Consider the following 144,179-nt stretch of genomic DNA (forward strand, 5'->3'; position numbering starts at 1 on the left):
CTGGACAAGGAACGGCTTTTCTCAAAAACCCAGGACTTGGGTAAGAAAAGCTGCCCCTTGTCTAGGTATGAGAAAAGAGTTTATTTCCCGGGATAGTGGAGGATTGAGGAGCCTGGCTTGATGCAGTCTATGGGGTCGCAAAGGGTTGGACGCAACTGAGCAACTGAACAACCACCACCACAAGCTACTACTTACATTTAAGTTAATTTAAATTAATAAAATAAAAAATTCAGTTCCTCAGTCAGAGATCAGATCAGATCAGATCAGTTGCTCAGCTGTGTCCGACTCTTTGCGACTCCATGAATCACAGCACGCCAGGCCTCCCTGTCCATCACCAACTCCCGGAGTTCACTCAGATTCATGTCCATCAAGTCGGTGATGCCATCCAGCCATCTCATCCTCTGATGTCCCCTTCTCCTCCTGCCCCCAATCCCTCCCAGCATCAGAGTCTTTTCCAATGAGTCAGCTCTTCGCATGAGGTGGCCAAAGTACTGGAGTTTCAGCTTTAGCATCAGTCCTTCCAAAGAAATCCCAGGGCTGATCTCTTTCAGAATGGACTGGTAGGATCTCCTTGCAGTCCAAAGGACTCTCAAGAGTCTTCTCCAACACCACAGTTCAAAAGCATCAATTCTTCAGCGCTCAGCCTTCTTCACAGTCCAACTCTCACATCCATACATGACCACAGGAAAAACCATAGCCTTGACTAGATGGACCTTTGTTGGCAAAGTAATGTCTCTGCTTTTGAATATGCTATCTAGGTTGGTCATAACTTTCCTTCCAAGGAGTAAGCATCTTTTAATATCATGGCTGCAATCACCATCTGTAGTGATTTTGGAGCCCCCAAAAATAAAGTCTGACACTGTTTCCACTGTTTCCCCATCTATTTGCCATGAAGTGATGGGACGGGATGCCATGATCTTCGTTTTCTGAATGTTGAGCTTTAAGCCAACTTTTTCACTCTCTACTTTCACTTTCATCAAGAGGCTTTTTAGTTCCTCTTCACTTTCTGCCATAAGGCTGGTGTCATCTGCATATCTGAGGTTATTGATATTTCTCCCGGCAATCTTGATTCCAGCTTGTGTTTCTTCCAGTCCAGCGTTTCTCATGATGTACTCTGCATATTAGTTAAATAAGCAGGGTGACAATATACAGCCTTGACGTACTCCTTTTCCTATTTGGAATGAGTCTGTTGTTCCATGTCCAGTTCTAACTGTTGCTTCCTGACCTGCATACAAATTTCTCAAGAGGCAGGTCAGGTGGTCTGGTATTCCCATCCCTTGAAGAATTTTCCACAGTTTATTGTGATCCACACAGTCAAAGGCTTTGGCATAGTCAATAAAGCAGAAATAGATGTTTGTCTGGAACTTTCTTGCTTTTTCCATGATCCAGTGGCTGTTGGCAATTTGATCTCTGGTTCCTCTGCCTTTTCTAAAACCAGCTTGAACATCAGGAAGTTCATGGTTCACATATTGCTGAAGCCTGGCTTGGAGAATTTTGAGCATTACTTTACTAGCGTGTGAGATGAGTGCAATTGTGTGGTAGTTTGAGCATTCTTTGGCATTGCCTTTCTTTGGGATTGGAATGAAAACTGACCTTTTCCAGTCCTGTGGCCACTGCTGAGTTTTCCAAATTTGCTGGCATATTGAGTGCAGCACTTTCACAGCATCATCTTTCAGGATTTGGAATAGCTCAACTGGAATTCTATCACCTCCACTAGCTTTGTTCGTACTGATGCTTTCTAAGGCCCACTTGACTTCACATTCCAGGATGTCCACACCATTGTGATTATCTGGGTCGTGAAGATCATTTTTGTACAGTTCTTCTGTGTATTCTTGCTATCTCTTCTTAATATCTTTGCTTCTGTTAGGTCCATACCATTTCTGTCCTTTATCGAGGCCACCTTTGCATGAAATGTTCCCTTGGTATCTCTAATTTTCTTGAAGAGATCTCTAGTCTTTCCCATTCTGTTGTTTTCCTCTATTTCTTTGCATTGATCACTGAGGAAGGCTTTCCTATCTCTTCCTGCTATTCTTTGGAACTCTGCATTCAGATGCTTATATCTTTCCTTTTCTCCTTTGCTTTTCGCTTCTCTTCTTTTCACAGCTATTTGTAAGGCCTCCCCAGACAGCCATTTTGCTTTTTTTGCATTTCTTTTCCATGGGGATGGTCTTGATCCCTGTCTCCTGTACAATGTCATGAACCTCATTCCATAGTTCATCAGGCACTCTATCAGATCTAGTTCCTCAGTCACACTAGCTATATGTCAGGTGCCTGATAGCCACATACAGCTAGTGGCAGCCATATTTTAGTGCAGATATAAAATGACTCCATTATCACAGATTGTTCTGTTGGACAGTGCAGTGAAGCATTTCTTTTAAACTAATTTCATTGCAATAAAACAATTTGTGATTATTGTTCAGGGAATTCTGCCTGTAATTACAGAGCAGGGAAAGCAATCTGGTGAGAGTGTCTATTGGTGAGAAAGACAGAAAAGCACAGATTCCAGAAGGTTGCATGCCTCTGGCTGCAGGTCCCAGGCAAGATGTTTCCAAACACCATAAAATATGTAACCTCTGCCTTTGGATCTAACCAGGGGCCTGCAAATCTTGATCCAAAATAACAGGAGTGAGGGACTTCCCTGGCGGTCCAGTGGTTAAGAATCCACCTTGCAATGCAGGGGACATGGGTTCAATCCCTAGTCAGTAATTAATATCACACATGCCTCAGGACAGCTAAGCCCTCTCTTCCCAACTAGAGAGCTGGCACTCTGCAACAAAAATCCCTTATGACACAATGAAGACCTGACATAGCCAAACTAATTAATTAAATGCTTTCTTAAAAGTGAGAGGGCATGTGTGATTACTTTTGTCAAAGCAGAAACTGAGACGCATGACAAGACAATATTGTCTATCTACTTAAAACCATAAAAACAACGACTGCAGCAATGAGTAACCCTGTTCGGGAAACACTGACTGATACCGCCCACCCTGGGGCCAGGCATGATAGTAACCACTTGCATGAGTTATCGTCACAACAGAGGGTCCTGATAAGGAACAAGGAACTAACAACCTACCACTAACCAGAAGAATTTGAGGAAAACTCCAAAGGAGAGAGAAGACGCCAGCCCATAAGTCCTGCCACCTCCCAGAATCCTCCCTGCTGGTGTCCATCTTTGCTGAACAATGCATGCATGTGCACCAGGAAGGACCCTGCATCAGACTGATTGGCCAGAGACAACCCAGAAGCTAATCCCATTACCATAAAACCTGAGACTTTGAGTCAGGTGGCAGAAGCAGTTCTCCTGGGTTCCCTTACCCTGTTGTTCTCTGCCCGGGCACCCCTTCCCAATAAAGTCTCTTGCTCTGTCAGCAGGTGTGTTTCCTCAGACAATTTATTTCTCTGTGTTAGACAAAGCCCATTCAACATCCTGGCACCAAGAAACCAAGTCTCCTTGGAGAAATGACTGTGTCTAGGTCAGAAACGTCTAGTCACGCAGGGTGGTGTTACCAAAACCAAATGGTCTGCTTGCTCATTGCAAAGCAAAGCAAATCTACTGCTACCGGGTTGCAGTGAAGGAAAGCACAGCATTTACTGTAAGGCCAAATAAGAATGGGCAGCTCAGCTCAAAAGACCCAAACTCCCCAATAGCTTTCAGGAAAGGATTTTTAAAGACGGTGTGAGGGAGAGGGTGGCAGGGTGTGTAATCAGCTCATGCACAATTCTCTGATTGGTTGATGGTGAGCTAACAGGGTGATGTTTCAGTAATCTCAACCACCAACCTTCTGGTTCCAACCCATCTGGAGTCTACATACATGCTGGTGATCAGCATGCAGTTAACTCCTTCGACCTCACGTCTGCCCAACAACTGAAGGATATGGCCCACGGTATTATGTATAGCCCTTGAGGAGGAACCAAAGACTCCTGGCTTTGTTTTATGGTTAAACTATTACTAACGTTGCTTGAATATTTTCTTTTGTTCCTGTATTTTTTTCTTATTAAATTTTTCTTTTTGGAACTCAGGGAAGGTCTAGGATGCTAATGCTTTTCTACAAACGAGGTGGGTAGAAGACATGGGGCCTGGGCAGTGTCTGTCCCTGAGAAGGCTTTGAAGGGTCCTGCTCCATTTCAGTAACAATGAAGCCATCTCAGACTCCTGGGGACATATAAAAAGGACCCAGGAGTCAACCAATAGAGGCTACCCCAGCCACAGAGGGGAGAATTTGAGCATCAGTAAGGATAACAACTCCAGTGGATTAAAGCATATCAAACATGTTTAAATTTATGTGTTAGTAATAATTATTATTAATAATATCCAGGAGATAGTGAAGGACAGGGAAGCCTGGCGTGCTGCAGTCCATGGGGTCACAAAGTCAGACACAACTGAGCAACTGAACAACAACAAAAATCATACTAAAAAAAATTCCAAAAACCAAAAAAAAAAAATTGGTCACCACTGTAACAGTGCTGGGAATCATTTTTAAAACTGGTCAATAAAGAAAAACATCAAGCACTTATCTTGCTTTTTCCAGACTGTACCACAGAATAACCAAATAGGTAAATTTCTCTTTATAAAAGTTGTGGTGGTGGTTTAGTCGGCAAGTCGTGTCCAACTCTTGTGACCCCATGGACTGTAGCCTAAGTATTTCAAAGTAAATAATAATGTCTTAAAAATTGAGAGAATATCATCATTTTGCAAACTTTAGTGAATTAATGGATCTAGCTATTGACTTCCTTGGGCTACAAGGAGATCCAACCAGTCCATCCTAAAGAAAATCAGTCCGGAATATTCATTGGAAGGACTGATGTTGAAGCTAAAACTCCAATACTTTGGCTATCTGATGTGAAGAGCTGACTCATTTGAAAAGACCCTGATGCTGGGAAAGATTGAGGGCAGGGGGAGAAGAGGACGACAGAAGATGAGATGGGTAGAAGATGGGTCTGGGTCTCATCACCCAGAAGATGAGATGGTTGGATGGCATCACCAACTCAATGGATATGAGTTTGAGTAAACTCCGGGAGTTGGTGATGAACAGGGAGGCCTGGTGTGCTGCAGTCCATGGGGTCGCAAAGAGTCGGACACAACTGAGTGACTGCATTGAACTGAACAGAGGTATGGATTGTCAATAGTTGCAAACCCTATAAAAAGAAAAATTATAATTCACTTGGTAGATGAAGGTATGTCTTGCCCCCCATCCCAGCCCCCCAAAAAGAAAGGGAAAAAAAAGAAACTGGACTCTGATCAAGCTTTTAGATTCAACAATATCTCTTCTCTGCATTTAATTTTAGGAAATAAAATTCAGAAGAACATGTTTAACCTATACCTACAATGAGATACAATGAGCCAAGTCCAGACTGTGGGAGATTAGAGAACACAAAACTTTGTTTCTTCAACAAATAACAAAGGTGTGTGTGTGTGGGGGGGGGGCATAGGTTCTGTGAATTAAAAACAGACACAGCTCCAGTGAGATATCACTGTACACCTATTAAGATGGCTAGGAGAAAAATGACAAGTGTTGGCCAGAAAGTGGAGAAATTGAAGCCCTTATATATTCCTATCCCTGGTAGGGAATATAAAATGGGCAGCTGCTTTGGAAAAGTTTGGCAGTTCTTCAAATGATAAACAAAGAGTTATCGTACCATCTAGCTATTCCACTTTTAGGTATAGACCCAAGAGAAATAAAGGCCTATGTGCACACAAAAAATCGTAACATGGGGTGGGAAGTGGGAAGGAGGTTCAGGAGGGAGGGCAAACGTTATGCCTGTGGCTGATTCATGTTGATGTATGGCAGAAACTAACACAATATTGTAAAGCAATTATCCTCCAATTAAAAATAAATTAAAAAAAACACTTGTACACAAACGTTCATAACAGCATTATCCCCTGCTGAACAGATAAACACAATGTGGTCTATCTACACAAAGGAATACTACTCAGCAATAAAAAGGAGTGAAGTCCTGACACAGGCTACAGTGTAGATGAGTCAGGAAAACATGATGCTGAGAGAACAAAACCAACACAAAGGCCACATACCAAGCGATTCCATTACTAGGAAACACCCAAAATAGGCAAATCCACGGAGATCAGTGGTTGTCAGGGGGCGGGGGAGGGGAAACAGGGGTGACAGTCAATGGGCACAAGGCTTCTTTCTACAGCGAGGAAAAAGTTCTACAATTGATTGTAGCATTTGTGCTATGAATAAACTTAATATACTAAAAACTGATGAGTTACGTATTACATGCTTTAAACAGGTGAACTGTATGGCATATGAATTCTATCTAAAGAAAGTCCACCCCACTACACACACCAAAAAAAGCACATGGGCTTTTTAAAAAAAATCCCCCAAACAGATATTTGGATTCTGCTCAATTAAAAAAATGAATGACCTTGAGACAAGTGAAAAGGTGAGCCACAGATGATGAATGCCATTGAGGAGTGAAATTAAAGAAAGTAGGGAAAACCACTAGACCATTCAGGTATGACCTAAATCAAATCCCTTATGATTATACAGTGGAAGTGAGAAATAGATTTAAGGGACTAGATCTGATAGCTAGAGTGCCTGATGAACTACGGACTGAGGTTCATGACATTGTACCGGAGACAGGGATCAAGACCATCCCCATGGAAAAGAAATGCAAAAAAAAGCAAAATGGCTATCTGGGGAGGCCTTACAAATAGCTGTGAAAAGAAGAGAAGTGAAAAGCAAGGAGAAAAGGAAAGATATAAGCATCTGAATGCAGAGTTCCAAAGAACAGCAAGAAGAGATAAGAAAGCCTTCCTCAGTGATCAATGCAAAGAAATAGAGGAAAACAACAGAATGGGAAAGACTAGAGATCTCTTCAAGAAAATTAGAGATACCAAGGGAACATTTCATGCAAAGATGGCCTCGATAAAGGACAGAAATGGTATGGACCTAACAGAAGCAGAAGATATTAAGAAGAGGTGGCAAGAATACACAGAAGAACTGTACAAAAAAGATCTTCATGACCCAGATAATCACGATGGTGTGGTCACTCACCTAGAGCCAGATATCCTGGAATGTGAAGTCAAGTGGGCCCTAGAAAGCATCACTACAAACAAAGCTAGTGGAGGTGATGGAATTCCAGTTGAGCTATTTCAAATCCTGAAAGATGATGCTGTGAAAGTGCTGCACTCAATATGTCAGCAAATTTGGAAAACTCAGCAGTGGCCACAGGACTGGAAAAGGTCAGTTTTCTTTCCAATCCCAAAGGCAATGCCAAAGAATGCTCAAACTACCGCACAATTGCACTCATCTCACACGCTAGTAAAGTAATGCTCAAAATTTTCCAAGCCAGGCTTCAGCAATACGTGAACCATGAACGTCCAGATGTTCAAGCTGGTTTTAGAAAAGGCAGAGGAACCAGAGACCAAATTTCCAGCATCTGCTGGATCATCGAAAAAGCAAGAGAGTTCCAGACAAACATCTATTTCTGCTTTATTGACTATGCCAAAGCCTTTGTGTGGATCACAATAAACTGTGGAAAATTCTGAAAGAGATGGGAATACCAGACCACCTGACCTGCCTCTTGAGAAATATGTATGCAGGTAAGGAAGCAACAGTTAGAACTGGACATGGAACAACAGACTGGTTCCAAATAGGAAAAGGAGTATGTCAAGGCTGTATATTGTCACCCTGCTTATTTAACTTATATGCCAAGTACATCATGAGAAATGCTGGGCTGGAAGAAACACAAGCTGGAATCAAGACTGGTGGGAGAAATATCAATAACCTCAGATATGCAGATGACACCAGCCTTATGGCAGAAAGTGAAGAGGAACTAAAAAGCCTCTTGATGAAAGTGAAAGTGGAGAGTGAAAAAGTTGGCTTAAAGCTCAACATTCAGAAAACGAAGATCATGGCATCCCGTCCCATCACTTCATGGCAAATAGATGGGGAAACAGTGGAAACAGTGTCAGACTTTATTTTGGGGGGCTCCAAAATCACTGCAGATGGTGATTGCAGCCATGATATTAAAAGACGCTTACTGTTTGGAAGGAAAGTTATGACCGACCTAGATAGCATATTCAAAAGCAGAGACATTACTTTGCCAACAAAGGTCCGTCTAGTCAAGGCTATGGTTTTTCCTGTGGTCATGTATGGATGTGAGAGTTGGACTGTGAAGAAGGCTGAGCGCTGAAGAATTGATGCTTTTGAACTGTGGTGTTGGAGAAGACTCTTGAGAGTCCCTTGGACTGCAAGGAGATCCTACCAGTCCATTCTGAAAGAGATCAGCCCTGGGATTTCTTTGGAAGGAATGATGCTAAAGCTGAAACTCTAGTACTTTGGCCACCTCATGCGAAGAGTTGACTCATTGGAAAAGACTCTGATGCTGGGAGGGATTGGGGGCAGGAGGAGAAGGGGACGACAGAGTATGAGACGGCTGGATGGCATCACTGACTCGATGGACTTAAGTCTGAGTGAACTCCCGGAGTTGGTGATGGACAGGGAGGCCTGGAGTGCTGCGATTCATGGGGTTGCAAAGAGTCGGACACGACTGAGTGACTGAACTGAACTGAACTGAAACATTATGATGTGATAAGGCTACTGTGCATGTCTTTCTCTCTTAGCCATACATACTGAAATGTTTCCAGCTGAACCAAGGTGGATGGGATTTGCTTCAGAAGATGGAACCAAGGACAGGAGAAAGTTTGGTGTAGACCAAACAAGATGGGCCAAGAATGATTCAATTTGAAGGGGTGAGGGAGAGGGCTTTATGTGTGTTCATTGTATTATTCTATTTTCACACCTCTATTTTTATGTTGAAAAAGCGGTTTTCAGTCACAAAGTCACGTCTGACTCTGCAACCCCATGGACTGCAGCACACCAGGCCTCCCTGTCCATCACCATCTTCCGGAGTTCGCCTAAGTTCATGTTCATTGAATCAGTGATGCCATCCAACCATCTCATCTCTTATATACATTTTTATATATTTAAGTCTATAATTATATTTTTTAAAAATCACACCATTTCCATTCTGTTTTTAAGGCAGGTTAGTTTAATTTTATAGAAGAAATACTTTCAAAAGATACAAATGACACAATTAGAACAGAGACAAAAATAGAGATGAATACTGATTATAACTTATTCCCACAACAGAAGGTTACATATTTCGGTGGTGACAGTTAAGTTACCAGATGAATGGAAGACCAAATTCCCTTTTATTTGCTGTAGTGTTCCTAAAGGACCCTGGTGGCAGACTTTGGATTGTTTCTGGACTAAACTGCTGATAAAACAAGGCAGAGGTTTCTTACCACAAGGCACAGTTATGGACAAACTTAAACATAAGAAAATACCCCTTAAGACGATAGGACTTCACTTTTTAGACATGTGGGATATTTTCCAGGGGGTGGCAGTTTTAACCAGTCAGAAGCTGCAAAATCAAGTCACGAAAGAGAAGCCAATGAGGGGACACTGCGTCCTCCTGCCTCCTCAGCTGGCCTCTATCGCTGTCCACCTGCCCCTTCTGGCCACAGACTGCCAAGCAGCAGGAAACCCATCACCTCCCCTCCTTCATCTGCCTGGCTTTTCTTTGCTTTCTTAGGATGGTCCCATTCAGGTGCAAAAGCAGACAGACTCAGGAGGGAGGGAGGGACACACAGAAAGGTGCAAGCAGCGCTCCTGGAAGTGATGTCAAAGCACAGACTGGATCTGTTTCTAGTGAGGCAAAGCAGGGATTTCTTTTTGTTTTCATTAAACTCTGGGGTGGAGAAGCACGCCAAACAAAAATCATCAGTCTCGACTGGGCAGTGACATTTATCTGCAAATCCTTGCAGGCTTTCTATACAGGCACAGTGGGTTTCCCTACGTTGCCACTTTGTAGGGCTTGAAAGTAAAAGCTGCTTCAACCCTTCAACCCAGTTAGCACTTCAAGTGGCAATGTGGCTACAGAGCGCCTAGGCAAGGTGGCTGGGACTGCCCCACTTCCGGGGAGCCATGCACCTGAAATGTACATGATTTGCTTTCCACACACCCCAGAGCCTAGCGCCAGCCAATTCGTTAGTCTCAACAGCTGGGAACAGGGAGGGCCTGCCACCATCCTGACCAATTCACTAACGCTGTCTCCTGGCATTTTTGGCAGGCACTGATGTTTTATGTGTCTCTACCTCTGTTGTGGGTATGTATATAGGGAAATAAGCAAAGGAAAAAAAGAAAAAAAAATCAAGACTAGAGGCAGAGATTCATAGCAATAAGTGGCAAGTGTGAAAAAGCATAAAGTTTTCAGCTTTACCACCACTGACAACTTTACTGTCCGTGATAGGTCAATGAAATGCTTTTACAAAATTCATTTTTAATAAATGTGAAAATGAAGGCAGATTATACAAGGGAGTGGTTACAGACTAATGGGAAAAAAGATGCTGCTGATTAAGGGGGGAGGGGAGACATTTTCAAGGGAAGGGCAGAAAGACGGTGTGGGGACGAGGGCGTTTTCTCTTACATTTTGTGTGATTCACCTCGTTTACTTCTCTGAGGCCTCATGAAGGAGAGTGCATTCCATAGATAATAAATACGTAGTAGACAAACTATACCATTTGGCATTTTATGAGGATGGTATAGTTGTATTACGTAAAGAATTTTTTTCCTCATGAGCTAGTTCTAAGATTCCTTAAGAAATATCAGGACAACTCCAGTATGGGGCGGGGGCCATCTGATTGAAAGCAAATGCTCTCCTGTGAGCCACTTGCTGGCTAGATATGGCTCCCACAGAAGTCTGCTTCCTCAAAAAAGCGCCTTGGAAGGTTCTCATGTCCGTGCTGTGACGGCTCCATCCATCAGCGGATCCACTGACTCGCTGAAAATGCACCTTCCTTCTCTTTTCATTTTCCTGCAAGCAGAGCAGAAGCTCCACCACTGCCCTCTTTGTTGGGTCTCAGTCTCAACTGGATAGGGCGGACTAGAAAGGCAGAGGCCGGGGGAGGGCGGGCTGTGTGGCTGCCGCCAGGGGCTCTAGGACCGCCTTCAGACCTGGGGCCACAGGGACACTAGGTGCCCGCAGGGCACCAGGCACTGACTTACGATTGAGCCCCTGCGTTGGCACCTGACTGAGCCCCTGCGGTGGCATCTTAAGGGAACACAAAGGGTGCCAAAGTGTACGATGTACGTGATAAATGCATGGAGGAAGAGGATTCAGCACAGTGTTTGCATTTCGGGTGTCAGACACAAAACCGGCCCCAAGTTCCATTCTACCGCGTGACAAATACTGAAGAACAAAATTCAGTCTTAAAATACATCTTAAAGTCAGTATTTTCCTTCAAGGAAAAAAAAGTACTATAAATAAATTACAATACAGTGAATTTGCCTGAACTCACTTCGTTTCTGTCTTCCAGCCTTTAAGTCAAATAAAACAGCGTTAAAAACTGTACACTCTTAACATGATAATTGTCTCTTATAAAATAACCTGTCTTCAGAGATGTCAATTTCACAACAAGGAAAAACCAAGCCCTGTTGCCGTCACTATTACAAAATATATATGTATAGATATATGTGTTTTGTTTTTTTTACAAAATGTGTATATTAATAGCTTTGCACAAATATTTTAAAGACAAATTTAGCTAGCCTAAGAACTTCATTAAAATATAACAGGCAGATAAATACTTCATGTGTACAAAGCACTACATCAAACATCATCGGCAGGCAGAGGAGGTACGTTAATCCTTGGTCTTGTAAAAAATGCTATCTTCTCCCTGGGATTGGAAAGAATAACAGGTTAGGGGTTGACGGAAATCCAACAAAATCTGGCAAGAGCATCTGCTATCAATGAGAGCTTTTCTTACTGAGAGAATGCACTGAATTTCAATTCCCAAGAGCACATCTGTTTGTATATAGATTCTCTAAATCTTTTTGCGCCGCCCTCCCAATTTTAATAGAGGTTACAAAGCCCCAAGGGTTTTTCTTCAGTAACTAGAATGGTGCCTGGTATATGGAGATGCTCAGTAAATTTTTTCTGTATGAATAAATGAAAAACTATACAAGTTCTAAATCCTAATTGACTACTCTTACATGAAAGGTCCAGAACAGGCAAACCCACAGAGGCAGAAAGGAGAATGGTGGTGGCCAGGAGCTGATGGGACGCTGGGATGGGGAATGACTGCTTAATGGGTCAGGGTTTTCCTTCTAGGGTGATGGAAATGCTTTCAAACTGGACACATTGTGACTGTACTAAATGGCATGGAACTGTTCACTTTAAAGCGGTTAATTTTATGTTATGTGAATTTCACCTCGGCTTTGTAAAAAGCCAAACACAAAAGAAAATGGATATAACTAGGTAATTTTCCTCACATAAAAAAATAAAAACAGGGAAAGCTAGTCTATGCTATTCAAATCCAAGACAGTGGTTATTCTGGCATGGAAAATCTGGAAATGCTAATAACATTTGATTATTGCTGTGTAGTGTTTATGACAATTCACTGATACATTTCACATGTAGGATATGCAGGCTTCCCTAAATGTCTATTATGATTCAATCAAAAACTAAAAAGGCAAAGGTGATATGCGTATGTATCTAAATGTGAATCACTGTGTAGTTTACAACAGCAAACATCTGGAAAGAAGCAGGGGATAAACTGTTTAGAAGTAAATTATATCTATTAGATGAGAGATTACTACCAAAAAAGGTAACAGATGATGCAGCAATAGGGGATATTTTACTTTAAAAAAGAGCTAAATGCAAACTCCAATGCACAGTATGATTACAAGTAGCTGAAAAAAAACAGTGCTTGGGGTAAAAAAGAAGATCAAAAGAGAACTGCACAATGCTAACAGCAGTGAAGATTTCTGCTTTGTTCTCGACCTCCTGCGGGTCTTTTTCAATACTTAACTTGACTTTTTAAAACGACAAAGGGCTGACAGTAAAAAAAAGCCTGCGGGAAAGTGAGGCCCGGGCTTCTCCTCACCTGAACGTCTGCACTTGGATGGGCTCTTTGAGGTTCTGCCCACGCAGCTGGCACACCCCCTTAGAAGCCTTCTTCAGCATCTTCTCGGCTGCCTGTTCTTGATGGAAGTCAAGTTTGGTTTGTCTCGTCTGGAACAGCAACCAGCAACGCGGAGTCAACGAGAAGAACGCCGGAAGCCCACACTAGCTCCGGTGCGGGAGGGGCACCGGGAGGGGGAGAAAGTCCCGCCCGCCGGCCCGCCCCCCTCGCCCCGCCCAGGGCGCCCGCTCACCTGCCGCTCGGCCTCCCGCAGCAGGCTCCGGAAGCGCTCGTCTCGCAGCAGCCAGGCTGGCAGGTCGGTGTGGCCGCGGAGCTGGGCATCCTCCAGGCGCTGGCGCAGCTCGCGCAGGGCGCACAGCTCCTCGTTCAGCTGCCGCTGCCGCGTCCGCGACGCCTGGAGGTCCAGCTCCAGGTCTAGGGATGTGCGTGCTGCCAGTGCCGCCAGGGAGGACCTGCAGGGCTGCAGTCCAGGGAAGTTGAGCACCCCACCTCACCCCCACTCCCCACCCCCCGCGCCCTGCCAGCAGCTTCTTACCCTGGCCTGTCCCCATCTCCCGTCCCCTACTCCAGGGAAGGGGTCGCTGGAGGGGTATTTCTCAACACAACATCCATGTGGGCGACTGGGGTTCAAACCCATGTCCAAGAGCAAGCCAGTGACAGCCAACTGTCCGGTGGAAGGACCACCTTAGGTTTTGGCCCAAGTGCACAGAAATATACCCTCTCACATGGGGCAGGCAGGAGTCATCTTTCTCAAGTGATATTTGACAATATAAGTGAAAGTTAACGTGACATGAGCTTTCTTTGTTCTGACATTTGATTTTGACTTGCATTTGAAAGGCACAGGCAATGTTGTGTAGAAAGGTTTATGAGAGGAAAAAATTCTAAATAGCTAACAAGAGAAAGGGCTTTCCTGGTGGCTCAGACGGTAAAGAATCTGCCTGTAAAAGGGGAGACTCTGATTTGATCCCTTGGTCGGGAATATCCCCTGGAGAAGGGAATGGCTACCCACTCCAGTATTCTTGCCTGGGAAATTCCATGGAGAAGAGCCTGGTGGGCTACAGTCCATGAGGTTGCAAAGAGGTGACGACCACTAAGCAACTAACACTTTCACTTAACAAGAGAAAAGTGATCAAATACATTATGAGGCCAGCAGAGAACACAACCATTGAAAAAGATGAAACCTATACCAACATGGCAAAATCTTAATGATCTACTGTGTAAGGGAGAAAAAAAGCATGAAATAAACCATGTGAGGGCTTTCTGTTTAAACACACACACAATGTCAGAAAAAGTTCCTTCCCAGGGAATTCCCAGATGGTCCAGTGGTTAGGGCACCCCCCTCTCCCTCAGGTTCAATTCCTGCTGGAGAACCTAAGACTGCAAGCCACATGATGTGGCCAAACAACAAAAAACGTTCTTCCCTGTATAAGCCTGAAGTAATAAGCAAGTCTGCTGTTTTTAAGTTCTGAGAAAAGAATTTTGTACATGGAGTTGAGAGCAGTACTTCCCACTGCATGGCAAACAACCCTGGGGAAGGCAGTTAGTGCAACAAAATCACAAATCCATGAGCCTATCTACGTTCTTCAGAGGACTGAACCACTGTATGTGTTTTACATACTCATAACACTATTTTGCACATATGCAGAAGTTAAACGCAAATATAAGTGACTTGATAAATACAAATTCATGTAAAAGCACTGCTGAATTCATAACAGAGTTCTTAACCAGGAGTGACTTAGCCACTCAGGGGACACTTGGCAACATCTGGGGATATTCTTGTTTGTCACAACTGGCAGTGGGGGGAGGCGCATGCTACTGCCAACGAGTGGGTTCAAGGCCAGAGATGGAGCTCAGCTTCCCACAGTGCACAGGACGCCCCCACGACAAAGAATGATCTAGGCCAAAATGCCAACAGCGTTGCTGTTGACAAATATGTTTGTAGCTGAATTATGTATTTTCTTATCATTCTCAGCCAACAGCTACTCTAAACGAAACCACCACAAGGAGATCTGGGAATTTATTTTTCTTTAAAAGAATCCTTCCCCAGGAAAGTAAGGGAACCACTAACTTACAAACTAAAAGTAGCAAAACTTTGTACACTGGTGTGATGTAGGGAAAAAAACTTGGTTATATAAGGATATGAAAGAAACAGTCTTATGTAGAAGAATGCTCCACATTGAAAGCCTCAAATTTTCTAAACTGTATATACTTGCTTTTCAAAAAAGAAAAAAAAATCTGATATAGGATGGCTGATTGTTTACACTATATTTTAAAATGTAAAGATCATGTATTATCTTTGATTATGACATTATCTTGGGAAACATAAATATTGGTAACATGTTAGCTTTATATACAGTTTTAAGAAATTACATCTAAGTAAAGAAGGAAATAAATATATTGCCTTTCAAATAATATAGCTAAAATATTACCTTGTCAGGCTTGTAGAAATAGCTCCCAGGGTACATATAGACTACACATTAGTCTGCGTGGGCACATACCTGCTTATAGCGAAGGGTCCGTCTTTCCAGAGTGTTTCGCACAAAGGGGGACTTCCGAGGCAGTGTGGAACTGTCACTGTCACTACGATAAAGCTGCATCAAAAAGACGAAGGTTCAGAAACACTTCCTTAAGAATTCACATGCATCATCTGTGTACTCTGAATTGGATTACTCTGTTTCTCCTGCAGGTACTCACACACCCTTAAGGCTTTTAGAGTTTTTACCAGGACTCTGGGTATCACTTAAAAGAAAACCTACACAAGAGTTTCAAGCAAAACAAAGGCAGAGCGAATAAGCGGACCAACCCTCATCCCCATTCCTCCCTTGCGTCCATCAGCCAAACCAGGTGAGGTTTCCAGGCTGATCCAGCAACACAATTTCCATCTTATCAGTGCCAGCTGCCACTTGATATGGTGGGACGCTCATGAAAGCCTGCGCTGTCCTCAGTGTTTTTCACTTTTTTATCAATCATTCTTGTCTGCTGTGTTTCTAGCTTTGGCAAGAGCTGGAAAGAACGGCGTTCCAGGAAAGAGCCCTGTTCCTGGCAGGAGGACAAGTGCACAAGACTAACACCCACTCTGCTCACCAAGGGAAAAGGCCCACTTTTAAAAAGAAAAATAAATAATGCCAGCTTCATGGGAGCCAAGACAGCCTGTATTTTATTTGGCTGTGGGTTCTTGTTTTGGGATCAGTGTATATCTGCGTGAAAGCAAAGTCCTTGCCTTCATGGCCTTATTTTCCACAGAGTTAGATTTGCTTGGGGCAAAGTGGGGAGATGAGACCAACATCGATTTCCTACTCACCCATGCATGGTGTTCCTTTAGTGGTATCATTTGTGATAAGAGATATGTCTTTTAGTATAAATAAAAAAACAAATAAAGGGGACATAAAGAAAACTTGTAGACAGGTGGCAAGGAATCCCAACTTACTCTGCAAACATACTGGCTTCGTGCTCCAGGAGAGAAAGTCTGAGAACGGACAATGGTGCTGCTCCGAACAAAGGGTGAGCCGCGGGCCCTGCGGCTGGGCCTCTCCTTCCGAAGACTCGCTACCTCTTCGGGGAAGAGATCTTCTGTGTTGGTCTCCTTGTCAACCTAGATACAATTTATTACCATGACTTTTGCTAGGACATAAGCAATCAACTCCATGTGACCCACTCTTCTGTCCTCCACATGGACTTCTACGTGGCATTTCACACTTAACACGTCCAGAATTTCTGATATTCCCTCGGCCAAGCATCTCAACCTAACTAGTTTGTTCAAGCAAAAAAAGTTTTCGTGTCATTCTGGACTCAGCTCTCTTTTATACACCCTGTATCTGGTCCAAGATCAAGTCCTGTTGGCTCTGTGTTCAAGATTAAGCATGTTGTGACCTCTTGTCATTGACTCTCCATCTGGGTCACCATCATGTTCTGCCTGCTTAGTGCAGGCTTCTCACCTGGCTCCCTGATTCCACACCTCGCTCTTCTCTTCAAATGCTTCTCAACACAGTGCCAGAGACATTCTGATAAAATTGAAGTAGGACCCTGTGATTCCACTCCTAGGTGTATACCCTAAAGACCTGAAAACAGGTGTTCAAATATTTGCACACAGATGGGTTCACAGCAGCCTTATTCAAACAGGTGAAAGGTGGAAGGAGTCCAAACCTCCATGGACGGATGAGTAGATAAAAAAAATGCCCTGTACTCATACAAGGGATGAGAAGGAGGGAAGTGCTGACAGACAACGACAGTGTGCTGGGCCTTGAAAACATCAGGCTGAGTGAAAGAAGCCAGTCACAAGACGCCGTGTACTGTACGATGACATTCATTCATTCATTCATTCATTTTTACTGAAGTATAACTGGCTTACATTGTTATATTAGCTTCAGGTGTTCAAGATAGTGATTCTGTATTTTTATACATTACAAAATGATCACCATAATAAGTCTAGTTACCATCTGCCATGTTACAGTTGATACAATATTACTGACCATATGATTTCCTTATTTTATAATCTCCCTTATTTCCCTCATCCTTGCACCTCCCCCCATCCTCCACCCTGGCAACCACCAGTTTATTCTCCGTATCTATGAATCTGTTGTTGTTTTGTTATGGTTGTTCATTTGTTCAGCTTTTTTAGATGCCACATATAAGTGGCCCATAGAAGGGGAAGAAGTAGAAGCAGTGACAGATTTTATATTCTTGGGCTCCAAAATCACTGCAGATGGTGACTGCAGACATGAAATTAAAAGACACTTGCTCCTTGGAAGAAAAGCTACAACAAACCTAGACAATGTATTGAAAAGCAGAGACATCACTTTGCTGACAAAGGTCTATATAGTCAAAGCTACGGTTTTTCCAGTAGTCATGTACACATGTGAGAGCTGGACCATAAAGAAGGCTGAGTGCTGAAGAACTGATGCTTTCAAACTGTGGTGCTGGAGAAGACTCTTGAGAGTCCCTTGGACTGCAAGGAGATCAAACCAGTCAGTTTTAAAGAAAATCAACCCTGAATATTCATTGGAAGGACTGATGCTGAACCTGAAGCTTCAATACTTTGGCCACCTGATGAGAAGAACTGACTCATTGGAAAAAACGCTGATGCTGGGACAGATTGAAAGCAAAAAGAGAAAAGGATGGTAAAGGATGAGATGGTTGGATGTCTCACTGACTCAATGGACATGTATTTGAGCAAATTCCAGGAGATAGTGAAGGAAAGGAGAGCCTGGTGTGCTGTAGTCCATGGGGTTGCAAAAAGTTGGACACGACTTAGTGACTGAACAAGTGAAATCATGCAGTATATGTCTTTCTCTGTCTGATTGCTCCATTTAGCATGATAATCTCTAGGTCCATCTATGCTGTTGCAAATGACAAGATTCCCTTCTTCTTTACAGCTAATATTTAATTTCACACACACACACCACATTTTCTTTACCCATTTATTGATGGGCATTTAGGTTGTTTCTGTATCTTGGTTATTATAAATCATCCTGCAATAAACATATGAGTGCATGTATCTTTTCTATTAGCATTTTTGTTTTCTTCAGAAAAATATCCAGAAATGGAATGGCTAGGTGTATGGTAGTTCTATTTTTAATTTTTTGAAGAATCTCCATACTATTTTCCACAGTGTTCACACCAACTTACATTCCCACCAACAATGCACAAGGGTTCCCTTTTTTCTACATCCTCTCCAACGTTTATCTGTTGTCTTTGATGACAGTCCTTCTTACAGGTACATGGTGATATCTCATTGTGGTTCTGATTTACATTTCCCTAATGAAAAGCAGAGACATTACTTTGCCAACAAAGGTCCGTCTAGTCAAGGCTATGGTTTTTCCTATGGTCATGTATGGATGTGAGAGTTGGACTGTGAAGAAGGCTGAGCGCTGAAGAATTGATGCTTTTGAACTGTGGTGTTGGAGAAGACTCTTGAGAGTCCCTTGGACTGCAAGGAGATCCAACCAGTCCATTCTGAAGGAGATAAGCCCTGGGATTTCTTTGGAAGGAATGATGCTAAAGCTGAAACTCCAGTACTTTGGCCACCTCATGTGAAGAGTTGACTCATTGGAAAAGACTCTGATGCTGGGAGGGATTGGGGGCAGGAGGAGAAGGGGACATCAGAGGATGAGATGGCTGGATGGCATCACTGACTCGATGGATGTGAGTCTGAGTGAACTCCGGGAGTTGGTGATGGACAGGGAGGCCTGGCGTGCTGCAATTCATGGGGTCGCAAAGAGTCGGACACTACTGAGCGACTGAACTGAACTGAACGATTAGTGATGTTGAGCATCTTTTCATATGTCTGTTGGCCATCTGAACGTCTTCTCTGGAAAAATGTCAATTCAAGTCTTCTGCCCAGTTTTTAATCAGGTTGGTTGTTTTATTGATGTTGAGTTGTCATGAGTTCTTTGTGTATTTTGGATATTAACCCCTTGTCAGCTATAATGTTTGCAACTATCTTCTCCCATTCAGTAGGCTGTCTGTTTTCCTTATAGGCTTCTTCACTTGGCAAAAATTTTTAGTTTGATAAAGTCTCATTTGTTTATTGTTTTTATTTATCTTGCCTGAGGAGAGAAATCCTAAACTATAATGCATTGCTAAGATTAAAGTCCAAGAGCATACTACCTATGCTTTCCTCTAGGAATTTTATAGTTTCAGACCTTACATATAAGTCTTTAATCCATTTAAAAATGGAATGAGAAAGTAATCCATTTTCCCCAACACCACTTACTGAAGAGGCTGTCTTTTCTCCAGTGTATTTCCTTGCTTCCTTCCTCACAGATTAGTTAACCATATAAGTGTGGGTTTATTTCTGGGCTTTATAATCTGTTCCATTCATCTATGTGTATTTTTTTGTGCCAGTACCATACTGTTTTGCTTTCTATAGCTTTGTAGTATAGTTTGAAATCAGAGACCATGGTACCTCCAGCTCTATTCTTCTTTCTCATGGTTTGTAAAAAAACATAAAATTTACATTTTTTAGTGCACAGTTCAGTAGTATTAAATGTATTTATATTATTGTGAAAGAGACCTCCAGAACTTTTTCATCTTCCCAAACTGAACTCTGCCACCATTAAACAACAATTTCCCCATCTCTAGCCCATGGTAACCACCATTCTACTTCCTGTCTCTATAAATTTAATTACTAAATTTAGGAATCTCATATAAGTATAATCATATAGTACTCATTCTTTTGTGACTGGCTCATTTCACTCAGCACAGTGTCTTCGAGTTTCATTCATGTGGTAGCATGTGACATGACTACCTTCCTTTTTAAAGGTAACATTCCATTGTACATATATGTCACATTTTCCTTATCCATTCATCTGTGGATGGACGTGTAGGTTGCTTCCACCTCCTGGCTACTGTGAATAATACTGCTATGAACATGGATATACATGTATCTCTTGGAGACTTTCTTTCAATTCTTTAGGATGTACATCCAGAAGTGGAATTGCTGGATCAGATGATAATTCTATCTTTAATTTCCTGAGGAACCTCTACACTGTTTTCTATAGTGGCTGCACCATTTTACAGTCCTGATCTTTGAAGATACCAATTTACATTTCTAAATGTACCCCTTTCTAAAATGAGAAATCTTTCTAAAAATGCAAGCCCTGCTTCCCTATCATTTCATCCTTCAGTAGCCCTTTTGACTACCTCCATTGCTGCTGAGTTGTACTGATTTACCCTGTCTGTTGCCCACAGGGCAGGACTTGCCATCTGTTTCTTTGCTGCTGCATCTGCAATGCCTAGCAGCTACCACGAGCACAGGCTGAGAGAGAATGCAAATGTGGTTGAAGAACTAGCGACTGAGGAATCCAGGTGAAGGAGTTAAAAGTATCTACTGTACTATTCTAGCAGCTTCTCTATAGATTCAAAGTGCTTCAAACTGAAAAGTTGCGGGAGGAAGAGACATTAAGCAAGCCACTCCCCTGACTTGGACCAATGCTTGTAAAGGTCTGAGAAAGCTGGATGCTGGCAATGACTGGTAGCTATGCCCAGAGCATCTCCTCCTGAGGCACTGTTCTTAATGTCACAAATGGAAAATAACTACAAGTGTCCAAAACCATAGGGACCCATGAAATATCCCAAGCCACACATGACCCTGAAGATGGGAATGGGTCATCATCAGATGGCTCATGAATGAGTAAAAATCCAACCTTTTTAGTTTAAAGAAGACAAATGTTTCCATAGGACTTGCTGTTTACAGATGCAAGGGCATTTGCTTGGCTTCCCTCATGTGGGATACACACTCCCCCATCCAGGGCAGTGCCCGGTACTGTCACGCAAAACATTAAGGGATCCATCATATCCCTTGACCTTTTCTACTTACCTTAAGAGCTGGAGGCTGAAGTTTCTCGGGGCTGTAAGGATCTGCCTGGCCAGCAAACGTGTGTCCATGGATGGAGTCAACACCAACGCAGCAGGGCTCTGGGTGCGGGGGGCTGGTCTGGGCACAGCTGCTACAGCCACTGTCTACCGAGTCTGCCTGCCAACTCCTGCAGGTGGACATGGCAAAAGCCCTCAAAATGTTCATCAAGGACTGAGTTCACTGCTGCACTTAGAGCACTGTAGCAGAGATGCTCAATATTTGCTTCTGATGACTGAAGATGGGTACTTTTCTCATAAAGTGAAAGGCATTTAGGTTCTCTAGGGAAGACAGAGTGCTATGAGGCCTTTCATCTAGAGGGTCTGTCTGTCTGTCTCGCCCAGTTGCAGTCATTGAAGATGCCAGGACCCTGGGACCACCTCTCTGAGTCCTCTCAGCTTCCTGCCCATCCCTGAGCCCACCTCTCTGCCGTGCGCTTTCCCTCCCGAAAATAAACTCCTTTTGAAAATAAACCCTGAGAAAGCTATTAGGAAGAAGTAGCAAGCTTTGGAAACATGCTCTTTATGGAAAAACGTGGAAGTAAAGCAATAAGAAAGTGCCTCCGGAAAGGATCTGCCAGAAAGCGATATACTCATGGTGCCGCTCCTCTGAGTGATTCCTCTACTAAAGACACATCTGCCCTAGTCAAGCATTTGCCCACAGGCAGCTCTGGGTAAGATGTAAAGGGGCATCACATGATTCTATTTAAATGAAATGCCCAGAACAAGCAAATCCTTGGAGATGGCATGGAGATGGGCAGTGGCCAGGGGCTGAGAGGACTGCTAATGGGGATGGGGTTTCCTTTTGGCAGGATGAAAATGCTCTAAAGTTGCCTGTGGCTTTGGGGGCATAATTGTGTGCCTGTATTAAAATCCACCGAACTGTGTACACTTAAAGGGGTGACTGTATGGTAGGGAGATTGAAATGTGAAAGTCAAAGTCACTTAGTCATGTCTGACTCTTTGAGATCCTATGGACTGTAGCCCACCAGGCTCCTCTGTCCATGAGGATTCTTCAAGCAAGAATGCTGGAGTGGGCAGCCATTCTCTTCTCCAGGCAATCTTCCTGACCTAGGGAATGAACCTGGGTCCCTTGCATTGCTGGCAGATTCTTTACTGTCTGAGCCACCAGGGAAGCCCTGGTAGGGAGACTGTGTCCCAGTAAAGCAGTTAATAAAGAGAAAAAACAGAATTTTAAAGATCTATCATATCCAATCTTGGCAGAGGGAGCCCTCAACAGTTCCCTCACTTTAAGAAAATTCAGGAATAGGAAGAAAGGTGAAAAGCCTGTGCCTACAGCTAGAGTCAAAATATGGCCAAACAAACAAACAAACAAAAATATGGCCTTCATGAAAACAACCACACGACCCCCTCATGAGAATCCCAACTTCTGCGCAAAGGTATCCAAGAGTCGCCCAGCACATTCTATAGAAACTAACCTGTAGCTGCTTCACTCCAGGAAGATGAGCTGCGTCTTTCTCAGGGGCTGCCGGCCACACTCACCTCTCAGACACGGCCTCAGCCTGCTCCTCCTTGCGTTCCATCTCCAGGATCTCCTCCTCTGTGTACTCCAGCTTCACGCGCTCCTCGGCCAGCTCTCTCTCTACTGCCTGCAGCTGCGCTGTGGTTCTCGCCAGCAGCACCGTCACTGCGTCCTGCAGGACGAAAGGGATGACGCTGAGAAGCAACTGAGGCCAGTGGTGTGTGGTGGCAAAACGGAAAGCCTGTGGGAGCACCCTACTACCCTGCCCAGCTGGCAGCCATCCAGTGGCCATCCCCAGCTGCCCTCCAGTGAGAAGCACCTCAGCCCTGGTTGACAGAAAGTCAGTAACTTGGCCTTTTTAGGGAGCTCTGAAAATTCAAATTTTAAAGCTACTAACGCATCACTTATGATCAAGAACACGCTGCATTAAAAAAACATTATCCTGAACAGCCACATGCATCACTATGTGCTCAGCTGCTCAGTGGGTGAGTCAGCAGGGTCTTCTCTGAAACAAACGTGTGTGTGCTAAGTCACTTCAGTTGTGTTCGACTCTTTGCAACCCCATGGACTATAGCCTGCCAGGCTCCTCTGTCCATGGGATTCTCCAGGCAAGCGTACTGGAGTGGGTTGGCATGCTCTCCTCTAGGGGAGCTTCTTGACCCAGGGATTGAACTCAGGTCTCCTGCATTGCTGGCAGATTCTTTACTGTCTGAGCCACCAGGGAAGTCCATGTTTACATAGCTGTTTCTTAGAAACAATGTCCCCAGGAAGAGCCTGTCTCAAAGCTGGGCCACCTACTGTCTTCCTGCAAGCAGCCAGTGTCAGGTCCTGGGCGGCACAGTCTCCTGGCCGCTCCTCCTCCCGCCGCGGTGGCTCGGGGCCAGTGAACACCTGGACTGAGTACCATCGCAGCTGCATCTCGCTCGAATCATAATCGGTCAGGTTAATCTGAGCAATGCCCTGCAAGGTGTTTAAAGGAAAAAAAAGCACAACAGGTCTTGAATGACTGCATCTTAACAACCGACAAGCATCAAATAAAGTCACCCTTTAATGTTAACCACAAAGGCCACACAATTTTCCACTGCTATTCAAAGACTGCATGCATGCATGCTACGTCACTTCAGTTGTGTCCGACCCTTTGTGACCCCATAGACTGTAGCCCCCCAGGCTCCTCTGTCCATGGGAGTTTTCAGGCAAGAATACTGGAGTGGGTTGTCATTTCCTTCTCCAGGGGATCTTTCTGACCCAGGTATAGAACCCATGTTTTTTTAAGTCTCCTGCATTAAGCAGGCAGATTCTTTACCACTAGCGCCACCAGGGAAGCCTAAAAAGGCTGCAGTGAAATGAAAGTCTTCACAAAGGATCTAATGGGGGCAGCTCCTTGCTTGCAGGTTCAGCTCAATCAGAACGTGCTAGGAGGGGAAGTAGGGCAGAGAACAGACAAGATGAAGTGGTGGGTCAGGCTCAGGGTATGCCACTTAGAAGAGCCAGTGATTCTCACAGGGATTTTTAAAAAAAGGTTGGTGGAACTCTTCTCTAATTCTGACACTGATGGAGTGGGACTAAGGGGGAAAATTCCAACATTGGGAAGAAAGCAGCCTGGTTTCCAAGCCCCGCCCTATCTGCCTAGGTAAAGATGGATAGTTGATTCACCTGGTTCCAAGGTTGCTAGATAAAATACTGCGCATCTGGGTGAACTGTCATTTCAAATAAACAGCATATTTAAAAAAATATATATCAATTCTGTCCCAAATATTACATGGGACATACTTATACTAAAAGGGATCCATAGTTTATTTGAAATTCAAATGTAACCGACCATCCTATAGTTCTATCTGCCGAGTTTATCAGACCTATTTATTAGTTCCTGTGACTGAAGATGGGGATACTGCAGAAGTGGTTACGCAGACGTTTTACAAGTATTCATTGAGATAATACACAAGTACAAAACACTTGACAAGATAAGGGGTTTTATCACCCCTTTTTCTCCTCCCTGCGACAGAGATCCTTTGACAGCGGCACAATTCATCAGTGTCCCACCCTGGGACTCAGGCAGGTGGGGAGGGAGGGGGCAGGGGCAGGGAGGGGCCGTACCAGCAGTTCCTCCTGCAGTTGCGGGTTCACGGAGCACACGTATAACTGAAGAGACTTCAACGTCACCATGCTTGAATGCACAGGGATTCTGAACACTTCATTAAATACCAGGGGGGCTTGCAATTCCAGAGCCTTCGAGCAGTAAGTGTTTGGCGTGCTGGAGTCAAGCGGGGGCAGATAGACACGGATGTGTCTGCAACCGAGAGAGGGAGGAAAAAAGCGGATGGAGGCAGCATTTACTGAAACAGCTGCATGGGACACACGTGGATCACAGAAGCGTGCAGATACGCCACCTAGTTTCACTGCCCATACGCAGAGTTTTACTGTCTTTTGGAGGAGATTCTTTTTGTCAACTAAGAATAAGGCCAAAGAACTTACAAGCCCCTAGAGATCAGGGGGAGAAAACCCACTCACAAAGGAAAGACTTCCAGGTCAGTGGTTAGGACTTGAGAGGGACTCAAGTGGACATTCTGCTTTCACCATCTTTGTGGGAAAAAATCTGGCCGGATCTCTCCACGGCCCCTTGGCTCCCTCTCCAAGCTCTGCCTGCCGCACCAGGCTGTGCTCCCTGCCCTGTTCACCCCCGGCGTGGAAGCTGGCACCCAGGAGACGCTCAAGCATCAGTGGATGCTGCAAACCGTCAGCCACCCAAAACCAGGCTGCTTCCAAGGGCTTTGCAAGGCCAGTCTGCGAAGATGACTCATGGAAGGGGAGGGCGCCATCTGGCCTGAACGCCCATCACAGGGGGGCTCACCCACCTGGCTAAGTGGGACTCCCCCTCCCAGCGTTCAAGCACCCATCTTCCTGCTGGGGACAACTCGAATTCCCTTCTCCCAGTTCAGGCACCTCATCTGGTCTCAAGAGACAAGTGTGGCCATGTCACCACCAAGCCTTGTGACCAGGAGAGACATCTTAAGCTCAAAGGCTACCAATGAAGGGCACACAGCCCTTTCTCATCATGGCCACACACATAACCAGACTGGCTCCATGAATGCCACCTGCTTCCAATAGTAAACCAGCCTCTTCTTAAAACTTAAAATCTTTTATATTTCAGGCAGACATGCCCTGGCGTCTTATTCTGAATTCAGGTTCTAAAACAGTCTTTTCCCCTGCCCAAACAGCCAAGAAGCACAGGTTAGCCAGCGGTGTGGTGTGGAGGAGGGCCTGGGAAAGCTTACATTTTGCAGTCTTCCTTTACCATCAGCCCAGCAAAGTTCTTCAGTTGGAGTACGTTCACAAGGAGACACTCATTGGCCCTGTCAAGCCTGGAAAATAAAACACGAGTTCACAGACTGCAAACTCCCTGAGGTGGACAAATCCTTCTGGTGCAACTACCACAGTGGCCCTCACCACACTCCGAGGAGACCGGTGTGAAGTCTGAGGACATTTCTTACTGTCACACCAAGTGTATGTGTGTGGGGGGGTGGCGGCTACTGGATCTTGCTGCCACTGAACACTCCAGAGTGCACAGGATGGGCCCCAACCAAGAACAACCCAGCTCCAAGGTCATGAGCGCCGACACTGAGAAACACTCGACTAGGATGACAAGAGTGAGCAAAAGAAAGCTGCTGGGATGTGAACATCCTGCCTTACTCCTCTGAGAACAGAAACTGTAACCCGGGGACTTTCCTGGTGGTCCAGTGGCTAAGACTCCATGCTCTCAGTGCAGGAGGCCAGAGTTTGATCCCTGGCCAGGGAACTAGATTCCACATGCTGCAACCAAGAATTTGCATGCCACAACTAAAGAACCTGCATCCACAATGAAGACCTGTTACAGTCAAATAAGTAAATAAATTTTTTTTTTAAAAAAGAAAGAAACTGTAACTAGAATCTCAAACGTTTTGCATTGCAAAGCACCCAGCTCCCCGGGCTACACAGGGTGACAGTCCCCAGCTGTGACTTGGTGTCGGGGGACAGCAATGGAGCTGCTTACTCAGGTCCCTTTATCCCTCTAGGCCTGTGGGCGGAGCTCTGAGTTGGTGGGCGGGCCCCAATCTACCCATCATCTTCACGATCCACAGGGAAAGAGTCTTCTGTACTCACAGAAATCCAACATGGATCTGGGGCCCCTCGTTACTGCAAGCATCTCCACGAACAGGCTCGTCAGCATCCTCACTCCTGAACACAATCAGAAAAGGAACCATTACCCCAAGGGGACGTGCTTACTGTGGGCTCAGCAGAAACTCCTGCTAGGAGTGCTTCTTAGTGAGAGGGGCTTTATTAAGTGGGGACTGAAATAAATGCTCTACAGTGAATGAAAGGACACAGCAGGTCCCCAGGATCCATGATGCCATCGCCCAGGGTGCCTGCCGACCAGGTGGTATTTCTGAAAAAATAACTGCATACCTCTGAAGACCACATGTGATGTTTAGGACAAAGTTCAAAAACACGTCCTTTAAAATGCTACACAATAAATGAGATGCATACAGATACCCGAGGCGAAATAAATGACATCAAAGGTCTCAAACAAAATAAAGCCCAGAATTGTTCTGCCCTTGCAAAGTAATTCCTTGAGCTGAGGAAAGTGGGAGGGATGGCGAGGCATGGACATTCATTTCAAGTAAACATCCTTTCTAGAAAAAAGCAGGTGTCTCTCACACACTGATTCTCCTTTTCCAGCTCTACTGGGCTTGTGCCTTTCACTGCCCCCCGCCCAGGGCTGGAGAGAGAGCAGTCGTCCTAGAAACAGGGAGCCAGGCCAGGCCCCAGACACCACCCAGGAGCAGAGGGGTTTCCTGGGAATGCTAAGAGCCCTCTCCTGGGTGGAGAGAAAGTAGAAGAGCTGCACCCCACAGACACACACAGTGTCAAGCCAGACACGTATGGGCAGGGCTGTCTTTCGGGAAGTCAGCCCAGGGAGGGGAGGTCAGCTTCTAACCTTTTGTTGGGAGGTTCAAACACGCCGCTGTCGCTGGCCAGGGAGTAATCAGACAGGCAGGTGGACATGCGGCACGGTCTGTGCTCCAGCCTCTGGGCGCTGTCTTCTCGAAGGGTCACTACTGTAAGCAAGAGACGTGGCAGGGCTCAGGAGGTGACAGTGCAGGAGGCCAGGTCACAGCACAGACGAAGCACAAAGCAGCAGAGACAGGCCAGCGTGTGCACAGATGTGTGCTTAACCACACTCTGCTCGAGAACCTTCTGATAATGAAAACTGGAAGATACGGGCTTCCGGCTACTTCTTTAAAAGCTCTTTAAATGACCATAAATCTCCTTTCACCTCCTTAATGAGCACACAGGACAGAAGGTGGTGGGAAGGCCCTGGGCACGGTGGCACTCTGAGAGAGTGTCAGGGAGAGAGATCACTCAGGCATGAAGGATAGCGAGTTCTCTGAGAGCTGGGAGGGTCAGTGTTTCCTCTTTGATGCTGCCTGGTAGTCTCCATGCTTCATACAAGAAATGTGGACTACACTGCCTCACAATCGCAAAACAGAATTAAAAAAAAAAATCATCAAAATCATCCCTAAAAAAACGTAGTGACTTTCAAGTCAGAGGATATACAGATGCAACCCAGACTTGGCCTTTGTCAATGTCTCCGTGGCCCCTTTTTCTGACTACAGCATCCTCCTCAGCAGTCCTGGGGACAGACTGGCTTCCAGAAGGGTCTCCTGGGATTAGACAGTCTCATCACTGAGCAGCTTTACTTTTGTCTCAGACCTACTTTAACCAAGAGCCACTGACATTCTCCCCTTAACCGTTTCATTTCATCAAGTCCTTCTGCTCCTTCCCTCACAGCACCAAGTGCCCTCTGCTGAATGTGACAATGGACACAGGAGCCTCCACGCTTTCAAGAGAGGCACACGTGGTTAGAACACAGGATTAAACCATGAAGCCCCAACTGAGCCTCACTCTGGCATCATGATGCCTCTTGTTAGTCACGCAGGTCCCTCTGGTCTCTCTACTTTGCTTCAGGCATCTAAGCTCTAGAAATTGAAAATTTAGATATCTGCGCATCCCTAAGTTTAGGGAATTTCTCAACAAAATTTCTCACAAAATTTCTCTCATTGCGATGAAAATGTACGAAGAGAGAAATGAAATGAAAGGCTTAATCCTCAGTGATCTCAAGCTTAGTGCATTCCCTCAGTCCACCAATGACCAACTCTCTTTTCAACCAAATTATTAATTCACAGAACAATTAAACCCAAACACATTCAGTGGGGTGCAAAACAGATGGGGGTGTCTGTGGCTTTGGTCTCACGATGTTAACTGCAGACAAAAGCAGACAAAAGCTGATCTTCCAAAGGCATGCAACACCCATCTTAGGGGCCACCAGCTCCGCCTCAGTCAGAGGCAAAAACTGACTCAGTCCCAGGGTGGCTGGAGGTATTGACTCACACATCATAGATCACCAATCCCAAGTCCAGCTCTGTTCATCATCCCTGCCCCATGGAAGAAACCAAAGCCCCCAGGTCTGAACTGCAGATGGAAGCCCTCAGGTTGCTGCATGGAACCCCAGAAAACACAACTGCTCACTACTTCCATTCCCAGTTCTGTCACTCGGCCTTACACATCTTTAAGGAAGTAACACCATGCAACAATCCAGTCAAATTCCAGGCAACCTGGTAACGTGACTCTGACAAAATTTCTCTCATTGCAATGAAGATGGATGAAGAGAGAAAGGAAATGAAAGGCTTAATCCTCAGTGATCGAAAGCTTAGTGCATTCATGGAGCAACCGGATGCAGGAGTTGACAGAAGAAGGAAGTACAGTCATCTGTCGCCCTGAGTGAGAAAAAAGCACATGGCAGACCCCACACTACATACCCCAACCGTCTGCTCTCGGGCTTCAAGGCAACAATGGGACAGTGGGGAGCAGCCAATGAAGTAAGGAATAAACAGTCTTCTTCACATTGATTTTTAAAGCCCCTAAACTTTTCATCATGAAACACAGACTGACAGACACTGAGACCTAAGGACAACAATACCATTTGACAAAAAGTAGGAAAGTATAAGGAAAATCACACTATGGGCAAAGCTGCCAGCTGACATACTAAAATCATGGAAGGGTTAAAGTCTAGGGGGAAAGGAAAGGAGGAAAAAACACTTCAAGCTTTTAAGAAAGTTCTTACACCACTTTCATAGCCAGATGAATACCACTGAAATGACAATAATAAGAGTAACTGTTGAGCTACTTTAAAGGACAGCTATGAGCTATGTCCTTCCTGACCATGCCTTGACCATCCTAAATACATTGATTCACTGAACAAAGATGTGACACAGCCTGACCAGCAAGGCAAAGGCAAGTCCAAGGTCACTTACAGTGAACGTTTCTGTCGAGCCGCATGAAAAAAGAGATAAAAAAGTAGAAAGTGAAAGCACTGTAGAAGTTAAGCCAACAATTTTAAACAGGATAAAGAATGTAATAAAAACATCAATAAACAGATGAATAAAGTAAAAATATTTATGGATTTACATTAGCAAATACCAGTGGGAATGAAAATAGGAATGGATTTCAAAATCATGACACATCTGACTTTTAAAATCTGGGGAAGATAAAACTGTAGTAAACATGTAAAAACTGCTGAAGATGACCATTTATTTTCCCCCTCCCCTGTCCCACTTTTGGTCTCCTCACACTGATTTAAATCACAATGGGTGATTGTGAATTTTGTGTAACTAAAATTTTATCTTGCTAAAGGTTGCTTGAGTCAAACTTAAAACACGTAGTGTTACTAGACTGGAGACCACAGGGAACTACGTGACCTCGGGCATCATAAATGAGGGGCGGGGTTAACATAATGAGTACTGAAATCTTCACCAACTTTATGAAGCTGCGATGACTCTAGGCTTGGGCATTCCCAAAGATCAAGGGAGGCCAGGAGTTATCCATTGTCCATGCCTCAAGCTGCTTACCCAACCCAGCCCTCACGGAGCACCCAACAGGACCCATTCATGTAGACAAATACTTCTAGTTTGTAAGTGGTATTTGTAATTTGAGTGTGTGCTAAATTGCTTCAGTCGTGTCTGGCTCTGTGTGACCCTATGGACTGTAGCCTGCTGTCCATGGGATTCTCCAGGCAAGAATACTGGAGTGGGTTGCCATGCCCTCCTCCAGGAGATCTTCCTGACCCAGGGATTGAACCCATGTCTCTAATCTCCTGCATTGGCAGGTGGGGTCTTTACCACTAGTGCCACCTATAAAGTGCTTATAATTTAATTAATTTGTAATCTGAGTAATTCTACTCAGTGTCAGATATGAATACACCACCAGATGGCAGTATCTGACCATGCCAGAAGCAAAGCCCTCAATCTAAGAATTGTGAAGCGTCATAACATCCATCACAAAGTGGAAAAGAAAAGGAAGTCAGGATCAGAAATTAAGTCGGCTCTTCTCTTTCCCACCCCATCTTTATCCTGGACCGAAAGGGGTGTTTGGCCTTGTGTGGACTTTCTGCATACACAGACTGACACTCTTGTATTTCAACCTTTAAAGAAACGTTGGTATGGGTGTGTGGGTGTGTACTCAGTCGTGTCCAACTCTTTGGACACATGCAAACCCCATGGACTGCATTCCATCAGCCTCATCTGTCCATGGAATTATCCAGTCAAGAATACTGGAGGGGGTTGCCATTTCCTATTCCAGGGATCTTCCCAACCCAGGGATCACTGTGCCGCCAGAAGTGGGCGGGGAACACAGAAAAGTAAGCTCAAGCAACAGATGCACAATTCAGTCCTTATTTTGTATTTTCTTTTTTGAATCACAGGAATAAACATGGAATACTGAACCTGTGATTATAATGAAGACCAAAGTCAATAAAGTTCCTCTGGACATGTGAATTATAGAAACAACATATATGGGGATATGAAAGGCGTGTTTGCAAACACAGAGGGCAAGACACTGAAATAAGAGATGCCAAAAAGCTCCAGGACTGCCTAAGAATATACTGGATCTCTGCTTAAACACATAGATGTTACGAGAAACTATATATACATATCAGTCCTGAATATTCATTGGAAGGACTGATGCTGAAGCTGAAGCTCCAGTACTTTGGCCACCTGATTTGAAGAACTGACTCATCTGAAAAGATCCCGATGCAGGGAAATATTGAAGGTGGGAGGAGAAGGGGATGACAAAGGATGAGATGGTTGGATGGCATCACCGACTCAATGGACGTGAGTTTGAGCAGGCTCTGGGAGATGGTGATGGACAGGGACAGGGAAGCCTGTCGTGCTGCAGTCTACAGGGTTGCAAAGAGTCGGACATGACTGAGCGGCTAAACTGAAGTGAACTGAATAACCAGCACTGCTGTTGTTTAGTCGCTAAGTCGTGTCCACCTCTTTTGTGACCCCATAGAGTGCAGTCTGGCAGGTTCCTCTGTCCATGGGGTTTCCCAGGCAAGAACACTGGAATGGGTGGCTATTTCCTCTTCCAGGGGATCTTCCCGACCCAGGGATTGAACCCATGTCTCCTGCTTGGAAGGCAGATTGTTTACCACTGAGCTACCAGGGAAGCCCAATAACCAACTTGGTTATACATAAAGAAGAACTGATGGGTAACAGAATGGTGGTGAGTGGAAGAGTCCACAAAGATCACCTCGTTTAAGGGCAAGGAAGGTGGAGACTGAGCCCCTTTCAAAGATGCACTCGAGGTTACACAGCTAATGAGTCAACAGGACAGGGACAGGGGCTGGGTCTAAGCTGCTAGTTTGAAGCCATTTCCACTACCTTGGGTTTGTACTCACGTTTTCTCTCTGTCCTTTGCTACTAAAACACTTAACAGTATGGAACCAGGGTTTCTCAGTCTTGGTACTACAGACACCTTGGCTGAATCATTCTTTGTAGTGGGGACCATGCTATGGGCTGAAGGATGTTGAGCAGTGCTGCTGGTCTCCACCCACCAGAGGCCAGTAGTACCACCACCACCCCCTACCCCACAACCAGCCCCTCAGCTTCGACAACTGAAAATGTCTTGAGACATAGCCAAGTACCTCTAGGGGGCAAAAACACCCCTGGTTGAGATCCACTGTGCTCCACAAATTATCTACTGTTTGCCGTGCAAATGGAAGTTAATTAAATGGGTGGCAGTTTTTTATCTTCTCCAAAAATGAAGTGGGTTCAAATCACTGGAGGTTGGCTCACAAAAGCTCCATCAGCCAGAATACCCTCTGAAACAGCAGACTGGTTTTCCACGTGGGCTACGTGTTGACAAGCTGAACTGACAGCAACTAGACAGATGAAATTCTCAGGGCTACGTGTTTCTTGATCTGAACAGTATCAGAGAAATCGATTTGGTAGCAAGGACTGATGCTCACAGGTATGCCTTTTCACTTCCCCCATGATAGACAAGTACAAGAACAAAGGATAAAGAGTGAAGTCACAGGGCCAAAGGAAGATTTCTGGGGGGCCAGAGCCCGACAGCCCCCCTCGTGCTGGTCTGAGGCAGGCACGCACAGAAATGCTCCATCTGGGCACACTCCCTGGGAACTTCACTATGGCCCAAGTACTTCTTTATCAGGCTCCCACTGTGGAGGAACAGGTGGTTCTTATCTTTATTTATAACAACTAACATTCTGAAAACTAGCAAAATACCGGGAAAGACTATGACAGTCTTTCCATGGAAACTTATCAGTTTCAAGGACCAGGGACAAGACAAAAGCAAAAGCACGCAAGCAGAGTGGGCGTGCGAGCTTCCTCATCTGTCATCGAGGACATTCCATCAAGGGTCCTACTAAGCTGAGCGCCCCTGAGGCCACAGCAAAACAGCTGGCCTCCCTGCACACGGCTTCCTCAATGAGCTTGGATCCTTGCCTCCCAGCCCGGGGCACCCATGAGACTCATTAGTAGGTACCTGCAGCTGTGGGAGCAGTGGCCACTTGGGGTCCTCTCTCATGAGATCCTTCCCCGTCCCCGGGGCACCCATGCGGCGGCAGGGCCGCAGCGCCCGCCAGGTCTTCATCCCCTAGGGCGGCGGCCTGAGCCCGCAGCCTGTCCAGGGTGCCCAGGCCTGCCACCTCGAAGCCATCACCAAGCTGGGCCAGGGGCGAGTCTCGCGAGGCCGGGAGGAAGGGCGTGTCCAGGGGTGAGCTGGGAGGGGACAGCGAGGATAGGGAGGACCGCGAAGAGAGGGAGGCCAGCGACTGCGGGGTGTCCAGGGAGTGCCTCGGCTTGTGCAGGCCCGGGGGCCCCGCGGTGTCCGCCAGGCCCACATCCCGGCCCAGGGAGTCGAAGGGCACGAGGTCAAAGCGCAGGAGCGGGCCGCCCTCGGTGTCAGGCTTGTCGTACTGTGGGAGCCCGTAGATGTCGGTGAAACTGACGGAGCTCAGCGAGCCGCGGCTGGAGGCCAGGGAGCCACGGCTGGAGGCCAGGGAGCCACGGCTGCTCCCCGAGGACATGGTCAGGGTGCTGGCAGACAGGCTGAAAAGAGAAGAGCAGCCTGGAGCCCATGGCTGGAGCCCTCTAGACCCCATCCGAGGCCAGCCTCCGGGAAACTCCAGGAGTAAAACCCTGCCTTGTGCTCATCAACCCCACCTGTGAGCTGTTTAAGACACCCACTCCCCACCCTTGAGTTCATGACTATTTCCTGTGTTTCTGTGTGTGTCAGTAGAGAACACAGGTTAACATCTAGGACTCTTGCCTGAGTTTAAGTTCCAGCTCAAACTCAGACTAGCTGAAGGTCTTTTTTGGTCAAGGGCTTTTTGACCTTTCTGAGTCACACACTTTCTTGGGTGGGGAGTGCTGTGATGAGAACAGTTCCCACCTCAAGACACTCTTCGAAGGGGAACTGAGAAAATAATACACAGAAAGCCCTTGACACTATGCTTTCCAATACAGTTGAGTACCTGAACTCCAGAACTATTACTGAGCATCCACATCTTAAAGGTATTGTTCCTTAAAGAAATAAAAATGTATGTGTGCATATATGTACATGAATATATACACTTTCTGATGCTGTGAGCTACAAAATCCTTGGGCAAATCTGAGTTCAGATTCGTTATTCAGAAGTCCCACTTGGTGATCTCCTCAGAGTCCTTGGATCATACATGATATGAGCAGCTCCTCAAAAAATATCACGTATCCACTTTTCTGTCCTGTGTTTACAAGCACTTCATGTTCTTAGTTCTGGGAGAGAAAACCAAGCTAAAGGGCATTGTGAAGCTCATGACCACATCATTACAAGATGATAATCAAGTTACTCACCTTTGTAACTGGGACTGGAGATAGGATGTGAGGCGGGTGGCTTCTTCCAGCTGCATCAGGAGACAGTTTCTTTTTTCCTGAAGCAGAATCCTGTAAGTACGAAAACAGTCCACTGGTGGATTTCAAAAATAGCAAGTATATTTTCCTAACAAGAAATGCAACGATTAATCCCCCCGAACTGACTGAGGTTTGAATGACTAAATTCTAAAAAGCACATCCAGGTCATAAACACCAAGATAACAGAGATGTGTGTTGTTTTGCTCGAAAATGTACCACCAGCCCCCTGAACAGCGCCTGATACACTGGGTGGGTAGCAGATAGATAGATGGGTGAGTGGATGGATGGACGGACAGATGGATGGATGAGTGGATAGATGGGTGGATAGAGGGATGGATAAATCAATGGGTGGGTAGCTGCATGGACTGATGGATATGGGGGTGGGAGGATGGACAGGCTGATAGATAGATGGATGAGTGAACAGCAGTTTGGATGGACAACAACAGACAAGAAGATGGGCATAAAGATGGGAGGGTGGGTGTGGGCGGATGAACAGATAGATGGAGAATAGACTAGAAGATGGATACAAATGCCCAGCATGCCATAATCTATTGCAATTCCCTGGAACAAATCAGAGTCCCTCATTTTTAAGCCCTCTTCCAGGCAAAACCATATGAAATTCTAACATCTACAGAATTCAAAGATCAAGCCCAAAATAAAAAAGCCACTGCCCAAGTGTGGGAGGTAGTTTTCTCTCTAATTTTTCCTATGGGGTGGGTAAGGACAATGTCCTGAAAATACAGGGGCGGGGCACCTGGCACCTGCAGTGGGAGCAGGCAGGGTCTAAGTCATGGGTTCCCCGGTCTTCTTCCCTCCTCCATCCCCTTCTCGACCGTCTCCAACTTGTGAACAGGGACCAGGAGTCTTGGAGCCCTGAGCAGAGCTGGCACCCCTGGAGGACGGGCAGGTACATGCTCCATCCACCTTCCACCAGGCAGTAGCTGCTGGAGCAATCAGTGACCACATGCAGCCATGCAATCTGGCTTTGCCAGCCGCTCCTCCGGCGCTACCTGCCCACCTTTCGGTGGCGCCCTGCATGGACGTCGCCCGGGCACGCTGGATCTCCTCTTCCAGGCGCCGCCGTTCCTCCTCCAGTCTCACCACGTCCTCTGCCGGCCGCCTCTGCTGGATGATGAGCTGTAGCTCTTGAAGCAGGGCCTCCTTCTCCTTGACGAGCTGCAGCCGGTCCCTGTCGGCCTCAGCCAGGCCCGGCCACGACTCGCTCTCCAGCTGGGCCAGCTGCTGCTGGATGTTCGAGACTCTGCAGAAGATGGACATGGGAAGATCCACGAACTTGATGAAACACACGCACATTTACACAGTCTCTGCACCATGCAGATTCTAGAAACTCACTCTAACCAATAGCGGAATGACTGCACTGAGTCAACCTAACATGGCACAAATAAGGGATCTGGAAGTGAGGTGGAATGAACCCGATGTGGAAGCCCTTTGCATCATCTGCCCTGGCCTACGAGATTTGGGATGACAGTAAGGATGTTTGTTGCAGGGCTTCCCAGGTGGCTCAGTGGTAAAGAATCACCTGCCATTGCGGGAGACCTGGGTTTGATCCCTGGGTTGGGAAGATTCCCTGGAGGAGTGCATGGCAACCCGCTCCAGTATTTTTGCCTGAAGAGTCTCATGGACAGAGGAGCCTGGCGGGCTATAGTCCATGGGGTCACAGAGTTGGACACGACTGAAGCCAACTGAGCACACACGCATATTTGTTCCAAAGAAGACCCTGATTCACCCACATGCCTAGCGTTGCTTCCTATGTGTGCTGTTTTGGAACGAGACAGAGCCAGCTCATTTCTCTCAGCACCCCCTTCCTCATCAGTAGCTAAACACCATGCTAGATGCACAAGAGATGCTTCCGGCCGCCTGCCTTCTCTGTGCGCCTAGCTGTGGAGCCCGCCTTGAGAAAACCCAGAAGAGAATCACACCCCTCATGGGATCCTCAAGAGTGCCGGAGGCCTTGACCATGCAGGACATTCAAAATGCCTGGCAGAGAGCAGGTACTCAGCCAAAGCTAAACGCGTGAAATGGAGAATGAATATGCCAGCAAGTATATGAAAGAATGGCAGTCAAGTCGCAGTGAGCCTGGATGTGGTGCAGGGTAACCCTTAAGCTGCAGAAATATAGCTCTCGTCACCCCCACCCGGTGCACCCAAATGGCCCACAGGCCCACTGGGCAGACAGACTAGTGTCCTGAGGTTGTGCTGAAGGCAGGGGAAGTGAAAGAGACGTGGCTCGTGTTTTTAGAGCATCCTTAAAAGCAGGAGCACGATGTTTTAAGCCCTTTACATTTATATGTGGCTCAAGATGAGGGTGGCTTCTGGGCAGAAAGAAGGATTTGCAGACCTGACCAGAAGCCAGCCCTGTGCCGGACAGAGATTGGCACATGGGCCCAAAACTAAATCCAATGACGTCTCTGAGGTCACAGAGAGCTGTGAGGGCAGCTAAGTGGCAGGTGCACTCAGTCCTCTAGCCTCAAGACAGTGGTTCTCAAAGTGGGGTCCCTGAGTCAGCCTCAGTATCACCTGGGAGCTCGTTACAAATGCAAATTTCAGGTCCCACCCCAGATCTGCTGAACACCATGCTCTGCAGATGGAGTGGGGCAACCTGGGTTTTGACAAGCCCTCCTAGGTGCTTCTTGCCAAACTGTGACACCCGCTGCTTTTCAGGCACCCCAGCCTGGTCTGGAGAATGCAAACTGTCCTTGGAGCTCTTAGGGCTTCCATCAGGCAGGGATAGGATGATCCTCACTAAAATGAGAAAGGCAAGAGTGCTTTTGAGACTGTCCCATGTGGTACTCAGGACACATATCATAAATCGAAGCTGGTGTCCTCGCTGGGTCCAGACTTCAGAATCCATCTCAACACTGTGCTTCCTCGCAGATACTGACAGTCAACTGGCATTGGCCCATGTGTTAAGGTCTGTGGGATATCCTTGTACCAGTCTGAGCTGCTCATGAACTAGACGTGAGCATGAGACTAGTCAATCTGACAAAAGGATTGGCCAAGGAGCCTTCTTCAAGTGAAGAAGCTGAAGCTCCAACACTTTGGCTACCTGATGCGAAAAGCCAACTCATTGGAAAAGACCCTGATGCTGGGAAAGATTGAGGGCAGGAGGAAAAGGGGACCACAGACAGAGGGTGAGATGGTTGGATGGGGTCATTGATTCAATGGATGTGAGTTTGAGCAAGCTCCAGGAGATGGTGAAGGACAGGGAAGCCTGGCATGCTACAGTCCATGGGGTCACAAAGAGTCAGACATGGCTGAGCAACAACAACAACCTTCTTCAAGCACCAAACCAATTAGAAAATCCACAGTCATGAAAAGAAAAGAGTATACAAGTTATAGTTTAAATGCGCACGTTTTACTCAAGCCCAGTTCCCCAAGAAGGTAAAGAAAATAGCTGAATGTCAGTAGGTTTATTAGGCAAATTCTTTTCTAACATAAGACCAATTTCCTGCAAATGTGTTGGAAAATGGTGCCAAACCATGTCACTGAAAAAACTAATGACAGATGCAGCTCAAAAGGGTTAGGAATCCAACTGGGCTTAAGCATCTACCTCTCTCTAATTAGTGTAATTAAAATTTATGGCAGTCATATAACTGAAGTCCAAGGAAGCACTCCAAGCAGACCCATAAATTAGCACCAAATCAGACATTAGACCCAGCGAAATTTTTGGAACATTCTACTGTAGATCAAGCCAAGTCAAAGGTAAGGAATAAATATAAAAGAGATGTACAAAGAGCAAATCCATTGGGTCCTCATAATTTTTCATTTCAATGTACACAGGAAAGCCTATTTGAGCCCAAGTAAAGTTATCAGTATTACCTGGTCATATATAATAATAATTCTCATACTACAAGCACACATATTTTAAAAAGCACTCCTTTTGAGTTTTCTGAAGTTAACATGTGAGGAGATCAAGATTCCATTTGCATTGGCCAGCTCCAGGTTAGCCACCACTGCACGGGGATTCAAGTTGCTGAGGGTGAGTGGAGATCCAATCCTAGATAATCCTGCTTTTTCCAGGAAAATCTCAAGTGACTCAGTCGTGTCCAACTCTTTGCAGCCCCATGGACTGTAGTCCACCAGACTCCTCTGTCCATGGGATTCTCCAGGCAAGAATACTGGAGTGGGTTGCCATTTCCTTCTCCAGGGGATCTTCCCAACACAGGGATAGAATCCATGTCTCCTGCATTGCAGGCAGATTCTTTACCATCTGAGCCACCAGGGAAGCCCCCAGGTAATATCCACTATCAGAACAAAGGAAAAACTGAATTACGAGAAGAAAGAGAGGCAAAGGGCAGATTTCCAAAGGTCTGTCCACTGTGAGTATAAAAGAAATAGTACAGTGACCAGAATTAAACAGTGTACTGTAACTTTCCAGAGCTTGCAAGGAAAAGCTGTATGGACATATGGTGAGGGGTGACTTCAGTAGCAGAAACAATTTGGGTGAAGCTGACTTAATGTAACCCACCTGGAAAGGTTGTTTGGGCTGTACTGAGCACTAGATGAGCACACTGTGCTTAAGAACGAGGTTTATTGCCTTTTTTTTTTTTAATAATTAAATTTCATAGCACTGCAAATCACTGCAGAGCTCCCTATGAATCTAGAGGAATACTGGCATATATTGTGTGTGTTAGTCGCTCAGTTGTGTTTGACTCTTTGCAACCCCATAGACTGTAGCCCACCAGGCTCCTCTGTCTATGGAATTCTCCAAGCAAGAATACTGGAGTGGGTTGCCATTCCCTTCTCCAGGGGATATTCCCGAACCAGGAATCAAACGCAGGTTTCCTGCATTGCAGGCAGATTTTTTATTGTCTGAGCCACAAGGGAAGCTGACTGGAATAGACTAAAAAGTGTAATTTCGTTGTCTAGATCCATAATCTGGAGTTAAGACATTTGGGGGTCTGCTCTTAGCCAGGCTGAAAGAAGCATGTATCTGTCTGTGTGTGCCAGGAAACAAGAATGCTAGAAGAATTCCTTCTTGTACATTTCTTGTACAAGTGGTGTCTTGAATATTTGCCGCAGAAGAGGCAGGATGGCTTTACCTTTAAAACAATAAGCCTTGTGTACCGTGCTGCTGGCCCGGAGAAGAGCATCTGCAAGGCGGACCCTTCCTGTGTTAGGATTAATGGATCCAAGAGACCTACCTCAGGCTAAATAACAAATGTACAGTTCTGATGTCCCTTCTATATCCACACCCAGTAGCTGATATGCAGTGCGGAATTGGAACCCCACTCTTGCAAGCACCATCATTCCAAATTCCAGAAATAAAGGGAAAACCATTTCCAGAAAGGCTATTTTCTACCATATTTTCTCAGTGAAATGAAATATAAGGAAACAAAGCGAGGTCACAATTAAAATTTGCAAAAAAAGAAACTTTTCCAAGTCCTTTTTTTTTTTTTGGCTGCACTGTGTGGCTTGTGGGATCTTAATTCCCCAATCAGGGATTGAACACGGGACCATGGCAGTGAGAGCACATAATCCTAACTACTGGACTGCCAGGGAACTGCCCAAGTTCATTTTCAAAGAGAATCAAGATCAGTTTAAAACTGGTGAGGGTTTGTTTTTTCCTTGAGAGTCAGCTGAGTTTACTGATTTTTATTTTTGATAGGTAATCCCTTTTATAGCCTATATATATATCCTCTCACAAACGCCTTTTAAAGGCTTTAAGACACACGTCCCTGTGCACAGAATAGTCAAGAAATGAAAGCAAGTCCTCAGTCAAGCATTCCGGTCTCATGTTTATCGTATGATTTCTAAATTTCACCCCCTGAACAGGCCTAATGTAGACAGACGTCAAATATGAATCATTTTTCCCTTACTATTTTTGCCCAAACACCTTTACTGTTACAACCCAGGCACCATTAAACCATGAATGGAAACCTGCATTTATGTGGCAGAAACTGCTGGGACCCTTACGATTCATGTGGAAATCTTAAATATGACTTGCATTTTTCAAAGAAGAAAATGCGCTTTTAATATTGCACAGTTTTGAGGCATATTCTACATATTCAGAGTAATCCCCAGTTCTTTGAATTTATACCTCAACTCTGGGACCTATGATATAATTTTGCACGTTCCTAAAATACTGCCACTTTCTGGAACAGAAATGGAACTCCAGGCCAGCCACAGCCCTGACTCAGGGTGAGGGGACATGATGGACCCAATGCCACGTTCTAGGACACGGTGCCAGGTTAGAGTCTTGTGCCTTCAGATGTCAATTGTAGCTATAGACTTGATGCTTCTTATGTTTTCTCTCTTTAGTTTTCTTTCTGCAAATACCTATTTAAATGGAAATCAAAAGTCCACCACAGTCTCATCTGAGATCTGAGTCATATGGACAGTGAAATCACTTTACCTCAATGAACTAAATATTGGTCAACTAGTGTCCATTCAGCTCGACTCTTTATACTGGAAACTCAGGGAGTCTGAATCTAGACCGTGTGGCATAAGAAGGGCCTATGTTCCCTGGTGGGCTCGTGGTTGGGAATCTGACTGTGAAGGCAGCGGTCACGAGTTTCATCCCTGGTCCAGGAAGGTCCCACACGCTGTGGAGCAACTAAGGCTGTGTGCTACAACTACTGAGCCCATGTACCTAGAGCCCGTGCTCTGCAACAGGAGAAGCCGCCAGGAGAAGCCATGCATCACAACAAAGAGTAGCCCCGCTTGCCACAACTGGAGAAAAAGTCCATGCAGCAACGAAGACCCAGCTCAGCCAAAAATAAATAATCTTTTAAAAATTTATTAAAAAAAAAGATGGGCCTGCAAACACCCCAACACCCCTCCCTGCCCTCACATCTTATCCCCTCTGAACAAACAGAGCTTCAGAATGACTTCTTTAAATGGAAAGCAGATGGTCTCCAGGTTTCTTTCTCTTGGCCTGTTTCCTTTGTCTCTCACGGCCATGCCCTATTCCCAAACCCAGATACACGGTCACTGGAGAACTGAAGGGAAAATCCAAGGGACTGATCGAATTCAGCTGGAATCCTAACGCTCCATCAGCAACGGCACAGGACACGTCCTGGCAGCAAACACTGAGACGCGGAGACACAGGCCGGGCCGAATGTTTTGTTCCTATCAGGACGGCAAGTGTTTCTATGGAAACAGCTACAGTTTGTGCACAGTTCTGGAACAAGCACTCTTAGGTTAAAAATAAGGAGCCATCTGCGTCATCAGGATTGCTTCAAGAAGACTTGTTCCTCCAAACTGGCTTTGAAAAATTCTCTCAAGTTTTTAACCAATAGTGTGAAAATATTCCTATTGTAAGGTCTGCCTTGGGAACCAAAGTGATGTTCCTGAAGGAAAAGGAAGAAACAGTTGTTGGGATATATTTCACATGACCTAGAGGGCTTCCCAAGTGGTAAAGAATCCACCTGCCAATGCAGGAAACGCAAGAGACACAGAATCGATCCCTGGGCCGGAAAGATTCCCTTGAAGGAGGAAATGGCAACCCACTCCAATATCCTTGCCTGGAGAATCCCATGGACAGAAGAGCCTGGTGGGCTACAGTCCATGGGGTCGCAAAGAGTCGGACACGACTGAGTGACTGAGCACACATGACCCAGAGTTGAAAACAAAACTAGTCACCATGACAGTGGTGGTCTGGTCTAGAGAATTCTCTAGAAATCATACCATCGTTTGGAATTATGAGTTCTGCTTCTATAAACTTCCTTTAAATCTGAAGAGACATGAAACCCCTCATTGTCCAGAACATTTATTGTCTTTTGATGATTTCCCAGCTCTGAGAAAGAACCTCGAACCTAAATATACAAGGAAATACATCAAGGCATCAGCTTTTCCCCATTTAGAAGTGGCAAAGCCCAGGAGGTTTTACAGAGGGGAAGGAAGCTAATCTTCGTGGGGTACAGCCTGGCAACCAGAAGAATGCCTCAAGGATGTTTTTAAGCAGGTGAAGCTCCAATGAAAGCACCGAACTAACTATCAAATATCAAGATCTACAGCCTAAGTGATCCTTGACCATAAAGTGAGCCTCAGAGAACTCTCTCTGGGGTTGTTCTCCCCTGCTCCCTAAGAAACTTGCAATTATACAACTCTCCGCCCTGATCCCTGTGCCCCGTTGATTGAGAAAGCTCTTCCTCAACATATGGGCAGCTGGAATTCCAACATCCCTCAGGGCCCAGCTCCAAAGCTGTTTTTTCCAACACCCAAGAGGAGGATTCATGATGGGGTGGTCCATGACCACAAGCCCTTCTGAATGACCACGAAAGCCCAGGAACCACAAGCTGAGCTGGGAGCGATAACGTGTCATGTGAACAGTTTCAGAAATGAACAGACCATGACCCGCCTCCATGAGATCCCCAAGGGCATGCATGTCTAAAGGCCTTTTCTTCTTGTAAATCCAGGGGAATTAGCCCAAGGCTCATACCAGGACGAGGGTTTTGGGGGCAGGAGCCAGGAGCAGAGCAGCTGACCTGGCGCTGACCTGGGTCCAAGAATTCCTTCCACCCGCTTGTTCATAGGGGTGAAGGTCAAAGAGCACATGTGATCTAAGGGGACCCCTGTTTACTCTTTCAGTAAATATTCACCAGACACTTAGTTGCTGGAATTATAGTCATGAGCTAACTGGACAAAAATTTCCGCCCTCATGAGGTTTCCATTCTTGCAGGGAAAAACAAACAATAAAAAAAGCAAACACATAAAGTATGGGCTCCGTAGGTGGTGCTAGTGGTAAAGAACCCACCTGCCAATGCAGAAGACACAAGAGATGCAGATTTGATCCCTGGGTTGGGAAGATCCTGGGGAGGAAGGCATGGCAACCCACTCTAGTATTCTTGCCTGGAAAATCCCATGGACAGAGGAGCCTGGCGGGCTGCAGCCCGTGGGATCCCAAAGAGTTGGACATGACTGAAGAGACTTAACAGGCACATGCGTAAAGTATAGAGCAGGTTAGCTGGTTACATTTGCTGGGAGAACCAGGGTAATGGGGTGGTGGATGGGAGTGATCCTTTATTCAGAATGATGAGAAAAGTGTCTCTGACAGTGAGTGGAAGGAGAGCAGAGGCCACATGACCCTTTGAGGCCAAGTATCCCATTGCAGGCAGAGGAAACAGCAGGGGCCAAGGGTACTGTGTTACTTGCCTTTCATTTCTGTAACAAATGATCACAAACTTGGGAGGCTTACAACAACACATATCACTACCTTACAGTCCCATCCAAGTACTAACCAGGCCCGACTCTGCTTAACTTCCAAGATTAGATGAGATCGGGCACATTTGGGGTGGTATGGCCGTAGACCTTACAGTTCCAGATGACAGAAGTCAACAATGAGTGACAGGGCTGTGATTCTTCTGGGGGCTCAAGGGAGGAATATATTTTGCAGTGGTTTCTAGGGGCTGCTCACTTTCCTTGGCTCACAGGCCTGCATCACTCTGATCTCTGCATCCATCCTCACATCTCCTTCTCTGCTTCTCCTTCTTCTAAGAACCCTTGGGATTACACTGAGCCTATTGAGGTAATCCCTGGTGACTCAGATGGTAAAGAATCTGCCTGCAATGTGCAGACCCGGGTCCGAACCCTGAGTCGGGAAGATCCCCTGAAGAAGGGCATGGCAACCCACTCCAGTATTCTTGCCTGGAGAATCCCACAGACAGAGAAGCCTGGTGAGCTACAGTCCACGGGGTCGCAAAGAGTTGGACACGACTGAGTGACTAAACGGCTACCATCGAGGTGATCCAGCATCATCTCAAGATCTCTAACTTGAGGCCATCTGCAAAGCTCCTTCTGCCAAGGAAGGCAACAGAGTCACGGGTTCTAGGGATTAGGATATGGACATCTCAGCGGCCGTTACTGTGCCAACCTCCAGCACTAAATCAGGAGTGTGCCTGACAGGTGTTAGGCCCAATATGTGTAAGGAACACCGCGGGGGCCAGCGTGGCTGGAACAGGCCTTGAGTCCGTGGAAGACTTGCCCTTGGGTCTTGCCACACACAGTAGGGATTTCGGAGCAAGATAAGAAGCCCAAGAGTCAGATTTCTTGAAGGCAGCAAGAAACTCTGGGCCATCCGAGTCTTTGCTGGGGGGACTGTCCTGGGTATTGTGCGTTGTTGAGCAATACCCTTGGGGTCCCCACATGGGATGCCAGAAGTGCCCTCTCTCCAGTCACAAGAACCGAAAACATCCCCTGGGGGGCCACCCCCATCCCTTAGGGACTGATGGAATCTAACATGTTGTGAAAGGAATGCTTGTCTGCAAAAACAATTCAGACCTGGCAATTTAAATAACTGAAAGTATGCTGATCTGCACCATCAGTACACCATTCCCTGCATCCTTCACCAGGGAAGGACGTGACAACTCACAGAATGTCTTTGTCCACTACTCCAAAAAAATGTACGAAGAATGCTGGTATTTAACCAGGATGAGGAGACACAGAAATCAGGGCTCTCCATGGCTACTGATGGCAGGGTAATGTGTATACGTCATTTTGGAAGACAATTCAGTGGGACCGATCAGAACTTCCAACATAAAGGTCTTTAGACCCATATGTTTCCTTGCTAAGTATCCGTCCAAGGAAACAGGTATTCCTGCAAGGCTGGGGCCTATACATAGATGTGCGCTATTTGTGAAAAGAAAAAAACTGGAATCATCGAGATGTCCATCCAGAGAGGATGGTTGTAATCATTAGAAAAGCTATGCATCATATACTAGATTTAACTACACTGAGCTTCATTTACTTAAATGTCTACATAAAACCTGGAAGGTTTCACACCAAATCATTAATGGTGGGTGGCAGGATTAGAGAGGAGGTTAAGATGGGAGGTCTCTACCGATTGAATCTTTGACAAAAGCAATGTATTCATGTATTATTTATGTAATACAAACAAGCAGGAAAACACACAGGTATATATATGCTAAATCGTGTCCAACTCTGTGACCCCATGGACTATAGCCCGCCAGGCTCCTCTGTCCATGAGGTTCTACAGGCAAGAATCCTGGAGTGGATTGCCATGCCCTCCTACAGGGGAACTTCCCAACCCAGGCATCAAACCCAGGTCTCCTGCATTGCAGGCAGATTCTTTACTGTCTGAGTCACCAGGGAAGCCCTATATATACACACAAATAAATGCAAGCATACATGTTACATGTGTACATAGACATACAAGCAGATTTGTACATGCTTCTGAACCCTGTGTGTCTATACATATATGCAGCGTGCATGCATGCAGGCGCACACCCCGCAGGTACTATCTGAGGTTATCTCCACCCCCAGGCAGACTCACTGAGGTCCTCACAATGTCTGCTAGCTGTGGGGGAGTTTATATGTCCTTATGGCCTCACATAAACCACGCCATGTCTGTGAACAGGGCAGGTGCCGGTCAGAAGTACAGTCTCCCAGCCCCCACCCACCCCTGGCAGCTTCTCTGCCCATGGCTGCCGGGTGTGCAGGAAGCTGCTGGGGTTGCCCATATGGAAATGAGGCAGATGTGGACCTGCTGAGACAGCACAATCCTCCAGCACTAGTGACATGGGGGCCGGAGGGTTCTCTGGTCTCTCCCCACTTGATGCCATTGGTGCCTCTCCTAGAGCTATGACAACTGTTGACATCTGTAAATGTGGCCAGAAACCCACCGGGGGTAGGGGGGGTTCCCACCATTGCACCCCTCCCTCACTCCCTGCCCTAGTCGGAACCACTATTCTAGTGGGGAAAGAACAATTGTGAGCCAACCTGGCATGTCCTCGCAACTGATCTTGCATCTCTAAATGTGGCCAAGGCAGCCCAGAAAGGCACTTTGGAGAAGCCCTTGCTGCTGCTGCTGCTGCTGCTGCTGCTGCTGCTGCTGCTAAGTCGCTTCAGTCCTACTCTGTGCGACCCCATAGACGGCAGCCCACCAGGCTCCCCCGTCCCTGGGATTCTCCAGGCAAGAACACTGGAGTGGGTTGCCATTTCCTTCTCCAATGCATGAAAGTGAAAAGTGAAAGTGAAGTCGCTCAGTCATGTCTGACTCTTCGCGACCCCATGGACTGCAGCCTACCAGGCTCCTCCATCCATGGGATTCTCCAGACAAGAGTACTGGAGTAGGGTGCCATTGCCTTCTCCAGAGAAGCCCCTACTTTCCCACAAAGGTCGACGTGCTGGGGACAGGACCCTCCTCTGCAACTGCGGTGCCTTTCCTAACAAGGTTCTGGTGACCCTGAGATACTCCTCCCCTTTAAAAGACACTGATGAAGTACAGTGTCCTCCCCTGAAGAATGCTCTTAAATCCTGGACTTTCTGCCCAAATGTTATTATCTCGATATTTCAAAGATTATTCACTCTGTACCAACATCATCTCTAGAAAACCAGAATATCCCTTGCTATGGCTGGTAAATGTCACAGCCAAACAGTAACAATTACGTTAAGTACAGCACCCATCAAGTTTCTGTGGTTTAATACAACGCAGCGAATTCCAACACCCACACGGTGCAGCAGAAACATGCAAGGAGCAGAGGACAATTGAGACAATATTCTCAATATTGAGACAATAGCGTCGGACAAACGCCACCAGCGAGCTCCAGAGAGTGGATGCCTGAGGCCGGGGAAGTGGTCCACAGGGAAGTGCAGTGCCCCTTTTGAGCATATCACTGCATCTTGCAGAGCAAGAGCCAGGAGGATCAGGCAGAGGGGCTCCGAGCAGAGGCTGGGTCATCTCCAGCCGGCCCTCCAGCGGGGAGTCAGATGATCTGCTTTGGATGCTATTTTTACATTTGCTAAAAAGGCCATGAAGCGGATTTCCAGACATCCCTGAATGATACAGTATATTGAGCAAGCCCAACTATTTAGCTTCCAGAATGGACGCCCTCGACCTGCTTGGCATTCGCTCCTCTTCCTCCACCCCCAGCACAGCAGTTCATATGTGACTAAAGAAACTTCTTGAAAAAGACAGGCACCATGGCTTCCCGAAGCCCAGATTTTGGAACAGCTTGGATTTAAGACTCTTTTCAGAAGGCACAAGAGAGAGTCACTAAGCCCATGCACCATAACCACTGAGTCCATGTGCCACAACTAGAGAGAAGCCTGTGCACCGCCACTAAGACCCGACACAGCCCAGTAAAATAAATTTAAACAAAACACTGCCTGCGAGGATAACAGCCCAGCTGGTGGTGCTGCCCGTGAATCCTGGCTGAGACCGGGAGGGAGGGACAGAGAGAAGAAGGAGGGAGAGATACATTTTGAAACACACAAACAAGGTCAAGTCTCAATTTGCAGAAGGCAGGTCACCTACAACACAGGTTAACAGACACGATTATGTTTCAGTTCTCTCCGTCAGAATGACATAGATTAGGTACTGCTGTCACTCATTGACCTAATCCTTATTAAACTGTCTTTGAAACCAAGATACATGGCTTTTGTTGTTAATCTATGGAATGAGATGACACATATATAAAAAAAAAAAACAGTTATGCTTAAGCTGCTCTGAGGGACTGATGCTCAGTTAGAAGGCAGGGAAGGAGGGAGTTCTGAATTCCCTGAGAGGATAAAGAGAGCCCGAAAAGTCTCTATTTTTATTATATCCTGTCTTTATAACTGTTTGCAATATTGAGAAGTTCCCGTTTTAAATGCATGTGAAATTCTGTCACATGTGTTCAGAAGCTACACATAAACTGAAGAGTCTTAATTCTATACTCTATCAGACATTGCTTTCTGGTAAGATGTGGATAAATCACACATTGAAACTCCATAAAACCTCTTTCCACAGGAGAAAGGAAATAAGGAGAAGGCAAGGTTTGAAAAGGAGCTTCTTACCTCTTTCTGGCTTCCTCATACTGCCAGTTAAGCCTGACCCGATCCACAAGCCTTGTTTTATCATCAAAGATGAACTTTTTGGAACAGAAGGAAGATAAACAAGGGGGGAGACATGTTAAAAACCCATTTTCAAAAGAGAAAATTCACTTAAACTTTTAGCAGCAATGAAGAATATTTTAATTCACCTTCCAATTTCCATTTTTCAAAGGTCTGGAAGGAAACACACCAATAACAGCTGCCACCTCTGGTAATCGGGAGTTGGGAATGTGACTGGTAAGACTTTGGTTGTTCCAACAGTGGCGGATTTTTTTTTAAATAGTGGAAGTACACTTGTCTATTTTGTAATTCCCACAGCAAATTAAGTTTGAAAAGAAATAGAGAATTCCTCAAAGTTCATACAAACGCAAACAAAATTCATCCCAACTTGTGTAGTACATGCATGCTGTGATGAAGCAAGCCGCCGTTCTGGAGAGGTTCATACAGTAAGGAACAGAAGCTCTCAGTCCAACCATCAGTGAGGAACTGAATCTTGAGAACAATCATGTAAGCCTGGAAGTAAACCCTCCCCAGTCAAGCTTTCTGATGAGACTGCAACCCTAGCTAATACCTTGATTACAGTTTCCTGAGAGCCCGTGAAGCACAAGATGCAGCACAGTTTCCTGATCCACAATACAAGTGTGAGATAATAAATGTGTGCTGTTTTCAAAAGCTAGGTTTTGGGGGTGTTTTGTTATGCAGCAATAGCTAACTAATACAGTTAAAGCCTTTTGATATATTTTTCAATAACAAGATGTGGTAGAAAGCACAGGGGTTTAGGGATCAGTTGCTGATTCAAACCCAGATCTGCCTCTCCCTGGCTATATAACCTTAGGTAACCTGGTACCTGGACCCTCTCAGCTGACGAAAGAGGATGGAAACAACTACTTAAATCGAAGTAACAGTCATGAAGCTGCCAACTCAGGGCCAGCCCCAGTAAACTCATAAATAATGACAATTTACTGCTAAAGTTATTATAGTAGTATAACCAGCCACTCCCCACCCGATGTTTTTTAGAAAATCTTACCTAAATCATTACAGAACCTTCAATCTTACCTGCTTCTCTCAAACGAGGTAAGAGCCTCTAAAAATTCTAATTGTAACCTTAGGTTAAGCAGCAATGAGTTATTCATGGAATTCAATATATATTGTACTTCTTTCCTTCTCATGCCAAAATCTTTAGGCAAAAATGCCAGACAGTTTTAACTTACAGATTCTTCTCTGTCTTAAACCTGGTCAAAATGTCCAAGTGTAGTTTTGAGAACAATAAGGGGGAACACTGCAAATAGGCAGTTCGGGACATCCAGGACACAGAGGCATTATTTCCTATATGATATTCCCCTCAAAGAGGCACTATTTGTTGACATTTTAAAATATCAGTTAATTATTTAAAACTCACGGTTTTTTAGTCAATGGTTTTCCCTTCTTTTTGTTTCTTTTTATTTATTTACTTTTAGGAGGGGATTCTGCATTTCACTGATATTTCAACTTTACTTAGTGAGCCCTAAGAAAAAGAATCCATACAAATTGGTTTTCTATTTGTAACAAATGAATGTAAAACTTCACTCAATGACAGTACAACAGTAGTGTCTTTAAGTATTCACTGCCCTGCTTCACATGATGGCTGCCAATTCTGCTTTGGTGGCTAACTCAAGGCTTCACTAATTATCAAAAGGGGCATTATGAAATTCTTCCAAGTCCCAAACAAAATTAATTTCAATTTCCTGACATTCTCTTAGAAGAATAGGAAATAGCATCAAAGTATAACCCAAGGGTGACACAGCCACAAAGCTGATGAAAATCACTGGTTTAAGCCAGAGCTCAGAGAACTACGGCCCAAAGGATGTATGTGGCCCACCACCTCTTTATGTAAATAAGAGTTTTAGTGGAACAAGCCCCACCCACCCATTCACAGATGACTATGGCAGAGACTGCATAGCCGGCAAAGCCTAAAACACTTATTATCTGGACCTTGGCAGAAAAAGTTAGCTGATCCATGCTCTAAAGAGTCCTACATCTGTCAAAAAAACAGCTAAACTCAACTCTCAAAAGCATTCTGCCTTTTAAAAAAATCTAATTTATGAAGAAAGAGGTAATAAGCCATTCAATTGCCTCCCAGGCCCCTCTGAACCTTCAAGATGCCTGGATGTAAAAAATCCATATTCTTTCTCCAAACTTAATGTCACAAAAGCCAAAACCCTTTTGAAGGGAAAGTGGAAAATTTAAACAAATGGGTGATGGCCACATCAAAGCAGCCCTTTTGTTGTCTCTCTGGACATAGTTGGTTCTCCGCCCCCATCCCCCCACTGCCTGGTGAGCATACCTCGCCTATGATGTCAGTCTGAGAGCCAGCATCGCAAAACTGGTGAGATAAAGACTCGCCCAGTGCTCCTGCGCCGGGAGGGAACTCCTGCAGAGGGTCGGTAAGAGAACAGCTATTCCTGAAGCCATCAGTCAGCTTGGCCAGGCTCTAGAACAGAAGGGAACAAGCAACTTGAACAGCCATGGCGAGGCATCTCTTCCCTTTCCAAGCAGTCATTTCCTTTCCATTCCAGGTTGGCAGCCTCATTCCTGGAGAGCAGGCCCACCCCAACCCCATTCTCATGAGATTCCAAAGAAATGTTGATCAGCACATGCACCTTTCATGAAACTCATAGTGATTTAAGTCAGATGGCAACTGAGTCCTCCTGGCAGCATGGGAATAATACAGAGAACAAATGAGGGACCGTTTTTACTGTTTTTTTTTTTTTTTTTTTTAAACCTTTGTGTTTCCTAAAGAAAAAATAAGCCTTCCCTCCAAAAAAGCCAAAAACACAGGGAGTAGAAAGGCATCTGACAGGGACTGGAGGGCTTGGGGCAATGAAGAGATGCTGGTCAAAGGGTCCAAAGTCCCATGCCTTAAGAGGAATGTGCGTACGTATGTGCTCAGTTGCATCTCTTTGTAATCCCACGGACTGTAGCCCACCAGGCTCCTCTGTTCATGGATTTCCCAGGCGAGAACACTGGAGTGGGTTGCCATGCCCTCCTCCAGGGAATCTTCCTGACCCAGGGATCGAACTCACGTCTCCTGCACTGGCAGGTGGATTCTTTACCGTCTGAGCCACCAGGAAAGCAGGAGGAATAAGTCCCGGATCTTAGGTCCACAGCACAGTGAGTTTAGCTAGCAATACTGGAGTGAAGGTCTGAAAGTTGCTAAGAGTAGATCTTAGAAGTCCTCAGCACAAAAAATCAAGGTACCCATGTGAGGTGACAGAGGTGTGAACTCATTTTATGGTGGTAATCATTTCACAATAGATGTGTCTATCAAATCAGCACGTACACCCTAAATTTATAAAATTTTATTTGTCAACTGTACCTCAGTAGAGCAAAGGGGAGGGGAGATAGCATTCCCATCTGAAATGTTCCTTCAATAAATAATTCCATCAGAAAGGAATGCTACCTGGAGATCTTTAAAACCACACAGAAGGTGAAAACAACTCCTAGACCATGCTCACATATTCTTATAAGCAAATTTTTTCAGTCATAATTCTACAGGGTCAAAGTCATTTTATATGGATGTCAGTAGGCCAAAGATTAGAGTAAGTATAAATTCTGGTACCTGGAACCCCTTCGGGTGAAAGTTCAAGAGAAACCAGATTTTTTAAGATTTTTAAAAGACTGCAGACACGAGACGCCCAGGTGCAGCAGACCCCAGGCAGGTGCCTCTGGATCTAGACAAAGGTGTCTTGGGATGGGCCAAGACTGTTCTCTTTGTATAAGAAAGACGAAACAACTTATTTGATTTTACTAGATGAAGACACTGCTTGTGTGTCTCCCTGGAGTGTCTCAGAGAAGATGCTGGGGTCTGAGGTGTCTTCCAGAAATTCCATCTCCAGCCTCCTTGGTGGGGAACCCACTCGAGGCAACTGAGTGTCATTTACTTCTCATGACCCGGAAATACAGGGCATCTGAAAATACAGATTTCTGTATCCCACCCCCAGAGAGTCTAATCTAGGAGATCTGGGGTGTGGCCTGGTAATCTGCAATTGAACAAGCACCCTGGGGACACTCCAGCCTCACATCCTCGACATTAGGAAGCACCGCCATGCAAGGTGGTCATGTGCACACCTGTCGTACTTGGCCAAAGAAGGTGAGCTTTGCTCCCATGTCCTTGCATGTTTTACATGCTGCAGAACTGAGACAAATGCCTACTAGTGCCAGGTGCCGACTCAGTGAACTGAGCTGGAAAGAAAAGCCATGACGGAGAGCATCAAATGCATTCCGGCATGGAGCAAGAGCCCAGCATGCGTCCCTTGGCAAAAACTCAGTTTTTTCTAAAAATAAGAGAAGCTACAGGAGTTCAAGTGGCAAAAAAAAAAAACCAGTATAAAGTCTATCCTCATGGTGGAATACTATGCAGCCTTACAGAGCTACAGGCCCAGCTTTCTTCGAGGGCAACTGATCACGTGTCCACACCATCACATGTCTGTATAAACACTAGCAGGACACACAAGAAGGTCATAACCGTAGTTATAGGAGGTGAGAAAATGGGGTGACAGCAAGACTCTTATGATACGCTTTTAAAATTACTTTGGTTATTAAATGATATAAATGTGTCACCCCTTACTGTAGCCTGAATTGTGTCCTGTAAAAAGATGCTTCAGTCCTAACCCCCAGAACCTAGGAATACGTGCTTATTTGGAAGGAAAAGTCTGCAGATGAAATCGAACTAAGATGAGAACAGGTTCTAATCCAATGATTGGCGTCCTTATAAGAAGAAAAAATTTATATGCAGAGATGTGATCACAAAGGCAGAGACTAGAGTGATGCATCTATAAGCTGAGGAACACCAAGGACTGCCAGCAGCCCCCAGAGGCTGGAAGAGGCAAGGAAGGACCTCCCCCAAAGCCTTCAGACAGACCGTGGCCCTGCCGCACCTTGACATCAGACCTTCGTCCTCCAGACTCGGAGAGAATAAACTCCTGTTGTTCTAAGCCACCTGGTATGTGGTTCTTTGTCATGGCAACCCTAGGAAACTAACATGCACATTTAAAAAATATATATATATATACGTACACACACATATATAGAAGATATCAAATATACATATATTGTACAAACATGTATGTGTTTAAAATTTGCATGATTATATAATAACGATATAATATAAATACGTATATATTTTTTTAATGTTTAAATAAAGGAAAGTTAGATAACCCTGGCATTATGAACATGTTTAAAAAAGGGAAATAAATAAATAAAGGAACGACACGCAGGAGGGCAGAGAGACAGATGCGGGCTCTGAAGAGCTCCCCGGCCTCTTACTTGCATCAGGTCCCGCCTTTCCTTCTCGCCCGTGTAAATGGCTTTCTTGATGGTCCTGAGCTCGCTCATTATAGCCTGTGCCTCATCCAGTTTGTAGTTGGTGTGAGCATTAGACATCTTGCGATCAATCCTGGTTCAAAAAGAAATAAAAGAGTCATTCTATGCGAGAGTGTAACATCCCATTAAACAGTAGTAATCCAGAACTTAAAAGCTTCATAGAAGGGCGGGGAACAGCTAAAAAGCAATGTTTTGGCAAAGGAAAAAAAAAAGATCCCATAAGCCCTTCCTTGTTCATGGTGAATACAAGGAGATAAGACTGGTGGTGGATGTCTCCCTCTGCTCCAAGAGCATCTTCCGTAGGCAGGGACGTCCCAGGCAAGATTCCTAATCATTTCCAGAGATTTTAGACTTCCCTCTCTGAGAGCAGGATCATGTCTTATCCGTTTAGCCCCAGCATCTCAGTTAGTAGTCCAAAATGTCTATTCAGTAAACATACCTATGGAATCTGTGTACAAGAATATATGGGAAACAGCAAAAAGTAGTGAAGTTTCAATAGTGATGCCCTGCACAAAACTTGGGAAGTCATATGGCTCCTCTATCTTTCGTTCTTTTATCCTGGTTCTAATTTATCACTCCCTCTCTAGTACTCCCATTCCATCCAAACATCCATTCATCCTTCCTTCATTCTATCCCTGGATCCCAATGTGGCCTGGCCACGTGTTTTTCCATTTTAGCTGTTCTATGGGGAATCAAGAGTCTCTGATGCAAGGCAGACACAAAGGCCATCCATCTCCCATCACTACCTCTGCCAAGGAAGTGGCTCAACTTTTCTTGCAGAGAGAAGTTAGACTCATTTATGTAACAATGTCTCCTGATATCTATCTTCTGATAAAAGGCTCTCCAATATATCTCATTTAATGTCACAAATCACAACAGACATAAGCTGATGAAGTCTGTAGAAAAGGGTGACATCATTTCAACACAGAAAACCCAAGGCCAGAAAAGCGTGATTTCTCCTTAACAGTTAATGACCAATGCCTTTGCTACTACAGGTCTACTGACTCCTCTAGAAAGAAAACTACATACAGCTAAGGGATCGTTACCTGACACCGACACCCCTATAGAGAAATGAAACTCGAATGCAACACAAAAAATATTCTCAACTGCTTAGAAGTCAGTGTTCATCGAATGGTCACAGAGTACAGACACACAGCCGCTGTCAAGGCCACAACGTGAGACGCTAGCCCCGTCGGCTCTGGCTCATACTTGGGTGTTGTGATTTCTTTACGGCTTTAGGCAGCAACAGAGCCTAAGTGCAGCCATCAGTAAAGCCCGGGTCAGAGCCAGCAGCCTGTCAAGGCACCATCAGCTGGTGGCTTGGAGGAAAACAGGCCCCAGTTCCCACCAGGGAGAGAGAACAGCAAACCCTGTAATACATCTCACCAGCAGATGCCACAGAGCCCCCCAACACCCCCCCACCCAAGAACAAAAGTTCAACTTCAAGGCGGCAGGCCTCAGCCCTGACCTTAGCTCCACCCAAGGAGCTCTGAGACCTCAAAAAGGAATGAAGACTGACCGAGAGCAGCTGTTTTCACTCTGTCCCAAGGCTGTCCCAGCCTGGTGAGCTGGGGTCGCTGAAGGGAGAGCCCACCCACGAGTTGGGGCCCCTCACTGCTGCTTCGGCAAGCCCTTCCCTTCGTTCCATCTCAGACAGTCTGCTTCCATAGAAGATGTCGTTGGAGGGGAAGGATAGGGGAAAAGATTACACATGTTTTAACAAAAAAGTGTGAAAGCTCTTAGAAAAGATGATCTCAAAGTTCTAGGAATCTCTGAAATGTAACTGTTTAAAAAGTTATGAGTTATTATAGAATATGCAATTACGTGAAATGATACTGTTATGTAAGTATAACCTTATAGAGACATTTTATATTTGATCTGATTAAATTATATGCATTTGATTAAATTATGCATGCATGCATGCTGAGTCGCTTCAGCTGTGTCTGACTCTGTGCTACCCTATGGACTGTCACCTGCCAGGCTCCCCTGTTCATGGGATTCTCCAGGCAAGAATACTGGAATGGGTTGCCCTGTCCTCCTTCAGGTGATCTTCCCAACCCAGGGAATGAACCCATGTCTCTTACATCTCCTTCACTGGCAGGAGAATTCTTTACCACTTCTCTACTACCTCGGAAGTCCCTGATTAAATTATACAAGTATCTATTTGATCGAATTATATACGTATGTGTTTGATTAAATTAGATAGGTATATAAATAGCATATTACAATAGTTCAAGTATCAAACACCTGCTAGGTGACTGTCCTGCTGCATGCTTTATGTCTCACCTCATTTAATCCCCTGAACAGGTTTATGAGATAAGCATAATCTTCCCAGACTTCGTGATGCAAAAATTGAGGCTCAGAGAGACTAAGTGGCCCAAAAGGACAAGCTAAGATCTGGCAGACCCACAACTCAAACCCACATCTCCCAGCTCTCAAGTCCAAATTGGAGTTTTTCCATTTTAGCTGTTCTATGGAAAAACTTGGAGAAGGCAATGGCACCCCACTCCAGTACTCTTGCCTGGAAAATCCCATGGACGGAGGAGCCTGGTGGGCTGCAGTCCATGGGGTCGCTAAGAGTCGGGCACGACTGAGCGACTTCACTTTCACTTTTCACTTTCATGCATTAGAGAAGGAAATGGCAACCCACTCCAGTGTTCTCACCTGGATAATCCCAGGGACGGGGGAGCCTGGTGGGCTGCCGTCTATGGGGCTGCACAGAGTCAGACACGACTGAAGCGACTTAGCAGCAGCAGCAGCAGCATGGAAAAACTTGGTGCAGCTACTGGCCCTTGCTACCCACTGGTGCACTCCTGGCTCAGGGTGGCCAGGGTAGGGTCCGTATGCTTTGGTAAGGGGAAGAAGCAGGCTCCACAGAACTCTAACCGCTTCCATCTGTCAACTGTGATCAATTTTCACGTAACAAAAACCTCAAAGAACAGGAACTCTCTTTTATATCACATCTGCAAAATTCGTTTATTTGGGAGTTTTCAAATTCCCTCTAAAACATAGCCTTTACTTTTCACTCAACATTCAACCAGGGAGGTTGAATGACTTGCTCAAGGTCACACAGCGAGGTCCACACTGAGGCCCTTCACGCCACACTCAGCCTCTTCTGTCACCAGGCTAGCAATACATTCAAGCTCAAGCTTCCAAAGTGACACCATGTCAAATCTGAGGACCGTCCACACAGTCAGATGGCAGGCCAAAGCAGACTGGCACTCTTTACATCCTGCCTTTGAAAGAAACTGTTAGAAAAGAAGCGTGTTAAAAGCGTTAGTCACTCAGTCGCATCTGACTCTCTGCGACCCCATGGACCGTAGCCCGCCAATCTCCTCTGTCCATGGGAATTCTCCAGGCAAGAATACTGGAGTGGATTGCCATGCCCTCCTCCAGGGGATCTTCCCAACCCAGGGATTGAACCCAGGTCTCCCGCTTTGCGGGCAGATTCTTTACTGTCTGAGCCACCAGGGAAGCCAGAGAAAAGAAGGCGCAGCATCAAACGCTGATGGCACACCGCCGAGAAGGCATTTTTGAGGCATTTCTCAACAACCTCCCCCTGCCCTCAAGTGTCAGTATTTCTTGTTCAATTTAAGACGTCAAGAGAACCGCGTTGGCAAAAATCAAACCAAACGAATTCTTCGACCCACATCTTAGAGGAAAGGGCAGCCAGGTCTCGAAAGGTCGTCCACATTAATAGCACATATTACAACCCCCAAGAAGGAGGAGTCTTGTTACGACTCTACCTGTTACATCACTGGTTCTGGCAGGCGGCCTTGAACGAACCAGAATCCCAAAGAGCTTCTGGCAGCTTCTATCAGCCGTCGGTCCCATGTGGAACACCAGATCCATCCCACGACTGGGAACAACACTCTTTTTGTTTCCGCCTCCACTTCTGTAGGTTTTACTGTTATCTGAGGAGCCTCTGAGCTATGGTAACAGGATATCCTGCTCTAAGCCTGTGTGGACTGCGGACAAGCCCATGCTCTCCTGAAACCTGTAAATCCCCTCAGAGAGAAAATGCTAATTCCAAGATCTAACACTGCCTTGCCGTGATACTGAACGCTCCTCAGAGGGCAGTCGCTCTGAGTCACTGAAGGAGACATATGGGCTTAACTCCATCATGGCATCCCAAGAAGGAAGACAGTCATCAAGCAATTAAAAGGCTTGAAGCACAGACCCAGGGGCTGATAAGCACGCACCTCCAGGAAAGGGGTTACTGGCACGTCTAGCTAGCGCCTACTTTTATGATTTGAACAGCAGTGGTAGAAATAAGATTTATTCAAACACAATATAGTACAGTAAGGAGCAGAGAAGAAATGCTGGAGGGCAGTTAATAAGAAGGCTCTGGGGGCTTCTCTGGTGGCTCAGTGGTCTACCTGCTAATGCAAGGGACACAGGTTTGATCCTTGGTCTGGGAAGATCCCACGTGCCACAACTACTTAGCCTGTGCCCTAGAATTAGGGCTGCAGTTCATGGGGTCACAAAGAGTTGGACGTGACTGAGCGACTGAGTGCACACACACACACACACACATAAATGGACGTTATCAGGCTGTCAATGTCAAACCCCAATTATAATCTTTACACCACACACACACACACATACACGAGGCAACCAGAGAGTGTGTACCTCCCGATCAAAGTAACACCACCAGCTACAAACCATATTTAACCCCTAAAAGAAGAGAAAATGCAATGGAACTTGAGTCAGATCAAGCCTGTGGGATTAATGACACCAGTTTACATAAATAAAGAGCAGGGGACACAGGAGCATGTGAAATGATGCAATGCACATTCCTGTAGCAAAATCCAGGATCGGGGCAATTCTTTGGGACAAGGAGAGTAGCTTCTTCAACAAGTACGTTGTCAAAAGGAAGAAATAAAGGAAAAAAGAAAAAAGGAGAGGGGGGTAGAGATGAAGAAACATGGACCTAGTCTGAACCTGGACCCAAACAAACCAGGGAGGTGGGGAAAAACCCACTGGAAAATGGACAACATGAAGAGATTACTACTAAGTGGCACAGGTATTAGTTACGTTTTCAAAAGGAGTCCGTAACTTTAGGAGACATTTATGGACTAAATACGATTCTGGGATTTGCTTCAATAACGTGGTAAAAGCTTGGGCAATGAGGCTCTGTAGCTGTGTGACAAAACAAGACTGGCCATTGTGTAGTTAGCTGTAGAAGTGGGGAGACAGGTACTGGAAGGTTCCCTTATACTATTCTCTTGACTTTTGTGTATGTTTGACATTTTCCATCATTAAAAGTTTATATATAGTACACACACACACACACAAACACACACATTCTATCATTAACCCAGAGATTGTGTTCACGGCCAGTTCCCATCTACAAAAATTAACAACGCACATAGGCTTAAAAAAAAAAATACAAAAGGCTCTTTTTTCCTCACTTGGACCCAAGCGTAATGATGGATTTCCTTGCTAGCCAGGAAAGTTCACCAAGATAAACAAGTCGAGTTTAAAATGTTGTGAGTCGCCAAACTCTCAGTGAGGTGCCCTGGAAAAAAATACACGGGATATTCTGGGAAGCAAGAACAGCAGAAACTTTTCTGGAGGGAAATCTAGGGTTTCTGCCTTAAGTCGAGGTTGGTAATAATATCTGAGAAGCCCATTGACATACAACAGTGCATGTATTATCTGTGTTCAGAGTCAGGATTTTGCAGTAGGGGTAGGGTAATCACATTATTGATGCTTACCCGAGGTTTTCCCAATTTCTCAATAAAGCATACCAATCCACATGATGTGATCCAAACACAAGAGCCAGTCTTCATTACCAGAAAAATAAAGAGGCCGTTTTCATCTTATACATGGCCTGTGTAACTCAGAGGAAGGTGTGAGGCCACTTTTTCACCAGCACAACACTGTATTAACAAATAAGCATGGCACAAGCACTCCTGTTTTCTCTCCTTCCTGAGACGTCATGTCATAGCATAGAGTGATCGTGCACAATGACAACATAGCAGCCAACCAGAAGCTGCTTTGAGAGGCAGTTTCGTTTGGAAAGCTCAGCTAGGACACCCCAAGACCAAGTCCAGGTCCAGAGCTTTCCTTCAGGCCACCCTCAGCCTGCACGGGGGAAGCCGGGCATTCCCATAGGCTCTGCCGCAGAGTGGGGGCCATCCCCTTGGCAGGGGGCATGTTTACCATTGCTGACCCCACACAAGGGGGCTTGCAAAGGAAAGCAGAAAGAGGATCAACAGCATTGGCATTCTCTCTGCAGGCTCATACTCCGCTCTGGTTGCAGGTGTAAACTGACAACTTCCTGTACCGGCTTCTGCTTCCCGTCCCATAAACCTGGAGAAACTGAGGCCACCTTTTTCCAGTCTTAAAATGATGCTGAGGTTTCTCCTGGTGGCTCACAGGTGAGTAAAGAATCTGCCTGCCAACGCAGGAGACACAGTTTCGATCCCTGGTCTGGGAAGATCCCGCATGCCGTGTGAACAGCTGAGCCACAGCTATTGAGCCTGTGCTCCAGCATCCGGGGGCTACAACTACTGAAGCTTATGTGCTGAGAGCCCACGCTCCACGAGAGAAGCCACCACAATGAGAAGCCCACACACCTCAACTAGAGAGTTAGCCCTCGCAGCAACAAAGAGACAGTACAGCCAAAGATTAGTAAATATTTTTTTAAAGAATGACTGCCTATGAGAGATGAAGTTAGTTCCTAGCAATGCCAAGGAGAAGGGGTTTTCTTGCACACATGCACACGCGCACACGCACACATACACACACTGCTGCAGGTTGTGGCAAAGAAAGCAAAAAGCTGACTGTAAGGTAAAAAGCCTGCAGCTCATGCTAAGCACGTGGCCAAATCCCACCTCAGGGGGGACCTGCAGGGGGCATGGCAGTGTCTCAGAGCCAGAAGAGCCAAGCCCTCCAAGCAGGACCCAGCTCACCTTTGTATGGTGTCTCCCCTGGTGTCTATAATACGTTCTCAATAAAGAAGCGGACAAAAAAGTCGTCAGCCAAAGCAATCCTGGGTGAGTAAGAAAGTGAATCTCTACCTCATGCTGAACAACAGGGTTTGATTACCCTTTATGTGAGGCTGAGGTCATTACCTTTGGCAAACACTCACATTCCATGTTCCCTCCTTATAAAGAATGATACATCTGACACGCGGTCACTGCATCTACACACAGGATGCCAAGAGAGTAGCACACTGCCCCTGTTTACCAAGAATTGTAGCCACATGGATTCCCGTCATTTGCTGAAGGCTGACTGTGCAGCAGGCATTGTTGCTGTCCTCAGACAATTTAGCCCAATGGTCACTGCTATGGACTGAATGTTCACGTCCCCCCAAATTCTTGGGGTGAATCCCAATCCCCAATGGGATGTTGTTTGGAAATGGGTCCTTTAGGGGGTTATTAGATTTAGATGAAGTCATGAGGGTGGGGCCCCATGAAGGGACCACTGTCTTTAAAGAAAGAGACACCAGAGACCAGAGCCCCCCACCAAACAACAACACCATGTCAAGACACAGTCAGAAGGCTCATAATGGACTTCCAGTGCCTTGACCTTGGAGTTCTGGCCTCTGGAACCATCAGAAGTCAATATCTGCTCTTTAAGTCACTCAGTCTAAAGTATCTTGTCAGAGCAGTCGAACTCAGACAACCACATGAGAAGAGTCGGCATAGAAGGTGTGAAGCACATGCCCAAGTTCAGCAAGTGAAACCAGGATCTGAATCAAAAGGAAACAGACTTAGAACCAACAGGCATGCAAAACCCCTTCTAGAGAAAATGAATTCTTTCAGACCACCAACACCACCATTGACACAGTAACTACTGTTCACTTAATTTGCTCACGTAATAGAATTCGCAAATATTAAGAACTTTAAAATCTCCGAACTCTCAGTAGGGACAGAGTTCTAATTGCAAAGGTGTCAACAGGAGGATGACCTATAGATCAGGCCGTCCGACAGAATGTTCTGTGTAGATATATGATAAGTCGCTCTGTCGTGTCTGACTCTTTGTGACCCCATGGACTGAAGCCCACCAGGCTCCTCCGTCCATGGGATTCTCCAGGCAAGAATACTGGAGTGGGTTGCCATTTCCTTCTCCAGGGGATCACCCATTTGTGAGGATGTAAATAGCCTATTATCTGTGCTGCCCAATGCAGGGGCCACTAGCTTAGTGGTCCTCCATGTGGGACACACGTGCCCTCTAGGAAACACTTGGCAATATGTGGAGACGTTTTTGGCTGTCACAACTGGGTGAGAGGCTGCGACCGGCACATAGGAGGCCAAGGCCACGGATGCTGTTAACCATCTTACAGTGCACTGGAGAGCTCCCACCACAGACAGCTATTTGGCCCCAAAAGTCATGAGCACTGAGGTGGAGAAGATTTGCACTAGACACACGTGACTACTGAGCATTTCAGATGTGGCTACTGAGACTGGGGACTAACAGTTTAACTTTATTTAGTTTTAATTAATTTAAATTTTAGAACTAAAACACTGAAGAGACTAAAACTAGTCAAACAGGAATTTAAATGGAAATAGCCTTGTGTGTTTTAGACAGTTAGCTATCAAGAATGTGCACAAATATTCCAATAAAGATCTTGCTTCCCAAGGAAACAAGAACAAGATATCTTCAAGGAAAAGAGATCTGATGCTTATGACTGGTACATAACGAGCATAAATAAAAGCAGAAAAGTGAACACCCAAGAAGCTTTAAGACACATGTCCCAGCATATAAGAGGTCAGCACAACAGGAAACTGCAGGGAAATGCTCCCCCCATCACCACAGGCCACTCACTCTTGCAGGGTCTCCACTCCCTTCTCTTTGTACTGCAGTTCTTGCTTCATCTGGGTCAGCTCTCGTTTTAATCTGGAAAGCTAAAGACAAACGACATATTTTTTTTCCCAAAAGCATGCTGTGAAAAATGGTTTTTCTACAGTTGTTAGCACTGTCCTCTCAATTTCTGATTGGCTTGCAATTCCCTGGGTCACCCTCTTGCCTGGACCTTCCATCGACAGGCCTAACACACAGCCCTGGCAAAGAAGCCAGCTGGCTGAGACACACAAGGCCCGGATCCCCAAGGGCTTTCTACCCACAGGGAACCCTGGAATCGTCAGTGATTTTCTTTTCAAGGTATTAACTGACATAATGCAATGAGCAAACTCTGTCATGCTTTTTTTTTTCCATCCTCCCTTCCGTTTAAAGTCCCACCTAGGAGATGCCATTGCTCAAAGCATGGCTTTGGGTACCTGGAACTCAGTCGCAGAGAGTGCTTATTTAAAACAGGTGCTGGGACTCACTCCGGGCCTGTGTTAAAACTAGGGGTGGCCTAGAGTTTTCATTTTGAACTGATGCCCCCAGTGTTTTCAAGCGTGTGCTAGAATATGAGAACCATGGCCCTCAAAGAGATGCTCTGATTTAGGGACTGAGACACCAGGACCGGAGGCTTGGGCTCCAAGATGTCTCCCATCCCTCCTTCCAGACACACATGACAAAGGCTGAGGGATGGGACATGGTGGCATCCAAAGAACTGGGCACCACTGGGAAGGTGCCTCGGAACCTTCTGGTCAAACACTATGGCAGGCCAATTTCTCTGGGAATAGAGCCACCAGGAAAGAACAGCAGACAGATGCTAAACCTGCTGAGAGTCATCCAGTCCTCTGAGGTTGGGCCCTGACACTGTCAAATCTTTCCAAATGGGGGGTGAATCTAGCCCCTTGAAACACAGGGGTACAGGCGATTTTTTTTGTTAGATGGGCTGTGGTTTTAAAATGAAGCTTTTCTCCTCCTATTGAAAAAATAGTAGAAAGTATAACCAAATGTAATAATAATAATTCATGAAAATGAAAATCTTACTAAATTATGAGTGTGAGACACACTGACCATCATATAATGAACCATGATAAGTGATATTATGTACAAATATACACAGGGTTTCTAGTTATGAAAATATTCATTTTACTCACCCTATCCCGACGACTTGCTATCTCTGCCTTAATTTGGTATGGGTCATACTTTGTATTTGTTGAATATCCAGAGAAGGCTAAACAGAAGGAAAACATAATTTTATAATGGATCCTTTAAAGTAAACAAATACACATAAACAGGAGCTTCTAAATCACTATATTAAGTAATGAATTCCCAGTCTCAGATTTCCAAGTTGGTCCTCGCTCCTAAGAATGTACATCTCACCACTTTGAACCTTGATGTTTGATTTTTCACATGACTACCTTCTACTTGATTCTACATAATAAAATATATAGCTATAGGTAAATCAAAACTCTGTTTACTTCAACTGCAAAACTATCAGGTTTACAAACCACATATACACAGGAGGTGGGGATGGGGGAGGCATGGTTATGGTATAGAAAACTATTCTTTACGATGAAAACAGTACATATAGTATGAAACCACTTTTCCTTCCTTTTAAAATGTGCACACCATGGAAGTCACTGGAAGGACAGAACTCAGAAGCTGACTGTTCTTCTCCATGGTCTCATTCCAAAAGATTTTATATTTACTCTCTTCATATCTATAGCTTCCACATGAATGATTTTTGACATAGAAAAGGAAAAAAACCTAAAGATTTGTAAAAAATGAAAAAGACTACTTCCTAGTCACATGCCAGTATGTGGTAGGCTTGAGTGTTCGTAGTGTTGGCTCCCCAAGAGCTGAAGTGAAGTACCCACACTTTTATTCTAGCAGTTTGTTTTTGATGGATGTTCCACTAAATCAGATTGCATAGCTAAATGCTTTCTTCAGCAGTGCAGCACATATGATTTAAAGTCTTATAACAGACACAGCATCGTGATTACAGATGGCCAATACCTGGGGGTGAATGAGACACGTTCAGCCACCCAGTTGCATGCTGAGCATGGTCAGTCGAGCCTTCTCTGCTGTCTCAGCAACTGGAGCAGCATGCAGCCACTTCTAATTTCTATCACCCCATCCACTTCTCTGCATCCCTTTCTCTTCATGCTTCTGTCTCCTTTCTCTTAGGCCTTGTAGCTGCAGTGACTTGCTTCCTGTCCCTCCCTGAGCTGTGTAGGTTCCTCTTTGATCTGAGAGTCACCGCACATTGATGGAATCTGCCTCTGGGTCATTTTCATTAGTTTCGCCTGCTCATAAGAGCCATCTGCAAGGCCACCATCCATTCTTTTTTTAAAAAAGAAACTTTAAACTTTTTATTTTGTATTGGGATATAGCTGATTAACAGTGTTGTGATAGTTTCAGGGGCACAGCAGAGCGACTCAGCCATACATACGCATGTATCCATTCTCCCCTAAATCCCCCTCCCATCCAGGCTGCCACAGGACAATGAGTACAGTTCCACGTCAGCATCCATTCTTTAACTCCTTTGATCTGGGTAGAAAAGACTGTCATTCAGGTAACTTAGATGCCAACATCTAGAAACTTAATCATGTCTTGATTTAATACTGGAGAAGATGGCTCAAGGCCATCAAGTGATTTAAATGGCAAGATTATTCAATATCCTCAAATAGAACCACATCCCAAGTTAATTTGAGCTCTCCAGATGTCTCCTTAAAAAAACAAAACAAAACAAAAAAAAACAGTTCTATGGAATGTCTACTATTGAAGTCCCCATCAGTCAGAATGTCAAATTACTATAATCTACTGGAAATAAACACCTGGAGGAGCTAAGTATTTGTCAACTTTACCTCAAATGTTCTTATATTTAGAATTCTAATCTCCTCAAAACAGTAAAATGTTTTTAGAACAGAATTCTTTCTTAGATGAAGAACGTCTATTTCCAAATCCGAGAACCTCCATTTTGCCTGACTTTTTGGTCTTATTTAAGACCAGTAAGGAAAGGAACACTTCAAACAATGATCTTAAACAGACAAAAATCATTTCTACAAAATCTCCACATTTAACTCCTGGGATGTAAGTTTCCCAGGCCTGAATGGAAGGGACTTCCACTGGGGCCCAGATAACAAGCGAATGAGCCAAGGGCTTCCTGACTCCTTCCACGTGTGTCCACTTGTCACCTTGTAGGCGAGGAAGACAATGCCAACAGTTACTGCCTGAGATCTTTTCCATTCCAAACTGAGAGTAACCCCACCACCAAAGTCCAGGGAAGTTAACTGCAATGTTAAACATCAGTAACAATGATCTGAAATCACTGGCAAAACTCTGTCTGCAATTTCATAGGGTAAATTTGTAAAGAGACTTGAAGTGCATACACACGGCAGGAGTGATGGGTACGGATGGATAGACACATGGCAACCTGCCGCCCAGTTCTCCCACATAGCTGAGTCCTAAGGCTCTCAGGTATCTGTCTCTCCCCCAGGACACTGAGCCTGGGCCAGTCCTAGAGGGGATCCTGACGTACTATGACATCATTGAGCTCCCGAGTCCACCAATGGGGAGGCCACCCCCACCTTGGACACTGCTAGGTCACAATGGATGGCCTTACTGTTCAGGCCCGGGGGTGTTAGTCTTTTCTGTTACTTATAGATGAAACAATCCTAAATGATGAAAGGTTTCACTTATGGATATCATTCATGTTACTTTTGCTATGGTCTCTAAAACTATACAAATCCAGGGCTGGGATGAGGGAAAAGGCAACTCAAGTACCTAAGACAGTTAGTACATTGTATCTTAACATGCTAAGGAGAGTGACAAACACTGGTGTAACTTTTAATAATATAACTCAGAAGTTTAAAGACAAATTCTCAGTTCCTAAAGTTTGCCAGTAAGTCTAATGGAAGCCATTGCAGAATCCAGGGAAAAGCTCAAAACTCTGGACCCCATTTTTAATGGCGTGTTGCTCAGTCACTAAGTCATGTCTAACTCTTTGTGACTCCATGGACTGTAGCCTGCCAGGCTCCTCTGCCCATGGGATTTCCCAGCAAAAATACTGGAGTGGGTTGCCATTTCCTTCTCCAGGGGATCCTTCCGACCCAGGGATAGAACCTGTGTCTCCTGCATTGGCAGGCAAGTTCTTTACTCCTGAATCACCCAGGAAGCCCTTTAATGGCACGTACACCACAACACTGAGCAAAAGAAACATCTCTCTGCTGAGACACGTCTCCAATCTCAAGATTTAGGATAAATACCAGACTTTCACCTTTGAAGCTCCCTTCTCATTTGAAGAGTCTGAGTGGGCAGAACTATTAAACAGTTTCAGGAGGCTGTGCAGGCGTAAAGCACTGCTTTGGATGATATAAGAAGGTTAAGGCTTAGCAGTGTAAATTTACCTCAGCAGTGTAAATTACTATACCTGGCTACAACAATGTAACTTTCATATTAATTTCATCTATTCTCAGAAATTCTTTTTTTTTTTCCCCCTTTGGAATGAGAATTTTATTATTATTATTTTTTCCTATTGCACCTTTCTTTTCTTTATATATATTTTTTAAATTGAAAAATATTTACAATATTGTCATAGTTTTTACCATACATCAACATGAACTGGCCACAGGTATACATATGTCCCCTCCCTCCTGAACCTCCCTCCCCACCCCATCAGTCCAGGTTGTCACAGAGCACTGCCTCTTGTGAGAGATGACGAGTATGTTTCCCTACTTTTATAGATGAAGGCTGAGTGGGCAATGATTTGATCTACATCATGCCATCAGTCAAAGAGGGACTTCTGTCTAGAACGTGGGCTCCTGGGGGTCAGATTAGCTTTTCCAACGGAAGAAGAAATGGGCCTCCGGTCCCCAGTGCCCAAGAAGTGAACTCAGTCGGTGTGTTTAGCACTCTGAATGCTGCAGACCCCAGTCATTACTTCAGATTTCAATTTCATGGGCTATTAAAAGGGGGAAATGTGTCCGTCCATGCATCCATCTGTGTCTGTCTCCATCTCCTCTTACATCTCTGGACCATGAGAACCCAAGATCGCCCCAGGCAGAGGCCACGCTTTTTAAAGAGGGTAGTCCTTGTCCAAAGACATCCTGTGAGCAGACTACGCCTTCAGACCAGGTGCGCGCCTCCAGGAGTCAGCACTGCAGGCACCTGCTCGAGGGAGCCCAGGAGTACTCGGGCACAAAGGACAGCAAGCCTGGACAGTTGCCGTGCTGACAGGCAGTAATTACCAGAGCCGACCAAGACGTGACTATAATCAGGCGAGGCCAAATGAAGAGGGCACGACCTCTTTCTTAAAGGCACCATAAGCAAAGGGACAAAAAAAAAAAAAAAATCAAATGAGCCCACTCAGAGGCAACTTATACAAGTAACACAAGAGGCCACTGAATCCAAACCAAGAATTCCCTCTCTCAGGCAGACTGGGAGATCTGATGGACATGTGACCTCGGCGACAGCCTTTGAGGTTGAGTCCTGCCAACTAATACCTGGGAAGATGCTGCGTGAGCCATTTTTCCCCTGCCTGCTCCAACATGCCCATGAGCAGGAAGATGAAGGGCTGAACGGGTGGACGGTGGCCCTTATCCCAGGCTAGGCAGGAGATGAGAAACCCTCACCAGGGAAAGAAGGCCAGATAGTCTTTGTGGGATGGGCCGGGAGCCTCAGAAAGAATGCAGGCCAGACTGAGGACTGATAAGGTCAAGCCTCTCCAGGCTTGAGCCAGGAATTCAGGGTGGGTCAGCGCTTTCTCACCGGAGATAAGGCTGACTTTTTTTCCCAGGCACCAAAGAGATTTTTGCTGGAGGATTCTGGGAGATCCCAGGAGCCTGGGGAACAAACAAGTCATACTCCTGCCGCTGGAAGAAAGGGTCATGATCAGTGGATCTCAACTCTGGGAATCCCCTGGGAAGTTTTTTTTTTAAAAAAAGTGTCTGGCCCCAGTCAAGGCCAATTAAATCCAAATGTCTAGAGGGTGGGAGTAGGGACCAGGCTGTAAGACGTTTTAAAAGCCCTTCAAGAGATTCTTCCAGTGCAGCCACAGTTGAGAACCACTGTGTGACAATTCTTCTGCAAAGAACCAGATAGTAAATATTTCTGGCTTTGTGGGCCATACTCTGTCTGTCTCAGTCCCTCAACTCTGCTCCTGTACCTGCTACAGACAATGGTTAAGGGAATGGACCTGGCTAGGTCCCAATAAAAGCTTATTTACACAACACCCTGAGTGCCTAGGATTCAGCCTGTGGGCCAAACTTTGCTGACCCGTGGTACAGACTATAATTTACCCCAAGCAAGAATTCCTTCCAAAAGGTCCTGCAATGGTCACATACTTCATCGGAATGCAGCTGGAGGCCAGTTTCTCAGGAAGAATGAAAAAAAAAAAAGTTTCTGAAATAATGAATGTATTTAGTGTTAAAAGAAGATAAACAGAAAAACATACTGCAGTGAAGAAAGTAGGAGAAAACTCTACAAGATGGAGCTGCAGAGAAAGTACTTGGTGTGTCTCAGAAACTAAGTCTATGGTAGAGAAGTTCAATGGCAGAGCTCTATAGAGCATCACACAGGACCAGGGCCCCTGTCAGCTAGTTCCTGAGCACAAAGAACTATAGCTGAGCTGAGCTCCTAGTCTCATGGGGACGTGTCTGCTCAAAGCCAGCAAAGCAGACTCTGCTTTGGTCAGAGACAAGAAAGGTTAAGGCTTGGATATTCTCAGACACCAGATGGCCCAATATTGATGTGAAATTTTTCCTCTCCAACAAACAAGAATTTTATTGTGGACTTCAATAACTCAGGGGGAAATCTGTGAAGGCTGTGGAAGAGAGTGTTTGCTCTCCCCCATGCCCTTCTGCGCCAATATTAGAAATGGCTGTTTACCTTTATTGCCTCATTTCCCCCCTATAATCAGCCATGAGAGATAAATTGTGTCCCCCCAACACCAGGTGCTAAGGAACTCTCTGTTGAAAACTAAACAAGTAGTCTGGCTATCCCACTGTGGGCCATGAAGAAATCGAGAAGTAAAAAGCGCTCTGCCTATCACGTGTCCCTTCAGGTGCTGTGAAACTGCCAGATGACCTGTCAGTTTACAGTCGGTCCTTATTTCCGGGTCACTTGAACAATGGGAGGGCAGGCTGTTTCAAAATCACATGATCCATTCTTCCAAGCTGACTCTTCCATGTCTCCAAAATAGTATACACAGCACTGATAACTAGCTCCACCAAAAGATCTGGGCTCAAATCCAAGGTCTACCATTCATTGGAGGTGTAACCTTCAAGAAGACCAGTCTACCGAATATTTTTTCTTGTGTATACAAGGAAAGTAATATCACCATGTCACAATGCTTCACGATGTTGCAGTCACAATTCAGGAAAACACTAGGCCATTCAATGATGGTTCCTTTAGTTTGAGTCACTTCCAATGAAGGAAGTTACAGGCGCTAAGTCCCAAGGTCCTTCTGCTGCCAGTACCTAAGCAAAGAGACACCTCCCTGCTTTGGATGATTAACAATGTGAGTGATCTGGGCTATGTGAGACCTGTTGGATGGCCAACAGGGGCCCAGGTATGCCACGGATCCTGCCACCAACAGCTCCTGACATGAGCCCAGACCTTACAGAGGTCTGGGCTGTTATAGCACAAGCCACCAGAATGACTGTCTTGAACTTTAGCCTGTGGCCAGAAATAGTTTGCCTGAGTCATATGTAACAGAAGTATCCTCAATGGAGTTCAGGTTAAATGGCAAATTGAAGGAGCTTGGTGAAAACCCAGGAACAGCAGCTACTTGATAAAATGCTTGGATTAATTCCTAGATTCCATTCACAGTTTTTCTCCCTGAGGAGACAGGCTCTAGGAAGAGCCACTGGCATTTCCAGCCCTTCATGAAAATAGGGAGGCCCCACCTGGCCTCCTCTACTGCATGAGTAGAGGCAGAGATGGAGTCTATGCAGGCACCTCTTGTGGGTTGGGAGGTGGAGTCTCAGGATCTCAAATCAACACCACAGAGTCATCACCTTCCTTGACTCAATGTTTCTTCATACACGACTTTAAAGACAGCATCTGGACTGTTACTTTTTTACTGGGCATTGATAAAATTTTACAGGGCACAGGAAGAATGAAATTACCTGCATCTCCCTATTTTCCCAAATGTCTGGGGAGGGAAAAGCCCATGGAAATACAAAAACTGATGCTGAGGGATGTCTCAACTCCAGAGGACTACAAGTCCCGGATGTTTTTATGCTCTAGGCTCCGCGATGCTCCGGGAGTCTTCCCCTCCAGCTGGGTGTGGAATCCCATAGGCTGCAACTAGGTCTTCCTATATTTGCATCAAGGGTTCCAGTCCTGAGTCCCCACATGGTCTGCAACTGAAGTCCTGGCTACACCATTACAGTAACCAGTACATAGACATACCTCCTCTCTCCCTTTATATTATTTATTTATTTTAGGTTGTGCTTGGCCTTCGGTGCTGCATATTGGCTTTCTGTCATTGCAGAGAGCAGGGGCTGCTCTTCCTTGAGGTGCGCAGGCTTCTCACTGCGGTGACTTCTCTTGTGATGAAACACGGGCTGTAGGGCGCATGGGTTTAGTTGCCCTGCGGCATGTGGAATGTTCCTGGACCAGGAATGGAACTTGTATCCCCTGCATTGGCAGGCGGATTCTTATCCATTGTACCACCAGGGAAGTCCGACATACCTTCTCATCATCTAATTTTTCCTTTCAATTGCTGGCAAGAAACTTCTTACCAGGTTCTTCTGTTATGTTCTTTTTCCATCAATTCTTAGCAAGACTGATGGGAAAGTCTCTTTGGAGACCTAACCAAACCTGACCAGTTGCCTGGGAAGAAATACTCTATTAGGTTGAATCATATGAAACTGACAATAACTGGCCCTTTTTAAGCTACAAAAGTGACAATTTTATATGGCCCAACCTACTCCTACCAAGCAACTTTTGGAAAGGTTTAGAATCACTAACCATACTCTCAGAAACAGTTCTAAGCCACTGCTTCAGCCAAATGCAACCTGGAGGCACAATTCCATGAGATCATTTAAAAGAGACCATATGCTGAGCCATACAGTTATCTCAATAGACGTCAAAAACGGAAATCTTACATAGTCTAGTCTCTGACCACAATCAAATTAGAAATCAACAACATCACACCTTTAAAAAGTTCCAATAGCTTACTTTTAAAACAATCCATGGGTCAAAAGAGAAATCACAAAGAAAATGAGAAAATATTATGAATATTTGGTTCATAAAATATGAACCAAAATTTGTAGGATGCAGTTAAAGTAGTACTTAGAGGAGAATTTATACCTTTAGAGGCTATATGAGAAAACGAGAGGTCTGAAATCAATGCTCTAAGCTCCCACTTTAGGAAGGCAGAAAAAGAAATTAAAGCCAAACTAAGCAGAATGAAGGAAAAACTAAAGAGAAAAAAATCAATAAAAAAAAATTAAAAAACGATAAAAATAGGGGAAGAAAACAGAAAACCAAAATCCAGTTTGCTGTAATGCTACATATAACCGATAAAGGTTGAGCTACACTGATTAAGAAAATAAAGCACAAATTATTATTATCACAAATAAGAGAGGACACTAGCTCAGAGTCTAGACATTGAAAGAATCACATGGGAATTCTATGAAAACTTCAAAAACTTGACAGCTTGATCAGCAGTCAGCAGATTCCCTGTAGGCCAAATTCAGCTTGTTTCTTATTTTTATACTTTTTATCAGAACAAACCACACACGTCATTTACATGTCACGTCTGGCTGCTTTTGCAGTGTAACAACAGGGTTTGGTGGTTGCACCTGAGACCATATGACCTCTGGTGCCTAAAATACTCACTATCTGATCCTTTACAGAAAAGCTTACTGATTTTTGGATTAGATGAAAGAGACAAATTCCTTGAAGCACACAAACATCAAAACTGACTCAAGAAAAAACAGGAAAACCTGAACAGGCCCATGTCTATTAAAGGTAATGAATTTATAGTTACAAACATTCCTACAAAGAAACAGATGACTTTTCGGGTGAATTCTATCAAACGGTTAAGAAAGTATCAACACTGGGCTTCCCAGGTGGCTCAGTGGTAAAGAATTTGCCTGCCAATGAATTAAGTATCAATACCAATCCCACACAAACTTTCCAAAAACTGGGGAGGAGGAAACATATCCCAGTTCATTCTGGGAGGTCAATATTATCCTGATACCAAAACCAGAGAAAAAGATGACAAATAAAGAAAATTACAAAGAAACCAGCTTTTCCTAAAAACTAGCATGAAGCTGACCCATCACATTCTGATGGACAGTAAAACAAACAAACAAACAAGAAAAAACCTAGTACATACCAAGAGGTGAAGGGCAAGAGATGAAGCAGCCTGGAAACTACACACCATCATACCTGAGCCTGCAATCTTTCATAGTACATAGAAACACAGCTACCTAAATTCCTGCTACAGGGGGCAAACTCCACCCTCACCGCTCTCTTCTCCACAGCTTGTATGGCTTATTCACCTTCGACAGCAGTTGCAGTAAAAAAGATGTCTGGCCCCCTCGCCTCAACTCCATTCTGACCTGCAACACAGGATAAACAAAGCTTTGAGCATGTCTTTAACGTTCAAAGCTGTGTCATCAGAGCTACAAGCCTGGCAACATGGCACTCACGTCACAGGTAAGTCCCTCCAAGTCTCAATCAGATTTAGGTTTTTATAAGATAAAATCTAGCGGTACCAACTTCATACACTCTCCCCAAGCTCACTGCCACTGGACGAGTCACAGCCACGCACACCTTCAGTGGGCGGTTAAGTGTGACAACTCTGTTGAGAATGGACTGGCTCAGGCAGTGACTGAATGGGTCAGAAACCAGAGGCTTTGGCTTCTGAGTGATTCCTTCTGTTCCTGTGCATCTCCTGAGTCCTAATAACAGGAGCCCAAGCTCGGCAGGCTCTGAAACTCAGAGAGGTTCCCTTTGGAGAGCATCAGTGTGCATCCATCTTACTTGGGCAGAGTTCCCCACTTTCCCTGCGTTATACTGAGTTTCTCCACCTTCAGTGTCTTGCGCAAGAAAGGATGCTATAAAGAGACAGGGGCCTGACATGCGTGGAGGCTCCTGAGCAATAAAAGCATCGTAAGGAATTCCCCAGGATCACCCCAGACGAGCAGGGGTCTCCGGGGAAGCCCTTTTCCACGCTGACAAATGTGAGTCAGGAGGTGGTTTCGTGTCACTACCTAAAACTGTGCTTGCTTGCTTTCTCCCTGCCCCCCCTCCCTACATGGAAACTCCAGGAGGGCAGGGGCCTCTCCTATCCTAGCTCCACCGTGTTGAGTGGGCACCTGACAAACACTTGCCAATGGAGTGGTAGGGCGTGACATTGGATGCGGGCATGGGAGGCTGACTACCTAACAGTAGGCGATCAGACACTTTACGCAGCTGTCTTGCTCAACTTGCGCCCGGGGTCTGCAGAGACCTGACTCTGGAAGCCCCACGTGCTCCTGGAGGGGGATGCTCAACTCACAGCTGGTGTATGAGCGGCTGTCGTCCTCACACATCTTGTGCAGCTGCTGGTACTCCTCTTGGGCCAGCTCGAAGCGCTGCTGCTTAATCTGGTAGATTTCTTTCTTGGCATTGAGAGCCTCCTGGGCTACAATTAAATACTCCTTTAGCATCCGTTCCTGCTCCCGCCTCCACTGCTCTCTGGGATCCTCAATCTGGGTCAGCTCTGAAATGGAAAGGGGAAGAACATGAGGGTCTTCCGAGTCCAATCTTTAGGCTGAATAATCATGCAGTTATGTGACTAATCAATACAAAAGTTAATGACTGACCATGATGTACATCATGGAAGCATCTGTATGCTGAACCCTCCCAGAGTTGGGGTCACCTCCTATCAACACAGCCATGCCTGGGTCGAGAAGAAAGCTCTGTAGATGCGTAGAGGAAGACGATACCAGATAATTTTTTTAATTAATTTTTTTAAAGTTTATTAAAGTAAAAAAGACAGAAAGCTTCTCACATAGACTTCAGAAGGGAGAGGAGAGAGTGCCCCTTTAATTTATTTTTAATTAGAGGATAATTGCTTTACAATGCTGTGTTGGTTTCTGCCATACAATGTAAATCAGCCATTAGTGCACATATGTCTCCTCCCTCTTGAGCCTCCCTCCCACCTCCACCCCATCTCAGTCCTCTTAGGTTGTCACAGAGCCCTGGTTTGAGCTCCCTGCATCATACAGCAATGGCAACCCATTCCAGTACTCTTGCCTGGCAAATCCCATGGACAGAGGAGCCTGGTAGGCTGCAGTCCATGGGGTCGCTAGGAGTCAGACACGACTGAGTGACTTCACTTCCACTTCTCACTTTCATGTATTGGAGAAGGAAATGGCAACCCACTCCAATGTTCTTGCCTGGAGAATCCCAGGGACGGGGGAGCCTGGTGGGCTGCCGTCTCTGGGGTCGCACAGAGTCGGACACGACTGAAGCATCTTAGCAGTAGCATCTTAGCATCATACAGCAGCTTCCCACTAGCTATCTATGAGTAAATGTTGGTGGACAGGAACCCAAAGGAGCCCATCACTCTCAAACTAAGAGACACATACAACCTTTCTCTCCCTGCCTTTTCAACCTGGGCTGCTGTTGCCTCTGCTGTACCTGGGACCGGCTTGCTCCCCTTCTCCTACCTCCCATGCCAGACCAGAACTTTCTGCATCCTTCGTGGATTTCCTATAAATCCCCCACCTGCCACTCTGGCTCTGTCATTCAACCAGCTCTCCAAAGGGCTCACGCCTACCTCTGGCTCCAACCTTTCTCCCGACTGCACGTCTTTTCTTTCCCCCTGCCTCCAAGAGGCATCACGTGGACAGACACAAAGTACTTCTAAGTCACTCGTCCAAAACAACTCAGTCTCACACAGCGCCCTTTTGCTACCCAAACCACAGCAACCCAAAGAAAGCCAAACTGACGAGCGCCTGCTTCTCTGCCTGCCCCCTTGGAATAAGTGGCTTCATCTTCATCGACCCACTAAGCCAACCAGGAACTTACCCTCAGAGTACACCTGCCCCCCATCCCTCACGCAGTCTATTTCATGGGCCCTCCAGAACTGGCCATTCCTGCCCCTGTGTATAATAGTGACTGATGCTGGGATGTCCCTCCTTCTCCCCTTAGTTCAATCAGACTCTCAGAACCTCTCTCCCAAAACACCTGCCTGCCTTATCCCACCAAAAGCCATCCTCTGAGTGCTCGCCACAGGCACCTTCCCAACTCTGCTTCAGATTCTATACCACATGAGCCTCTTTTAAAGCACAAGGTCTTACCAGGGCATGATGAATGTTCTGGAATTAGACAGAGGTGATAGCTGGACAACACTCCATGCACCCAATTCCACTGAACTGTACACTTTTCAATGGTGAACCTTACGATCTGTGCATCTCACCTCAAAATGGTTACAAATGTAAATTCTATGTAATCTCTACCCCACCCCCACCACACACACACATACACAGGAGCACTCACTAGGATGTTTAAAGTAAGTTTCTTTTGAAATCTTCCAGAAACATCCCCTATCCGTTCACAATGCTAGCCCAGGGCCCCTCCTGGAAAGCCTCTCTGGGTCTTAAAAGAAATAAAAAATAACAAAACTCAGGGTCCTGATCTAGCCCTGGAGTTCAGATTCAGCGGACCTGGGTGGGAGGCAGGGGGAGGCCACAGCTGTTTTAAGTGCCCAGATGTCTCTGATGATGATTTAGGCATCAGACTCACTAAGGTCGACAGGCATCGTTCACACTCTGACCAGGGCCAAGGGTCTTGGGAACCCCGAAGGTGACCAGCCCAGGGCCCCTCTGGTCCCTCACTGCACTGTCAATCTGCGCAGTTCCAACTAACATGTGACTCCTCAGGTTCTCTGTCTTTAAAGAGCTTTCCCCTTACATCTGTGCTAGCAAGAGTTAAGATTCCAGGGGAGCGTCCTTGGTAGTCCAGTGGCTAAGAATTCTCCCTGCGATGCAACGGACATGGGTTCAATCCCTGGTCATTCCACGTGCCGCACAGTAATTAAGCCTGTGTGTCACAGCTACTGAGCCCATGCACTACAACTACTAAAGCCCGTGTGCCTAGAGCCTGTGTTTCACAACAAGAGAAGCCACTGCAATGAGAAGCCTGAGAACTATGACTAGAGAGTAGCCCCTGCTTACTGCAACTAGAGAAAGCCCACATCCGCAAGATGTGGGCTTACTTACTTTTACTGTGAAGACCCATCACAGTTAAAAAAAAAAAATTAATAAATAAATCTACAGAAAAAAAGAGCTTGATTCTCAGAAACAAGTTTTCTGGAATGGGGTCTTTGGCCCATTATCACAGTAAAAATCTTTCTTGTCTTCAGGGAAGAAAAAAAAGTTGGGTTCTCTGAAGGTGTCAGAGAGAGGAGGTGGCATGACCCTGGAGATGACATCTTCAGCCACATCCTCCATGGTGCTGGGTCACCCCAATTATACTCAAGGTGGTTGGAAGAAAGTCCTTGGTGATTACTTGGTTTCCAGGTTTGTGGCCATGTCTAGTGTGTCATATCGAATCCTTAAGGGTGGATCCTGGGTCTCACTTTCCTGAGTGGCCAGCATGGAGGGGTGCTTTGTAAAACTTGCTGTGACTCAGTGAGCAGGCGAGAAAGGCACACCCACAGCAAAGAAGGGGACACAGCAGGAGGAGAGCAGGGTTTACGAGAGATGAGCCAGCACAAGGTAGTCCTAGGCCTTGGCAAGCTTTCCAGAAAAGTCATGTAAGGCTGATGCCTGTGCTGTTCAGTAACACCACCAGGGCCCGGAGACAGTGGAGCCCTGACCTGAGGGGAAGGTGGCCCAGATGGCCAGAAACTCCAGCCGCATGCAGCCCTGAGGTGCTCGGCAGCCAGGCCAGGGGAGCGTGGCCCCTGGGTGCAGCCTTGCTAAGCACCACATCCATCCTGTCAGCAGTGGATTTGCCTAAGAAGGCCTCCTGCCCATGGGGTAACTACCGCGGAGGGTGGCAAGGCTGGGGCCACACTTACCCCTCTGCTCAGGCATTGGTTAAGAGCCAAATCACTGCAGGCTGAGTGCCTGAAAATGCCCCCAGATACCACCAAGTGTCCCTTGGAGGTAACGCCAGCCCGAGATGAGAACCACTGCTCCCAACAATTCTACAGAGAAGGCTGGCATGGTCTAGGACCTGTGATTTTAGCTGTGGTCTTTATATCATTTTCTCCCTTCCCAAAGCTCCAAAAGGTTTGGCACATTACAGTTAAAAATCAAAGGGATAAGACAAAATGAAGTTTAGATAATTATGTGGGCATTTATTGTTCCAAGAACTTGTAAATTCCACTCTGCAATAAATATTCTCCTCATTTGGTTAGCGACTTCTATTACCAGACTGCCTGGGAAATTTATAAAATTTATTCTTTCTATTAGGTATTCAAACTCTGCATTCAACATATTCCATGCAGTCCTGGGCAACATACAAGCCAAAGTACAATTGCTTCAATTTTTGAACAACTCAGCTAATGAAGACTTCAGACGACATTTATAAAATCCATTTTAATGCTGTGTTGGAGAGTAACAATTGTTTCACTCTACAGAAAGAGTTCCTAGCATCTGTGAGATCAACATGAAAACTCAATCATATATAACAACTCAAGCGTGGCATTCTACTTACTATTTATGTGGTCCATGTAATAAATTCCAATTTGTTTATCATATACAGTTTCCCATCCTAAAGGAAGTTCATCCCCAACACAGTCAGCAAAGGTCAATGGCTTTGTTATCCTGCAAAATAAAATTATGAAAGCAAATGTAAAAGTGAGGTCAATTTCACCTAAGTTTGCTGACTGGACTCTAGAATTTGGTTTCAATACAAAATTCTGTATCATCTTAATAAATTGACTGCTTTTGTTCCAACTATTTGGTTGGAAAAATAACTCAATGACTTTGCCTAAATAATCATCAGTAACAGTATCAGTATACTCATGGTTAAAAGCATGACTATCCCACAACGCAACCTTAATACCAGTGAAAACAGATATTGACAGTTACAAAACAGGTAAAACAAGCATCTTCGAAGCTGTATGCTTAATGAGTTGATGACAATGGAATGTGGCTCTGCCACAACACGAGAGCACCTATGTTTTGTTCTTATTCTCTGACAAGTGTTCCCCGGTCTCAACTTTCGGTTTCTGTACACTACAGTGTCAATGTATTTAAAATGTATTTGTAAGTTTCATCTACACCCCAACCCCCACCGGGCATAAGCGAAGGAGTTAAATGTTTACCACTGACCAAAGGCAAAAAGCCAAACAAGCATGGTAACGATACAAGGAGATGCCTACTAAATACTGCCTGGATTCTTTACTCAGTAGGAGTCAGAAACTGCAAAGGATCCTCTTTGTTTTCTGGCGAAAAACAACAAAAGCATATTGTCTACAGACGTTTCTTCTTGAAGTAAATCTGATCCAGGAAAGCTTGGCTTGACACAGAGAGATAAAGGAAAGGTTTTCCAGATAAATAGAACCTCCCCCTCCCCTACACCCCATGATCACAGAGATTGACAGGACAGCTGTGGTATAAAACAGGCCACCCCTAAAATTGTCTGAGTCAGGGCAGCTATCTATTCAGTTGTCTCTAAAAACGCACAGTGACTGGTATGCATGAGAATCTGATAACCTAAATTTCACTAACTCAATCTTCCCACATCTCTGTTTTAGTCTCTCGCCCCAGAAAACTGAGACACCACAACCACTGCCAAACCCCACAAGACCAGTATGAATTTTGAACATGTTATTTCCCCAAACTGGTTTGACAACAAAGTTCTGTCTCTCTCAGCAGCTTTTACAAACTGATCAACACCATCAGAACAACGCTGCTTGGTCTCATCTTCATTTTAAACATATGGTTTTAAGAAGTTAGGAGTCAATATCAAAACAGAAATATACATATAGAAAGTAAAACACACCCTTGGAAGTCCTCTTAAATACAATGCGCTCAAAACCCCACAACATCACAAGATGAGCCTACTGCATACCCTCTGTCCCGGCCCCAAACACCAACGTTCACAGCACAGTTCCTTTGCAGGTAGGGAATGGGATAGTGGTGGCATGGTTCCAAGTCAAACGAGTAACAGCAGGGTGCTGTGCATGACTCAAGTCCCAATGGGACCAAACTGCAACACAGTGTCACTTGAAGATAAACTGAGTTCCGAGCACATCTCTGCTATTCTAGATTCATGCATAAGCCTAGAGAAAATGGCCAAGCACAGGAGCATTCAAAGCATCTCTTATATATATGACCTCATTTAGTCAACAAACAGGTGGGAAGCTCGCTCCTCCAGCACTGCTGAACCCCGCTCACTTAACTGGTGTCATTGTTGTTGCTGAGTCGTTAGGTTGAATCTGACTCTTTGTGACCCCCATGTACTGCAGCCCACCAGGCTCCTCTGCCCATGGAATTCTCCAGGCCAGAATACTGCAGTGGGTTGCCATTTCCTCCTCCCGGGATCTTCCTGACCCCGGGATCAAATCCGTGTCTCCTGTGTCTCCAGCACTGCAGGCGGATTCTTTGCCTGCTGAGCCATCAGGGAAGCCCCTGGAGGATGTGTCATCCTGATAAATAGATGGATAAATCTGAACAGCAGATTCAGAGAATGATACCCTGTCTCAACTGCCTTTGACCCCCAGCACCTGGCCTAAGAATAAGTACGCTGCATTTTTACAAACATTTTGTTTATTAAGGGAAGGAGGATTAATATATTTTACAGTAAAGAATCCACCTGTCAATGCAGGAGACACAAGGGACACGGGTTAGATCCCTGGGTTGGGAAGATCCCCTGGAGGAGGGCATGGCAACCCACTCCAGTATTCTTGCTTAGAAAATCCCGTGGACAGAGGAGCCTAGCGGGCTACAGTCCATGGGGTTGCAAACAGTTGGACATGACTGAGCGACTAAGCACACAACACAAGCACTCTCCTACAATCAATAGATACATTATTTCCTAATTTCCATTAGTGTAAGTATTCATGATTCAACATTTCAACAATTTCTCAAATAGTCGAACAGTTTCCATGTAAGCCAGAAATCCTACACCTATGTGTATACCTAAAAGAAACAAAAATATATATCCACCCAAAAGAATGTCCACAGCAGCATTATTTGCCATAGCCAAAAGGTGAAAACAACTAAGGGCCATCAACTGATGAATGGACAAATAAAATGTGGTCTATGGATGGAATGTGATTCAGTCATAAAAAAAGAATGAAGTACTGGCAAACGCTACAATATGGATGAACTTTGAAGTTACTGTGCTGGGTGACAGAAGCCAGACACAGAGGCTATATGCTGTATGCATTCATCTACGAGAAATGTCCAGAACATGCAAATTCACAGAGACAGAGGGCAGATCAGTGATTTCAGGGGTTGGAGATAAAGTGGGAATGGGGTGTGATTGCTAAGAGGTTAGGCTTCCTTTAGGGGGTAATTACACTAAGAACTAGTGAATGGCATGCTTTAAAGGGAGACTTCTATGGTATACGTGAATTATATCTTCATTTAAAAAACTATGATGAAGGGAACATCTCTGTGTATACAGCTTGTAAACTGTATTTACAATTATTTTCTTTGAAAGATTCCAGAAAGAAACTTACAGGGTTAAAGGATATGAAGCTCTTTTCTCTTTATCATAAATCCAATGTAAAATATTCAGATAGTAAAATATAAAGCATAGGAAATAGAAGCACCTATGATCCAGAAGTCCCGGATTGATGGTTTAGCTTATTTTCCTACATTTCTCCACAGCTGACATCACACTAGATACAATTCCACATGCTCATTCTTTTTCCCCTCATGTCCTTTAAGTCTCTGTCACCATCACTTTATATCATGTGAGAATCTTCTGTCACACGCAGTGAACTGTAACTGTTTTACCAGGAACCTCAAGTCATCAATTTAGGCACGTTCCAATGTTCTGTTCTTTCTTGTAAATAATGGATGTGAGCTTATAGCAAACCCTTGATGCACACTGCCAAACTGCTTTAACATCAGCACACGCTCCTAGCAGTGGAATAAGAAATGGGCTTTCTCATCACCCTGCGGGGATCTCTTGAATACATTTGCTCAAGGGCTCAGGACAAACCTGGACTGCACGAGCATGCTTCACTCGTGGAACAAACAGGTATGGCGCACAACATAAGTGCCCCGGGATTTTCAGAATGTGGAGGAGTTGGGTGATGCACTGAGGGGCTGGGCACTCAGTGTTCCCCAAGGTGAAGCCCCCATGTGGTCATTTCTCCCCAGTCTCCTCCTATCTGAGCAACATTGACCCAGAGTCGCTGACTTCCCCAGTTCTCAAACAGCTCTTGTTGGCCTCGGCAGAGGAAATGAATACGTTTTGCTGGTCGTTCTTACTAGAGTTGGTCCACAAGAAGGGGGAGAATCTGGAGGATGCAGACATGGGCTTCTTTTTGTTCCCTTTTGCCTGCTGCATCCTGTAGGGCTCTTAAAGAAGTGGCACTGGAGGGTTTCCCTAGTGGCTTAGTGGTACAGAATCTGCCTGCCAACGCAGGAGACACAGGTTTGATCCCTGCTCTGGGAAGATCCTACGCGCCACAGAACAACTAAGCCCCTGCGCCACAACTACTGAGCCTGTGCTCTGCAAAAAGAGAATCCACCATAGTGAGAAGCCTGTGTGCCACAACTAGAGAAAAAGCCCATGGAGCAACAAAGACCCAGCACAGCCAAAAATAAAATAACAACAAAAAAGAAGTGGCACTGGGCCATCTCAGTCACTACCAGTTCCCAGAGAAACTGCCGAGAAACCTTGGATAAGTCATTCCTGCTCTCCCTGGGCCTGCCTCGGTTTCCTAATCTTTAAAATGGAGGTGATCTGATGAATCTCATGGGGTGCTGCTGGCTGGGTGTGGCCTCCTGAGTTACAGCAAGGAGACCAGCTCCATCCACTCCACCTCCTGCCTCCCCCTCCGCCTCCAATAGACTTGCTTTAGACTGTACTAGTCTTATGCTGTTGTGACCAACTGCCACAAAGTAGGTGACGTTAAACAACACGTGTCATCCTTCGGCTCTGGAGACTGGAAGCCCAGATTGATTATACTGAACTAAAACCAAGGTGTCCATAGACTGCATTCTCTGGAGGCCCTAGGGAGAAGCCGTTCTCTCTTGTTTTCCAGCTTTGAGACTGCTGGCATCTGTGGTGGCTTCCAGCATCTTGAAAGCCAGCCACGGCCAGTAGGGTCTTTTCCAGGATGCCTTCCCTCTGCTTCTCTCTATTCTGCTCCTAAAGCCCCTTGAGATTACATTGGCCCAGCCAGATCATCAAGGATCACTCCCTGCCAATTCCAAGATCCTTTATTTAGTCACATATGCAAAGTCCATCTTGCCATGGAAGGCAACATAATCATAGGTCCCTGGGAGTAGGACGTGGACACCTGAAGAGGTCATTATTCTGCCAAGCAGATAGCCACCATGAGACTGCAGCATGACAGGGAGCAGGGCTGGAGCCTGTGGCCCAGCGACTCAAAAACCATGCATTCTTCCCTCCCAGTAGGGCTCAGGGGACTGGAATATCTGACATCAACTACCTCGAACTGCAGGAAAATAAAGGTGAACAGCAGAAAGTGAGAGCAGGGAGAAGCGAGCAAAGTATAATCATTGATTCTTTCTTCTTCAGTCCATGAAGGCAAATGAATTCATCTGGATGATATACAACCTTCTTAATGGTGACTTTTTTAAAAACTGAGGTAACCAGGTGGCTCAGCAGCAAAGAATCTGCCTATCAATGCAGCAGACCTGGGTTAGATCCCTGGGTCCAGAAGATCCCCTGGAGAAAGAAATGGCAACCCACTCTGGTATTCTTGCCTGGAGAATTCTATGGACAGAGGAACCTGGTGGGCTACAGGTTCACAAGAGTCGGACATGACTAAACAACTAAACAACAACAACACTGGCTTAAAACATTAAATACCTTTCCTATGTACATTATATCGTGACTTCTGTATACACTCCAGCACACTCACCACAAAAAATTTAGTTTCCATCAGTCACCATCCAGTTGACATCTTTTAATTTAGTCCTTCCCCCACTCCCTCCCACTCTGTTCTCTGTGTCTATGTGTAAACACCAATTCTGAACACATTTTCTTTATCAAAAGGAGACCAGAGTAATCCTACAGGACCTTTGCAACACTATCCAGTCTCCTGGAACAAAATAATGTTTTGTTGATGTTGTTTCTCTAGCTGTGGTGAGCACGGGCTATTCTCTAGTTGCAGTGCACGAGCTTCTCATTGTAGTGGTTCCTCTTATTGCAGCTGAGTAGTTGAGGTTCATGGGATCTTCCCGGACCAGGGATTGAACCTGTGTCCCCTGCATCGGCAGGTGGACTCTCATCCACTGTACACCCAGGGAAGTCCAAGATAATTTGTATAGTATCCATTCAGGCTTGTTTTTTTTTTTTTTTAATATGCAATTCAGAGAGGATACGATTCACGTCCACTTCATTCCAAACCAATCCTCAAGAAATTTACCTTTTCTGATATACCTAGCTTACAACAAGTTTCAGAGCTCACCCAGACCACGGACCCAGGCTGTTTGTGGTTATTTACTTGGTAGTAATTGGATTTACTTGCATTTTTTACTTGGATTTTACAGGTATTTACTTGGATTATTTACCTTTTTTGCAGTGGTAGCGCTTTTCCAACTTTAGTGGTGTAACACTGACATCCGAGAGCAGCGTTCTCACTGAGCACTGAACAGGTCCCTGAACTCATGGAAATTACACAAAAACGCTGAGGAGCACAGTCCAGAACTGTTGGCTAATTCCCTGAGATGGTGGTCACCCCCCAAAAAGTTGAGAAGATCATTTCTTTATCAAGTCAATTGTTGTGGAACAGCAATGAATGTACCACAAGCCCGCCACACTAGTCCTAAGAAGCCACTCAAAAAATCACATTTATTAGTTATTTAGAGTACACATATACTTGATTTGGCAACTGTATCTAGTCTTAATTCTAGAATTTAGGGTAAAGAATAATCATACTTGGAACTCAGACTAAACACTACAATTGACATTTCAATGAGTGACCCAATTTTAGTGATGAGTCTTAGAACTGTTCTTGAATTACATTTGTGATTTCCTTGTTAAATGATTGTTTGCTTAAGAATTTTTAAAAATTACATACTATCTGTCTTTTCATTGACTCAAACAAAAAAACTAACACTTACAGTTCACAGGCAGATTCCCAGGCTAATCTGAAGAACAAACAGCTCCTCAAACAAATCTTAGGGGAAGAGGAGACACAGGTTTCATGAATAGCAGTGAATCCACAAGACAAATGATCACAGAGAATCACATGCAGGTAAAACCTTTTTCCCCAGTAGCACAAGACTGCAACTGCAGGAGAACTCCAGTCTCCACCATCTTTGATTTAAAAAACAAAAGCCCACCAGCAGACTCACTGCTTCAGTGGCAACAAGTGTTCCCACTATCTTTGATGCCTCAGCCAGATACAACTCACTGAGATTTGTCTAAGTGTCATTCGGAAGGACCAAACATCATTTAGGGATGCATTTGTCTTCCTGAACCTCTGCATGCAAAGCCAGGTGGCATGGTGAACGGAAGGGAACAGCTTTTTGCAGTGGAGAAATGGGCTGGCTAGCCTGAAAGGAGGTGGAACCTGACCACAGTCAACTCACTCAAGTTCAAAAGTCACTGTTACTGAAATCCCAGCAGGGGTATCAATTGGGTCATAGAACCCCCTGAGAATCATGGCAAATGCAACTTTCATACGTCACACTAAAACAGTTCTGCTTGGTCAGGTGAGCAACATTTAAAGGCTGCTGCTGCTGCTGCTAAGTTGCGTCAGTCGTGTTCGACTCTGTACGATCCCATAGACAGCAGCCCACCAGGTTCTGCCATCCCTGGGATTCTCCAGGCAAGAACACCGGAGTGGGTTGCCACCTCCTTCTCCAATGCATGAAAGTGAAAAGTGAAAGTGAAGTCACGGCAGAGGATAATTTGAGCCCCAGCTCCACTCCGACGGCGGAGGAGGGGGGGCGGGTACGCGCGGTGCGCATGCTCAGCAGCCCGGCTCCGCCGAGGCCCAGCTGCCGCCACCGCCGCGGCCAGCGCTGTAACCGCGGCTGCCGCTGCTGCTTGGAGCGGGCGTTGGTGCCCTGAAATTCATCTATTTAAAAAAAAAAAAAAGAAAGTGAAGTCACTCAGTCGTGTCCAACTCTCCGTGACCCCATGGACTGTAGCCCACCAGGCTCCTCCGTCCATGGGACTCCTCAGGCAAGAGTACTGGAGTGGGGTGCCACTACCCTCTCCATATTTAAAGGCTACCCTCCTATACCCTCCTATAAGTCCACTTTTGTTACCCAAAGCAATTGAGTAGGAACAAGACAAACATTTCCACCAAACCTCCGCTTCATCTTCCTCTTGGGCTCACAGAAAAATCACATTCTCCAGCCTTCGTGTAGCTGAGTGGAGCCCTATGACCAGGCTCTAGCCAATGAGTTTCAGGCAAAGGTAATGTACACCCCTTCCAGGCTTGTCCCATAAGCTCCTGGCAGGGCACTCCATGCTCTCTCACATCTTTTCTCTGTCAGCCAGAAACAAACAACTCAGCAGAGAATGACTGCTACAGTCTGAATATGTGTCCCCCAAAATTCATATGTTGAAATACCCAACATGATGGAATTAGAAGGTGGGACCTGAGGGAAGTGTTTGGGTCATGAGGGTGCAGCCCTTGGGATTAGGATTAGTGCCCTTATAGAAAACCCTAGAGAGCTCCATTACACTCCCACCTTGTGAGGACACAATGAGGAGTTGCTGGCTCTGAACTATGGAGAGAGCTCTTACCAGAACCTGACCATGTTGGAGCCTTGATCTTTGATCTCCAGCCTCTCAAACTGTGAGAAAAACATGTCCATTGGTTACAAGCAAACCAGACTGTGATATTCTGTAACAGCAGCATGGGTCAAGTAAGACAACAGCAAAACCTGAGAAGTTGAGAGAAACAAGCCATGGAAGAAGTCTGGGTGGATCAAAGAGTCTGAAAAGCCCCTTCTCCACCCTGATAGGCCACATTAAATCATTAAATTGACATGAGCAACAAACTTCTATTCTGTTAAGCAACTGAGACTTTGAGTTGTTTGTTAGAACAGTCAGCTAACTAACACATCTGGAGATCTAGAAAAAGGAGAGAAATACTCAGAACCTGCAAGAAGTCTGAACATTTAACCTTATTTGGTTATGTGAGCATCGTTAGTGATTCAGAGCATGTTAGCCAAGTATAGGGAGAGGGTTGGATACCTTATCCTTCTCCCGCCATGGAGCCTGGAGAGGGAAGGGGTAAGCAGGACCACTGTCCATATTTCTGTTATTGACAGCACTTACCACTTTGTAATCACACAGGTTCACACACTGGTGAACAGAAGTCACAACAACTGAAAAAGACCACGAACCAGTGACTAAGTAAGTGTAAGGTCCTTCACAGTGTATGTTCTGTTAAATCACACTAACAATGTGTGATTGTCACAATGTGTCCATTGTCCACAATGGATGGACACTGCCACAACTTGTAAAGATGTCATAGGAGAAAAAAGTCCAACTGAGGCAACTATATTTTTAAGCACTTACTAGTGAGGACGAGCCTGGGCAAATGACTGTGGCTGTGCCTCAGTTTTCTCATCTTTACTATGGGGTGGTGGAGCTGAAAGGCTGTAACCAATACAAAGATTTGGGGCACTTATTACACACTGCATAAACATACATTTTCCTTCCATGCTATTTTTTCCTCTAAAAACTGGGGGAATGTGATCATTATTCTCATGTGGAATATATACAGTATAATACTGTACGAGTGGAACAACATAGTTTAAAATCCTGGGACTGAGGTGCTAGAATGGAGGGGTGAGCAAGAGACTGTCTTTCACAAGCCTCTGGTGGGGATCTGGAAAGAGCCAGGTTCCTAAGAGCATAAAACCTCTGGCAGGGAACTGCTTCCCTTCCCTCAACACCCACTGCCCCCACGCCCCCCGCCCAGTCTGTCCACCCGCCTGCCTAGCAAGCTCTGCTTGAACAGCAATTCTCAAACTTGGAGCACTCTCTCTCTTGCCCATGCATCCCTCCTGCCATCTTCTTGCTCAATCCTGTTCCATCTTCCAAGATTTGGTACAGATCCCTCCTGTCCAGGGTCTTCCCTGGTAGATCAGATGGTAAAGAATCCACCTGCAATGGAGATGCAGGTTCGATTCCTGGGTGGGGAAGATCCCCTGGAGGAGGGCATGGCAACCCACTCCAGTATTCTTGCCTGGAGAATCCAATGGACAGAGGAGCCTGTTGTCAAAGAGTCGGACATGACTGAGTGAGTTTCACTTTCACTTTCCTCCTGTCCAGCCCTAGTCCACTACAGCAGGAAGTAAGCCGTCCTTTCTTGCGCCAGCCTCAGCACTTCCTCTCTCCTCCTGGGACATTTCCTAAAACTCTAAGTAGAACGTGGTTATCTGCTCACACGGTATCTCCCAGAGCATTTGTTTCCTCTGGGCAAGACTGGCACCTCTTCTGGCTCTGATCTGCCCCCACAGAGTTCCAGGGCACACCCACTAGGTACTCGGCTGCACACACAGGGTGAGTCAGACATAACCCAATCGACGGTGAAGGCAGCCTACTGCCCAATATGCATCCACACCGCTCAACAGCTGTTCTCCCACATCTTTGCATCCACAGAATATGCTCATGAGCAGGTGTGCAGATCTGAGACTGGAGAGACTGGATGCAAGGGAAAGGGTTGCTACGCGGTGGATGCAGGCTTCCTCTTCAGGGCTGGGAGGGACAGGTGCTTGGGGTGTGTTTACCAGAATGCCAGGAAAGGCAGGCAACTGCATCCTGGACACACAGTGCTAACAACAGAGAGCTAGTGTGGGCTGGAGGGCCCTCACTGGAAGACCCAGAGTCAGCTCGGGGTCTTCCAATCTGCCACAGCTGCTTTCCTCCAAGCCCCCGGCACCCACCCGAACCAGCCCTCAGAACCTAGCCCACTCCTGATGGACCCCAATGGCTCCTCCTCCCTGGGCTCCCAACCAGGCTGGCTGGCCACTGGGGAAAAGCCCAGCCCCCGGGGTTCTAAGCCGGGGGGCATGGAGAAATGATGACTCCCAAGAGTCTGATTTCTGGAACCCGCCATTTACAAAGAGGAACCAGGAGAGCAGGCATTCCAAAATAAACAGGCAGAAAGCAGATCTGAGGCTGTCGGGGACTAGAGTGGGAAAGTGGGGGGTGGAAAATGGAAATGTTCTAACACCAAATTGAGGTGATGGTCATCCAGCTGCATTCAGTCACTACAACTCATTGAACTACACTAAAATGGTGACTTTTGTGGTATGTAAATTGCTGCTGTTCTGTCGTTTGCCATGTTGGACTCTTTGCGACCCCATGAATTGTAGCTCGCCAAACTTCTCTGTCCATGGGATTCTCCAGTCAAGAATACTGGAGTGGGGGACTTCCCTGGTGGTCCAGAGGCTGAGACTCCAAGCTCCCAATGCAGGGGCTGAGGTTCGATTCCTGGTCAGGGAACTAGATCTACATGCCGCAACTAAAAGTTTGTGTGCCACAACTAAGACCTGGCATGGCTAAATAAATAAATTAAATAAATATAAATCTTAAAAAAAAAGAATACTGGAGTGGGTTGCCATTCCCTTCTGCAGGGGGTCTTCTGGGATCAGGGGCCAAATCCACATCTCCTGTGTTGCAGGTGAATTCTTTACCACTGAGCCACCCGAGAAGCCCCAGTATGTAAATTACACCTTACTAAAAGATATGTTAAAAAATAAATACACACAGGCACTGAGACTCCTAACAAGTACTTGATTTACAGTGGGAAGAGACAATTTCAGGATTCGAAGTCATATGAAATTCTGGAGAGAAGGAAAAAAAATCCAAGGACACAGGTGACTGTCATCTCACTCATGTTAAGCTGTTATCTGGTGATTTTGATTCACACATTCTAAGTCGTGGCTGATCAATGTCCCAGAAGTCTTCCAAATAGCTAAACATATTAAAACATTCTCTAAACCCATCACTCCCAATCCTCTGTATTTGAGTCACATTACTCAACATCATGCTCGTGCTATAGCCACAGCCCATTAGTGAGCTCTGAAATTGACAGAGTAAGTCCCAATCAGTGTTTTGGTTTAAAAAGAAAATACTGGAGCATGTCACACTACACAAGAGTAGGACAGTACATACTATGTCATGAAACTTTTCTTTCCATTGCACATGTGACACAAATGCTCTCCTACTTTCTGGAGCAGTCAGCAGTACTTTGAAAGGCAATGCTCCATGATATACCTACAGGTGAGTGTATCCAGTCACACAAGGACCACCATGCTCAATGTGTGGGGCTGCCACCCACCAGCCTGCAGGTTTTGCAGACACCACTGAAAGTGTACAGCAACAGTCATGAGCCCACATTGTGCTCAGGGGGATGGGAAAAACCTTCCTCAATCAGCACAATAATTTTTAAGAAGGTGGGCCCATTATCACCACCTCCATTCTACCTAGGAGGACACTGAGCTCAGGGATGTGAACCTAAGAACTGGCGAGACCAGGAGGAGATTCCTGCACGGGTCACCGGGGGCTCTCTGCACATCCATCAAGTGCAAAGAAGGGATTCCAGGCAAGAATAAAGCTGGGGCTGGTGCACTGGGACGACCCAGAGGGATGGTACAGGGAGGGAGGAGGGAGGGGGGTTCAGGATGGGGAACACGTGTATACCCGTGGCGGATTCATGTTGATATATGGCAAAACCAATACAATATTGTAAAGTAATTAACCTCCAATTAAAATAAATTTATATTAAAAAAAAAAGAATAAAGGGTTCCTGTCAGCCAGGAACCACCATCTCTGAGGAAAATACTAAAAATTAAGATGCTGAATAAGCTTAATAAGAATAAGCATGCATGCATGTGTACTTAAGTCACTTCATTCGTGTCCAACTCTGTGTGACTCTCTAGACTACAGCCTGCCGGGCTCCTCCGTCCGTGGGAATCTCCAGGCAATAATATTGGAGTGGGTTGCCGTGCCCTTCTCCAATAGGTCTTCTCAATCCAGGGATTGAACCCAAGTCTCTTATGTCTCCTGCATGAGCAGGTAGGTTCTTTACCACTAGCACCACCTGGGAAGCCCAAGGATAAGGATATACGCACCATATGCGGATTTTCAGTAATGTTTATCCTTCTTACTCTCCTCACAAATTGCTAATGATGATTGCTCCAAAGAGACTACAGTTTGGGAAGCTAATGACCATCTTCTTATTTTTAATATGACCAAAATGATAGAAGAGGAATTTAAAATACTCCTCGAAAAAATAAAATACAGTATTATAAACTTTTGGTTCTTACTACTGAGTACAACAGACAGGAAGGGATATTTAAAAATCAAAAGAGGAGGTTTTAAGGAAGGATTTGGGAAAAAAAAAATAGCAACAATTGACGGAAGAAGAAAATTCAACTGAAATAGGAGAGGAAAACCCCACTGGCCAAGGAGAGCAAAGAGGCCCAACAATAACATTCTTTAGAAATGGCATCACATGGGGAGGCGACTCGGGAAGGTCTGGCCATCCTTTCGGCCCAGGCACACAGCGACGGAGAAGGCACACGACTCCGGGCTCTCTGATCTGTGTCAGCTTTGCAAATACTGCCAGCATCAAGCTCTTCCCTGAGCATTGTTCCCAGTTGCAGAAGTCCTGCACCAGGCTCCTAAGAGTAATAGCTCAAGGATTTTATCACCCACCCTTTTTTGCATTAATTACCACCAAAAAATAAAAATAAAAAATAGACGCACACACAACCTTTTGCATGTGTGCTCAGTCACTAAGTTGTGTCTGTCTGACTCTTTTGCAACCCCATGGACTGTAGCCTGTCAGGCTCCTCTGACCACGGGATTCTCCAGGCAACAACACTGGAGTGGGTTGCCATTTCCTCCTCCAGGGGATCTTTCCAATCCAGGGATCGAACTCATGTCTCCTGCACTGGCAGGTGGATTCTTCAGCAGTAACTTAACGTGTTTTCTTTTGGGAATGAGAATTCCATGTTTCATAGATGCCCCTTCGCACATATCAGCATCTGAATCCATGAATAAAAGCAGAAGGGAAAATGCCTGAACATCTAAAGTGTTCAGTCACCCATCAAGCTCGGATGAAGGAATACGTGGCAGCTAAGGATGTGGAGACTGGCAAGTTCTCGGTTCTTTCAGTTCTTCAATCTCTTTGGGAATCTGAGACAAGCCATCCCTAGAAAAATGTGTTTACACATATACCCAAAGAGCTGCCCTCATATATACACAAAATGCTGCCTATCTGGGAAGTCCAGTTTTGGGAACCCTGTACCCAAAGCACCCCACCCAGGGGCAAGAGGCGAGAGCGCTCCTAGTACCAACTCTTGGGGTAAAGACCAGTTCCAGCTCTAGAGAAAGGAGCATCCAGGCCACTTCTGATCTTCCAAGGAAGACAGGGGACCTGCCCAGGCCTCGTGCAGGTTGGGTGAGAACAGGTGAGTCACAAGGAAGCTTCTGCTGGAAGGCATGGGCCCAGCCTGCGTGCAAGGCTACAGTTCACAAGCTACAGGGAGGCCTGAGGAATGGAGGCGGGGCGTGGACATCCTATCTGCTTCTTGGGAGGAAAGTCCCTCAGGCTACAGGGAAAGTGGACAGCAGGAAGAGGGAGAAGAGGTGGGAAGGCTAACAGGAGTCAGCACTGCCACTGTTTCCGGGTTCCTGTTGGGTTCCCCCCACAGGGACATCAGGAAACACGGAGCTGAAGGTCTCGGGGGCGGGGAGGGGGTGCGGGGAGGTGCGCCTCTGCACTAATGTGGGCCCGCCCCGTGGGAAACTCATTCTCCCTGCAAAGGTTCTACCTCGCAGGGGCTCGAGACTCCCCAAGGAGGCAGGATGGGGCATCACTGCCTCTACGGCAGCATCACTGGTGGGCAGACACCAGCAGGGAGCGCAGGCATGAGCAAGGCAGGCCGGGATCACTGGGCTGGAGGAGAGTGTCCAGGAACTAGGAAGAAATACCCACCAGACTGCAGGCACTAGGGCAGAGGCTCTGCACATGCTCTGCTGGACACTGGCTGGGGAGCTGGGGTCAGGCTGGGCAGGACTGCTGGCTGCTGAGAGCAAAAACACAAGGCCCACTTGCATCCAAAACAGAAAGCTACATCTAGGACAAGTAATTCATGCTTTTTCGGAAATACAAGTTGTTGTTTTTTTAACTACTTGTTGGTGCACATCTCCTAGACCTAAAGCCACCAGCACTCGGCACCTGAGCCCACCTGGTTAGAGCTCGGAGATGTCACCCCAAACCACCCTGAAGGTCAATGGGGCTGGTCCCTGGATTGCTACTTCCCATTATGCGCCTGGGGTCTGCTTCATGATGGCAGAGGGGACACAAGTGAAGGAAGGAGTTCTTCCCAGGACCAGAAACCAAGGAAGAGCAATGGGCTCCGCCTGCCTGGCTCTGGGACATCCCAAGTCTTAGTCGCTCAGTTGTGTCCGACTCTTTGTGACCCCATGGACTGTAGCCTGCCAGGCTCCTCTGTCCATGGGATTCTCCAGGCAAGGATACTGGACTGGGTTGTCATTTACTTCTCCAGGGGATCTTCCTGACCCAGGAATCGAACACCGGCCTCCTGCATTGTAGGCAGATTCTTTACCAGCTGATACGTGGGGCATCAAGGCCCAGCAATCCAATCGCAGAGAATGAGACCACAAAGAGCAGGCCTTATCCTCCCCAAAACCAGCCCAGTGCTTTCGACCCTGAGATGACCTTAACCCATCTTCTGACTCCAAGGGTCCCCAGCCCCTTTCCCTGCAGAGGCCATCTGACTGCAAGTAGGGGCAATCCTGCTCCTGAGACTCTGTTCTGAATTTTCATCAAAGGGTAAGTGTCTTCAGATGTCCCAACCAGAAATGTGCACATCACAAAGTCAAGGATCCTAGAAGTCCTGCCTCCTCAGTACCTGGCACAGACACTGACCCTATAGTAGAAGTGCACTATGCTTAGAGGGATGGAGGGAGAAATGGAGTGATAGGGAGAGATGGAAGGATGGAGGAAAGGATGGACAGAGAGAAGGATGGATGGAGGAAAGGATGGATGGAATGAAGGATGGACAAAGGGACTGATGAAGGGATGGATAGATGGATAAACAGTTGGATCAGTACATGGGTCAATGGAAGGAAGGAAGCAAAGAAAGATATACAGAGGGATGGATGGATGATGAACAGAAGGATGGAGGGAGAAAGGGGGGATGAGGAGATGAATTCATCTATACAGATTAGTGAGGAAGAAACTTCTAGCAAAGGAAGAGAATGGAATGAGTTAAGGGAAAAGTCCATCTTCCTATCGGGTCTCTCCTACAAGTCAGAATTCCCAAATCAGGCCCCCTAGGACTTATAGGCAAACACATTCCAGGCAGGCTTAAGGGGCCAGGGGGCAGCCCCCTTCCTTCATGTCTCAATTAGGCTTTATTTCCTTAGACTGCTTTCCGAACTGGGATGCTGGAAGGTAACAAAAGAAGGAGCTGAACTCAAACCACACACCAATCAAGGAGAAGTCACCTCAAAATTTGCTATTGATTTGACTCTCAGCGAGGCCACTCTGAGAAAGGGTGGGTGATTTGAGGGTGCCCTAGAGAGGAACTTTCCTGCATTGTCCATGCAGGCAGCCACTAGCCACAAGTGGCTAGCTACTGAAATTAGTTAAAATGAAAAGTTCATTCTTTGGTTGCACTGGTCGTGTTTTAAGCATTCAGGAAATATGTGCAGCTAGTGGCTGCCATACTAGACAGGGAGACATGGACTATTCCCATCCCATCATTAGAGAATGTTGTACTGGACAGCACTGCTCTAGACAGTCACAGGGGAGCACGCTGATGTCTCATGGGAAGGACACTGGGTGAAAAGGGATAGAGAGAAGCAGCAGACAATAGCTCAGGAAGTATTTTCCCCAAGCAGCATATATTTTAAGGTTCAAAATCTTAAAATACACTGACACTCTTTGGTTCACTAATCCTACCAGTACAGTGATTCTCAACTAAGGGTCACGGTGCCTCCTGTGGACACTTGGTAGTGTCTGAAGACACTTTTGGTTGTTACAGGGGTGGAGGGGACGTGCTACTGAGTCTGGAGAGCGGAAGTCAGGAATGTTGCTACACCCTCTACAATGCACAGAGCACCTCCCCCACAAAGACTCACCCAGGCCAAGATCTAAAATAGGTGAAGAGCTTAATGTATACAGAGGGGCATCACAGTACTACGTACAATAACAGGAAAAAGGAAACAAGCCAAATGGCCAACAATAGGATGGGATCCAATAAACTACTGCCCAACAACAATCATAAAACAGTCAGTCACTGGGGACCTGCCACATGCCAGGCTCTGCTCAGGCAATTGCAGATACTGGTGGTGGTGGTGGTGGTTTAGTCGCTTCAGTCATGTCTGACTCTGTGCGACTTCATGGACTACAGCCTGCCAAGCTCTTCTGTCTATGGAATTCTCTAGGCAGGAGTACTGGAGTGGGTTGCCATTTCCTTCGACAGGGCACCTTCCCGACCTAGGGACTGAACCCACGTCTCCTGCATCGAAGGTGGATTCTTTACTCCTGAGACACCAGGGAAGCCCAACGGAGCAAACAGCAAAACAGAATTCCCCTCCTTGTGAGACCTACCCAGAATAATGTTTAACGTGTGTTTAATAAGACACTGTAATAACTTGAAAGTGCTTTGCCTACTCATCAGGGAGAAAGAGTGGGTATAAAATTACTTGATATATGACCACATTTTAGTTTCTTTATTTACAAAAAGAAAAAAGATGAGCTAGAGAAGACACCCAAACATAGCGGCAACTGTAGGTAGAGGGCTGGATGGGACTGTGGTATGTCCATACCACTAAAATAAGCCCTTTCTGTCTATTCATTCTATTATTTTTCGACAGCTTGATATTGAAACTCCAACTAAACGTCTTAACTTACCTGCTTAAAAAATAATTGTAATACATAGTAGAACTATACACAATTTTGTATTTTTCAAGTCTCCTGTAGATGTATTATCATACTTTCATAATTAAAACAATAAAAAATAAATTAAATAAAATATGCCTCTTTTTTCAGTATAAATCTGTGCCCCAGCATCCCATACCAGGGGGTGCAGTATAGGGGTATAGATCCTTTATAATGTTGTATTCCATTCTTTTATGAATTCTTCCCAGGTTCCTCTTCTCTCTGTCTAGGGGAAGGGCAACCAGGCAGCAAGAGCTGGAAGGACATGACTCCAAGGCTGCCCTGGGGCCAACTCAGCCTGCAGGTGACGTTCTGTCTGGTGTGCAGTAACAGTCCTGGGGTCATCTACCGAAACTCCAATGGATTTCCAGCATTTAACCTCAGGAGATTTGGTTCCAAACACCTGAATTTCTAAGTTTCTTGAAAATCGGAAGAGCTGGCACATGCAGATTATAATCCCCAAAGACAAAAATGGCTAAAGCTGACGAGGGCCATCCCCTGAGGAGGGGCACCCACTAGCATGCCACAGTGCCCACCATTCCCTGTTGGTCTCTGACATCTGGCGGTTTGGTTGAGGACCCAGCAAGTGGTGGGTATTTGAGGCTGCAGTCACCCTGCCAAGGTGAGATGTATGAGTGGGAAGCCCCTTGGCAGAACATGGTCCCAGCTGCACAGGGAGCTCCTGCCATGCAGAGCCAAGCACACTGCTTGGATAAATGATGCTCATGGTCTCAGGCGTGTGATCTTGGCTAAGGATGAGCGGGCCTGGGGACCCCACCCTAGGAGAAGCTCTATGAAAACCGTACAGTGCTATTCATCTGTTTAAATACTCACTGCAGGAAAGCCATCTAAGATGCTAGGCGCCAGGAGTTCTCCGCCAGGAATTTAGCTCAGTCAGGGAGCAAATAAATAACAAATCGTTACTACCTGACAAACTCCCTCAATGGTAGGGGCACAAAGAGGGCGATGGACGCTCAGGGAAGAAATCAATGCAACAAAAACATAAGTGGTTTTCACATTCAGCAGAACAGCAAAGCCTGACCACCAGTCACTGCTCCCGAACAACAATACAACAGCATTTGCATTTGTACACAACAATATAAAAGCTCGCTATTTCACCTTTCTTTCCCCTTTAGAAAACTTAATGTTTCTGGTTCATCTGCCAAAACTTCATGACGGGGTTGCAATCATCAGCAAACATTCATTCATTATTGTGAACAAGATCGAGTCCAGACGACAGTGGATGTTCACAGTGGCTGCAACGAGATCACCGGGGACTTCCAGATTCACCCCAGAAGTCAGACCTCACTGATTTTTCAGGGAGCATGAGCAGCAGTACTTTTAAATACTCTTTAGATAATTAGCACTTGAAATCCTTAAACGAGCTTGAGCCATCTCGTATAAGTATGGCTCTCAAAGGTAAATAGTCATCCATCTGGTATGGGGGGAGAGGTAGCGGGCATCTCCATGAAGAAGGAAGTCGGGAGGTGAACAGAGTAAGGAACATGATCAGTTACTTTAATCAGCATCTGCTTCTCAAACTGAGAGTCCTACACCTAGAACATTTAAAATATCTTTATAACTCAAATAATTATTTATTCAGCCCAGGCATGGGAAACAAGAGGGATGAGGGCAGGCTGGCAAAGACGAGAGAAAGAGAAAGCGCCAGCCAAATACATGGACTTAAAACATTTCACGTGTTCCCCATCCTGGAACACGTGTATACCTGTGGCGGATTCATGTTGATATATGGCAAAACCAATACAATATTGTAAAGTTAAAAAATAAAATAAAATATAAAAAAAAAATTCAAAAAAAAAAAAAAAAAACCATTTCACAATATTGCACGTGGTAACCAGTAAAATGCCACGCTCACCCCAGGGTCAGTTTCTCCTTTTTCAGAAGGAGACAATGATTCTAAAACAGGCATCAATTTTTTTACTTTATTTATTTTTCATTGGAGGATACTTGCTTTCCAATACTGTGTTGGTTCCTGCCATATATCAACATGAATAAGCCACAGGTTTACGTATGTCCCCTCCCTCTGAACCTCCCTCCCACCTCCCACCCCATCCCATCCCTCCAGACTGTCATAGAGCACTAGCTTTGGGTTTCCTGCTTCATAACAGCAAATTCCCACTGGCTCTCTCTCTTATATATGGTAATTTACATGTTTCTATGCTACTGTCTCCATCAGTACCAGCCTCTCCTTTCCCCACTGTGTCCACAAGTCTGTTCTCTGCATCTGCATCTCCACTGCTGCCCTGTAGACAGGTTCATCAAGACCATCTTTCTAGATTCCATATATATACATTCATACACATTTGTTTTCCTCTTTCTGAGGTACTTCACTCTGTAGAATAGAGTCTACGTTCATGTACTTCATAAGAACTGACTCAAATGTGTTTCTTTTTATGGCTCAGTAATAACTGTCTATATGTACCATGACTCCTTTATCAATTCATCTGCTGATGGACGTCTAGGTTGCTTTAAAATTGGTACACAGAGTAAGTGATAAGCATGAGATGGAAGGATGGCCAGGAGATTATTCCAAACGCTTTCCTTTGCCTTCTTTCTAAGCATGACCATGATGAAGCACTTGAGCGGAATGATCCTATAAAAACTGCCAAGCTAAATATACTTTGTGCCCTAACTTGGAATTTAATAAAACATGTGTGCTTCTATGGAATTGAATCCTTTCAAGATGACCTTTCTTCTGCCCATCAAAATCTGTTCTTACAAGTCACTACGTTGTTCCCAAAGTGTGCATGGAAATAAGTCACTTTCGACCAGCAGAAGACATGGGGGGCCGGGGGGCCGGGGATAGCCTGGAACAGAAGGTACAGGAAGGAAGAACATGGCAGAGCCTCAGCCCCTAGGAACCCAGGGACAAGACGGGACCCACCAGGGTGATAAAGGATGCTGCGGGAGACACTTCCATGTAAGCAGAAGAAGAGATTCTGTGATACAGAGAACCCCAGGGAGTGAGTGTGCCCTCTCTTGCCCCCACATCCAGCCTCCTATCAGATGAGAACTTCCACTAGAAAGCTTCACCAGCCGGACTTCCCTGGTGGTCCAGTGGTTAAGAATCTGTGGTTTGATTCTTATCAAATGCAGGGGACATGGGTTTGATCCCTAGCATGTGAAGATTACACATGCCCCAGAACAACTAAGCCTGCCCACTCTAGAGCCTGTGCTCTGCAACAAAAGAAGCCAGTACAATGATAAGCCCGTGCACCACAACTAGAGAGGAGCCCCAGCAGCAACAAAGACCCAGGGCAGCCAAAAATATATAAAAATAAATCACAAGTTAAAAAAAATGCTCCACCAACCACCCCACAATCATCCCACCTTCTCAGTTTTGAGCCAAGCTCTCGGGCTCCTTCAGAATTAGGGGTCATGTTGTTCAGTCCCTCAGTCGTATCTGACTCTTTGCGACCCCATGGACTGTACCATGCCAGGCTTCCCTGTCCTTCACCATCTCCCAAGTTTGCTCAAACTCATGTCCATTGACCAGGTGATGCCATCCAACCATCTCATCCTCTGCCGCCCCCTTCTCCTCCTGCCCTCAATCTTTCCCAACTCAGGATCTTTTCCAGTGACTCGGCTCTTTGCATCAGGTGGCCAACATATTGGAGCTTCAGCTTCAGCATCAGTCCTTCCAATGAAAATGCACGGGTCATGAGGTAGGGGGAAAACAGACTGACAACAGAATCTTTCTTCAGAGTAGACAACCACAATGTTCCACATTACCCTGATTAAAGCAGAAATGCTGCAAGCAAGCACCAATAGTGTGCTCTGGATGAGAAGAAATCGGAAGGAGATAATAAGTGTACAGCTCAGCATCTCACATGCGAGCTGAGGTGCCCTTCCCATGGGCAGAGAAGAAACAGGCAGATGAAATGTCACCTCCCAAGAGGCCCGACAATACAAGTCTTGGTGGTACTTCAGGGAGGCCAGGCCATCCTATGATGTGAGTGAGCATATGGCTGTGCACAGAATATTATTTTTTATTGAATTTTTTTCTCTTTCTTTTTTATTTCTTGAATTATGAAACTGTGATAACACATTTACAGGTACAGGAGACTTGGAAAATACAGAACAAAGTTATATATAGTTCCCCTATATATTACAATGATTTTTTAAGTAGATAAATTTAGATTTTTAGGTGGAGTTTCAATATCAAACTCTCAAAAGTTAATAGAATGAACATACAGAGAAGTAGAACGATATAGTGGACCTGAAAAGCACTATGAACCAGTTTGATGTAATTGAGATTTATACAATTTTCACACAACAGTAAGATACAAAAATTCTATTCAAGTTCCCACAGAATATAAACTATCTGCACAGAATATTCTGGAGAACAGGAAATAGGTAGCTGATGCCAGCTGACCTTCTACAGACCTGCCGGATTCTCTGCTTTGATGACACCAGTCCATTCATACACAGAGGAGTCTGGAGGGCTACAATCCATGGGGTCGCAAAAGAGTTGGATACAACTGAGCATGCATGCATGCACTATCCATGCAGCCAGGTTGTCAGTAACCTTAGTTAAACTACTATTTCACCAGGTAGCTATCTGTTTGAGGGGGAAAGAGGGGTTATCAGAACCCCCTGGATAGGGGGCAAAGGGCTGCACTTTTTTTATTTTCAGAAAGTTTCCCAGGTGTTTGGAGGTAGCACCAAGAATCCCTGGTCCAGATCAGTGGTTCCTGAGCCTGGTTGCTAACTGAACTCACCAGGAGAACTTTTCAAAAATGGATACCAGTTGCAAATCATATACCTGACAAGGGTTCAGTATTCATAATATATGTGCTGTGTGCTAAGTCACTTCAGTCATTTCCGACTCTTTGCAACCCGATGGACTGTAGCCCGCCAGGATTCTCTGTCCATGGGATTTTCCAGGCAAGAGTACTGGAATGGATTTGCAACGCCCTCCTCCAGGGGATCTTCCTGACCCAAGGATTGAACCTGCATCTCCTGTGTCTCCTGCATCGCAGGCAGATTCTTGACCACTGAGCCACTGGGGAAGCCCATTCACAATAATATAAAGAACTCCTAAAGTTCAACAACAAAAAGGCAAACAACCCAAATGGGCAAAAAATGGATGAAGGAATTGAACAGGTATCTCTCCAAGATATACAGCTGGTCAGTAAGCACATGGAAAGAGCCTTATCATTCTGAGCCATTAGGGAAACGCACACTAAAACCACAACAAGATACCACTTCACACCCAATAGGATGGTCACTTTTTCAAAAAGCAAACAAAAAATAACAACAGAAAACAGTAAGTGTTGGTAAGGATGCGCAGAAACTAACCCTCATGCGTTGCTTCTGTAATGTAACATGGTATACAGCTACTGTGGAAAACAGTTCTATGGTTCTTCATAAAGGTAAATATCAGATGACCACATGACCCAACAATCTTACTCCTAGGTATACACTCAAGAATACTGAAAGTGGATACTTGAGTGTCACAGCAGCACCACTCACAACAGCCGAAAGGTGGAAGCAACCCAAATGCCCATCAACAAAGAAAGGGGTAAACACAATGTGCTCTACTCAGACAATGAAATGGGATTCAGCTCTGAAAAGGAATGAAGCTTTGATATGTCTGTGGGTTTCCCTGGTGGCTCAGTGGTAAAGAATCTGCCTCCCAATGCAGGAGATACAGATTCGATTTCTGGGTCGAATAGATCCCCTGGAGGAGGACGGTTCACATGATATACTCTGCACGTAAGTTAAATAAGCAGGGTGACAATATACAGCCTTGACGTACTCTTTTTCCAATTTGGAACCAGTCCGTTGTTCCATGTCTGGTTCTAACTGCTGCTTCTTGTCCTGCATACAGGTTTCTTAGGGAGCAGGTCAGGTTGTCTGGTATTCCCATCTCTTGAAGAATTTTCCAGTTTGATTCACACAGTCAGAGGCTTTAGCTCCTTATGGACAGCCAAATAAAGGCAAATGTTAATGGACCCTAGTGAGAGCTGACAAGGACCAGAGGGAAAGGTTAAGCAGAAGCTGCCGCCCAGGCCAGCTCAACAAAAGAAAGAATGATCTAACTCTTGAGCTGGCTGATACTCATGGTCAGAGACATCATCAGGCCACCCAACTGCCAATGGCCCCGCATACAGGCTGTAATGGCTATGGAAGCCTGAGGCTCAATACCTCTGTTGAAACAGGCATGATGCCTTGTGGCTTCAAGCGTCTGATGTTCCAACAGTGTTCCCTGTGACAATTCCTGAAGGTGTTTCAGAAATCTGGCTTGAGAAATCCTGACTGGAGATGTGAGGTTTTGTTTCATTGCACAATTCCACCGAAGTGGAGGTGGTTTCCATGATGGACCATTGTACACAGTATTCATTGGCTCCTTTATAAACAAAATGCACTACAATTAAAACTTTTTCTCCAGCACCTTCCTATCCCTATTTCTGGAAAGTTCTGCCTTTGATCCATCTTTCCAGGAAGTATAATAAGACCTGATGATCAAAAGAACAACAGTCTCAAGGTTATACTTCTGTTTTACCTTTACTTTCAAGGGAGGAAAAAAGAACTTAATATGGGAACAATCAACTTTAATCTAGGGCTACCTTTTTGGTAAGGAAAAAAACCCAGCTTTGCCAACAGTATCAGCCAACTGCTTCACAAAACCAATTCCAGTAACTTGTATGCCTGCGGTACCATTATGTCGTCGGTTTGCTTCTCAGAAAATTTCCCATTCTTTGTCTATTTCAGTAGTTTGGATTGGGTCAAGGCACCTTCTTTAACTCCAGGTGGAGAGGTAAAGCAATCTAACACCAGTGAAACATAAAAAAAGGCCAGGGGAAAGAGGAAAGACGCACAGGCGTGTTTTCTGGTCTGCAATCCATGACGGGCTCCTGTGGAATCCAACTTGGCTTGGACTATCCACGAGTCTGGAGAGTACGCTCCAAACTCATCTCGCAGCTCAGGGAGGTGGAACTGCCTGAAAAACCTTAGTTCTTCCTCCTACTTCACAACCTGGTTGGGATTAATGTACATGATTTTCCTGAAAATGACAAAAGTAGCACTCATCCCTGAAGGGACATGCGACGGTGTCATTTTCACGGGTGTAAAAAGGGATGACGCCCATACCAGCCAATGACCGAGTGGCTACTAAGCACCTCAAAACAGACGGAAAGAAAGTCTGTGTTTCTCCACTTTATATAACCAGATAAAAGTTAGCCCATCTGAAGGAAATGCAGACTTTAGATTCCAAATATTTACTGCACTGGCACTAGATTTAGAGTAGAACTGAAATGCTGACAATGACTCAGGAAAAACAAGGATTTGATCAGTTACACGTTTATATAGAACTTTATTAGTGATCTGTATTTTTAAAGGAGCCAGGTGATAAAAACACAGCATAAGAAAAAGACTTCTATTAATCATTTTCAAGGTAAAATAAGTACATGAGGTCTTATTTCAAAATGGAAAGTACATCTAAAGCCCCAAGACAGAGTTGGGGGAAGTATTGGTTCTGGCCACCACAGTGGCACTTAAAATGCAAATGGTACTCTGTCCTTCTCCCCCTCAATACATGGGAATGCAAGGAGGTGTTCTTGGTAATCCTTGACATTTCTGTCCATATGCCATCTGCATGGTGACATTTTGGAGGTTTGTAATATCGGAGGTGGGGGAGGCTTGCTCTCTGGCGTCTTGGCTCCTTGTGCTGAGATTACTGAGATGGCAATCGTGGTTGACCTCGGTCGGATCAATCAGAATGATCTATGTGAGATGCGTTCCAAAGCAGTCAGTCCATCCATAACCTGGCGCCGCCAGGTCGACTACGTGCCTTTCCTGAGGGAAAGTCACAGTGTGAAAGAATTCCACAGAGCTGGCCGCCGTGGGCTTCAGCCTCATCATTTTCGATCTCAAACCACCCAGTCATTAGAAAGTAACTATCCACCTTTTTTTTTTTTTAAGTAACAATAATTCATTTCTAAACCCAAGAATTGACAATATTATATGAGCATTCCAAAAGTATATGTAAATCTTTTTTAAAGACATACTCTTTAAAAATGCACCACTTGACTGCTAAAATAATAGGAATGAAACACATTTGCTGCACAGCGGTTCCTGGTCCATGGCATTCCTCACAGCCCTGTTGGCAAACCTGGTACAAGCCAGGCAAAAGGCCTGGCTCCCCTGTGCTGATGCTGGCAGCTACTCTTCGTCGACGGGGGCTACTCTTCACTGCGGTCCATGGGCTTCTCATTGCAGTGGCTTCTCCTGTTGTGGAATACAGGCTCTAAGTGTATGAACTCAGTGATTGCAGCTTATGAGCTCTAGAGCACAGGCTCAGTAGTTGTGGCACATGGGCTTAGCTCCTCCACCACATGTGGGACCTTCCCGGAGCAGGGATTGAACCCATGTCCCCCGAGTTGGCAGGTAGATTCTTAACCACTGGACCATCAGAGAAGCCCAACTTCTTAATTCTCAATTCTTAATACCTGTCCAATGTTACGTGTCTATTGATTATGAAACAAGATCTCACCATGTGATGTGAATCTGTAAAACCTCTAACGTCACTGAATATTACAAAGACCAAATTCCACAACATGACATCTCTACCTGGAAATCAACTTCTGTACATATTTGGGGTGTTTTCAGATCTGTATCCAAGCTAACACAACTACAACGAAAGCTGAAGATGTAAGAGCTTCGGTGGTATTAACACAGTATACAAACAAGCATGATGTCGATCACCAGTCAGCAAACTAGGTTCCAAGGGCCAAACCCAGCCTGCCTCCTTTCTCTGTAAGTAAGTTTTATTGAACACAGTCAGGCACGTTCACATTTAGGGATTGCCTATGACTGTTTTTGGGCTTCCCAGGTGTCTCAAACAGTAAAGCACCTGCCTGCCAATGCATAAGATATAAGAGACACAGGTTTGATCCCTGGGTAGGGAAGATCCCCAGGAGGAGGAAATCGTAACCCACTCCAGTATTCTGGCCTGGAGAATCCCATGGACAGAGGAACCTGGCGGGCTACAGTCCATAGGGTCACAAAGCGTCAGACACAACTGAAGCGACCTAGCATGCACACATGACTGCTTTTTAGCCACAAAAGCAGAGCTGAGCAGTTGCAACAGTGACTCTAAGGCCAGCCAAGCCTAAAATACTTGCTACCTAGCCCCTTTTTTTCCTTTTTATTTTGTATTGGGGTACAGCCGATTAACAATGCTGTGACAGTTTCAGGTGCACAGTGAAGGAACTCGGCCGTACATATACATGTATCTATTCTCCCCCAGTACTACCTAGCCCTGTACCCACAAAGCTTGATGGCTCTGTACTAACCTCTTCGTAACATTTCATTTCTAGCAACTTCAGGTTCCCAGCCACAAAACCAAGGGAATGCAAAGAACAGCTCCAAGCAGAGAGAAAAAAGTTATCATGCACTCTTTGAGCACTTGTCCTTACTCTGGTGGGTCACCAGGGGTACACAAGGAGAAGAAAATGAAGCAAGCAACTCAAAAGTATAAGTGACATAATAGAAGGAGGAAATTTTGATGGGCAGGAAAGAAAAGATGAAGAATCACTAAACTGAATGACTATTTATTCAGTATGACCACAAGAACAATTAAAATGTGAGTGTCTACTACACACTAGACATTGACCTTAGTGTCCCCATCTCTGAAAGAAGAAACCACAAGGTTCAGAGACTCCAAATACTGCCTTAGGGCACACATGAAACAATAGAGCCTTAAGTCAAACTCAAGACCATCCATGCCTAAAATCAAGGCTAACCACGTCTGAGTGGTCTCTGTGGTTACTGGTACATTCCAAGAACACACGATTATCCATGTTCAGGCATACAAACCTTAACTATCAAGAAAATGTTACACTGTAGTAAATCCAAGAAGAAATAAGAAGCATACAATACAGTTTTAAGATGTTCTTTCAAAAACATGTGAAAGATAAAAATGCTCATCTCCAAAGCGCCAAGTATCAATTGGTCCTTCATCCACAAATTTCATTTCACCCCAAACACTGACACATAATCACATACCACATCAACTTTTCTAAAATGGACAGCAGTGCTAGGAAGTCTTTCTGTAAGATAAATCCCTCTGAATGAAAGAGTCAGTTGCCTCGTGAAATCAACTGTATTTTTAACCTAGTAAAATCAGGCTGTTGCTGGTGGTACTCTTCCCTTACAGTCAGTCAAATTCCTGGGCAATGTTAACATGTGGCTTCTTGGTAAGTGTCTGGAATCATTGTATGAACATTTTGAGAAAACCAGAAGCCTTCTGCATGGTTAGAGGCTGCCAGCCTAATTTATGTAGCCTGGTCTGTTCAACTATTAAGACAAGGTAACCACCTGAATTTAAAAATAAGACTACTTTAAAAGAATTTTACAAACAACTTGACTGTGGTATCATCTATGAACCCTAAAATCATCCCATTTTATGTATAATTTCAATGATTTTTAGTAAATTTACTTAGATGTACAACATTTAGGACATTTTAGAACATTTCCATCACCCCAATCATACCCTTGGTTCCCACTCCCCTTTCCTAACTCCACCCCCACGCAACCACTAATCCACTTGGATGGATTTGCCTTTCTGGACATCATGGATCAGTAGCTGTGGGGTCCCAAGGGGTCTTTCTGTGGTTCCAGGTCTGTGAAGAGGGTAAGGGAAGGTGGAAAGCAGCTGTGAGCAAGCACAGATATGCATGCACACAATTCACAATTCCTGTAACTGGCCTTTAAAGACCATGCAAGTTCATAGAGCACAGATGGGAGAATGGGGCTCTTGCTTACCTAGGAACACAAAAGAATGAGAGTCCCATATCTGAATTCTCCCAAGAACTAAAACTTTTTGTACCTTGAAACCTTAGTTTCTTTTATTTCCCCACAATTTTAAACTTTGTATTTTGTATTGGGGTATATGACAGGCCACCAGGGTTTAATCCCTGGGTCAGGAAGACCTCCTGGAAAAGGGAATGGCTACCCACTCCAGTATTCTTGCCTGCAGAATTCCATGGACAGAGGAGCCAGGCAGGCTACAATCCATATAGGGTCACAAAGAGTCGGACACAACTGAATGACTAGCACTTTCACTCACTTTCTTTAGCCACCACAAAGTTGAATATCTGCATATAACTTATAGTCAGCCCTGTGTATCCACAGTTCTGTGCTGTAGTGTTCACTACTGAAAAAAATATCTGATGGACTGATACAGTCCACACCCAAGTTGTTTAAGGGTCAACTGTAGTCTTAATAGGCATGTTGTTTAAATAATCTAATCTAACTTGCCTTGGTTGTCTTATGACAGTTAGATGCAGCATCCTTGGGGCAGGTGGGGGAGGACAAAAATCTCTACTGAGAGGGTTCATGTAACAAAAGGGTCCCTCATTGGATTTTATGATTCTGAGCACCTTTTCTCTGGTTGGTTAGACTTCCTGCTGGGGTCTTCCTATTTCCTGCAGGGGTCTTCCTATCCTGTGTCTCCCGCCCCACCCCTGCCCACCCAACCCCCAGTAACTAATAGTCACCTTGATTAGACCCAGTATTCTCCTGAGAGGTCCACAAATGGTTTTCTATCAAGGGCCAGACAGTAGATATTTCCAGTTCTGCAAGCCACAAGGTCTCTGTCCAGAGACTCAACTTTGCCCTTAAAGGGTAAAAGCCGCCACAGACAATAACTAATCACGTGAGTGTGGCTGTGCTCCAATAAAACTTTATCTATAGACACAGACTTGAAATCCACATCACTCTTCTTTCTTTCTCAACCAATTAAAAGTGGAAATCCCATTCTTATCTGGCAGGCTGTATAAAAAACAGGTGGCCAGCCGGATTCAGCTTGTAGGCTGCTGTTTGCCAGCCCCTGTCCTAAGACCTCCCAGGGGCAGCCATCAGTTCAGCGACTGACAACAAGCCTTGTTGTTCTCGTACATGTAAGAGAATCCACCCACAAGGAACTTCAGGGACTTGTGTGGGGGCATGGTGAAGGCACAGGAGTGTACTTGGACCCTCGAGATTCTCTGACTTCAAGGCTGACCGTCTTCCCCCCATTCACTGCCCCCGCCACCGACCCTGGCAGCAGGCTGGTAACCACTGCGTTGTTGGCCTATTATTTTCTATAGGTCCTTCTTGTTTCCCCAGCTGTATTTGCATTACCTTGAGGAAAAGGGCTAGGATATATTAATTATGTGTTATCTTCCATCATCAGGGGTTTCCCTGGTGGCTCAGATGGTAAAGAATCTGCCTGCAATGCAAGAGACCCCAAGTCAATGCCTGGGTAGGGAAGATCCCCTTGATAAGGGAATGGCAACCCACTCCAGTATTCTTGCCTGGAGAACTCTACGGACAGGGCAGGATACCTTCCATGGAGTCACAAAGAGTCGAACACGACTGAGCAGCTAACACTTTTCATCCTCCATCTCACAGGGCACATCTAGATTATTAAAAATCCTACCACATGCTCGTTTCTGGCTACTTGTGCCTAATTTTAAAAAGAAATGTGAAATATTTTAGACTCTCTCTTTCTCAAAGTAACAAACTAAAACCTAAATTAAGATGTTCTTTTCTTTGACCCTCGGTTGATTTTTCTTAAAGGGTGACAGCAGCTCCTGTGGGCAAAGTTCACCTGGCAGCCCTCAGGATCACAGGACGGTGTGTCCTCTGCATTAAGAGCAAAAGCACAAAACCAGGTCCCTACAATGTGGAGGAACCTCACTAATATTAGGTGAGGTGAGAAAAGCCTGACATAAGAAGCCATGTGTACAGAATTAAATAGAGAGGATTTCACCTGTATGAAAAGCCCAGACAGGTAAATCCGGAGACAGGAAGTAGACTGGTGGCTTGGTGGTTGCCAGGGCTGGGCAAGGAGGGATGGGGAGCCACTGCTTCATGGCCACAAGGTTTCCTTCTGGGCTGATGGAAATGTTCTGGAACTGCATAGAGTGGGTGGCTATACAACACTGATGATGTACCAAGTGCTACTGAGTAGTTTATTTTTAAATGAGTTATTTTGTTTTGTGAATGCTACCTCAATAAAAACAAGTTTTTTTAGAGCATGGTCGTAGACCTCTACAATCTGACGGTGGAAAGAGCATCTAGACATAGTGTTAAATGAAAACAGCAAGTCACAGAAAAATAATTTTTTTTGACAGCAATATTGCATTTATGTAAAGTTGTGAAACAAAGATCTGGGCCTCTGCACATACACTTAGGCACAGGTGGAGAAAAAGCCACACACAGCAAGCTATTATCATGCTGCTCTACCAGGGAGGGGGGCAGCTGGGGAGTTTCTCATGTTCTGCATATTTCCACATTGTGTCATTCCAATAAGGCAGGAAGGAATGCTTCAGTGGGTCCCCCATGTCATAGAAAAACACCCCAAGGTCCCTGAGGGCCTGCACATTTTATTAAAGGGCAGGCATGCACACCTGTGTATCAGAGCACAGCGCCCGAAGAGCCTTGGGGTGTGGCGGGTGGGGGGGCTGGTCTGCAGGAGAGAAGTGCGCACAGCTGCTTGCAAAGAAAAACTCCATCAGGCAGCTCTTTGGTCACTAGGATGTCAAGCAATTAATTTTTACCAAGCTTTTCCCTCCTTTGGCATTGAAGTTGGTCCATCCCATGAAGTGCGTTAAGTTTCATAAATGAGTACCACAGGCCTCAGAAGGGCCCACGTCAGGCCAGCACCACCCCCTCCCACCACCACCCTTTACAATCTTTCCTTTCCTCTTTGAAGAGGGGCATTTCTGGACAGGGCAGTGGAGGGGAGGGGGCGAGGATGGCTGGCTGCAGCCAGACCATCTCTGGGCTGCTCTCTGAATGCCAGGCTTCCCCCACCCCTTGGAGACTGGAGCCCTGGTGAATTGGCTGGAGTGACACAGCCTGGTCCCTGACACAACAGGCAAGGTCCTGCAGTCGTGCAAGCAATGAGGCACAGGATGAGGGCACCTTCTCTTCTTTCTGAATGAGACAGATGACCATCTTTGCCCAACTGGCAAAGAAAAATTCATAAATGCACCCAGTCACCTAATTCTGTTAACCATCAGCACCTCCTATGCCTCACTTCTCTACTAGCCCTGGGGCTACACTGTGACTCCTGGCTGTACATTGTAATCTCCAGGAGAGCTTAAAACTCAGGGCTACCTGGCCCTGGTGCGGAGGTGCCAGCATTCCTGAAGCTCCCAGCCAGCTTGAGACTGTGCACATCTCCAGCGGCGAAGCCTGCTCCCCATTCCCAAGGAGCCAAAACAAGCAGAAGACCAATGAGAACAGACAACAGCTGATCACAGCCAGTCTGAGAGCTCTTTTTTTTTTTTTTTTTTCCCCCACCGAGTACACAAGGTCATGTTTATATTTTGACACTGTAAACAGAGGAATGGTCATTTTTCTGTGAGTAAAACAGCTAGGAGCTGACATTCGTCGAATTAAAGATACAGTTACTTCCTAGATCCTGCAAGGACACCTGGACAGGTGGGTTGCTCCAAGGCAGCAGCCCCACCAGGGAACAGTATTTGGCAAGGAAAGAGAATGGAGCACTGATCCAGGCTGCGATGTGGACAGATCTCGAAAACATGATGCCGAGTGAGATAAGCCAGACGCAGGAGTCCGCAGACTGCATGACTCCACGTACACGAAATGTCTAGAACAGACAAATCTGGAGACACAGAGAACAGACTCGTGTTGCCAAGAGATGGGGAGATAGGGAATGACTATTAATGGGTACAGGCTTTCTCTCTGAGGCGATGAAACTACTCTGGAATCACACAGCAGTGGTGGTCACACAACCTTGTAAATGTATGAACAACCACTAAATGGTGCACTTTAAAATGGTATGTTCTATGGTAGGTGAGGGCTTCCCTGGTGCCTCAAATGGTAAAGAATCCACCTGCAATGCAGGAGACATGGGTTCCATCCCTGGGTCGGTAAGATCCCCTGGAGAAGGGCATGGCAACCCACTCCAGTATTCTGGCCTGGAGAATCCCATGGACAGAGGAGCCTGACGGGTTACAGTCCATGGGGTCACAAAGAGATGGACACAACTGAGCATCTTCATTAGGCCACCTGGCTCCCTGGCAGACACTTGGTCATGTCTGAAGTCACTTTTGGTTTTGCCGTGACTTGGAGAGGTGCGCTACTGGCAGGCATTCAGCAGAGAGACCAGAAATGCTGCAACCTGTCCAGGTGTCCTGTTAACTATACTCCACTATGCAGGACAGTCCAACAATAACGGACTACCCACCCCTAAACATTCACAGACACAGCTTGGAGAAGACTCTTGAGTCCCTTGGACAGCAAGGAGATCAAACCAGTCAATCTTAAAGGAAATCAGTCCCAACTATTCTTTGGAAGGACTGATGCTGAAGCTGAAGCTCCAATCCTTTGGCCATATGATGTGAAGAACCGACTTGTTGGAAAAGACCCTGAGGCTGGGAAAGACTGAAGACAAGAGGAGAAGGGGACGACAGAGGGTGAGATGGTTGGACGGCATCACTGACTCAATGGACGTGAGTTTGAGCAACCTCTGGGAGTTAGTGATGGACAGGGAAGCCTGAATTGGACACAACTCGGTGACTGAACTGAAACATTTACAGTGCCAGGGCTCCAAAACCCCAGTCTAAAGTAATACCTGCTCAGTTTGGACACCCTTTAGGCCCCTGTCTATCAGCAGTACAGCACGCTGAATGACCCCACTTGTTTCTCTACATAACCAAATCACTGAACATAACACCATCATCAACAATGGTGGCAAAAATAGTGATGGTTGATAGTGGGGTTAATAGGAGGCCTCCACCCCAGCCCCTGCTGAGTCCCAACTACTCCTAAGGTGTCAGCAAAAAAGGTTCCTTTGACATCCCCCACCTCCTGGTTTCCCCTGCCTTAATTCAAGTGTTGGCTAAGTCCTGTACACTGCTTGTCTCGTCACAATTTCTCTGACATAATCCTCAATTTTTCTAATCCAAGAGCCCTGACTATCTCTAGCTCAGGTCCATCAGCCTCTGTGAAAACCTCTGACAATTTCTGACTGCCCTCTTCTCTCAGAAGTGCACCCTGTCCATCGCTTATACGTGGCTAGCTCATCAAGCAGGACTTGGTGCCTCACATGACTGAAACTCCAGGCCCCATTCACAAGGAACAGGACTCCTAGGGGTGTTGTGAGGAGCCTGGGAGAAAAACGGATGTAAAACGCCTGGCCCAGCAGCCCCTGAGCACCCAGGACACCTCAGCCCATGCGGCTCTTATCAAACAACACCAGGCTGACCAGACCCTTCCATTCTCTCTGGGAAAACAACACACAGGGTGCAGGAGTTTCCTACTGCTGCTGTGAGGAACTGCCACAAAGCAGGTGGTTTAACACAACACATGTTTACCGTCTCACAGTTTTGGAGGTCAGAAGTCAAAAATCAGTTTCATTCGGCCAATAGCAAGGTGTTGGCAGGGCCGCATTCCATCTGGAAGCACGAAGGAAATATACACCTCCTGGCTCTTCCGGATTTGAGAGGCCGCCTACATTCCTTGGCTCCTGGCCACACAGCTCCAACATCTGCTTCTGCTGTCGCATCTCCTTCTCTGACTTTGAGTGTTCTGCTTCCCTCTGGTCAGGACTCTTCTGCTTACCCTAAGCCCAGCCAGATAATCCAGGATGATCACCTCATTTCAGGATTCTTAACTTAATCCCACCTACCAAGGCCATTTCTGTGCGAAGGTAACATTAATCAATTTAGGAGACTAGGCCATGGACATCTCTGGAGCGCCATTCTTCTATCTGGGTGGGAGGGGTAGGGAGGAGGTCTGTTAAATATCAAACAACAATGAATATAAGATAAAAGTAACCAGGGGAATCGAACATAGCACAGGGGGCACACGGTTACCGAGCCAAGGGAGGGGAAGGTATAGACAGTAGATTTCGGTTCAAGTCTGGAGTCAGACAGACGCGTTCTTTGTTGGCTCTGGGAAGCAAGGTTACTAAGGCAAGCCCCTGGGCTTCAGTTCCATCATCGTCCCACTGACAGCTCACGCAGCCTTTGTCGGCTTTCAGTGCCCTGGAGTGTGTGGCCCACAAGCAGCACCCCTCGTATGTCCTAAGACCCAAGGGACCCCAGCGGGAAGAAAGCAGGAGGCAGGAAGAACACAGTGAGGCCTCAGGGTAAATAGAACATGAGCACATGTGAGCCCCACGGGAGGCAGGCACCTGTCTGCTGGTGCTCGCCACTGGTGCTTCCTGGACCCGGAAGGGTGCCTGAGATGGGGAGGCTGTGAAACAGTTACTGAATGAATGGACGGATGAGCCAACAAACGAATGAAGAGAGGCAGGATGCCTCAAATTGAATAGGGACAGGGCAGTGGGGTGGCGTCTGTGACAGAGCATTGGATCATGGTCAGAAGATTCAGCTCAAGTCCCAGTTCCTCCCACAGTGGGTGGGACGTACCCCTTGGCTGTGGCCCTCACATGCAAGATGAGGAGAGGAAAGAGGCCATCCTGGCTCTTTGAAGCCCAAAGCTGGAGGATTCAAGCTCCACGTGGTCTTGCCTGGGCCTGACCTGCCTAACACAAAGACTCTGGGTCAGTCAAGCTAACCGGTTCCCATCCTTATTTCAAACACCTAGCAGTTCCTTGTCCGCAGCATTCTTCTCATCCCCAGTGCTAAGGAAGCATGAGATACACTCAACCTAGGAGACAATGGACAAGGATAAAGAACTCCCAGGCTCTAGTGAGCCACCTCCTTTTCTCAGAAGCCACCACCTTCTGCTGAGGGTGTCTGGCAACCACCACTGTCTACATTTTCTGGGTCTCCCATCTCCCACACAAACCTGGTCTCCATCCACTATCCTAGCACACAGGAGGCCAAGAACCTATAAATATTACTTCATTTGACTGGATTTAAATGAAAATAACTGAACTCAGGAAATTTTAGCTCTGCTTTTATTCCATCAGATTACTTTTACTGAATTTACTGGAAAGGCAGCCAAATAGCAAAAGGACCTGGGCAAGAAGAGCTCACTGGGCTCAAGTGTTAAAGTGACCTTTAACACGTCACTTGACCCACGGGTTTCTACAGTAGAACCTACGGGAGAAGGGGAAACACAATTTCCACTTCCAAAATCAGAGCGACAGGGAAGAAAAGGAAACTTAGAGATTTCCAAACATCCGGGAGCTATTTTTAGAAATGAATGACTTTTCCACTCACTTTTCTTAAAGAAAAAAAAGAAAGATATTAGACCAAGAACAAATCAAGAAATGGTTGTTGATAATCTAAATGGAAGAAGATTCTTACAGAAGTCCCCTCTTTATGTATTTAAAAGCAAGACACTCCTCTATGTATATACAAATACACACACACACACAAACACACCTATAATCTTAAAGAATGAAAAGTGGAAAAATCATTATTTATCACAAAGTTGATAATAATCCCAAAATAGACCCTGTGGGATAAATATACTAAGTTGAGTTGAGTGCATGCTCAGTCGTGTCCGACTCTTTGCAACCTCATGAACTGTAGCCTGCAAGGCTCCTCTGTCCATGGGATTTCCCAGACAAGAATACTGGAATGGGTTGTCATTTCCTTCTCCAAGGGATCTTCCCGACACAGGGATCGAACACATACCTCCTGTGTCTCCTGGATTGCAGGCAGATTCTTTACTGCTGAGCCATCAGGGAAGCCCAAAATACAGTAAACCTCCTATTAATTAACACTGAATACAGGTTCTAAGAAGACAGCAATGGTGTCATCTGGCCCTGTTATGTGGGGCTCCAACCTGGCAAAATTCGAGAACCATGGATTGTTTTCTCTTTAAAGCAATAGCCTGTTCAAAGGACTTTTGATATATCACAGGATTTCTCCATGTGGCGCAGGTCAAACCCCAGCTAGTGAACAAATGGATACCTAAAAGCTTTTGTCATAATATAATCTGGGCCTGCCACCATCATCCTGATCGTTTATACTCTGCTTTGATCTCAAATGTGCTATGTCCACCACTCTTAAAGTGCCTGAGGTTGGCATTTCCAGTAATGTACAGTCCCAACTGAGCTATGGAAAACAGAACAGTAAGTTTCAACCGCTCAGTCCATCTAAAGGTTAATAACAATACAACGTCAAAAGAAGCAGACATATATACAACCATCAAAGGCACTGAATTTTTCTAAGAGAGGCAAAAAAGTTCTTCCCGTATTTTCCATCTAAATGGTAAATACCTTTTTATAAAGTGGCCACTGACCTCCAAGTTAATATATGTGGAATACATATGTGCCACTAATGTAAACCACACACAACTCACCCACAGAAAATACCAGTCACAGAAACAGTGAATTAACTTTATTGACTGGTTGATTTGATTTTTTTGGCTTCACCGTGCAGCATGTGGAATTTTAGTTCCCTGACCAGGAATCGAACCCGTGTCCCTGCACTGGGAACAAGGAGTCTTAATCACTGGACTGCCAGGGAAGTTCCAACTGTTTATTTTTAAACAAAGTTTTGGGGTATGACTCCCAGAAAACTATGAAAATTATATGCACAGTACTGATCTGCAGAGATAGTGAATTTAAACCTGCAGTGTGTTCATAATCCAACTAAAAAATTTCTGTTTTGATGTATATTACCATATGTGAAATAGATCACCAGTCCAGGCTCGATGCATGAGACAGGGTGCTCAGGGCCGGTACACTGGGATGACCCTGAGGGATAGGATGGGGAGGGAGGTGGGAGGGGGTTCAGGATGGGGGACACATGTACACCCATGGCTGATTCATGTGAATGTATGGCGAAAACCACTACAATATTGTAAAGTAATTAGCCTCCAATTAAAATAAATTAATTAATTTTTTAAAAATTAAAGAATTCTGTTTTGAAAATACTGAGATTTTTTTACACATCTGTTACCACATCTGTAAAGATATTTCCCTAGGTTTGCAACCTCTTTGTTGTAACGTGAAAAAGAAAGTACAGCTACAATAATTCACCAACATGCCCTGAGCTGGCAATACAAATGCTGTTAGACACAACACTGAATGGAATTACTGTACAACTCTAGAAGAGTTTGTTCACAACCCTTGGCCCTCAGTTACCTTGCTTACAGCAGCATATTTTATGCTATTACAGTTTTCATAAATTATATATGAAATGCTTTCAGTCAGCAAGAATCTTCACCTACCAACTACATTCATCTATTTCTCCATAATTTCATTGTCTTTAAGAACCTATTTATTTGCCTCTTCTGACAGTTTTCCATTTGGAAGCTGTTTGGGTAAAGTCTTCATTTCTTGAATACCGTTTTCGGGTCGTGTGAATCAAACTCGACTCAAAAAGGGTTTTAAGTGTCAGATACACAAGGAGAAAATGCTGTGCTCCAACACACAATTTTTTCCATATCATAAAAATCAATCACAACCTTAAAGGATAACCAGTCACTAATAAAAATCGGCAGGACTCTGTTTTGAAAGAAGAAGGAGAATGACTATTACAGCATTTACACCCTTTCGTAGACTCCACTTAAATGTTTGTGGCTTGCTGAACATTCCATACATATTTCGGGCAAGGTATTATGGGAGCTGAAGTGCAAGCTGTCCCCTACTGAATTTTCACTCACTATAAAAACAATGTCTCATAAAACTGTACACATGTTTTTACTTTACAAAAAAATGCAAAACATCCACTTTTGTTCACTCCATCGACGCTCTGAGCATTAGAAACTGGACTTTTTAAAAATTTGTAGCATGAGTGATGTCTGAAAAGGATGAAAATGTCATTCGGTAACACAGCTTTCTGGAAAGAGGAACGCAGGCAATGTGTATGAAATACACAGAAAGGAAGTTTCTACCAGCTGTCTTCTGTGGGTCAGCTCACCTATGTCTTGAATTGTGCCAATAAAATTAAAATTTTTGCATTTATACTTTTCCTCATGAATCTACACTCCAATGTGACCACAACTGTTTTATATTATCTTCATAAAATGGGTCTTCACCTTTTCTAAGCAAAACAGTACTTTTAATTGGTTCATTTTCCAGTTGTTTGGATTTTTAACAGACATAGAACATAGAAGGGCACCACATTCAAAGCAGTTCTACCAACTCCAGAACCTTCCAAGGCTTGATCAGACAGCTGTGGCTCTAGGCTTTAGTTAAAATTATAATATGATCTCACCTGATTTTCAAAATAACGAAGCACCTTTTTAAGCCAATAAACTGTGCTATAATTTCTCTGAGTTTGAGTCCAGAAGTTGGCCAGGTTCAAAGAGAATGTTAGGGAACCACGAGCCTTTTGCCTTTCTTTGTCTTCCCCTATTTGAACCTAGAGAAATCTTCAAACAATAATTCAGCAGCTTCCCTCCTGAAAAGTTTATTTTCAAAGGCCAGTGCCATGTAGCGCTGCCTTTCCTGTGCAGGTAGGAGGATGTAAGAGCCCATCACCACGCTGGGCCTTTTCAAGTCTTAAAATCATTTGGGAAGCTTGCAGTATTTCCTTTCTGGTACTCAGGCCCAACCTGGAGAGAAGTTGCTCCAGAGAGGACAAGATATCAGATAATCACTGGAATCCCTGGGTTTCAAGAGAATCCCGAAATGCTTCTCCCCAAAAGCAGCTGAACCACTGAAACCAACAGGCAATGGAACAAAATGTTACCGAAAAAGTCATTACGTGAAACTCAGTGGCAATCTAGCACTGCTTTCGGAAGCATCCGTTTTTCACTCCGGGGGATTCATTCACATGAATAATGAGACAACTGAAGGCTCTCCTCAGATCTTGCACAGAAAGGAAACCTAAAATTCAACTCTTGTTTTCCCTTTATCCCAGAAGCATATGGGTCTAATCATAGTCCATTCTGGCCGCAGTACACAAGGCTTTTTCAACTAGAATTTGAAGTCACTTTCTAAGGCGCTGAAGAGTAACCACCCCAGTTTGATGGTTACTCCAAAGACTCTGAAGTGTCCCATCTGGCACAGTCCTCGCTGAAAACTAGGCTGAAGCCGCCAGACAAGGAACCCACACCACGAGGCTGGGACGCACGGTTGTGCTACAAGATGACAGCTCATCTGGCCACCGCGGGGCTGAGGGGCGCCTGTGGGCCCACAGTCGGGGGCGGTGGGCCGCAGAGGCCCGGCAGGGATGGGCGAGACTGCGGCGGAAAAAGGAAGATGGCCATCCATCAGCCCCTGGAGAGGAAATTACAGGCGCCCAGCTCCCAGGCATCGGTCAGCGGGTGACGTGAGGGAACCAAGTCAGAGTGTTCGTCCCGCGGTGGAAGCCGGGGCTCCGCACACCAGGGGCTCGAGGCCGGGAGAGGGGGAGCCTCGATCTTCGGCCAGGGTCCCGAGGGTGGGGGCGCCCGGATCCTCTCTGGGCCCGGAGGACGGACGATCTTCGCCCAGACCCCGGAGGCCCCCCGGGTCCTCAATCCTCTCCCTGGGCCCAAGGTATGGGGCGCCCTAACCCTAGCCCACGCTCCCCCCCTTACCGGTCGCGGGGGTCGATCCACGACGTCTGGCGCGTGTTGTGGTCGATGTAGAAGACTCGGCCATCGTAGTCGCGCGCCTCCTCCCAGCCGGCAGGCAGCGGCAGCTCGGCGCTCTCCCGGGCCCGAAGCGGTGGCGGCGCGGAGGGCGCCGAGGGCGCGGGGGGCACGGGGACCGCGGCGGGGGGCGCGGCCGGCGGCGGCTCCCGCGGGGGCTGCGCCGGTTGCGGTGGCTCCCGCGGGGCCTCGCGGGGCTGTCCCCGCCGCCGCCGCCGGCCGCCGCTCAGCCACGGCATGACGGCGCGGGCCCCGCCGCCGCCCGGCCGCCCCACGCGCGCCGCCTCGTCCGCCAGCACTAAGGCCCGGCGCTCGGGGCGCGGGGGCGGCCGCGGGGACCCGCCCGCCGCGCCCGGTGCATCCTCCGCCCGGCGCCCGCGCACCGGTGCCCGCCTGCCTCCTGCCGCCTGCCGCCCACCCGGCCCTGCGCGCCGCCGCCTGCAGTGCCTGGATCACTCGGGTGGCCGCCGCGCGTGGAGTCACAGCCCTAGAGCTGCCGCAGCCGCTGTCGGCAGCCCCTCAGTTCCCGCGGCTCGCCCGGCCATCTTCGTTTCACAGCACCGTCTTAGGGGCGGGGCTACACAGGCCCCGCCCTGTCGGTGGGCCCGGCCCTCCCTCCACCCCTTCGTCCTCGGCGGCTCCTCCCCTGCTTGCTGCAAGCCCTTCGATCTCCCTTGGCTGCTCCGCCTCCAATCTCCCTTGGGGGCTCCTTGGCTCTCGGCCCTTCTGGCCCCGACCCCCTCACCCCCGCCCGCTGCTTCTACTCCTCCTCCCCCGCCGGCTGTTCCAACCCTCCCAACGCTCGCCCCCTGCTCCTCGGTCTTCCCCTCCTGCTCCGCGCGCTCCTCCCTCTTCTCTCCTCCACCACCTCCTTGGGCCTCGCCGGGAAACCGCACGGGGGCCAGAATGGGCGCCGCCGCGTCCGTCCGCCCCCGGGCCACCGCGGAGAGGAAGGAGGGCCGGGAGATTGGCGGCCCCACCCGGGCTGCAGACGCGGCCTGCCGGGGGCTGACTCCTGGGACCCAAACAATTCCCGGGGGAGAGGGCGGTCACCTCGCTGCACCCATTCCCAGGCCTTGGATGTCTGGGGTCCTCCTATCTGCCCACTTGATGGGGGAGGGGAGCTGTGCCTTAGGTCTCCCAAATACCGAGGGTGGCCCCCGCGAAGGCGGGTAGGTCCCCTGAAGGGAGGTTGAAGGAGCTCCCTAGCTGGAGGAGGAACCTGAGGCCGGTCCTCTGGGCTGGGGCCTGGGGGACACCTGAAAGTGGGGAGCTGGTTAGGTTGCCACTTCTCGTCCCTGCTAGGAGAGCCCCAGCAGGGTTGATGTGAAGTCCCCACTCCGGGTCAGACCCGCTGACCTGCCCTGAGCTCTTCCGTCTTCCAGTTTGGGAGATCCGATGGTTTGAGTGGAGACCCAAGTAGGCCTCTGCTTGAGAGGAAGCCAGGTCAGCTCCTAAAACATGAAACCTCTATGGCTATTGGTATTTTATGTTACATGCACAACTCGTAGCTGGAGAAATTGAAGTCCAAAGACAGGGCTGGCTCTCTTCTTGCTCCAAATTCCCCAGTTATTTAGTGCCCCAGATCTCTGGCCACAAGACAATGCCAGGAAACAGGAAAGTATCAGAGAGATTTTAAAACACTGTTACAGTGATACAAAAAGTTCTAATAAAAACCCTAACAGCGATCCAAATCTAGCTACATAGGGGAAGCAAGGGAGGAAAATCTCCCCAAATGCTCACAGCAGTTTGCATTCCTTCAGTGGGATGGTTGCTTTTTTAGTTATTTGCCTTCGAAATGGTTTGTAAAAGGGTTCTATTCCTTTTATAAGGGGAAAATTGTTTTAAAAAGGAATGTGCAGACATGGAGACTGTAATTAGGACACGTCCGAAGAAGCCTTTCCGCCTCTTCTCCCACCAGAGCACAGAAGCTTCCTTGCTCCCCTAGAGTCTACCCCCACCCGAATGTCATATGCCGGAAATTCCACCGCTGGAGTCCTTTTAATGAAACATGCACAGCTATTAGATGTCCAAGGAAAAGGGGCACAGAGTATCAAATGAGCGAATACGTTGTGATCTTGCGTGTTCCAGAGAATGGCCCAGTGCTGAGGATCCCCGCCTTGACATCTTCCCTTCTGATTGCCGTGGTTTATTACCAAGGGGTCTGCCACCACCTTATGCCCCTCCCCCTGCCCACGCTGCAGTCACCCCACCACCCACCATGGCCAAGCTGAAGCCGAATTCCCGCCCCGCCCTCCCAGGCATCGTGTCATCTCAGAATTTCACAAATCTGGGCGCTATCGAAATTATCCTGAATGGGGCTGGAGTGCATTGGAGTGATGCCAACCTCTGCAGAGAGAGAACACCCACACACATCAAAGGACTCACAGAAGGGAAGGCAAGATGAAAAGGTATCAGATAAAGAGTCAGGGGTGGGGGAAAGCTACAGCCCATGAGGAGCTAAGAGGCAAGTGTTGACGGGCCTTTCACTGACGATAAGATCTTCTGGACTCCTTTGGACTGACGGTGGACCCATAAGGTGCAGCGATGCTGCAGAAAGCAGGAAGGAGTCTGTGCGCCCCTACCCCTCAAGTCAAGGACTAAACCCTAAATAGGCGCCCGGGACTGTGACTTTTCTACAAACCAAGCCAGAGTGTGGCTTCAGATTCAGAACTCAGGGGAGGCCTTGGGAGACTGAAAGGAAGATGGTGTGGGTGAGGAAACTGAGGTTCGGGTCTTTAAATTCCCAAGTCCTGAGCCCTCGCCCCTTGGCACATGTAGCTGCTGAGAGACAGTCTGCTGTGCTTATTCTTTGAAACACTTAGCAAATATACACCATTTGATCATCATGACATCATCTACTGCTGCTGCTAAGTTGCTTCAGTTGTGTCAGACTCTGTGCGACCCCATAGATGGCAGCCCACCAGGCTCCCCCATCCCTGGGATTCTCTAGGCAAGAATACTGGAGTGGGTTGCCATTTCCTTCTCCATCTACAGGAATACCTGTAGACAACATCAGGTATTCCTAATTTCGTTTGCACATCAACCGAGGAGAATTCAGAAGAAATGTCATGCATGCAAGTGGAGACACATTGAAGCCCCTACCTGAAGAAGCTTCATCCACAGGCCCACACAGCATCCCAGGACCTCTCTGACTCAGAGAAGCCAAGCAGGCCCACTGCATTTGTCTTCCTCAAATGAGGCAACTAAAGGAAGAAACTAGAACATGGGATGATCGAGGCCAATGTATTGCTCCATCTTCCCTTTTGACTTGTAATGTTTGCCCCAGGCAGAAGTTGATGGTCCCTAAAGACCTGTGTGGGGCTTTGGGATGCAAGAGAAATTGATGGAGACTGTCTCAAAGAGACTGTCACCTTCTGGCTTTGCCATAAATTGGGAAGAACTGAGTGCGTGTGTTTTGTGTTTGGGAGAATAAGGCCAGTCTTTCCCACAGTCAAGTGGGGCTTTCCATGTAGGACTAAAAAACACAAGCACACATAAAACAGTGCAGGGAGAGGAGGCTTTCCTCTGAGCCGAAAACACAATTACGCATTCTTCACTGCCTCCATATTCAAACCACAGCCTTGCCAACAACAAAAGTACAAACATTGTAGTGACCTCTCCTCCCACCAAGATTTCTGATGGAAATACAGCTCAGGAAAAATCCACTTAGACCCTGGGTACTGGCGATGCAAATACTCGTTCTCCTCGCAGACCCTCTGGGAAATCCCTTTGCCCCAACTGTGAAAATTTGCCCTCAAGTGGAGCTTGCAGAATATTTTCTTTAAAATGCTTGTTAAGGAGTCAATCCAGCACACTCCTTGCATGCCAGGCAAGCATACAGAATTGGAAGGTTTTTTACTTAGATTCCACTTTCTCTTCCCAGAGGAGAACCTTGACTTATCAAGGAAGGGACAAAACTGCCTCTCTCCACATTCAATAGCTGAGAAGCTTCTGGAAAAAGGGAGCCCTGGGAAGGTTGCAATCGTCATGTCGAAAATGAGAGAAATAAATACTGCCAGAGAAGTCTTGCTTGCTTGTATAAACAATCCAGTGTTCTAGGAAGTGACACATTGGGTAATTCTACACAATGTGCTGAGAGGAAAACGGAAATGGGCAGGAGTGGGTCTGAAGAAGAAATGGCTCATTGTTTGGCATTCTTTAAATGCTGGAATAGTTACTCAATGATGGGCGCTTCCCATAGATTTAAATAATGCAAATCCCCAAGCTGTGGGGAAGATTAGATGGAGTTCTGGCTTATTCCTGTCTTGCCGGTTTCAAGACTGCAAAGGCAGAGAGCAACACAGACATCTCTAATCCGAGACCTCTCTCCAGTCTTGGGAACTAAAAGGGGTTGTTGTTGTTCAATCGCTCAGTCATGTCCGACTCTGAGACCCCATGGACTGCAGCACCCTAGGCTTCCCTGTCCTTAACTATTTCCGGGAGAAAAGGGGGTACGTGGGGTTATTCCCTGAGATTTTCTTTCTTGGCTTTCAGTCTCTTAACTTCAAACTCTTATGTGACTTGTGATAGGGAAAGCCCTTGTTTCACTTTTGAGTGTGGATGGGGACCAAAGGAGTGCTTTCCTTAAATGGGACTTCCTTGATTGGGGAAGATCTGTGCAGTTTTGAGATGAAGTTTTCTCACGGCCTGATCTTCCACTCCAGAGAGGTGCAAAGTATTCCAAAAGAGTCAGCTGTGTGGATGAACCACGCAGTCTGTTTGGTCATTTTAGTGCTTTCTTCTGCTATGTGTTGGCTTCTCCGTGCATAGCAATGTCCTTGGCATCGGTTCATGGCTGTCATGTTGTAGGCGGACTCCCCATTCATACCTGGGTTATTAAACTTCAGGTTTAAAGGAAAAAAAAAAAAGAAGACCAATTTCTCATCCAAACTTAGAACATTTGCTGTCACCCACTTCCTTCCTCTCCAAGTCTCCCCTCCCAAAGCTATATTTTTACTTCTCCTCCTTCCCAACCCTTGGGTAATGTTCGACAGAATGCTAGCGAGCCAAATGGAAATGTATTCCAGGCGAACCATAATTTTCAGAAGACACAGCTGCCATGAGCCGGCATACTACACATGCTTCCTCCTGGCTGGGTTCTCTCCTGTTTAGGATTATGACTCTGGTCCCCTGTGGATTTGGAAAAACAGATTCTTCAACTGCAGACCTCTGCTTTATGAGCCAAGCAGACCAGCTTGGAAGTCTCAGGCTTACAGAAACAAGAGGGCAGATTTATCCGACACAGAAATGAGCACTTTCTGGGTTATTAACAATTTTTTTTTCATTTGATGACACCAGCATTATAAATCAGTCTCTTTTGTAGCGTGAATGGAACAGTTTTGGAACACAGGCAACGTCATTAGATCCTGGAACAACAAGCCCGAGATGTTTGTTACATACCAGTGCTTCTCAACCGGGGTGACTGTGGCCCCTGGGCGACATTTAGCAACATCTGGAGACATTTTTGGTTGTCATAACTGGATGGAAGGATGCTCCAGGCACCCAGTGAGTAGAAAGAAGCCTGGGATACTGCTCAACATCCCACAGGGCCCAGGACAGCCCCACAGCAGAAACTCATAAGACCCAAATGTTGCTAGTGCTGGTAGAGAAGCCCTGTAATATACATATAATTGATGGTAACATTTGTTGTACCTAGGCTTCATAGTGGGGAAATCAAGGCCCAGAGAATATAAGTAACTAGGGCAATGTGATCTGGCTATTGCTAAAAAGCATCAACCATCTTATCTGACCTCTGTATTAGTCAGAGTTCTCCAGAGAAACAGAACCAATGGGATACATATATCAAGAGATTCGTTATAAGGAATTTGCTCAAGTGATTATGGAGGCTGAGTAAGGAAAAGTCGAATTAGCGATCTGGAAACCCAGGAGAGCCAGTGGTATGAGTTCAGTCCAAGGCCAGCAGGCTAGAGACCCCAGAAGAGCTGATGTGTCACTTCGGGTCCAAAGGCAGGAAAAAATGGATAGAATCCCATGGACAGAGGAGCCTGGAGGGCTACAGCCCATGGGGTCACGAAAGAGTCGGACACGACTGAACAACTAACACACACACATACACACACTTTACAATACTGATTCAGAGAGCCATCTGCTTAGTGTTTTCCTTACTCAACTTCATAATCAATAGGGCTTTGTTTAGCATTTAAGAGGTGCCAAGGGCTACTCAGCTGTGCGTGATAAGAGAGCTTATTTAACAATCTGGATTTGTTTGTCATTTAACTTTAGGCCATGTCTCTGTGAAGTCCAGCCTGGCTTACCTGGCACAGAAGTAGAAGTGGGAAAAAGCCAGCCCCGAGCCAGCCACGCCATCAGCAATGTTTGATTTTTGCCTGTTTCCTCTGCCTCTTTTCTGCCTCATGTCCCTACCCAGGACTGACTACACAGTTTGCCGTGTGCATTTTGCAGTGCCAGATGAAAAGGCGGACCCTTTTCAGACTGCTTCCACAAAACACCACAAACAGAGTGCCTTATAAACAAGAGACATTCATTTATTCCAGTTGTGGAGGCTGGGAAGCCCTTGGTCAGGGTGCCAGCATGGTCGGGTGTGTCTTCACAAGGCGGAAAGGTTTAGGGAGCGCTGTGAGGTTGCCTTTATTTTATTTTATTTTATTGAGGTGTAAAACAACAAAAATTTATTCTCACCATTCTGAAAGCCCGAAAACTAAAATCCAGGTGTGGCCAGGTTGGGTTCCTTGTGGAGGCTCTGAGGGAGAATTCTTCCCATGCCTTGTGAGGTCTTTTTTAAAAGAATGTTGATTGAATTCTCGTAGCTCATTGTCATGACCTAAACAGCTCTTTGAAGGCTCCATCTCCTAATACGATCACATTGCAGGTTAGGACTTTGACATATGGGCTTCCCAGATGGCTCAGTGGTAAAGAATCCACCCGCAATGCAGGAGACGCAAGAGATGCACGTTCAGTCCCTGGGTCTGGAAAATCCCCTGGAGGAGGAAACGGCAACCCACTCCAGTATTCTTGCCTGGAGAATCCCATGGACAGAGAAACCTGGTGGGCTACAGTCCATGGGGTTGCAAAGAGCTGAACACGACTTAGTGATTGAGCATGCACGCATGCACTTCAATATATGAACGTGGGGGCACACCAACATAATAGACCACAGCAGACCCCTTGTATAAAAAATGTTAATAATGTCAACATGGTGATGTTGTCAACACTGGATTGAGCTCCGTGTGTCACACAGCATTAAAATAAGCAAAAGCCCTTCGGAACATGGGGTCCTGTCTATATCTTTGACATCTAGTCACTGTGTCCTTTGAACATTCCAAAGGGATAGCAATTTTCAGCTACAACACAGAAGAGCGTTTTGGGGAAAGAAGTGCTGTCCCAGCAGATCCACCCACTTGTTCCTCAGGACTTCTCTGCCAGACCACCTATTCCCCAAGGTCAGCAGGATGCTGCTGGCAGGAGGAACGTCCACTGCCCCTACACCCTGGGTTCCCTGGTGTTGCGGGTTGAATTATGCGCCCTAAAAAATACGTTCAAGTCCTGTCCCTAGAACCTATGAGCATTACCGTATTTGGAAATAGGGTCATTTCAGATGTAATTAGTTAAATTATGATGAGGTCATAATGATGTAGGATGGACCCTTCACCCAGCATGACTGGTGTCCTTAGAAGAAAAGAAAAGACAGACCCATGGGTAGAAGGCCCTGTGATGAAGGAGGCAGAGATTGGAGTGATGTGTCTACAAGTCAACAAATGCTGAAGCAACACCAGGAGCTAGGAGAAAGGCCTGGAACAGACTCTTTCCTAGAGACTTCAAAGGAAGCATGGCCCTGCTGACACCTTGATTTCAGACTTTGAGCCTCCAGAACTGTGAGAGAATAAATTTCTCTTGCTTTAATCCACCCAGTCTGTGGCACTTTGTCTACTGTGGCCCCAGAAGACTAATACTCCTGGAAAATTGTCCCCAGGCTCCTGCTGTTGCTCAAGGCTGGATTGGAATGTATAGAAGTGTCCTGACCAGTGCCAGGAAATCCCAGAAAACAGAAGTCTGCCATGACAGCCCCCAGAAATCCAACCAAACCCAGGAGCCCCAGGTATGACCTGCTTGACTCCATTGACATCCAGTGTAGACCAGAAGTGTCTGATTTTGCCATGTGCTGTGCAAAGTTCAGATTACCTTGGACCACTATGTGTCCAACCTGGAGATGTGTGAGAGTCTCTTTTTTTCCTGATATTTATCTATTTCGAGTCACTAATAATTATCAAAGATTATAATTTACAATACTGAGAAGTATAGAACAAAATACAATTATTGGAGGACAATTGCTCTACAGATATGGTTTTTGCCATACATCAACATGAATCAGCCATAGGTTTACATATGTCCCCTCCCTCCTTAAACCCCTCCCATCTTGCATCCTATTCCACCCCTCTAGGTTGTCACAGCAGAGAAGGCAATGGCACCCCACTCCAGTACTCTTGCCTGGAAAACGCCATGGATGGAGGAGCCTGATAGGCTGCAGTCCATGGAGTCGCCAAGAGTCGGACACGACTGAGTGACTTCACTTTCACTTTTCACTTTCATGCATTGGAGAAGGAAATGGCAATCCACTCCAGTGTTCTTGCCTGGAGAATCCCAGGGGCGGGGGAGCCTGGTGGGCTGCCGTCTATGGGGTCGCACAGAGTCGGACAAGACTGAAGTGACTTAGCAGCAAGCAGGTTGTCACAGAGCACTGGGTTGAACTCCCTGTGACACATAGCAAGTTCGCACTGGCTATCAATTTTACATATGGTAATCGATGTGTTTCCATGCTCTTCTCACAATTCAAGAAGTGTCTTTTTATGGAAACATTTCAGCTTAGCCTGAAGAAGGAGTGATGGAATCAGAATTAGAGTGAATACCCCTTCCCCATGAATTGACTAGCTCCTGGCTCTGAGTTTCCATTGTTACTAAGATCATAAAAAGACAGATGACCAGACTTGATGTGTTTTCTCAGAAAAACAAACCACCTATGACATAGTCTTGCCCAAAAGTCAAATCCGTATCGAGGGATCAAAGCCTGTAGATCTGGTTACCTGCTTTCAGGAAATACAGACGTCAGAGAAACAGTTAACAAGTCGGGAATACTATCAGCAAAATCCCAGTTGATGTCCAACAAATGACCTTATTTCTTCCAAAAATAAGCTCTAAGGGGATAGGAGGGGACAGGGGAAGAGAGATGGAAAGGGAGCCTGTAGGAGAAAAAGGAAAAAACAAAAACAAAACTAAGAGACATAGGAACTAGTAGCATGGTGTGGCCTGTATTTGAATCCTGATTCATACAAACCAACTGGAAAAAAAAATCTGTGATGTTTATGAGGCAACTGGTAATGCAAACTGGGTACTCTCAAGAGTCTTCTCCAGCACCACAGTTCGAAAGCATCACTTCTTCATTTGTGGCATGAGGGATCTATTTTAGTTTCTACATATAGAATCTAGTTCCCTGACCAGGGATTGAACCCTGGGCCCCTTGAATTGGGAGCACACTTTTAGCCACTGCACTACCAGAGAAGTCCATATCTGATCTAAATTAAAAAAAAATTCCCTAATATCATCAACTAACATTTGATGGGACTGATCAAACTCAAGCAGATTCTGAGTCACCAGAGAAGCCAATGCAGGAGACATAAGAGATGCAGGTTTGATCCCTGGGTCAGGAAGATCCCCTCGAGTAGGAAATGGCAACCGACTCCAGTATTCTTGTCTGGAAAATTCCAGGGACAGAGGAATCTGGGCAAGAAGCAACAGAAGGAAAAGAACTTGTGTTCTCCACCGTATATCTGCAAACAGTAAGAAATCAAGAGGTATAGCTTGCCCGTTGGGTATATTATACTTTCTTGTCAATAAGACAATCTCAAATTCGGTGACCACAGTTGAGACAAAGCCATGTGAGATATCCAAAATTGAATATAATTTGGAAATCCAAAAAGCATGCTGAAATCACCAGAAGACAGCCACCAAAGACCTGACGTGCCTCTGGGGAGGAAAACACAGCAAGCCTATGAGGTAATTTTGCCCTAAAATCCAAACCTGATCTGATCAAAGCTTCTGGAAAGATTCCATGGATTCCAAAGATCTTATTTGCAGATAAAAGGATATTTACACATCTTAGGATTCCTCTAGTGCAAAGGTCTTTAGAACTAGAGAGAAAAGTACATAGTTTGAGAACTAAAAACAGGCAAAATTCAATCAAAGATCAAGCTACTAGCCTGTAGAGATGTCCACAGGGTACACGGAAGAAACTTAACCACGTGTACAGCTTAAAATTGAGGGTGAGGGTCTTGAGAGCACCTCCCGTGAAGTGTAGCATCCTGGACATAGTAATCATTTATAGACTTCAAGTGTCCCATTAGGGTTATTGACAAGAATCTAGCCAGCGGCCAGCCCAGATTATGGGAATGTATGCAGGCTCAGTCATGGGATGGTAATTACCATCTGTGGTTGGAATGAATTTCTCAGCTCCAGGAGGACTTGGGAAAAGTACAGAAACTTTTAAAAGAATCAAAGCTATGGAATTAATATTTGGGTTAAAGAAAGAATCTATGTATATTTGGTATTTTATACATTTTTAAAGTTACAAAGAAGTTCTAAGTTTTGGAAACCGTTGTAAAATATATAATTGGGTAATTCATCTAAATGTGATTTTAATTGAAAACTAATCTTATATAATATTGGGATATTTTAAGAGAACTGAAGTTTCACTATAAGTTTAATGTATTAGATTTTAAAGTTATTTGCATACCTGGAAATATATTTGTTAATTGAGACAAGTGAAGTGACTAAAAAGGAAACTGAATGTAATATATTAACAGTTCTAAGTGTACTTTAAAATTCATGAAGGTGTTTAATTAACTAAGTTCACAACTGGGATCCAGTATTTCCCAAAGACCTCTTAAAATTGGTTGATATTATTTGCTAGACTTAAAGGGAATTTTATTTTATTTTTTAATATAAATTTATTTATTTTAATTGGAGGCTAATTACTTTACAATATTATATTTGTTTTGCCATAAAAAGAGTAATAAATTTCCTAGGTTGAACTTAAAAAGGTTAAGGAAAAGGTACAATGAGATATAATGTCATGCCTGTCAAAATGGCTAGCATGCAAAAAACTCCACAAATAACAAACGCTGGGGAGAATGGAGAGAAAAGCAAACGTTCTCACACTGTTGGTGCAAATGTAAATTTGTGCAGTCACTGTGGAAAACAGTATGGAGGGTTCTCAAAAAACTAAGAAAAGAAAAAAGAAGCAAACTCAACAGATATAGAGAGCAAACTAGTGATTGCCAGTGTGGAGAGGGAAGGGGGAAGGAGCAATATAAGGGTATGTATGGCATTAAGAAGTACAAACTTACTATGTGTAAAATAAGCTACAAGGATATATTCCACAGCACGGAGAATATAACCAATATTTTATAATAATTAAAAGTGGAATATAACCTTTAAAAATTGTGGATCACTGTACTGTACATGTATAGCATATAATGTTGTACAGCAATTATACTTCAATAAAAAATGTTATAAAATGGTTAAAGGAAAAGTTCGCATTTGAACTTGTAACTTAAATAAATTGGCTATCAGGACTTCTCTGGTGGCTCAGACGGTAAAACGTCTACCTACAATGCAGGAGACCTGGGTTCAGTCCCTGGGTCGGGAAGATCTCCTGGAGAAGGAAATGGCAACCCACTCCTGGGTTGCCTGGAAAATCCCATGGGCGGAGGAACCTGTTAGGCTACAATCCATAGGGTTGCAAAAAGTCGGACATGACTGAGGGACTTCACTTTCATCAGATTTGTAAACCAAATTGATGTTTTTGCGCACACACACACACTCCACTTTTGAGGGTATAATAACTTTAATGTCCAAACTACTGTGCGTACATTAAAAAAAAAAAAAATAACAAGTCCATCTTTGCACCCCTGTGTCAATAACATGATCAAATACCAATATTGTTTACCAGATATAGTCTCCTCAAACTCAGAAACACTTCTCATCCCTCCAGAATCTGCACAGAGCTAATAAGGTCTGATATGATTCAAAACGCATTCATCCTAGGGTGCTTGTTTCCATTTTTACATATATTCTGAATCTAATTTTCTGCCTTTCTCATGTTTTCAACCATTGATGAATTTGCAAGAATGTGTGTGATTAGCTGTCATCTGAAAAGATTATTTCACCCCTAACCGACTAATTTATGTTCCTTATAATTTCTGTTCCAGCTTAATATTAAGCTGGGTGTGAATAATCCTGTTTGCAGCCTGTCTGTGCTTTGGAAGTTACTGATCTCTGATTGGTTGGACTCCACTGTGGTCCAGTCATGTCCCACCACCGTGGGAGTCACACTGTGCGGTTCACAGAGCAACACCATCAGTCCTCACTCTGACCTCTGCATGCTATCATTTGGGAAGCACTGATCTAGACCAGAGTGCAGGAAAAGTAATCACTGTTGTGGTGATGTTGTGCTTTGTGAGTTGTATACTCAACAGAGTACATATGCTATGCTATGCTAAGTCACTTCAGTCGTGCCCGACTCTGTGTGACCCCATAGACGGCAGCCCACCAGGCTCCCCTGTCCCTGGGAGTCTCCAGGCAAGAACACCGGAGTGGGTTGCCATTTCCTTCTCCAATGCATGAAAGTGAAAAGTGAAAGTGAAGTCGCTCAGTCGTGTCCAACTCTTAGCGACCCCATGGACTACAGCCTATCAGGCTCCTCCGTCCATGGGATTTTCCAGGCAAGAATACTGGAGTGGGGTGCCACTGCCTTCTCCTAACAGAGTACATAGTAGCATTTATTTGTTTTAAATGAAAGTTGACAAGTTCCAGTTCAGGTAATTCCATCCATTGTCTCTTGTTGATGTTGTTCAGTCACTAAGCTGTGCCCGACTCTTTGGCACCCCATGGACTGCAGTACACCAGGCTCCTCTGTCTTCCACTATCTCCTGGAGTTTGCTCAAATTCATGTCCATTGAGTCTATCTAACCATCACTACAAATAATTAAATTATGTGTTGATTTGTTATTGAGTTCTCAGAAATGGCGCTTGGGTGAGATAAAGTTCTGGGTGGATTAAAAAAGGTCACAAATGCATTTCCGTCCCTCACATCAAGAAGGAAGTCAATTTCCCCCAAATAAAAAAAATTTATTTATTTTGCGAGGCCAGGTCTTAGTTGCAGCACATGGGATCTTCAATCTTCATTGCAGCATGTGAGATTTTTGGTTGAAGCATGTGGGTTTTAGTTCCCTGACCCAGGATCAAACCCCAGCCCCCTGCATTGGGAGCACAGAGTCCTAACCACTGGACCACCAGGGAAGTCCCCATCTCCCCAAAATTAAAAAAAAATGTAGGTTATTTATCTTGCTTTTTACTATGACATCATCATACACACTCAACATTTCCCCTCTTCTTGAATGACAGCACCCATGGTTTCCTTTGACAAATATAATATGATTGAATTGACGTTCCCCAACTTCCAGGCTTAAGAAAATAGGCACTTCCATGTTCTTGCTCTTGCTCACATGAGAAGTCTGATAACTCTGAGACTGCCATACTATCAGGAAGCCTATGAGAACCATATGGAAAGGGGCACCGAGGAACCAGACTTTGAGTTAAGGCTTCTTGCACAGTCCACCTGGGACTGCCGCTCAGCCCCATGCAAGACTTGAGGCCCATGCCACACGCAGCCAAAGAAACCCCTTGCTGAGTCCTGCTTGACCCATAGAATCACGAGCAAACAATAAAATATTGTTGTCTAAGCCATTAATCTTGGAGGTGATTTGTCACATAGTAATAAATATTTGTGACAAACCTGTTTAACAGCCGTCTATTTCCTATTTATCACAGAAATGGTCTGCCAAGCTAGAAGTTCCTCCTCTGAAAGCCAGGGGAGAAAGGTAATGAGGAGAGCAATGAAAAGTGAACTATTGAGGAACAGCTAAGAAACAGAAAATGAGAAAATACAGAAGATATGTTGGCCCACTTTGATGTAACTCTGTGTTCCCAGATGTGGGCCAAGCTGTGCCCATCTCCATCTCTCTTCTCTTTGTAAAATTTTGTTGAAGCATAACTTGTGCTGTGCTTAGTTGCTCAGTCGTGTCTGACTCTTTGCAACCCCATGGACTGTAGCCCACCAGGCTCCTCTGTCCATGGAATTCTCCAGGGAAGAATACTGGAGTGGGTTGCCATGCTCTCCTCCAGGGGACCTTCCCGACCCAGGGACAGATCCCAGGTCTCCCACATTGCAGGCAGATTCTTTACCATCTGAGCCACTAGGGAAGCCCAAGAAAACTGGAGTGGGTAGCCTATCCCTTCTGCAGGGGATCTTTCCAACCCAGAAATCGAACCAGGGTCTCTTGCATTGCAGGCAGATTCTTTACCAGCTGAGCTATCAGGGAAGCCTGAAGCATAACTTAACCTACAGGTAAGTGCACAGATCATTAGTGTAAACCTCCATGAATTTTTATGGAGCAAACTCATGCATCAGATCAGCACTTGAGATGCCCCCTCCCGGCCTCTTCCAGTTACTACACTGACCCTCACAGGTTGCCGTTCTCCTGACTTCTGTCAGAATGGGTCAAATAGACTTACTTTACAACATTCTACTGGACTCCAGGAAGATGCAGGCCATATGTATTCTTCTGTTTCTGACTTCTTTCTCTGAGCTTTATGTTTGGGAGATTCCTTCATGTTGCTAAGTGTAGTTGTAGTTCACTTCGTCTGTGATGGTTAGTATTATTGTACAACTGCACCCCTGTGTCTTTGTATACAGGCTGATTTTCTCTAAAATATGGGTTGCAACCTTTTCTGTGGGTGGTCAGACAGTAAGTATTTTAGGCACGGCAGACCATAAGTCTCTGTCACAGCTACCATTGCATTTTGTCTCTGTCTCTGCTGTTGCATTTTGAAAGCAGCCATAGATAACACGTAAAAGAATGGATCCAGTTGGGTACCAATAAATACTGTCTTTACTGATACTGAAATTTGAATCTCATAGAATTTTAATATGTCATCACAGTTTTATTCTTCTTTTGATTTTTTTCTAACCAGTTAAAAATGTAAAAAGTACTGTTTTCACACTATATGTTTAGTCTAAGTAAATGATATATATATATTTTTAAGTTCCCAGATGTTGATGAGGGTGCAGAAAAACAGGAATTCTCAGGGAATGTAAAGTGGTGCATTCTTGGGGGTTGCCAACGGAGCATTATATATCAAATACTTTAAAAACACTCCTACTCTTTGACCATTTCTAGGCATTTGTCCAAAGAAAATAGCCAGAGATGTGCATGAAGATTAATGGGCAAAGATATTCCTCATAGCATTATTTATAATATTGAAAAATTAGAAACAGACTCCAACTTTGAGTTCTGGCAATTGGGCAGATTGACGTACCGTGTCCCATGCTCCTCATATTTCTACAAACACATAGACATGCAGTATAAAATACAACACAGATATTAAATATACTGACCATCTAGAGAGAAGCATCACTTTCCTGGGTCAGAAGGGAATTATATTCCAATATAGACTCTCACAGTTAGGAGCTGGGATTTTATTAACAATACCAGCATAGAAGTAAAAGCAATGATGTTGACGCTCCACGACAGGAAGCTGGAATTGAGACCCCTGCATATAGCTGGAACAAGAGCTGCCTACCTCCTTTGTGAAAGGGATGATTAGGGAAATCTCTCATTCTCCCAAGGAAGTAGTAAGTAAGTGTTTTTCTTGCAGGCAGTCCAAGGGAGAGTGTGGGACATTTTAACAATATTAAGCCTTCCAATCCATGAACGTGGGGTGTGTTTTCATTTATCTACATGTGCTCAGTCGTGTTCCACTCCGTGTAGCCCGTCAGCCTCCTCTGTCCATGGGATTCTCCAGGCAAGAATACTGGAGTGGGTTGCCATTCCCTTCTCCAGGGGATCTTCCTGATCCTGGGCTCGAACTCTTGTCTCCCACATCTCCTGCAGCGGCAGGTGGATTCTTCACCAGTGCAGCACCTGGGAAGCCCTCGTTTATCTATGACTTCTTTAATTTCTCTCAGCGGTTTCTTGTATTTTTTTTAATCCTTATTTATTTGGCTGTACTAGGTCTTAGTTGTGGCACTTGGTATGTTTGATCTTCATTGTGGCACGTGGGATGTTTAGTTGTGGCATGCACACTCTCAGTTGCAACAATATGGGGGTCTTCTTCCCTGACCAGGGATCGAACCTGGGCCCCCTGCTTGCATGGAGCATGGAGTATTAGCCACTGGACAACCAGGGAAGTCCCCTGTCTTATAGTTTTTATTGCACAAGTTTCTTTAATCAATTCCTAAGTATTTGATTCTTTTTGATACTATTGTAAATGGAATTGCTTTCCTAAATTTCTCTTTCAGATCATTAATTACTAGTATAGAAAAATACTACTGATTTTTGTATCTTGGTTATGTATCCTGCTACTTTGCTGAATTCATTTATTTGTTCTAACAGTTTTTTGGGGTAGAGTCTTTAGGGTTTTCTACATACAGGTATACCTCATTTTATTGCACTTTGCCTTATTTTGTTTTTTACAATAATGTGGTAATCGAAGGTTTGTGGCAACCCTGACTGAAGTCTATTCGTGCCATTTTTTCCAACAGCATTTGTTCACTTCATGTCTCTGTATCATATTTTGGTAATTCTTGCAATATTTCAAACTTTTCCATGATTATCATATTCTTATGGTGCTCAGTGATCAGATGTTACTACTATGACTTTCTGAAGGCTCAGATGATGGTTAACATTGGATAGTATCACTGACTCAATGGACATGTATTTGAGCAAACTCCTGGTGTGCTGCAGTCCATGGGGTTGCAAAGAGTCGGACACGACTGAGCAACTGAACAGCAAAATTTTTTACTTAAGGTATGTAACCCTTTTTCAGACATAATGCTATTGCACACTTAATAGTGCAAGCATAACTTTTACATGCACTGGGAAACCAAAAAATTCATGTGACTAGCTTTATCGCAATATTCGCTTTTTTGTGGTGGGCTTGGATCAAACCTGCACCAGCTCCAAGGTATGCCTGTATAAGGTCATATCATCCCAAATTTGGAGGAAGGTTTTATTACCAAATTTCTCTGGCGAGGACTTCCAGTACCTTGCTGACTAGAAGTAGTGAAAGTAGGCATCCGTGACTTGTTCCTGATCTAAGAAAAAAGGTCTTGGTTTTATTTCCATATATGACATTTATTATATTGAGACAGTGTTTTTTTCCTCTTCCAACTTTGTTTTTTATCATTAAAGGTTACTGAATTTGGCCAATACCTTTCCTGCATCAACTGGGATCATTATATGTTTTTCCTCTTTATTTTCTTTCTGTGGTTTACAACATTGATTGATATTTGTATATTGAATGATTCTTGCATCCCAGTTATAAATCCCACTTGGTCGTGGTGTATAATCCTTTTCATATGCTGCTGAATTCAGTTTGCTAGTATTCTGATGATAAATCTTACATCTGTGTTCATAAGGGCTTTTGGTCTGTAGTTCTTGTGCCTTTTTTCTGACGTTGCTATTAGGATAATCGTGGCCTCATAGAATAAGTAGGAAGTATTTCTCCCTTGTCTAACTCAATGAAACTAAGCCATGCCCGTGGGGCAACCCAAGGTGGGCGGGTCATGGTGGAGAGGTCTGACAGAATGTGGTCCACTGGAGAAGGGAATGGCAAACCACTTCAGTATTCTTGCCTTGAGAACCCCATGAACAGTATGAAAAGGCAAAATGATAGGATACTGAAAGAGAAACTCCCCAGGTCAGTAGGTGCCCAATATGCTACTGGAGATCAGTGGAGAAATAACTCCAGAAAGAATGAAGGGATGGAGCCAAAGCAGAAAGAATACCCAGCTGAGGATGTGACTGGTGACAGAAGCAAGGTCCGATGCCGTAAAGAGCAGTATTGCATAGGAACCTGGAATGTCAGGTCCATGAATCAAGGCAAATTGGAAGTGGTCAAACAGGAGATGGCAAGAGTGAATGTCGACATTCTAGGAATCAGTGAACTGAAATGGACTGGAATGGGTGAATTTAACTCAGATGACCATTATATCTACTACTGCGGGCAGGAATCCCTCAGAAGAAATGGAGTAGCCATCATCGTCAACAAAAGAATCCAAAATGCAGTACTTGGATGCAATCTCAAAAACAACAGAATGATCTCTGTTCATTTCCGAGGCAAACCATTCAATATCACAGTAATCCAAGTCTATGCCCCAACCAGTAATGCTGAAGAAGCTGAAGTTGAACGGTTCTATGAAGACCTACAAGACCTTTTTGAACTAACACCCAAAAAAGATGTCCTTTTCATGATAGGGGACTGGAATGCAAAAGTAGTAAGTCAAGAAACACCTGGAGTAACAGGCAAATTTGGCCTTGGAATACGGAATGAAGCAGGGCAAAGACTAATAGAGTTTTGCCAAGAAAATGCACTGGTCATAACAAACACCCTCTTCCAACAACACAAGAGAAGACTCTATACATGGACATCACCAGATGGTCAACACTGAAATCAGATTGATTATATTCTTTGCAGCCAAAGATGGAGAAGCTCTATACAGTTAGCAAAAACAAGACCAGGAGCTGACTGTTGCTCAAACCATGAACCCCTTATTGCCAAATTCAGACTTAAATTGAAGAAAGTAGGGAAAACCACTAGACCATTCAGGTATGACCTAAATCAAATCCCTTATGATTATACAGTGGAAATGAGAAATAGATTTAAGGGCCTAGATCTGATAGATAGAGTGCCTGATGAGCTACGGAATGAGGTTCGTGACATTGTACAGGAGACAGGGATCAAGACCATCCCCATAGAAAAGAAATGCAAAAAAGCAAAATGGCTGTCTGGGGAGGCCTTACAAATAGCTGTGAAAAGAAGAGAAGCGAAAAGCAAAGGAGAAAAGGAAAGATATAAACATCTGAATGCAGAGTTCCAAAGAATAGCAAGAAGAAATAAGAAAGCCTTCTTCAGCGATCAATGCAAAGAAATAGAGGAAAACAACAGAACTACTACTACTAAGTCGCTTCAGTTGTGTCCGACTCTGTGCGACCCCACAGATGGCAGCCCACCAGGCTCCACCATCCCTGGGATTCTCCAGCCAAGAACACTGGAGTGGGTTGCTGTTTCCTTCTCCAATGGCCAATTTAAATCAGGTAGCAAGGTATGAGTCCACAGGCTGGAATACCAGGCAGCTTTTTCAAACCTCCATGTCAGAGAACTTAGGGAAATACTCGAGACATTTGCTATGAAAGATAGATTAGAGAACAATGGATACATGTATGGCCGAGTTCCTTTGCTGTTTACCTGAAACTACCACATCATTGTTAAATGGGCTATACCCCAATATATGGAGAAGGAAATGGCAATCCACTCCAGTATTCTGGCCTGGAGAATCCCATGGACAGAGGAGCCTGGCGGGCTATAGTCCATGGGGCCGCAAGAGTCGGACACAACTTAGTGACTAAACCACCAACACCACCACCCCAATATAAAATAAAAAGTTTCAAGTTTGGGGGGAAGAAAAAAAACAGGATCTACAGATGAACAAAAGGTGAAAAGAAAAATCACCTTAAAAGTAAAATACCTTCCACACACACACACACAAAAGAAAACAACTGTGTAGGGGGAGGGGAGCACACTTTCTGAAAAATGTGTGTATGGAGCTCCACGGCTTCAGTCGTGTCTAACTCTTTGTGACCCCGTGGACTGCAGCCCCCCAGGCTCCTCTGTCCATGGGATTCTCCAGGCAACTATACTGGAGTGGGTTGCCATGCCCTCCTCCAGGGGATCTTCCCCACCCTGGGATTGAACCTGGCTCTCTTATGTCTCTTGGATTGTCAGGTGGGTTCTTTACCACTAGCCCCGCCTCTTCTCTTGCATAAAAACAGAAAGATAAATGCCAGTTTGTCTCCGAGTAGAGATGACTTGTCTTATCTCCTATATATCAGTTTTTTTACGATGAATATAGTCACCATTAAAAATAAACTAATAATTAATCTGTACAAGCAGCCTGTCAAAATAAACAAAGTGCCTGTGTGCGTGCTAAGTTGCTTCAGCCGTGTTGGACAAAAGAGCAGTGTTCAATTTCAAACCAAGTACTCCGAAAATGGTTGTTTACTGTGCTTATGCTGCCATCTTGTGGAGAATTAGAAGAATGCTTATGAATATAGCATAATTTCTAAAATCAGATGTGTTCTTTACATGTTGATGAAGATACAATATGGGCTTTCCTGGTGGCTCAGACCGTAAAGGATCAGCCCAGCATGCAGGAGATCCATGTTCGATCCCTGGGACTGGATGATCCCCTGGAGAAGTGACATAGGGTCCATGGGGGTCACAAAGAATCAGACACAACTAAGTCACTCACACACACACACACACATAAATATACTGCTGCTGCTGCTGCTGCTGTTAAGTCGCTTCAGTCATGACCGACTCTGTGCGACCCCATAGACGGCAGCCCATCAGGCTCCACCGTCCCTGGGATTCTCCAGGCAAGAACACTGGAGCGGGTTGCCATTTCCTTCTCCATAAATATACTATGTACCTTTATTAAAACTTAATTCATGCTCATTACAGAAAGTTCAGTTCAGTTGCTTAGTTGTGTCCAACTCTTTGCAACCCCATGGACTGCAGCACACCAGGCTTCCCTGTTCATCACCAACCCACAGAGCTTGCTCAAACTAATGTCCGTTGAGTTGGTGATGCCATCCAACCATCTCATCCTCTGTCATCCCCTTCTCCTCCTGCCTTCTTTCCCAACATCAGGGTCTTTTCAAATGAGTCAGTTCTTTGCATCAGGTGGCCAAAGTACTGGAGTTTCAGCTTCAGCATCAGTCCTTCCAATGAATGTTTGGTACTGATTTCCTTTAGGATTGACTGGTTTGAGCTCCTTGCAGTCTCTCCAGAGTTTATGTGGCTATCAGTAAATATTTATTGTGCTTATGCTGCCCTCTCGTGGAGAAATAAAAGAATGCTTATGAATGTAATTTATAAAATCCAGATGTATTCTTTACACGTTGAAAAAGATACTGTTTTCACTTCAGTTCAGTGGCTCAGTTATGTCTTACTCTTTGTGATCCCATGGACTGCAGCACACCAGGCTTCCCTGTCCATCACCAACTCCCAGAGTTTACTCAAACTCATCTCCATTGAGTCAGTGGTGCTATCCAACATCTCATCCTCTGTCGTCTCCTTCTCCTCCTGCCTTCAGTCTTTCCCAGCATTAAGGTCTTTTCCTATGAGTCAGTTCTTCGCATCAGGTGGTCAAAGTATTGGTGTTTCAGTTTCAGCATCAGTCCTTCCAATGAATAATCAGGACTGATTTCCTTCAGGATTGACTGGTTTAATCTCCTTGCAGTCCAAGGGACTTTCAAGAGTCTTCACCAACACCACAGTTCCAAAGCATCAATTCTTTCATGCTCAGCTTTCTTTATACTCCAACTCTCAAATACATACATGACTACTGGAAAAACCATAGCCTTGACTAGACAGACCTTTGTGAGCAATGTGTCTGGTTTTTAATATGCTATCTAGGTTGGTCATAACTTTTCTTCCAAGGAGCAAGCGTCTTTTAATTTCATGGCAGCAGTCGCCATCTGCAGTGATTTTGGAGCCCCCCAAATTAAAGTCTGTCACTGTTTCCACTGTTTCCCCATCTATTTGCCATGAAGTGATGGGACCAGATGCCATTATCTTTGTTTTCTGAATGTCGAGCTTTAAGCCAACTTTTTCACTCTCCTCTTTCACTTTCATCAAGAGGTTCTTTATTTCTTCTTCACTTTCTGCCATAAGGGTGGTGTCATCTGCGTATCTGAGGTTATTGATATTTCTCCCAGCAATCTTTGTGCTTCATCCAGCCCAGCATTTCTCATGATGTACTCTGCATATAAGTTAAATAACTAGGGTGACAATATACAGCCTTGATGTACTCCTTTCCCAATTTGGAACCTGTCTGTTGTTCCATGACCAGTTCTAACTGTGGTTTCTCAACCTGCATACAAATTTCTCAGGGGGTGGGTTAGGTGGTCTGGTATTCCCATCTCTTGAAGAATTTTCCACAGTTTGCTGTGATCCACGCAGTCAAAGGTGTAGTCAATAAAGCAAAAGTAGATGTTTTTCTGGAACTCTCTTGCTTTTTCAATGATCTAGCAGATGCTGGCAATTTGATCTCTGGTTCCTCTGCCTTTTCTAAAACCAGCTTGAACATCTGGAAGTTCATGGTTCACGTACTGTTGAAGTCTGGCTTCGAGAATTTTCAGCATTACTTTACTAGCGTATGAGATGAGTGCAATTGTGTAGTAGTTTGAGCATTCTTTGACATTGCCTTTCTTTGTGATTGGAATGAAAACTGACCTTTTCCAGTTCTGTGGCCACTGCTGAGTTTTCCAAATTTGCTGGCATATTCAGTGCTGCACTTTCACAGCATCATCTTTCAGGATTTGAAGTAGCTTAACTGGAATTCTATCACCTCCCCTAGCTTTGTTCGTAGTGATGCTTCCTAAGGCCCACTTGACTTTGCATTCTGGGATGTCTGGCTCTAGGTGAGTGATCACACCATCGTGGTTATCTGGGTCATGAAGATCTTTTTTTGTATAGTTCTGTGTATTCTTGCCACCTCTTTTTAAACTCTTCTGCTACTGTTAGGTCCATACAATTTCTGTCTTTTATTGTGCCCATCTTTGCATGAAGTGTTCCCTTGGTATCTCTAATTTTCTTGAAGAGATCTCTAGTCTTTCTCATTCTATTGTTTTCCTGTATTTCTTTGCTCTGATTGCTGAGGAAGGCTTTCTTATCTCTCCTTGCTGTTCTTGGGCATGGTCTTGATTCCTGTCTCCTGAACAATGTCACGAACCTCCGTCCATAGTTCATCAAGCACTCTTTCTATCAGATCTAGTCCCTTAAATCTATTTCTCACTTCCACTATAGAGTCATAAGGGATTTGATTTAGGTAATACCTGAATGGTATAGTAGTTTTCTCCACTTTCTTCAATTTCAGTCTGAATTTGGCAATAAGGAGTTCATGATCTGAGCCACAGTCAGCTCCCAGTCTTGTTTTTGCTGACTATATAGAGTTTCTCCATCTTTGGCTGCAAAGAATATAATCAGTCTGATTTTGGTGATGTCCATGTGTAGAGTCTTCTCTTGTGTTGTTGGAAGAGGGTGTTTGCTATGACCAGTGCGTTCTCTTGGCAGAACTCTATTAGCCTTTGCCCTGCTTCATTCTGTACTCCAAGGCCAAATTTACCTGTTACTCCAGGTGTTTCTTGACTTACTACTTTTGCATTCGAGTCCCCTATAATGAAAAGAACATCTTTTTTGGGTGTTAGTTCTAGAAAGTCTTGTAGGTCTTCATAGAACTGTTCAACTTCAGCTTCTTCAGTGTTACTGGTTGGGGCATAGACTTGAATTACCGTGATATTGAATGGTTTGCCTTGGAAACAAAAAGAGATCATTCTGTCATTTTTGAGATTGCATCCAAGTACTGCATTTCAGACTCTTTTGTTGACTATGATGGCTACTCCCTTTCTTCTATGGGATTTTTGCCCACAGTAGTAGATATAATGGTCATCCGAGTTAAATCACATCAGGTTGATTTTATTTTCTTTTCAGTATTAATGTTTGCTCTTGGTATAAGATTCAACGTCTGTACTGTTGGCCATTTCTCAGCGGTGAGACCCCCAAAGATTTCTGAGGTCTCTAACCATGCTCTGAAGTCACTGGCTGCCCACTGGTCTACCTGGAATGGCAGGGGGTCTCCACGATCCCTGGGACCTCCTCCAGTTCATTCTGATTCAGCTCTTAATTCACCTTGGAACATCTGGCTACAGAGCTTTGAACCTCTGATTTTCTTCAGTTACTTTGAGGTGGTATTTATTGATAATCATCCTTTATCAGTTTTGCTTGAATGTGCTCATTCACCCTCGTGGTTACCCTGGCCACCTGGAGAAAACAAGAGAGGGAGCACAGAATGGCATTGGTTTGGGGAAGAGGGTGAAGATGGACAGGAATGACAGCTTCAGGAGAAGGGATGTGGGCAGAGAAGGGGTATGTGCCAGGCAAGGATAGAAGAGGGGCTCTTATGGGGTGGGATCAATGGGCAAGAGGAGCTTGGGTGGGTTTAGTTCACCTTGACACTTCTTTTGGAACTCAGTTGATAGGAAGTCTTCATCTTTTTGTCCTGGGTATGTGGAGTTGGCTGTTCTGTAACTGCTGTAGAGTCTTATGGCTTCCCAGTCAACTTAGTCATTTTGAAGACTCCAGGTGGTCTGCTGCAGAGCCCCTGAGCACCCCTACATATACCCCTCCCCAGGAGGCCACACTCTTATGCTTTATGTGATCAGCAAGTCACATCTCTAGACAATGGTGGCCCTTGATGAGCCTTGACATCACGAAGACCCATCATGACACCTCTAGGGCATGATGGGGAGCAATTCAGATGACTTAGTGGGAGAAATAAGGCATTTTTAATGCCCCTTAAAAGCCCTTCAAACTCACCTGCCACTGTAATCTCTCTAAGTCAACTCTGATGGGTCACATGGCAGTGTGTCTCCTCCAAACTTTGCCTCACAGCCACACTGTTCAGGCTTTCATTCAGTTCTCTCTCACCTTTCACCATTATCTAGTTTTTAATATCTTGCCTAAAATCCCTCTATGATGATTAGCCTGAAGTTTTTGTGGAAATGTGAATCATTTGACTTTCCTCCTACAAGATGGCCTTGAAGCAAATTGAAGACCATTTAATTCTGGGCCACCTACCAGAAACCTTTCCCATCCCACCCCCTTTTCTCAGTGTTAATGTAGCTCTCCTCAGTTTTCTAGTTTCCAGTCTGAAACCCCTGTTTTCATTCTGTGAGACTGCACTGAATACACTTGCCCTTGGTCCACTTGGAGCTGTCTGGTTTCAAGTCTAGGACTCACGGTCACCTCACTTGGTGTACTACTGAGGCTTGCTTTTTAACAGTTTGGGGATGAGGCAGATAAATGCATGCTTCAGGTTTTGCTGGGTGATCCCAAGAAGGAAATGAACACCTGTGACTGATTAGTATTCCCAGGAAGGGGTGGAGCTTGCTCAGAGCTGTGTGGGCCACATGTGCAAAGGTCTTCTCAACATGTGGCCTCACAAATCTCTTTTCTCGTCTTGTTTTCCTGCTGGCACCTCCACTGGAGCTTACCTCACAATTGAGACCATGGTGGAATTCATTTCCACGAATAGCTTCCACAAGCTTCCAGTTTCTTGGGGGAAACACTAAGTAATCATGTCCTGTCTACCTAGTTCCCAAGGTCTCTCATTGAGGTGGTTGGCTCTGGAGGAAAGGGGAATGAATTGTGTGCTTCCCCACAGACCTTGTGTTCCTAATTGACAAGCACGGTCAGCCAGGCTGAGGTCTGTCCTTGGGGACACAGTTTGTTGACTTAGTGGGACTTCCTGGGTTTCCTGTGAAATGCTCACTTCCTGCTGTCCACTGGTTCCTTTTTCACCCAGGATGCATCACACTGCTTAAAATTTTACGTGGTAGAACAAAGCACACCATAAACAAACCCAAAAGATGACTCTTAAAATT

At 45.4% G+C, this 144,179-nt stretch overlaps 1 protein-coding gene across 4 annotated transcripts; it reads right to left on the reverse strand.

The window, feature by feature from the left end:
• Window positions 1–8,992: 8,992 nt before the first annotated feature.
• On the reverse strand, window positions 8,993–119,149 carry WWC3 (WWC family member 3). 4 transcript variants are annotated; one of them, XM_070784422.1, is made up of 25 exons: window positions 118,522–119,149; window positions 78,687–78,796; window positions 74,533–74,736; window positions 73,532–73,591; window positions 64,169–64,245; window positions 63,000–63,079; window positions 54,165–54,294; window positions 53,777–53,875; window positions 51,184–51,330; window positions 48,825–48,898; window positions 36,086–36,328; window positions 35,011–35,100; window positions 33,662–34,227; window positions 27,756–27,876; window positions 26,921–26,995; window positions 26,056–26,142; window positions 24,878–25,070; window positions 23,582–23,743; window positions 22,804–22,955; window positions 21,267–21,432; window positions 16,377–16,541; window positions 15,448–15,540; window positions 13,182–13,409; window positions 12,911–13,038; window positions 8,993–11,701 (listed from the first exon to the last, which is right to left on the reverse strand). In XM_070784422.1, exons 1-25 carry the CDS (start codon window positions 118,812–118,814, stop codon window positions 11,635–11,637), a joined length of 3,810 nt encoding a protein of 1,269 aa, XP_070640523.1. In that variant the 5' UTR covers window positions 118,815–119,149; the 3' UTR covers window positions 8,993–11,634. The 4 variants fall into 4 exon arrangements, with proteins under 4 accessions (XP_070640523.1, XP_070640524.1, XP_070640525.1 ...); XM_070784423.1 differs by lacking the exon at window positions 73,532–73,591; XM_070784424.1 differs by lacking the exon at window positions 53,777–53,875 and having other exon boundaries at window positions 118,522–119,148.
• Between the last annotated feature and the right edge of the window lie 25,030 nt (window positions 119,150–144,179).

This window comes from Bos indicus, chromosome X, assembly GCF_029378745.1.
Source record: "Bos indicus isolate NIAB-ARS_2022 breed Sahiwal x Tharparkar chromosome X, NIAB-ARS_B.indTharparkar_mat_pri_1.0, whole genome shotgun sequence".
Taxonomy (NCBI): Eukaryota; Metazoa; Chordata; class Mammalia; order Artiodactyla; family Bovidae; genus Bos; species Bos indicus.

Excerpts from the sequence above, each read along its gene's own strand:
- WWC3 (XM_070784422.1), bottom strand. The coding sequence starts at position 118,814 with ATGCCGTGGCTGAGCGGCGGCCGGCGGCGGCGGCGGGGACAGCCCCGC. Across the intron at positions 48,899-51,183 it reads AGACTGACATCATAGGCGAG|TTCATCTTTGATGATAAAAC; the intron begins GTATGCTCACCA and ends TGTTCCAAAAAG. Across the intron at positions 11,702-12,910 it reads ATCCAAGTGCAGACGTTCAG|GGAGAAGATAGCATTTTTTA; the intron begins GTGAGGAGAAGC and ends TTCCAATCCCAG.